The sequence below is a fragment of the Carcharodon carcharias genome, chromosome 1 (assembly GCF_017639515.1).
Source record: "Carcharodon carcharias isolate sCarCar2 chromosome 1, sCarCar2.pri, whole genome shotgun sequence".
Lineage (NCBI taxonomy): Eukaryota > Metazoa > Chordata > Chondrichthyes > Lamniformes > Lamnidae > Carcharodon > Carcharodon carcharias.
This window is the reverse complement of record NC_054467.1, coordinates 28732864-28877042: the sequence shown is the minus strand read 5'-3', so window position 1 is coordinate 28877042 and position 144179 is coordinate 28732864.

Sequence of the window (144179 nt, the reverse complement as noted above, 5' to 3'; positions counted from 1 at the left end):
CACTATCTTAACATCAAGGCTGCTTGCTTGGGCTGGTCCAGTGTGAATGGTTTTCTTCCTGCAGATTTCTGAGCATTCACTAGATGCTTTTTACTCAGTTGATATCTCTCCCTGAGACACCCAAAATGGCACTCTAAACTCACTATCACTTCAACTACAGAGAAAACACATGGGTATTTGTGGCTGCAACTATGATAATCATCATTTGCCCATATGATTCTGTGCTCAGGAGCACATAAAGCAACATGTTAAGATCTGTTGCAACCCATAAAAGTATAAGAGTTATGAACAGGCACTTACGACCCCCAGGACTTGAAGGAATTCTGCTATGTGGTAGAAGTTCACAGCGGAGCTATGTTTCTATTGAAACTTCAGACAAAAAGGAAGTGAAGGAGATGAGAGAAAGAAACAGATGAAGGGAGAAAGGGGAAAACAGTCAGAATGACAAGAAAAGCGAACACAGAGACTGAAGGGTGGGACTGTCATTTCTGCCACTTTCACAAAATATCAGCTCTGGGTCTGTCACGATGATGTGACTTGTGCATGTATGATATTAATCTTTAATTTCATCAGCTGATCAAACATGTATTGAATTATTTTAAAAGGATTTTTAAAGCAAAGACACTGACTTAAGATGGCTGCTATAAGTCACCTGACATCTGGTATTATGGCCAGGATTTTCCCCTCAGCAATTTGGGGGGGCGGAGTCTGGTCGCCAAGGGGAAAGTGACATGGGATCCTGGGCCATTTAAATTTTCAGGAAGGCGGGCGGACAGTGAAATCAGCTGTCCACCCACTGACCGGTCAATGGCCAATTGAGGCCATTGACAGGCTAGTTAAAGTACTTAAAGACCTGTCCGGCCAACCTTAAGGCTGGCGGGCAGGCCAGGAGCCCCAGCGGGCTTCTGATTATTTATGAAACTTCATCCACTGGTGGGATGATGTTTCATGTCCGTTTTGTGGAAAAGTAATAAAGTTTATGTGTTCTTTATTAACATGTTCCATCTCGTGTGACATTGTCACATGAGGGGGATATATTAATAATTTTTTAACGTTTCTATTTTTAATGTTTTTGACACTATCAGTATTCTCCCTGAGACAGGTATTTGCCTCAGGGAGAAGTGCGCTTTTTTGCACGCATGCGTGAAAGAGCGCACTTTGACAGTTGAGGAAACCCTCCCCCCACCCCCGCACAGGAAGCGTGTAGCATTTCCTGTCGGGCAGGCTGCTGGGCGGGCCTTAATTGGCCTGCCCACTTAAAATGGTGGCGGGCCCTGTTTCAGTGGCGGGGGTCGCTGCCCGCCCACCGCCAAGCCAGTGGGGCCCACCTGCCATCCGAGGGCAAAATTCTGCCCTATAAGTTGGCCAGTTTTCTGGAAGGTTCCGTTGTGGAATATAATCAAGACTTGCCCAGGCATACTTCTGTGGAATTTCACACTCGCTGATGTCAAGACTTACTTCAAAGGATGAACTGATGCTGCACTGTTTCTCACCAATTCTATAAAACTACCTCTCATGCAGAAACAGAAAGGATAATAGCTATATGGAAAAGTGTTCTTCTTATCTCGTCAAGGTGGATAATGGATCATTCAGGAGTTAATGGCTGGGACGTCACAGAATCTAGTCACCTTGGCTATGAAACAATAGCCATGGTCTGTCCAGACATAAGCTACACAAATGCCTTCTGAAATCACTGTAGGGAGAAAGATCATGTGACTGGAGTAACCATTTTAAAAATCTGTTTTTTAAACAACATGCAATCTTCTAAGGAGTAGTCTGGAAGATACCTGCCAATGGGACTACTCTCTCTCTCCCCTTCTCTCTGACTCTATCACAGTTTGAAATCCAGCACAGAGGTAGAGAATTTCCATCAAAAGGAACCTCAGTGCAAACTTCAGTTCTGTTGAAGGGTCATAAGGACTTGAAACATCAACTCTTTTCTTCTCCGCCGATGCTGCCAGACCTGCTGAGTTTTTCCAGGTAATTCTGTTTTTGTTTTGGATTTCCAGCATCTGCAGTTTTTTGTTTTTATCTCAGTGCAAACTTCATTGACTTCTGGAAAAGCCAGATTATGGTTTTAAAAAAAGAGATTGTCTCCAGAAATTGCAGTTTACATGGGCTTCCAGTTCTGGAATTTCAAGTCCACTGTGGAGAAAAATCTGCTGCAGCTACAGATACCAGTAAAGGACTCATAAACAGTGAACTCTATTTTTTCCTTTTTGCATTAATTTGGCTAAGAAAGTAACTTTTTACTGTATAACTTGTAATTGTGTGTGTGGGTTTATGTCATGTAAAGATTGGGACATAAGTTTACCTTTTTAAGTATTGTTATGTCTTTACTTGGGTGGATTTTTTTAATTCAATAAAAACTTGCCACTTTTTGTTTTAAACTCAAGAAAGCCTGGTGGACTAGTTTCTTTGCAATCAGCACATACATGGTTAAGCACAGACATTGAGTAAATATGTTCATCCTTATAAATTCACAAAAAAACTCTGTTATGATCACACCTGGAGTGGTAGGATAGGGGAGTCATTTTTTTTAACCCCTCCTCATGAGGTGGTTACAGGCTCATTGGTAGCGTTGCTGCCATATCCCAGAAGGTTGAGTGTTCAGATTCCACTTCCGGGACTTGAGATTGGATTCTAGACTGGCACTCCAGTTACTGAGGATGCTCTGCACTGTCAGGGAGACTGTCTTTTGACTGAGATGTTAAACCAAAGGCATGTCTGCCCTTGCATGTAAAGGTCCTATGACACTACCTTGAACAAAAGCAGGAGAGCTTTTCCCCAGTATACTGCTCAATATTTGTTGCTCAATCAAAATCACTTAAAAAGATTGCCTTGCCACTGGGGAGGATTTTCCACTAATTGGCGGGCAGGCCCGGGAACAGCTGCAAGAACGACTGCCACCCCCTCACGATTGGGCTCCGACCGTGATTTCATACTGGCCAATTAACGACCAGCCAGTGTGAAAAGCATGCTAAGAGCCTCAGCGCTGCCAAGGCGGGGAGTGGGAGGAGGGCAAGCGCTGAAGTGTGCGCATGTTCAGGGTAGTGTGCCCTGAAGGTACAGAGCTGCCTCGGGGAGCTGAAGGATTTTAAAATGAAAAATAAACTTTTTACACTTGGTATAAACATGTCCCCACATGTGACTCAGTCACATGAAGAGGGACGCATGAAAAGGACGTTAACATTTTAAATGTTTTTTTTAGTAACCATCGGAAACCTCATCCTGCTCGTGGATGAGATTTTGTTAAAAATGCAAAGACTGCCTGGCCTATTTGCCCATCTGCCAACTGAATGGTTGAGCTGGCAGTGAAAAATGCAACTTAATTAATTATTTAAGGGCCTTAACAGGCTTCTTAATTGTCAACACACGCGCAGCTGCCTCTCGTGCACGCTCACCGACTGAAAGATTGCGAGATTGAGCGACGACATTGGGACACTCGGCCAATATCATCGTTCACTATTTCACTCCCGTTCTGGTCGGGTGCACACCCGCCCGTGGGATGAAAAATTTTGCACATTATTTCATTGTTGTATGTGGAAGCTTGATGGGTGCAAATTGACTCCCTCGTTTCCTACATTACCAAATTGATTACACTTTAGATGTACTTCATTGGCTTTCATGTGCTTTGGAATGTCCTGTGGTCATGTAAGGTGCCGTTTAAATAAAAGTCTTCCTTTTGCTTTTGTCATTTTAATTTTTATAACAACAGTTTATGTTTATGTAGCACCTTCAACATAATGTAACAACCCAATGAACTTCACAGGGGCACTAAGAACCAGAGTATGACACCAAGCCAAATACGGGGATGTTAGGCAAGGTGAACAAAGCTTGGACAAAGAGGTAGGTTTAAAGAAGTGTCTGCAAGGAAGAGAGTGAGGCGGCTAGGTGGAGCAGTGTAGGGAGGGTATTTCAGAGCTAGGGACCTCGGCATCTGAAGGCACGGCCACCAATAGTGGAGAAATTAAAACGAGCCAGAATTAGAGCAGTGCAGATATCTCAGAGGGTTGTGGGGCTTTGGAAGAGTACAGAGATAGGCAGGAGCAACACCATGGAGGGATTTGAAAAGAAGAATGAGAATCTTAAAATCACAATTTTGCTTGACTAATGTAGACCAGTGAGACGGAAGTGAAAGAGGAACAGGACTTGCTGCGAGTTAAGACAGAGACAGCAGGATTTTGGATGACCTCAAGTTTACAGAAGGTAGAGGAAATGAAGGTTTCAGCAGTAGATGAGCTGAGACAGGGTGGAAGTTCGGTGATGTTACAGAGGTGGAAATAGGTGGCCTTAGTGATGGAACGAATATGAGCCGGAAGCCCAATGTGGGATCAAATGTGAATCCAAGGTTCGGAACAGTGGGGCTTAATCTACTGCCAGGGAGAGGGGTGGAATCAGTAGCTAGCCTTGCTACAAAGGATGCCAGAGTTTTCTGTTAACTCTGGAGAAAAAGTAAAATCAAGAACCCTTTTAAAAGTTGGATTAATCTCATGCCAAAAAAAAGTGATATGGTAAAGCCTTCAAAAGATGCTCACCTTCTTGCCCTCCATTGCTTCACTTGACTGAGTCAATATCCATACATTTGTTACAACATGCCGGTGGAAAATAGAATCATAGAATATTTACAGAACTGAAGGAGGCCATTCAGTTCATTCTGTCCGTGCCAGCTCTTTGCAAGAGAAACTCAGTGAGTTCCACTCTCCTGTCCTTTCTCCATAATCCTGCAATATCCTCTCTTCGGCTGCTTCTCCAATTCCCTTTTGAAAGTCATAATTGAATCTGCCTCTGCCACACATTCAGGCAGTGCGTTCCAGATCTTAACCGCTTGCTGCATAATAAAAAATACACCTTCTTCATGTGCTTTTGGCAATTGCCTTAAATTGGTGTCTTCGGACCTTTTTGACCTTTTTGCCAATGGAAACCAGTTTCTCTCTATCTACTCTGTCTAGACCCCTCATGAATTTGAATACCTCAATTAAGTCTCCTCTCAACCTTCTCTCCTCTAAGGATAAAAATCACAGCTTCTCCAATCTATCCATGCAACTGGAGTTTTCCATCTCTGGATCCATTCTTTTGAGTCTTTTCTGCACCCTCTCTAAATGCTTCATATGATTCCTAAAGTGCAGCACCCAAATTGGATAGAATATTCTAGTTGAAGCCAAATTTTATAAGTGTTCCATCATAACTACCTTGGTTTTGTACTCTAGGCCTCTACTATAAAACCCATGATCCCTTTTTCTCTTTTTGACCGCTTTGGTCAACCTATTCTGCCATTTTCAATGATTTGTGCACATATATCCCAGGTCTCTTGGTTCCCGCATCCTTTACTTATACCATTCGTTTCATGTTGCTTCTCCTCAATCCTCCTACCAAAATGTATAATTTCACATTTCTCTGTGTTAAATTTCATCTGCTATGTATCCGCCCATTTCACCTGCCTGTCTATGTCCTCTTTAGGTCCATCACTACCCTCCATGCAGTTCACAATACTTCCAAGTACTATATCACCTGCATATTTTGAAATTGGGCCCTGAATACTCAGATATAAGTCATTAGATCAAGAAAAACAGGAGTCCTAGTACCGACCCCTTGGGAACCCACTGCATACCTCCCTTTAGTTTGAAAAACAATTATTCACCACTATTGTTTCCTGTCACTCACCCAGCTTCATAGTCATCCTGTCACTTTCCCTTTTATTCAATGGGCTTAAAATTTCCTAGCAAGTCTATTAGAAGGCATGTTATACCTTTTAGAAGTCACCCTCGTGATCTGACTGCTCACCCACTCCATCCCTTGCAATTCGATCCTCTGTTATCTGGCCACTTTATTCTGACTATCCCTCGCAACTTGATCCTCCCTCTGAAGATCAACCTCCTCCCAATCATTTACCCTCTTCCAGATGCCAGACCTTGACTTGTGGCTTGGAGTTGCAGCCCTGCCTTGCCCACTTGACAGATGGCCAGCCTTCAACCTGCCTGTTCTTGGAAAATACCCCTGGTATCGACCTCTGCCGTTGCATCTTTCCCACTGCCTCCTGAAGCTGTCTGGAGGTTCCCCTTCTTCTCTGTGGGTACAGGCTACCTTTGCTTTTTTTCACATTTTGCACCATGATATCCAGTGCATTGCCAGAAAGTTCTGGTACTTACATTCCCTCATCTCCCACCTCTTCTGCCATTGCTTGAAGCATCAAGGAAAGATTCAATTTTCTAAAACCTCCTACCACTTCTTGCAGCCACAATGCATCTTCCCTTTAAAAAGTGCAGGTTGCTTTTAAGTAGCATTAGCCATTCTCAACATCAAGCCCCCTGCTTATGTGTGCAGTGAATGTATAATGCGATTAATGCTGCCTTCACTGAACAAATATTTTATAGAGTAAGTAGCACCAAATTAATGTGCTACCTGCATCCAGAACCACAGAAGCACAGAATTTTAATGGCACAGAAAGAGGCTATTTGGCCCATCATGTCTGCACCGGCTCTCCAAATGAGCATTATGACCCAGTGCCATTGCCCTGCCTTTTTGCATTATCCCTGCACATTGTTTCTATTCAAATAATCATCAAATGCCCTCTTGAATGCCTTGATTGAACCCATCTCTACCAAAGTCCCAGGCAGAGCATTCCAAACCTGAACCAGTTGTTGCGAGAAAAAGTTTTTTCTCACATCACACTTGCTATTTTTGTAAATCACTTTAAATCTGTGCCCTTTCATTCTTGGTCCTTTTAAGAGCAGGAACAGCTTTCCTCTATCTACTCTGTCCAGCCCCTTCATGATTTTGAACATCTCTATCAAATCTCCTCTTCGCCTTCTTCTCTCCAAGAAGAATAGTTCCAATGACCCCTATCTCCCTTCGTAATTGAAGTTTTTTATCCCTGGAACCATTCTTGTAAACTTCTCCTGCACTATCTCCAATGTGTTCACATCCTTCCTATAATGTGGCGCCCAGAACTGTACACAATATTTCACCTGAGGTCTAATGAATGTCTTATATAAATTCAGCATAGCATCCTTTCTCTTGTACTCTATGCTCCTTTTAATAAAGCCCAGGATGCTTTATTAACTGCTCTCTCCACCTGTCCTGCCACCTTTAATGATCTATGTACATATACATCCAGGTCTTTCTGCTCTTGCACCCCCTTCAAAATTTCACCCCTTATTTTATATTGTCTGTCCATGTTCTTCCTAACAAAATGCATCACCTCACACTTCTCCACATTGAACTTCATCTGCCATCTATCTGCCCACTCCACCAACTTGTCTATGTCCTTTTGAAGTTCTACATGGTTCTCCTTGCCGTTTACAACACTCCCAAGTTTTGTATCATCCACAAACTTTGAAATTGTCCCGTGCACACCAAGATCTAGATCATTAATATATGTCAGGAAAAGCAAGGGTCCCAATACCCTGGGGAACTCCACTACAAACCTCCCTCCTGCCGAAAAAATATCCATTGACCATTACTCATTGTTTCCTATTTTTAAGCCAATTTTGTAACCCATGTTGCTGTTGTCCCTTTCATTCCATGAGCAATAACTTTTCTCACAAGCCTGTTATGTGATATTGTATCAAATGCCTTTTGAAAGTCCATGTACACCACATCAGCAGCATTACCCTCATTGACCTTTTCAGTGACCTCTTCAAAAGATTCCAGCAAGTTAGTTAAACATGATTTCCCTTTTAGAAATCCTTTAGAAATCCAGACTGGCTCTTCCTCATCAACACACATTTTTCCATGTGACTACTAACCCCATCCCGGATAATTGTTTCTAGATGCTTGCCCACCACTAAAGTTAAACTGAATGGTCTGTAATTGCTGGGCTTATCCTTATAACCTTTTTTGAACAAGGGCGTAATGTTTACAATTCTCCAGTCCTCTGGCACCTACCCTGAGCCTAGGGAAGACTGAAAAATTATGGCCAGTGCCGCTGCAATTTCTACTCTCACTTCCTTCAATATCCTTAGATGCATCTCATCTGGTCCTGGTGCCTTGTCAACTTTAAGGTCAACAGTCTATTCAACACTTCCTCCTTATCAATTTTGACCCCTTCTAGTGACAGAGTTCCTTGTCTGTCACCATGGACTGGGTAACATCCACCTCCTTGGTAAAGACAGATGCAAAGTATTCATTTAATACCTCAGCTGTGCCCGCTTTGTCCATGTGTAAATTCCCTTTTAGGTCCCTAATCAGCCCTACTCCTCCTTTTACCACCCCTCTACTACTTATATGCCTATAGAAGACTTTGGGATTCCCCTTTATGTTGGCTGCCAGTCTTTACTCATAATCCCTCCTTGCTTCTCAAATATGCTTTTTCATCTCCCCTCTGAACCTTCTGTATTCCTCTTGGTTCTCAATTTTATTTTCTGCTTCACACCTGTTACACTTTTACTTTTTTAAATCTTAATTTCAATCTCCTTTTTCACCCAGGGAGCTCTGGAATTGTTTGCCCTTCCTTTCTCTATCGATGGAATATACCTTGACTGTGCCCGAACCATTTCTGTTTTGAAGGTAGCCCGTTGTTCAGCTACTTTTTTTCCTGCCAATCTTTCATTCCAATCTATCTGGCCCAGCTCCGTTCTTGCCCCATCGAAGTCGGCTCTCCTCCAGTTAATTATTCTTACTCTGGATTACCTATCTATTGTCATCCTAAAACATACAATACAATGATCACTGTCTCCTAAATGTTCCCCTACTCACACTTGACTAACTTGGCCCACCTCATTTCCAAGAACCAGGTCCAACAGTGTATCTTTTCTGTTGAATTTGACACATAACTGCTGTAGAAAATTTTCCTGAACACAATCTAGGAACTTTTTCCCCTCTCCACCCTCTACCCTCCCACTGCCCCAGTCTACATTCGGGTAATTAAATTACAACTACTCTATAATGCTTGCATCTCTCTGTAATTTCCCTACAGGTTTATTCTTCTACATCCTTCTCACTAGCTGGCAGTCTATAGACTAACTGAACAATGTAATTGCACCCTTTTTGTTCCTTAGCTCAAGCCAAATTGATTCTGCCCTTGAATCCTTTTTCTCCAGCACTGCAATGCTCTTCTTAACCAATACAGTCACCCCTCCTCCTTTCCTTCCGTTCTTATCTTTTCTGAACACCTTGTACCCAGGAATATTTAACACCCAGTCTTGTCCTTCCTTGAGCCAGGTCTCTGCTATCATCACAACACCATATTTTAACATGGAAATCTGCACCTTTAATTCCCCAATCTTATTTACTATACCCAATGCATTCACATACATGCATATTAACCCTGATTTAGATTTTGTTACTTTTTCCCTCACTCTGACTTCATCTATTAACTCACTATTCTCTATACTAGTGCTATCTTTGCTTCCCATTATTTTGTGCACCCTGGTATCCCTCTCTAATATTGTCTCTTGTTCCCACACCCCTGCTGATTTAGTTTAAAGCCCTCCCAACAGCACCAGCAAAATGCCCATAAGGAATTTAGCCCCAGCTCTGTTCAAGTGTAACCCACCTGGCTTGTACAGGTGCCATCTCTCCCAGATCCAGTCCCAGTGTTCCAGGAATCTAAAGCCCTCCCTCCTGCACTATCTTCCCAGCCATGCATTCATCTGCCTTATCCTCCTATTTCTGTACTCACCGGCACGTGGTACCAGGAGTAATCTGGAGATTACTACATTTGAGGCTCTGCTTGCTAATGTTCTACCTAGATCCCTAAATTCTGATTGCAGGAGTACATTCCCACTTCCTACCTAACCACATCATTGGTATTAATGTGGACCGCAACCTCTGGCTGTTCACACTCCCCCAGACAAATTCCTACAGCTGCTTTGTGACATCCTTGATCCTGGCACCAGGGAGACAACATACCGTCCTGGAATCAGGTCTATGGCCACAGAAACGCCTATCTGCTCCCCTAACCAATGAATCCCCTATCACAATTGCTCTTTCTTTCTTCTTCCTCCCTATCTTTATAGCCCAGCCGCTCATCATGCCACAAACTTGGCTCTGACTACACTCCTCTGAAGAACCAACGCCCTCACCAGCTTCCAAATTGGAAAACCGATTTGTGAGTGGGACCCCAGGGAGATTCCTGCACCACCTGCCTAATTCTCTTGGGCTGCCTGGTGATCCCCCATTCCTCTCTGTCACCAGGCCCTTAAGCTCCTGTGTGACCACCTCCCTGAAAGTGCTTTCCACGTAGCTCTCAGCCTCGCAGATCCACCACAGTGACTCCAGCCGCTGCTCAGGCTCTGAAACCCAGAACTCAATATTCTGCATCTGGCAGCACTTCCTGCACATGTGGCCGTCTAGGACATTGGTAGCATCCATGACTGTCCACATATTACAGGACGAGCATTCCACTTGACTGAGCTGCCCTGCCATGTCTTAATTCTACTTCCCTTATGTTAACTTTATTCTACTTTTGATTAATTATACTACTTTATTACATTGGCCCTAAGCTTTCCTTATTCCTGGCGCATCTCAGTTAAATACAAGTACAGCAATTTGTTGAAAAATATTACACTTTTCTAATTTACTCACCTGGTCCTACTTACCAAGACTGCTACTCTTCTTGCTGAGGAAAGGTACAAAAGGGAAGCAGTATTTCCTCCCTGAACTCCCTCAGTCACCTCTGCTCTCAAACTTTTGCCACTTCTGGAGCTGTTTTTATAGCTCTTCTGCTCTCCTCTAGATGCTGCAGACTGTCTGTCCCAGGGTCCTCCTCTCACACTCTCCTCTAGGTGCTGCAGACTGTCTGTCTCATGGTCCTCCTCTCGCACTCTCCTTTAGGTGCTACTGACTGCCAGTCTCATGGTCCTCCTCTCGCACTCTCCTTTAGGTGCTACTGACTGCCAGTCTCAGGGTCCTCCTCTCACACTCTCCTCTAGGTGCTACTGCCTGCCTGTCCCAGGGTCCTCCTCTCATACTCTCCTCTAGGTGCTGCTGACTGCCTGCCCTAGGGCCCTCCTCTTGCACTCTCCAGGGCCAGAGAAAAGTCATGGGTCCTGGTGCTTCTCCTGTTTCCAGGCCCCTTAATTCCACCAACCCCCGACCCCGACACCTAATCCTTCCCCTCAATTGTCTTTAATGTCTTGCCCCCTTTCAAGATTCGCCAATCACAGCAAGGTACTAGTAAAATGATGATGCCCATTGTTGGCATCTGGTTACAAATATTGTCTGATATATATGCAGCATGGGTCAGTAATATTACGAGCAGCTGCAATATAATACAGTATTAGAATGTGTGTGTCCTTTAAGTGACCCCACCACAACTATTAAACAAACTAAAGAATGTAAATTTTACTTTATCAGCATTATGTAATATTGTTAATTTCGCAGGAAAATATCCAAGTAGTTATTTATGACACTGGGCAGATGATAATACTGATTTTGGTGACTGCCTCAGTCCTCATTAGCATGTTCTGCACATTGCACCATATTTGGGGGAAAGATTCAATACTTTCAACCCAGGTAAACTGCACATGATCTTTTCCATTCTGGAGAAGAATTAGAAGACTTTCCCCTGCCTAGCTGCATGATGTTATTCAAAATAATTATTTAATTGAAGGGTGTAATTAGATTCTATTTTATCAGTAATCTTACAGGGTAGAAAGATCAAATGATTCCTGAGCAACAAAGTGGAATGATTAAACAGCATAAGGCTTCACTGTCAGTGAGAAGCATTGGAGTCCTCAGGTGTCTCTGTGTGACACAACTTTTAAGAGGCCAGAAGACAAAGATTGAATGATTCACAATTGTATTTGTGTTTTCTTGATCAGAAAATCTGAAGACTGCTGATTTCTGCTCCTCACTACAATATATTTTCAATATCCAGTATGTAGCATAATTTTATCTCAATATTTCAATACCTCAAAAATCTCATAAAAGCACCAAGATAGAGGGCATAATAGATAAGTGGACAAAAGGATAAGACTGAAGTTAATGGAAATGACTCCTGAGAATTATGTACAGGATAGAACAGGTTACTGATTAACTATGAGCCCATTATGCACCTCTGTCCTGGCAATTTCACCCCACAAAGCCTGCTCACAGTAAACTTTCATTAGCAACAATATAGACAGAACTCTAAACATGATTCTACCCTTTGTTCATAAGATAACCATGGATGGCAAGGACCATCTAATCTAGCTCACCTCATCCATCCAGAATGACATATGAGCAAGAATAAGCCATTTGGGCTCTTGAGCCTGCTCCACCAGTTGATAACATTGTCTACATTATACCGGTGACGACAATTCAAAAGTACTTAATTGGCTGTAAAGTGATTTGAGACATCATGAAATGTACTGTATAATTGTAGGGTTTGTCTTTCTTTCATTGTATGTACATGCAGTAGGCAGAGCGACTGTAGCACTGTTGGAATTGGAGGCCCAATGCTGATTCTCTAAGGATAATTAATCACAGAGTAACTGATGTTAGGAAAGCGGCTACAAAAAAATCATTACACTTAAAAAACAATTGAACCCTGTAGCTAATGCAACCTTACCATTCTAACTTCTCTGGCATCAACCCAAAATATACCATAAATAGTATCTGCTCCTTTTACGCTAATAACATTATACCCAGAATTTGCCAATCTACCGGCAGCTTAGGAAAAATATATAGCAGATTGAATGAAGATATGAGTACAAAGTACATAAATTCAGTACGGCCTTAACTCAAGAACAGGATTGCTGCCCCTTCCCTCAGAAACTGGCATATAAATTATGTTGTATACTGTGAATTTACAGCCTAAAATGAAAAAATGTAATAAATAAATAAATTATTAAATTATTAATTACAGCAAAAAAAGTGACACCTCCTCACCCCACATCAAACCTTCCCTGCCACCCACCCCTCCAACAATCCCTGATCTCCCCCCACTCCTCCAACATTCCCCAACCTATCCCCACACATCCAACACCCTCCAGCCTACCCCCACCCCTCCAATACTCTCCAACCTCCCCCCACCTCCCCAACATCCCCTAACTTCCCCCCCACCCTTCTAGCACATGCCGACCTCCCACCACCTCTCCAACACCCCCTAACTTCCCGCTACAACCCTCCAACAACCCCAACCTCCCCTCCACCCCTCCAACACACTATACTCCTCCGACCATCTCACCCACCCAAGCACCCACTTGGCTCTATAATAGTAATTCCACTTACCATTTTTCAACCAAGAACTCCCTCAGTTGCTACACTGCTGCTGTTGACCTTTGGATGGCTCCATGGTTTTCTGACAGGCTTTTTAAAAAAAGTTGGAACCATGAAGCTGCCTTAAGGTCAGTAGCAGCAGCAGCAGCAACTTAGTGAAAAGGACACTGACAGACTGGCTATAAAAAAATTAAAAATTAGAACTCAGCCTGAAGGTTCTGATTTTTTTAAAGTCGGCCTTTCAGGTCTGCAGCTCTGCTGCTGGTTGCCCAAGCTGGGAGTCAACAAGAAACCCTGTTTAGAGCAATGAGCCCGCCAACCCCCCACCCCCCAGCTCCCAATCCCTGGTATTTGGCATCACCTGCCCCCCTCTCCCAGGTCCTGCCTGCATAACAATGAATTGGTGCTAGTTAATCATGTACCTTGATTCCCACACTCATTTTCTGGGTGTAACTAATTTAACCCCCACATAGTTTTCACAACTCATCACTCAATGATACATGTACAAGCCACAAACAAACTGGACTCTGAGTATGCGTTGGAATCTCCGGTTTGAAAATTAGAAATCTCACAATAAAGACTTTGCAATGTCACATGGATTCACCAAAATAGCCCCACTTTTATGACTTTTAAGCACCATAGCTAGAAGCCTTACTTTTGGACAGAGATCTTTTTTCTTCCTGTAACACTGAAGTTGCAGTGTCCATAACAAAAATGCCAATTTGCTTCACTTATTCAATCATCACCCAAACGGTTTCACGATTTTCTTGATCTCAGTTTCAAAGTATTTAACTCAATTTCTTTGGCATGCAGCATGAAAAGAGTTATCAGTCACAGGGGTGCTTGGTAGCAACTGACAGTGATCCATTTATCCATACGAATGAATGAATAACACACATACATTTATACAGCATTTTTCACAACTTCAGGATGATCCAAAGCTTTTGATAAGTACTTTTGAAGTTTAGTCACTGTTGTAATGTAGGAAACATGGCTGCCACTTTGCACAAAGTGAGGTCCCACAAACAGCTATGAGATAGTGACTGGAAAATTTGTTTTACTGCATATGGGATAAATACAGACCAAGATCTACTCTTTTCTTTGAACAGTGCAGTGAGATCTTTAACATTGATCCAAGAGGGCAGACAGGACCCCATTTTAACATCTCATCCAAAAGACAGCTCCTCTGACAGTGTTGTACAGGAATATCAGTCTAGGTGACATCCTTAAGTCTCTGGGGTTGTTAGAAATCCTAGGAAAACACTAGAAATCTGAAGTAAAACAGAAAATGCTAGAAATATGCAACCTGTTGGCATCTGAATAAGAGAAACAATAGGTTAATCTCCCATTTAGAAATCCTTTGTAACATGTAGATAAAGGATGTTAAGTGCAGATCAGGACCCACATGTTTAAAAAGGAGTAATATGTACATATGCTAAAATAATCTAACCCATTCACTCATTAATGCCCATTTTCAATATTTTGAACACAAATTGTAACCCATGTACTCTGTTAAAAGCACATACACTTGACCCACACTGGGACCCGCATCGTAATGACCGTTAGTGTTAACTAAATATTGCCATTAGTAAAAACGTTATGCTTCCTGTAAACATCAAGGGATTCAGTATATGGCTGTGTTGATGAGATACTTTTAAAATATGGTGCACCAGAGAATTAGAGGATAAAAATGGATATCAGTATTGCCAGCGAGAGGCAAATGACACAAGTACAGAATCTTGGAAGAAGTTGTCAATCAACTCCAGCAGTGTTTATGCTGGCTGCAGAACATTGATTCAATGGCCGTCTCTGAGTCAGAGTGTTGTGTGCCTTATTTCCAATCCAAGTTGATATTTCAGTGAAATGTTGAAGGAGTGCTTCATTGCTGGAGGTGCTGTCTTTTGAATGATGTGTCTGTCTGTCTACCAGTTCAAGTGAATGTTAAAGATCCCATGGCACTACTTAAAGAACAGTACGGGAGCTCTTCTGATAAATTGACCAACATTTATCCCATAACTAATGCTACCAAAACAGATTAACTTGTTATTCATTGCTTATTGCTATTTGTTGGGCTTTGCTATGTGTAGTAACTGAAGCTAAAGCCTCTCTTGTAGGTCTATCGGGGGTCACATGATGTTCTGGGAGGCTCTGACCAATGAGCCCCAAGCGAAGGCAATCCGGCAGGTGGGGCTTCCTTACGAGAATCTTGATCGAGCATATAGCACCTGAAAAGCTCTCAGTAATAATGTTTATCTGTTTATAACTGAAAACTGTCCGCTCCGTTGAGTCTTTACACTTGTGAAAAATTGAATGCTGCATTTAGCTATGTAGCAACTATGATGGCTGTTCAAGACTCATTCATTGGTGCAAAGCTCTTTGGGACATCCCAAGAACATCTGAGGTGCTTTTATTTATTTGTTCATGGGATGTGGGTGTCATTTGCAAGGTCAGCATTTATTGCCCATCTTTAATCGCCCTTCTCTAATTGCCCTTGAGAAGGTGGTGGTGAGCTGTCTTCTAGAGCCCACAGACCTATATAAATGCAAATACGTCCTTTCTTGAGCTCATGTTGCACATTCTCAAACTGTAGGTGCATGGTATAAAATGGTTGTATAATGCAATATTCATTACGCCATTTTCTGGTATCTACTCCTGATGCAGCTGTTTGCAGGGTGATTGATGCCATTTTCCCTCCCATTTTCAGGACAGGATTCTGCAGCAATTTTGATGGTAAATAGTGAGATTACCATTGAGGACTCATCAAGTAAAGCTGGCAATTCAGGAAGCAGATAGGTCATTTGGAACACTTACATAGAGGAACATTGACCTAAAACTTGCTGGATCACTGGATCTGGTTGTAATTAAGTCTAGCATGTTTCAAGTTGCTGTACTTAGTGGTAAAAAGTTTAACTGGCATTTTGGTCAATTATGAAGCACTTATAATCTATGAGTCATGTTGACCATGAGTGTGAGTGCTGCTAGCAATATCAATCTGGTTGGTGGACGAGCAGCCTTAGTAATACAGAGACCCAATAACTGCAAAGCAGTCTGAAGGAAGAGCACTCCATGGAGATTAGGATGGGGGCCGGGGGTTATAGGGTGGTGGAAAGCACAAGAGTGTGGTGTAAGAATGATGAAAGTGCCAGTATCCTGAAAATAGTGTTTACAGATGCTTTTTGACTTTCCTGAACTGCATGGGGGACAATGTTTAAGGAGGCTGTCATTCGGGTGTGAGGCTGTTGCTGCTCTGTGTCACCTGCTGCAGCCAAGATGGAGCTTGCAATCAGAGTGGACATTCATTGCCTGAAGCTGTCTGAATTTTTTTATATCAGGGTCTTCTCAGGCAACAGCAGAGGACATGACACATATCAGGAAATCAGTTGTGCCCTCCAGCAAACACCGGATAATGCCTCATATGCATTCTATGCAGGGCTGGGGAATGGCCAGATGCCCTGTCCTTTCAATGCCAAAACATTCTGAAAGCCAGAATCAACCCACCAGTGTACATGTTGTGTCAAGGAATGTTGAACACAGTTATAACACATCATCCAGCAGCCAGTTATTGAGCTCTCACTCCCATTTGCTCAACACCACGTGATTGACACAAGATGCATGAGGTTTTAATATGTATAATGCTAAATCTATGGCCACAAACCTTCTGCACTTTAAGTGACTGAAAGCTCTTTTAATTTATATATGTTGTGGCATTGCTGATTGTCCATGTGACTATAATTAATTATTTCCTGAACCCCAATTGGTCGAAGCCTTTCAGCTATTACAATTACAGATGTTGCCGCATGTCAGAGCTGGTAAACTGATGGGTTCTGTCAAATAACACATCAATGAATTTTTGCATGATAAATAATGGCGGATCTACGTAGTATTCCCTTTTGCTGCCTAGAAGGTAACAGCAACATAATAATTAAGTGTATAATATAACCATAGCCTTGACTGCCACAGAGAGTGCAGAATTCACTGAAGACAATTCAGCATAAGATGGCCAATGTTGCTCCACGCATTCCCATCCCTGGATTAGCCTGAGGCTACTAGGAATTAAAGTTTCATCTTTTGGATGCTCTTACAAACAACCCAGAAGAAAAAACATAGGGGCATAAAAACAATTTGTACTTTTTCTTTGAACGCTTGCATGTATTAGCTATAAAAACATTGGAGATGGGCAGAAAAGGCTTTTTGACTGAATTTGAAGAAGTATTCAATCAAGTATGAAAGGTTTTATTTGCCTTCCAATTGTTTTGGAGGGTATGCACTGGGAGAATGGACATGTCCAGCAACCAATGGTGGGAACATGGCGGTGGAGCCTTTGGAAGTGGAAGTCATGAGATGATTCCACATCTGACCGGAATTCGCAACCCTATCTCCGCAATTTTCAACAGGAAGCACTACAGACCAGTAAATTGGACAACAGCAGTTTGTGCAATGCTGTCCTGTCTTTTTAGGGACCGCTTCTTGGCTTGTACAAATGACCATGCGAATAATGGGACCTGTCGATTGGGAATGTTTGAAGAACCCTTTGCTCCTGCTCTCCTTTCTCTGTCCCTTGTGGCAATGTGGTAAAGCACAAGCTGTTAAGCTGGTTTAAGCACTCCCATTCAGGTTGGGAACTCCGGGTGCAAACAGTGAAATTATTGTACTCCAAGGAAAATGTCATCATTCAGCAATCAGACATTTATAAAACTTTAAATGCCAATATTGAACAATAAAATAATACCAGAACATGAGTGCTTATAAATCCTGGGTCCAGGGTTGAAATCCAGGGAAACCACTAGAAATGTAATATAATATAGCTGCCGTTTTACCCTTAGTTTTAATCCCTTTAAAAACTAGTTTTCATGATCATTAATTATAAAAATACATTCTCCATAGATAATTCACACTGGGACATCAAAAAGCAAATCACATTTATCCCTTAGCTAAACCCTTGCAGTCCCAGCTCTGCTAGTGATGCTTAACTTTGTATTTCACCTCTTTAATTTTAATGAATTCTGTATTTGGCTTCTTCAGTTCCGGTGCCAGAGTTCAGTTCATTAAGTGCTTTTGCTTCAAATTTTGGTTCATAGACTCTTCCCACCATTCACCCATTTTAGTTCTTACTTTCAGATAATTCCAAGGATGACTCTTTGAATCCCATCAAGGCAGTCCTTTCATCTTTTTCTCTTGCCTTTTCTGCCCTGATTCTCTTTAATGTTTCTAGTTAGTAGCCTGACTTGTGTGAACCAGAGATCAATGGAAGAGCCCGTTCCCTCGAGCCAGTTTACTTCAGTTAACTTCTTTTGGAGAGAACATGTCTTGACTGCCACATGATTCTTTCATTTTGCTTTCCATTTGCTTATTTCACTTATTATAATGTAATCCAACACCAAGCCCCATGGTCACATCGCCACTCCTGCTTTTAGACACATCTTTAGAATTTTCCACAGTAATTTATTTTTTCCTTCGCTTTTGATGTGAGAGCAGGTTGTTTGATCAAAGACTGTCAATTGAGTGTTGGATCTTCTATCCCTGTACTGGCTTTAATGGTGATTAGAATGATAAGTTAGGTATCTCTTCAGTTTGAAGTGGACACCAAAACCACCTTTTGCCCAAGGGATCAGAAACTCTGGATTCTTAGTTGCTGGAACAATGAAAATATCAACTGTGATGCAACTGGTCAGGGTTGAGTATTGTGGATGATGATTTTAGATTGACATCCCGGGATAGCAGTGAAGAATAAACAGAGTATTGTGGAAAAGTTGTTGGAGTGGATTGTTGACTGCTGCAGCAGAAAGGGTTTAGACAAGAATGACAATGCAGGGGCTGGTCCCCATGCTGCTGAAGCTCATCTAATCCAATTACACACCTCCGGCTAATATAGAAACCAGGAGCAGATTTTTCTGTGCCCGCTGGCATCGGACATGTTCAGTGGTGTGAGTGCCAAGAAGGCCAAAAAGCGGTTTCACGACGCTGTGGAACCAGTTTGCGATCGACTGCTCAGCCCGTTGATAGCGGGCCATGTTTCCCCACCATCGGACATCAGGAACCTCATTGTGATACACCTACATGTCATTATAAGGCCAGCCCACTGGAATCATACCCGCTCAACCCCCATTTGGATCCTCCACCCACGCTGGCATGATTGCATGCTGATGTATTTCACAACAGCATATATAAGGAGTGCACTTGGCGGGCTGCACTGTGAGAGGAACTCGGAGGTGAGTGCACAGTAATGTTGCGCAGTGCTCGCCTGGGTCACCTGTTGGACTTCAAGGCTGAGACAACTTGGCGGGGCAGAGGTGTGGGGGTGGGTAGTGGCAAGGCCTGCCCCGCGGTTGTCATTGAGGCGACTTGGGGCTGGGGGCAAGTGCTGGCCTAAGGTTGAAGGTAGCGCACAAGCACATGCAGGGTTGGGGGAAGGGAGGCTGGCACACGTTAGGAAGCCATTGAATAAGGTGACCATTCATCTGCAGCTGAAGCAGTTCTGACTCAGCCACATGGACATATGTTGAGTCGGGCCTCCAGCTTATCTGCCCGCTCAAACAATGCAAAGGCATGAAAGTGCCACCAAGTGCTCCAGAGATTTTCACCCCTTGGGCACAGACTGCAAACTATTGAGTGTTTTAATGGAATGCAGAACTGTTTGATGACTGGACACGTTGTACAATCTCCTTGCTAAAGCTGGCCATGGAGCAATCACTGGTGGAGGTGCTCACAGCCCCTTGCAGAGACATCATCCCAGTTTAGACCAGCCGCCCCCATGGTTAAAGGTAACAGCATAGCCTTGCAGTGCAGATTAGGAGAATGCCTGCACTGAGCTGAGAGCACAGCATGCAGTCCAATGGGCAAAGCTGCTGCCAATTGGTCAGATAGAGTGGGGCAGAGGTGGTTGGGATTTCAGGCAGCCATGCAGAGCACTAAACTCTGGCCATCCAAGTGGTGGCCAGCATTCTCCGGGTTGTGTTAAGGGGCCTTCAGACTTAACCAACACAAGTCAAGCTAACCCGCAAGTCTCTCCCTTTCATCCTGCAGGAGGAGTACATCAGGAGCATGGAGACTTGTGAACTAGCTGTATGCCTCATGGCATACAAAGAGCAAAGATGACAGAGAAGAGAGTGACGGAGTGACACAGTTGCGGGCTGTGCAGAGGGAGGAGCAGCATCCTCAGGAGAAAGGGCCAACTGAGACTCCCACACATGCCCTTGAAGACCCAGAGCAAGCCATCATTGGTCGGCGCCTACCTAGACACAGGGTCTATAAACGTTGCCTATCATTCATGCAGATAACTGAGAATCAATGTCGTTGAAGACTACGCATGTCCAGGGAACTGGCTGGTCACTTCTGCCAGCTATTGCAAGATTTGTTGCCACGGAGACATGGAGGGCATCCACTGCCAGTGGCCGTGAAAGTCACTGCGGTGCTCAATTTTTACACTAATGGCTCCTTTCAGGGCTCCACAGGTGACCTCTGTGGGATATCACAAACATGGACACCCAAATTTATCCATGAGGTCATGGATGCCATTTTCACGAGGGCTCACAACTTTGTGCATTCCGCTTTGGACCAGGAGAGCTAGGATGCAAGAGCGATTGGATTTGTTCAGATCTCGCGCTTCCCACAGGTGAAGGGTGCGATCAACTGCACTCACATGGCACTCAGATCTCCATTGCAACAAGCAGTCAGCTATGTCAACCATAAAGGCTTCCATTCACTGAATGTGCAGCTAGTGTGTGACTACCAAAAACACATCCTGCAGGTCTGGACACGGTTTCCAGGGAGTCCCCAAAACTCCTAAGTTCTCAGCTTGTAACAGATCTCTGACATCTTCCAGAGTCCACAGGGGCTGCAGGGATGACTCCTCGCAGATGAGGGCTACCCACAGAGGGCATGGCTGATGACATCAGTGCTGCAGCCTCAGACTGCAGTACAGCGAAGGTATAATGAGACTCAGGCTGCAGTTCACAACTTGGTGGAACAAACCATCGGGATGCTGAAAATGAGGTTCTGGTGCCTGGACTGGCCTGGTGGAGCCCTGCAAGATAGTCCACAGAGGGTGTCACACATCGTCATTGCCTGCTGTGCCTTTTACAACCTGGTGCAGCAACGGGGAGAGGAGCTGGCTGAGGAGGAGATGCAGGAGCTGAAGGTCTCCTCGGATAAGGAGGATGTCGACGGTGATGAGGGTGAGGAGGTCCTCAAAGGTGATGATCACGGCAATCAGGCTCTCACATTGGCCAGACAAGACAAAGTGCACTCAGGAGGCCTTCACAGCTGCTAGCTTTGTGGAGGATGACAAAAACATGCAGTGAAGAGACACCATAGATCCTCACATTGCATCTATGAACGTTTGACTCCAATCTGGCTTATGGCAGCACACATACCCTCTGTGATAAGGCTCCTGTCATGGAGACATAGTGGAGGCCCTAATAGTTGTTCGATTCTAGGATGATGATGATGGCACACAGTAAGGACACTCCATAGGTCTTCTCATAACTTCTGAGACTGCCTGACTTCTGTCTGGCCAAGGGCAACTTGCTTGCGCTTTGTGATCAGGGTCGTATCCTGGAGATGCAGCCATGAAACTTTAAAAGCATCTGATCTGTTGTCCACCTTCAGCACTTGACCCCTTTAGGAGCAGAGTATTACTGGTCACAGATGCTGAAGACTTGGGGGCCACCAATCCCACCTTAAAGGTGCTAAAAGCACATAGAGAGAATGATGGAACTTGGTGATGCCTTCCCAAGACATTCTGGCAGCACTGACAAGCACTATCGAGGTGCAGGCATGACTAATGTATCTAGACAGTGTGAGGCTGGACCATCACTTTGGTCTGAAGGCTGCACTAGGCACAGGGAAGAGGCCCTGGACTGAGACACCTGCCTTAATCTTATGCAGAATTGTCTCATGCCCGAGTGACATGAATGCTGTTCATCAGAACAAGGAGCAACAGGCAGGGAGATATTCTTGAAAGCTTATTTAAAATAGTGAACATTAGGTACAAGTGGTTAACACCTGTGCCCAGGCTGTGCAACTACATCTTCTTAATCTTCCTAACCCTGCTGCTATGTCTTGGTGCACCCTGGACATCCACAGTGGAGATGGAGGCAGCCTGCTGACTGCTATGCCCTGTCTGTGATGACCTTGCGGGCGTTCTCTGGAGGGCAGAGACCTCTAGGGTCCTGGCTGACTTTTGGGGCCCTGCAGTATGGTAATGATACCCTCCTTGGCCTGTGGATGTCACAGAAAGAGGGAATGCGGATGGGCTGGACACTCCCGTAGTCACCTGGGTGGATGGCTCTGGGGGTGCACCTGCTGATCCTCCTCCCTATGGATGCTGAAGGGCCCCTCGTTGAGGCGAAGGGGAAACTGGAGTGTGATTGAGCTGCCCCGCATCCCTCTTGTGTTGACACTGTTGGAGGCCAACTACGGTGTCAGCAATGGAGTTCAGCCCACGCAGCAGAGCAGGAGTGATATCCTGGACCAAAGCCTCCATGGCGCCTGCCATCCTACCAGTGTTGACCTCGGTGTATTGGCATGCTGGCGTTAGCATCTCAGCCTGAAGGCAGACAGACTCCTCCATCGTGCCTTGCAATTTGAAGAGTGCAGCAGACATCCGTTCCTGATGTTTCCGAGCTTGTCTTTGCTACTCCAGCAGCTGAGACCTGACCGAGTCCAGAGGCTCATCACCTGACACAGACTCAGCAAATTTCTGGCCTCCAGCAGTCCTCTGAGTGCCAGACACCTGGGAAGTCCCTGCCACCTGCTGTGGCTCAGAAAGTGTGATGTGCTCACCAGATTGTGACCCCAAGGCTACTCGAACATTAGGTCCCACTGAGGTGTGTATCTCTGAGCTGGAGGAGGGTGTGGGTGAGTGCTGTGATGGGTCTTCAGGCAGGGTTTCAGCGGATTCCTCTTCTGAGCTTTCATCGGGACCTGATTGGAGGCCCTGGGTCATGGACTCTCTTGGTTGTTTGGCAGATGTGACAGCGAAAGCAAGGAGAGATAATTAGTGTACAGCAGCGGCCTGTGAAACAGGACACATCACACACAGTATGGTTGTCTGATGGATGATGCACTGCTGGATCCTCATTTGGTAGAGCAGCGCCAACATCACCGTCAGCACAGGGATGGTCCAGATGCTTGCTGGCCAGCTGAATTTCTCAATTTTCAAAGTCCACGAGAACCTTGATGTCAGGCGTTCCTCCATCGGTAAGCAACCGCTCCCTGTTTTTGTGCTCCGGCTTGTCCTGCATAAATAGACATAAAGAGGCTGTAAGTGGGATGTTTGCCCAGGCCAGATGATAAGTATGCCTAGCATGTGTGGGTGGTGAGTGGTCCCATGGACGGGATGAGGACAATGAAGGTGTGCGTGAGAGAGTGAATGGTGATATCCCTTGATCTGGCAGTGAGTGACGGCCCTGTGGATGTGTGATGGGTTTATGACTGTGTGAGTTGAGAGTGTAAGAAGAGTGACTTACCCTGGCAGAGGGGAGAAGATCATTCATCCTTTTGCTGTACTAGGTGCTGTCCTCCTTTGAAGGATATTGGTGCTGACCACCAATGCCGCCATCTCCCATGCTTGATTGGTGATGCTGCTGCCCCTCCTGCGACCAGAGAGAAGATAGAAGACATCACGGCAGGCCTCCATGGCCTCCAATAGGTCCTCGAGGGACATGTCACTAAACCGGTGGGTGATGCAATCTTGTTACCTTTTGGGGCCATTCTGTCTTTTGTGCAACAGTCCAGGATTGGAAGCACTGAGATGTGTGCACTTTTAAATGTGGTGCCCAGTGTGATGAAATGGCGTTGTGATGGCATGGTGGGCGAATGAGAACAAGCCTGCTATTGAAACGGCGTGTTTCCCAGGTTTGCATAATTAATGCGGCGGTTTTGGGATGATATGGCATGAGAAGCCGCCATCATGGCCAGCGGGTAAAACGTTGTTTTCCCCACCCGCTACTGCATTTAGTGCAAATCTGGGACGATGCCACTCCAATACTCTAATAGCATCATGCAACCCTGAATAACTGTAATGTTAGTATAGTAATAGTTTTACTGTTCGTGTGATGCACTGTAATATTAAATTGATTTTGCAGAGGATTGGGGAGACAGTTCAGGGAGCTTTATCTTTTATGTTTTACCTGTGGTCACTTCCCTCATTTAAAAGTTTAAAAGTGTGTGGCTCATTGTGGAGCAAATTTTACTTTGTAGAAAAATTAAGGTTGCTTCTAGTCTTGCGGACTGAAACAAATTTATGCAAAGTTATTCATTTCACCAGAATTCTGAATTGACGTTTTCTATTTAATATGTTCTGTGGTTTGTTCAGCTACTTAGCTAGCAATTATTAATTTTCAAAATTAAGATGACTTAAGGCACTATAAATAGTAATTTAAGACTAAGTGCATCCAACAATAGGGTTTTGACAGCTCAGCAGTAAATTATTTTGCCATAACTTTGTCACATGTATCCTTCAGGCCTGTTTGTCCACAATTTAGGCTCCATTAATGCACTTACTAGGGAAGGCAAGGAGTTAATACAAAGTTTGAAGAGTGCTAAATGTTGTTATGGTGTGCAAATGAAAGAAGTATATCATCTGATGTATTTTTTGTCATTTGCCCCATAACAATACTGAACGCTAGCGACTTCTGTTCGTCCCTGATGTCCAGTGTTGCTACGGTGATGGTATAACCTGTATAATCCACAAAAACATAATCAATTAAAAATAAAAATCAAACTTTACTAGAAGCTGTAACTGGCAGCAAGTCTAAATCTCCACACTTGTGGTTTTGACTACCTTTTCAAACTAGAGCAATATCAAACTTATCAATCTTGTCATCTCCATAGTCAGCGCAGTGATAGTGGGTACAACACAGAACTGACCATCTTTCATTAAACAACTTGCTATCCCATCACCAAAAAAAGAAAAAAATGTTTCAGAGGAGCTGTGTAGCCTGGTAACCCAAAGCCAGAATATTGTCCAGGGTCAAAAGAAACACTTTGGTCATGTTAAATTGTTGCCTCTCTGGAGGTGTGCTTGATTCCATAGAAGCAGAATTGCCTGGACTCATTTCTGCCATCATGCATCAAGCTTCATTAGAATTTGTGGAATGAGCATGAGTTTGATTCAGGAATAATCAGGAACCCAACTGAGACAAGAGGGAGGAAATGGGGACGCTGTGCAAGAAGGCATATCCAAAGACAACATTTCTTCAAAATGATTTTTTCAGACAAGAAATTTATCAGGGGTCTTTCCTTCACAAAGGTGACTTCCACTAAATTATGTCATTTGCTGCAGCCACAACTCAGGCCTCAAACCTTGCCATAGACTGCACTGCCTATGGTTGCAGATCACTTTGGTCTCTATCTATTATATCACAGGCCTCTCTCAGGCTGAAGCAAGTGCCATCAGCAATATAGCACAATTCAGAGTTCACTGCTGTCTCAGAGAGGTTGCTGAGATCTTCTACACCATAAGGAACATTTCTATCTTGTTCCCTGTGGACAGAGCAAAGCAGGTCAACCGTGCAGTCGGCCTTGCCTACATGACAGACTTCTCCAAGATACAAGGTGCGATAGACTGCACCTACATTGATTGCTGTGAATGTTCCCCACCACTAGCCTGGCTCCTTCTGAAAGTGATCCTGCTCTCTCAGCCTACTGCTGGTTAGAGACCACAGGCAATGAATCATGTAATTTGTGCCCGTATCCCCCCTGCAGTTATGACTCATCCAGCCTGCACCGTTCCTCTGTACTGTCTTTATTCCAACTGGGATGTCAAATTATAAAGTGGCTATTGAGTAACAAGGGCTATGCTCTCCAAATATGATTCATAACTCCTGGCAAGAATGGAGGGACAGCTACGAAGCTGGCCTATAACAAGAGCCATGTTGCCATAAAATTTGATAATGAACAACTGACATGGTGAAGCAAGGCTTCTTCTGCTGGACCATTTCAGAAGAACTCTGCATACACCCCTGAACAGGTATTCAGATCTATGGTTATCTGCTGCATTTCTGTAACTTCACCATCATGAAGGGCTAGCCCTTAGCTAGCCCCTAGCTGCCAGAGTTCTCAGAGAGCTGGTCATCAAAGAATGCTTTGTCTAAGCCATCACAGCCATCCCCAACAGAAGAAAAGATTGAAAATTTTTACCACCACAGGCCTCACTAACACTATTCAATTAATTTGCTTCTGTCTAGTTTTACATAGCTTGCTTTCACTTCACTACGAAACCAAACATTAATACCAAATCCAGAACAACATTCTTTAAAGTCAAACAACTCAATTCTATCTCTGCGAATCGCTGAAAAAAGAGACATGCTGTCAAAGCTTTTCATCTTGTACTCATCAGGACAGATGCAAGAATACCAAGTTTCAAAGGGAACAAGAATTTATACTGTTTGAGAAAAGAGTGCTGATAGGTTTTTAGGTGGACACTGGTCAAGACATCGGCATGGAGAGTGCACCAGAGAATAGCTGTCCCCCGGGCCTTTCTTTAATTGAAAAAGGTGAATGCCCTGGACGTGTTTTTTTCTGCTTGCAGTGGGCAGGGCCCTCTGCATAAATATATGTAGCTTCTAGAAGGTATAAGTGAGCTACATTGCAAGTCAGACTGATGATCTTAAATTGATTGTCAGTGTAATTCTTAGCAAACTCAGGATTGTTCAGTAAGTGCTGTCCAACTGTGGAATCACATCTAATGCTGGATACTATGTTCTGAGTTTTGCAAGCATAAGCTGGTTGAGTATAATCAGTACTTGTTATAAACATCTAAAGGGACATGCTGTTTGATACAATTCCATCTAATAGACAACTCTATCTCTATCTAACATTAACAGAAATAATTATGAAACACAAGGCCTTAGTATCAGTCTTCTCTGCTTGCTTTCCAACCCTATTGATCCTACAAAGTATTTCCCAGTGGTTACAGCTTGATAGATAAAGGGTACTAAACTTCCAATGAGGACACTTCAGATGACCTTGGTGGACAACCATAAACAGCTCTGGCTCTAGAAGGCCTGGCTGAAGACTCTAGCAGGCTGTGTGGCTCCAGCAAATAAACTGGCAGAGGGAATACTGGGTTGACAGTATAATGTTTTCCTGAGAAAGGGCAGCTGGTAGCTCTCCGAAGGAGAAAAACCCACTCTTCTGCTATTGAGTCTCAGCACATCTGCAGCTTTGTGTGAGTACAGATTGCAGGAATAACATGATGTTTTGGGAGACCCTGTTCACAGTGGCCTACACAGTGCCAAGGTGGCAGCTTTCTGAGTCAGCTGTAAGAGGTGTCAGGAAAAGTTCCAGTGTCAAATTGATGGAGCTGACTCCTTGATCCATGCTGGACAAAATATTGTGCATTCTCTGGGCAATTCTTTGATACATGTTGGAACTGGACTCCTCTATGCTCTTCTGACAATGTGTGCCAGCTTGCTAGAAGGTGGACCAGTGAATTTAGTGCTTCCTGGTGTCTGTCCATCAGTAGATTGGGCCCTTGAATTTGGCATCAGACATCTCTGTTACAGAACTACTGTGCAAACTCACTCTCTGACGGGCAGCACCTGAGATCTGTTGTGCCTAGCCAAGTTCCTGCATACTTGTGCCTAGTGATTCACCATGTAAAAACCCCTTTTGTATCCCACCTTCTAGAGAATGCATGGTCCTAGTACCTGCAAAGGTGAGATCGAGGGACATTGTATCATCAGGAAGACAGGTCTCCTCTTCCTGAAATGGCAGAGATATGTTTACACCATCAGCACATTAAATGAAAAGGAGGGACAAATACCTGCTTTTCGTGTAAACGGGGAGAAGAGAGTGAAGTTGCTGTTGAAAGAATCCACAGTTTGTTTTGCAGATTGTGTAGGGTGAAAAGGGGAAAAGAGGACAAGGTGTGACAAAGTCTTGCTCCACATCTTCCCCAGTGTCGACATTCACCAAGATGATAACTCTTCCCTTGACCATGATGGCCAGCATGCTTCTCTTGATGGGCGTATAGAGGCACAAGTGGACTGAGTCTCTTCACCCATGAGTGCGCTCCCAGGAGTTGTGGGAAACATTTTCCTGCAAGAAAGAAAAGAGCATTGGAGACAGCCTTGTGAGAGGTTTAGAGAATGTGCCTGTCATGGTACAGCTGGTATACAGTATATCAGATGTGAGGTGTGGAGAAGTGAGGTAAGACTGTGAGTGGAGCACTTTGGTCAGGATCTGCAGGTCTTACAGCCATTCCTCTCCTTACAAATGTTCCCCTGTTGTTTACATCCAGAGTGCAACTCCCCTTTAAGAAGCGCTGTCTGGCTTTAAGTGGCCTCAGAGACAACCATTATATTCAACACTATCCCCCTGCCCCCCACCACCCCCCAAACTGCATGCAGCTGCTCACCACACACCTGACCCATGATAATGAGCAACAAGTGCAAGTTGCTTAGAACTATACTATTAGGCAGGTGTAGTATGTGCTCCTGTCCCTGTTTGTCCGTTTTTGGATACTGTCAAATTTCCAAGGCATTTATCTCTTAAATGGGAATGCTCCTTCTTCATTTGCAGTCAGGTACAAGGTAGTTAAACAACTGCACTGACTCAGTCACTGCACTGCAGAAATTTGTGCTTGATATTTGCCACTATCTTTTGGTAAAGTTTTCTCAGCCTGAGCACAAATCCTTCAGCATCATGAATAGCAACACTGCTCTACTTGTCTCTATTTTGTCACTCTGAACAATTTGACAATGTTCCCACCACAAAGTCCCCTATTAAATGAAGCTGAAGTTGTTTAAGAGCTGCCCCTGCTCTGGGGTTTTTAATGCCCAATGCAAAGAGATTGAGGGATCAACTACAACTTAATCAAAGAAATGGCTTTTAAGGAAGGTCTTTAAGGAGGACAGACAACTGGAGAGATGGATTGGGTTACGGTAGCAAAACATACAATGTGTTAATATGCAGCAAGCATCAATTCCATTACTGCCCTTTGGGCAATACATTGCCTCCCTTCAACATACATCATCATCACTCTATGGATAAAGACAATAAAGGTATTTGTCCTCAGGGTGATGAACAATTAAGCAAAATTTTCAGTGCACTTAACAATGACCTTCGCACATGAAAGATAGCTTGCAATAATTGGGAGGCAAAGATTCTGCCAGTGAAATTCTTTTGTATTTTAAACACAAATTCCCTAGCCTCGAGAACTTCATCTGAAAACACTTTGTCCATAGTCTGGGAGGTGATTATACTTCGCTGACATGAAACAACCTTGTGTGCATTGAGACCAACTACAACTCATTCAGCATTAAAAAAAAAATCTTTACTGTACTAGGCGATTCCAGATCAGATAATACAATTAACAGTAGAATGGTCCTTCTTCTGAGTGTGTCTTTTTGTTGTTCTTGTACACATTTCTGCGAGCAAATCCTATTCCTCAAGGCTTGTCCTCGCTCTTGATTAATTTATGCACAGTCACTTGATCAAGCCCTTCGAAAGGTGCATTTCCTTTTGCAATGGTATACCCATGCTGTACCTCACTTTCAGGAAAAACCCAGGAAAAGAACCATCAAAATAACACAGTCTTCTTCTTCAATGACCTACACGCCTCTACAAAATGGTTCCGCTTAGAGTATGATATGGACTTTTTAAGCTTGGACTAGACATGGCATTGTGACTTGAATGAGCATCTGCACAATTTGGTTACTGTTTTGAAGGTATCTAACCATAATCGGGTGCATGTTGATGAGATTGCTGAGATATTCTTGCCCGTAACCCTTACACTTGAGCTGGTTTGGCAAGCTGTGTTTGCAATCCTGAGTCTAAGGGTGCATTGCTGTGTGACTTCTTCAAATCTAACATGGCAGATGAGATTTGGACAGCCAAGAATATGGCTTTTTCCAAAGTTAAATCATCATCCTCCTGAGGAGATGATCCTTAATTCGTGGAATTGAAGTCTTTTCAATTAATTAGTCATGAATTAGTTCAGCACTTAGTGTGCCAAATTTATATGTAAAAGCCAATTGTTACGTGCCACCATGTATTGTTTAGGGACTCATTGTTTTTCAGGGATCACTGATGGAATGCATATAATTTGATCATCACACTTTTCTTTGGCCCAGTGTCATTTTTTGGAGGACTTACTCTCATATCAAACATAGATGTATCTTCAGTGAGCTGTTCAAATATATAGTGGCCTTCTCATTGAGACAATGTACCAGTGATGCTTTCTTGTGAATTTCTGCTCCATCCGGACTGTCCATTCTTGTAGTAAGCAATTAAGTCTTGAATCCAGATATCCAACACTCCCATAACATGGGGTGGGGGGAGGGGTGGTCTCCTGGCATTGAAAGAAATGGTTTTGGAGCTGGTAAAGTTAAACTTTTCTCAACAAAATTTGGCCACAAGGATATGTACCCAGCAGGTTGCAGGATATCTTAATCTCAGGCCAATACAGAGATGACTCTAGTTCTAAATCCAAACAGGATTATTTACAGAACTCTAAAACATCTTAGAACTTACAAGAGTTTCAACAGATGTGTTCTTTGCAGGAAGCCTCAGACTTTCTAGAACATTCTCAGATTTCTTACTTTTGTAGTTCCAGTTACAGGCTTAAGCAATCAAATAAGTGTGCACAGATCAGTTACCAGGCTAGCATAATCAAACACAGATCAAACAAACAATTGAACACCACAGAAAGTAATTTTAACTTTGTGTATTCATATAAAATAGGTGATACTCTTTTGAGTAAACCTGTTTCCATCTGTTTCAGATGAAGTTACATTGTTTCATAGTTTGCCATTGTGAGATTTGAACTCTTGATCTGGGGGTTACAAACCCAGTACCATAACCACTTGGCTATTTAGGCCAAGCTTATAAAATAGGTGATAATGAATGAGCTATGGAATAGAGCTAATTACTTATTACCTATCAGAAATTGAACTTAATGGAAATAACAATACGGATAGATGGAGAACGTTTTGCTGATTCAATGTCACTTCAATGTTTTACACAATTGCAAAATGTCAAAAATACCCCCTTAACGTTAAGCCTTACGCATGAAAAAACAGCATATTTGGCAAGGTAGAAGTGGGCACCAATGTGCCCAGGAAATTATACCCAACAATTACCCTTTGAGGAGAGGAACAAAGAAGAATATTAACAAGGAAAATAAATCAAACGAGGGGGCTATCCTGCAGTGTTAGTTTTTCTAAGGCCAGGATTTTCACCTTGTTGGGCGGGTGCAGTGGACAGGCCCGGAAGTGGTCACGAAGACGACTGCTGCCCGCGATTGGGCCCAGGCATCGATTTCACGATGGCTGACCCATTAACGGCCAGCCAGAATGAAATGCACGCTGCAGCACTGCCAGGGCGGGGGCAGGAGGAGGGTGAGCACCGAGGTTCATGCATGCATGCGAGTGCACACAATGAAAGCTCCCTGACGTACAAAACTGCCTCGGGGAGCTGAGGATTTAAAAATGCACAAAAGATCACTTGGACAAGTGCAGGATAATTAAAGAAAGCCAACATGGGTTCATCAAGGGAAAATCATGCTGTTGTGAGTCAGCTTCTTCTGCATGAAAACAGATGGAAAGAATTTGAGCAAGATGCATAGAACTGCGTGAATGTTTGTGCGGTGAGCGGAGACATGGACAGGATGAGGACACGGGCTCCAGAGGATATGAGCCTGTTGGAGATGTGAGGGTGTGCGTGAGAGTTAGTGGGGTTGTCCCTTGAGGTGTGAGATCCCTTTGGATGTGTAATGGGTTTGTGAGTATGTGAGTCGAGAGCAATGAGAAACTTATCCCAGTGGAATGGAAGAGACTGTTCACCCCATTGCCGCACTGGGTGGCTGTCCTCTTTTGCAGGGCATTGGCACTGACCACCGCTGCCACCATCTCCCCTGCTGGACTGGTGATGTTGCTGCCCATCCTGCTGCCTCCACTTAATCTAAAAGGCACTTGAGGGACATGTCGTTAAACCACGGGGCAGCAGTCTTTTTTTGCCTTTTGGGGCCATTTCTTCTGTGCAGCAGTCCTGGCTGGAAGCACTGAGAGGTGTGTGCGCAGCGGCATTTTTTAAATATGGCGTCCAGCTTGATGAGGTGATGAGGTGGTGAGGTGATGGCGTGGCTGGCGAATGACAGCCCGCTCACCATTGAAATGGTGTGTTTCCTGGGAATGCATAATTAACATGGCATGATTGGGAAGATATGGCATAAGAAGCTGCCATGGCGGCTCATGGGTAAAATGTTGTTTTTCCCACCCGCTACCGCACATAGTGCAAATCTGGGATGATTCCGCCCATTGTTATGTTTTGGGACTGTCTTTTTAATTTAAGGTAAAATGAGGACTGAAGGGGGTCATATGATCTGCTCTGAATTCTGTCCAACAATAAGCCTGGGTGGCTTGGCTGTTAAAGATTAAAGGGAGGAGTCAGGGTGACTTACTGGGAGGAAGTTGCAAGATGTTCATACCTCTGGACAATGGAAAGAGCGGTTGTGCTAACTGTGGGTAAACTCTTAGGCCTGGACTTCCATCCTCGAGGCAGGTAGTAGGAGTTGGCAAAGTGCCTGTAAGAATGAGAATTTTATTCTGGGGACAGCGGGTGTGGGCTGGAGTCAAGGCAGCAGACCTCGAAAAATGTTCTGAGGTAGCCACAATTGGCAACTCCTCAAGCCTGCTCCACTATTCAATAAGATCATAGCTGATATGATTGTAACCTCAACTCCACATTCCTGCCTTGCTTTATGTCCCCTGTCTTATCAAGAATCCATCTGGCTCTGCCAATTCTTTGCTTCTACCGCCTTTTGAAGAAGAGAGTTCCAAAGACTCACGACCTTCTGAGAGAAAACATTTCTCCTAATCTCTGTCTTAAATGGGCGACCATTTATTTTTAAATAGTGATCCCTAGTTCTAAATTCTCCCACAAGGGGAAGCACCCTTTCCACATCCACCCTGTCAAGACCCCTCAGGATCTTAGATGTCTTAGCCAAGTCACCTTTCACTCTGCTAAACTCCAGTGGATACAAGCCCAGCATATCCTCATAAGACAACCCACCCAGTCCAGGTATTAGCCTAATAAACCTTCAGTGAACTGCTTTTAATGTAATTACATCCTTCCTTAAATAAGGAGACCAACACAGCACACAATACTCCAGATGTGGTCTCACCAACACCCTGTATAATTGAAACATAACCTCCATACTTTTGTATTCAAATCCTCTTGCAATAAATAAATGTTACCATTTTACTAGCTTTCCTAATTACTTGTTGTACCTGCATACTAACCTTTTGCAATTCATGCACTAGGACACCCAGATCCATCTGCATCTCAAAGCTCTGCAGTCTATCACCATTCAGATAGGATACTTCTTTTTTATATTTCCTGCCAAAATGGACAATTTTACATTTTGCCACATTATATCCCATTTGCCATCTATTTGCCCACTCACTTAACCTATCTATATCCCTTTGTAGCCTCCTTATGCCTTCTTCAAAACTTATTTCCCTATCTATCTTTGGGTCATCAGCAAATTTAGCAACCATGCCTTCGGTCCCTCCATCCAATTCATTTAGTCATTTCATAATACAGAACTTGAGTATTGCTGAAAAAAAAGAGACATTTCTTGTTGAAGCTTTTTGTCTTGCACTCACCAGGGCAATTTGCAATGTCAGGGAAAACAACATATATTGTATGAGAAGAGCATGCTGATTGGTTGGCAAGTGGATTCTGATTGGTAGAGGCATTGCCATGGAGAATGCATCAGTTGAGGTGACTGATAGTTAACTGCCAAGCATTGTTTAAAATTTAACAAGGCATTGTTATGGCATGGCTGATGTTAAATGCCGGGCTGCTCAAATCCCAGACGGAAACTTGAAGCAGCTGCCAAAACGGCTTTTGAAATTTGTATGGTGTGAGGAGCAGTTCTGAAATCAAGAAATGATTTCCCCAGCTACATGTAATGATTTTACAGTAAAATAAACATTTATTAAAAGTATAAAGTAAAAAAAAAACAGTTCCACAAATCATAACTACCCTCAGAGCTAACCTTCCCCTTTTCTGTTCAGCAACTATCCCTATAGGTTTTAAAATCTATAGAATTCCAGTAATTTTTACCACACCAAGCCTTTTTCCTTGGGGTGTCTTCTGAGGCTGACAGCAACTGAGTCTTCAGGTCTGACCTTGAGCAGTCTGTCTTATTGGAGTTCTGCCCAATTGTCCTGCTGTCTTCTGGGAGATCTGACCAGCTACCATGCTATCTTCTGGGGGATCTAAGCAGCTACGGCCTCACAAAGGCTTCAGTATTTCCTTAAGTCCATTCCTTCCCTTTGATCTCTCAATTGTTTCAACAAGTCTCTTCAGAAACGCTTTCTTCCCAGAATTTATTAAAGCATTCTTTACTTTAGCTCTTAGACTTGTAAAAACAAATTTACCCTATTTTTACCTTACTTCCTTACACCTTTTTACAACCTGCATATATTCCCCTTTGAACTAAAACAACTTGGTTCAAACTATTTCTATTATTGCTTTATGTAAAACTCTGACTGAAGTTCCTGTTGGTTCATTAACATATCAAAACCACTTCTTAACTCTTGACCTTAGACCCTTGCCATAACTCTAGCTCTTAATCCAATTACAGCTTGACTTCCAGTGCGAAAGAAAATATTCCAGGGTTATTACCAGAAGAACAATATTACAATTTCTTGAAGTCTTCACAGCACCTTGACTCTGATTGGTCAAGGCATTGTCCTGGGGAATGAGCCAGTGGATGGTTGCCACATTTTTTTTTTAGCTGAAACAGGCATAATGTGTGTACATGGTCCTTCTGTATACAAAGAACAGGGCCCTGTGTATTAATATATGTAGCTTCCAGTACATGTAAATATGCCACGCTGCAACCTGACTGACAATCTTAAATTGGTTCTCAGTGTAATTCTTAGCACTCTGAGGATTATTTAGCAAATATTGTCCAATTACGAAATCACTTTTATTGTTGGACACTGTGTTTTGAGTTTTGCAAGCACTGGCTTGTTGGGTACAGTCTGTACCTTGCCCATTGCAAACAGCAGAAGGAAGATGCTGTTTGATACAATCCGCCAGTCTTTGGGACATATGGCCTACATACCTAGCATCACACTGGCACTGAAATTCACACACCCTATTACTCATTTGTGTGATAAGCAGAACAGCTTTTTGGCTTGATTGCAACATCCTGTTAGTGACGGATACCACTAATGTTGCTACTGCATAGTAGCAACGTAAAACAGCTAGCTTCACCTGTTGCTCACATTTTTGAGATACCTTGCCCTTCCAGGGTAACCTGAGGTAGACTGGGCACTTATAAGGACTGAGAGTCATGGCATTGGGCCCATTCATGAGTTTGCGTGATATACAGTGTGAAATAACCTGATCACAGTAGCCATTATCCCACAGGATGTCTTTGATGCGCCCTATTTCAGCACCAAGCTTGCATGTGAGCAAATGTCTTGGGCCCTATTTATAAGGTTACCAATAAAGCCTATCTTACAGTGTGTGGAACTGTAAGAATCCCAACACATCTATTGACCAGTGAATGTAGGCTTTTCACCAAGTCATTTATATAAATTATAAAAGGTTGAGGCTCCAGCACTGATCGCTGTAGCACACCACTTATTACATCTTGCCAACCAGAAAATTACCCATTTATGCCTACTCACTGTTTATTATTAGCTAGCCAATCTTCTACCCATATCTATATGTTACCACCTACACTATGAGCTTTTATTTTTCACAATAACCTTTGATGTGGCACATTATCAAATGTCTTCTGAAATCTAAGTATAATCTATCCCTTTTATCCACAGCATATATTACTTCTTCAAAGGGCACGAATAAATTGTTTCAACATTATTTTCCTTTCACAAAATCATGTTAACTGTGCCCGATTACTTTGAATTTTTCCAAGTGTCCTCCTATAACGTCTTTAATAATAGCTTCTAACATTTTCCCTATGACAGATTTTAAGCTAATTGGCCTGCAGTTTCCTGCTTTCTATCTCCCTCCCTTTTTGAATAAAGGAGTTATATTCACTATTTTCCAATCTGGTGGAACCTTCCTCAGATCTAGGCAATATTGGAAAATTAAAACCAATGCATCAATTACCTTACTAGCCACTTCTTTTAAAACTGTAGCATGAAGTCCGTCAGGGCCCAAGGACTCGTTAGACAGCAGCTCCAACAATTTGCTCAGTACCGCTTCCCTGGTGATTATAATTTTCCTGAGTTCCTCTCGCTCTTCCATTTCCTGATTTACAGCCAATTCTGGGATGTTACTTGTCTCCTCTATAGTGAAGACTGATACAAAATAGGTATTCAATTCATCTGCCATCTCCTTATTTTCCACTATTAATTCCGCAGAATCACTTTCTATAGGACCAATGCTCACTTTGTTAATACTTATAGAAACCCTTGCTATCTGTTTTTATATTTCTAGCTAGCTTTCTCTCATATACTAATTTTTCCCTCCTTGTTAATCTTTTAGTCATTCTTTGATTTTTTTCATATTCTGTCCAGTCTTTTGACCTGCCACCCATCTTTGTGCAATTGTATGATTTTGCTTTAAGTTTGATACTATCTTTAACTTTTTTAGTTAACCACAGATGGTGAGTCCACCCCTTGGAATTTTTCTTTCTCATTGGAATGTATCTATTCTGTGTATTCTGAAAGATCCCTTAAATGTCTGCCACTGCATCTCTATTGACCTATCTTTTAACCTATATGCCAGTTCATTTTGGCTAGCTCTGTCCTCATGCCCTCATAAATGCCCTTATTTAAATTTAAAATACTAGTCTTGGATCCACTCTTCTCTCCCTCAAACTGAATGTAAAATTCAATCATATTATGATTGCTGCTACCTCAGGGTGCCTTCACTAGGAAGACTTTAGTTAATCCTATCTTGTTGCACAATACTAGGTCTAGTATAGCTTACTCTCCGGATGGCTCCAGAAAGTGCTGTACTAAGAAACTATTCTGAAAACAGTCTATGAACTCTTCATCTAGGCTACATTTGCTCATCTGATTTTTCCAGTCTGCTGCATTTTCATTAACCTTGCCACCTTAAAGACCAGCCCATAACACCACTTGGGCAGCAAGAAATACAGCAGCAGCAGGTGGAGGAAGAGGAACCACAGATTGATGAGGAGAAAGTGCAGGAGTAGCACCGGCCACCTGTATTCCCTAGCTGTCAAACCTCATTGAGAATAATACATTGAACTATCACTTGAACCACCCCTCCCATTATCAATACACTCATAACTCTGGTCCTTATTGCTATTGTCCTTACTACCACTTTCCTCTGTCCAGCCTTATGAATCTTACTTTCACTTCACTACAAATGTAAATACTAGCATCAAATTCAGAGCAAAAAGTTTTGTCAAACTTAATCTCCATCTAACTACTGGTTAATGGGAATAGTTATGAATCATCCTTATGAAAGTCATTGGTGTCTGTCTTCTGTGCTTGTTTATCTATCCTTGTGCTCCTATGAAGTGTTTCTCCATAGGTGGAACTGCTGAACTTTCATTAAGGAGGCTTCAGATGGCCGTGGTAGGTAATGTTAAGTAGCTCCGAGTCTTGAGGACCTGGCTGCAAACTGCAGCACATTGGCATGGACCAGGGCAGTCTAAGTGAGGGCTGTATATGGGATGGTGAAGCTGTGAACAGATAATAAGAGAGAAGTTTTCTTACCTGGACAGCTCTGGAAAGATCATTGGACTTTTTGCAACATTGCAGACATGCCCTTGCAGCTAAGCTTCCAAAAGCAAAGATTGACCCTCATCAAACATTGAAGTGGAAATCGCACCAAAAGAGAACCTTTGCCTCCAGGACTTCCGTAATACAAATTTTTGCAATGCTTGTTTTTGAGTTGATAAATAATGTGTTATTTTTGAATTATTTATGATTATCTTTTATGAATTTTGTGCTCAAAAAGTTTAAGGATCATGAAACCCATTCAATTTAGGAAAACTTTCCTCATTCATCCCGAAAATTGTGTCTCATCTCAAGCTTCAAACAAGTCTATGCCAATGCAACTTTTTTCCATTTGCCATACCATTCTCAGTGAGGTCATTCTGAGTAAGATTGTCAATTTAGTAGAGAATTTTCAGCAGTTTTGTACGTGGGCACATGCACACTAGCAACTGGTTGCCTGACCAAGCTGATATCACGTAGTTCCCTTACAATTGGCAGATACAGGAGATTTTACTCGTATCAGTCTGGTCTGGATTCAAACTGAGACCACAGGATTGAAAGGCCATCATCTAACTCATTGCACCAAGGAGTCCCACAGATAATAAGTATTTAATCAAACATGAAGGGCCTCATTTATCTATGCCCGCTAGTTAATAAACCAAATGAGAGTTTTTCTATGTACAAGTTCCAAATAATTTAAATACCTTTTATCACTGAAGACCTGTTAACTACTTGTACACCCAGTGACTGGTGAACATTTAAAAGATGCTGTAAGTTGTCCCTTTGTCAAGTACTTTCATTTACTGGAAAGCTCTGGGGTAGGTGGCATCCTCCATATCATTTTCATACACGTGCAAAGAGTACATGGCTTGTGCCAAGCAAGTTATTCTAAAAGTTGGACAGTTTGTAATTTTAATTTGTATTTATCGACAACCTTTTAATTCATCTCTCTAATGTAATTCTATTTGGTTGTTTAAAATAAATTGCTTAGAAGTCCTATTATTCCTCTGAGATTACATCATACTGAATATTAATGATTCCCAGTGGCCACATAAATAACAGGAGATTGATATTTAGCAGAATCTAGATGTGCAATTTGTGACTAAATATTCATCAAATAGCATATGAAGTATTAAATGCTGCTTCAAAAGTGAAATGTCCAGTGCACATATAAATGTGAAATAAAATAGATGAGTGCCTTATTTTGGTTAGGCTTGTCCATTAATAATTTGTTTAAATGGTGGATGAGTCATTCTATGCTAATGAATTATAGTTGGGTAAATTCAGTACAGAAAATGCAGACTTGCAGTAATTTTTGCAAAGGTTGCATTAACATCAGTGAAGATATACCACCACGGGGAAGGTTTCCCCCATTCTGTATTTGAAGCAAAATCGTAAATAGAGAAGAGAGGAAGCCTTTTTCCTCTAAATGATTGCATTCTGAGTGATTCCCGTTATTGTTTGGGAACTGGCTATAGATAGAAAGGTTATGCTAGGCTTTCATTTCTATTGCTATTCAGGTAACTAAAGTTCTCATTTTGTCCTGGATTGTATGCTTGGTTGACGTGAAAAGCATTGTACATTTCCAATCTTTTTTCTGCCATTGAGCTGCTTGTCACAATCATAGCCATTACTACACTTTTGTAAAATTGTAATCATTTTGCAGACTATTTCTGTCCCAGGTGCACACTGCTCACTATCTTTGCAAGAAGTATACATAGCATTTTTAATACCTTTTTGATACCTCCTGAATGAGGAACTAGACTATGAGTCACCTTATCCCTTATTAGATTGGGATTTTTCACTGCCAGTGAAAACCGTGTTGGATTTTGAAAAGCCAAGTGCTCATTTTCAGGTTGTTAAGCTGATTTATTTACACAATTTCAGCCTCAACCTGAATGGACAGATAAACAAATTGTCATCAGATTACGAAGGTATTCAAAATAGAATATATCTATGCTAAGAAGCTAGAAATCAATGCTGAATTAATGCCAGAATATGCCCAATACTTGCCATGTATCTAATGTGTTTTGGTTAAAACAAATAGTCAAAAGAAGTTGAAAATGTAACACCCCTTTCCCATCTGCGCTATATCTATGCCTGTAATGGAATAATTTCAGGTGTCAACCCTACTTAAAGGGAACTGTCTTTTTTAGGCAGTCCCTGATGGTTGAGGATGGCTTGCTTCTATTCCAGATCGATGAGTTCTGAAATGGCCGATAAGTCCAATGTGCAGTCTGCAGGCTCTGACACATGTGGGGCAGGTGGTACTTGAGGGTTGGGTAGATGGGCTGTTTGGAGGTTTTTGCATTCCTTCTGATGCCTCAACTTTGTTTCTGCACGTTCCCAATGAAGTCTCTTAATGTGCTTGGTGCCTTCCTACTTCTGTTCCTATTTCGTATGTTCGTATGTTCCTGAATGAACCTTCTCCATTTTGGTCAGTCACAAGCCAGGGTCTCCCATGAGTTGGAAGCGTTGCTTAATCTCTTCAGGGATGCTTTGAAGACATCCCTAAAGCATTTTCATTGTCCTCCTAAGAGTGACCTGCTGCTAAAAAGTTCCGAATGGAACAGTTGCTTCCGGAGTCTGGCATTTAAATGAAAGCGGACACAGAAGTTGAAATTCATCATCACCTCCAAGTGCCAGTTCAGCCTGAGGAAAAGAGTATTTGAGGACTAGGATCTCAAACCAGAGACTAAGGTCATGATTACTGGGCAGCAGGGATCCCCCTACTCCCATATGCTTCTGAGATTTGGACAACATATAACAGGCACCTCAATTCTCACTGAGAAGTACTACCAGCTGTGCCTTCACAATATCCTTCAAATCTGGTGACAAGGAAGGCAGTCCAACAGCAATTTCCACTCCCAAGCCAATTTATCCAGCATCCAGTGGCTAATCACTCAAAGCCAGCTCTGCTCGTTTCATTTGTATGCCTGACACCAGACTTCCAAAGCAACTGTTCTGTTCTTTATGACACACTATGGGGAAAAGAAAATAAAAAGGCGTGGAAGGAGAAAGGGGCATCCAGTACTTCAAGTCAATTCTTTGCAGAAGCCATGTTTACTCTTCGGTGTAGAATTGCCTTCAAGACAAAGGCGTAGCTTTTTACTTATATTTGAACAAAATATAGGTCTCGTCTAAATTTTAGGAAATATTTGACATTTAATCTCTTGCTGAAAGCTTCCGCATGACCTATTTGGACAAACCTGAACATTAAAAATTACTACTATGAATTACACCAATGAGTACTCTGCCAGTTTACTACTTTTCTACTTGTTATTTATTGTACAACAATTGGTCATCTTGGAAAACATTTTAACTACTATGATTTACATGCCTGATAAGATATTTTGTTGGACTATATTGCCTTTGGTAGTATTGTTCACACGTTTATTGTTATGTGCAGTGTATTACCACTGATTGTAATCGAGTGGTTAAGGAAGTGGACTAATAGGCTTGAGGTCAGGGAAGTGAACCTGTTATTTTTACATGTGACTCCAGTTTCACATGCGATTGATTCCTTGTATTCGGAATGGACAATAAAGGCTGCCTTATCGCTGTTGCCTATATCCCAAGATATTTAACGCAAACCCACCATAACTCTGCACATTAATCTAAAATAAAATGCAGCTCTCTCAGCATTATTCATTAATTGAAAGGGATTTCACTTCATTAATGTTCAGCTCCACAGCAGAAAGTTTACCATGCATGCCTGCATCTTTAACCAGGGATCTGGCTTTAACCGCCAGTGCAAGAGTTTCCTGGGAGCTGCCATGCATATTCATTCTGCACCATTCAAGTCTCCCATATAGATTTACACATCCAAGCAGAGTCAGCGGTGGCTCCTTGGGGACAGGGGCTATGCTCTATGGATGTGGGTGATGGCACCTGTGGGGAGCCCTGTCACTGATGCACAGGAATGGTACAACTGACGCCACGTGAATACATGAGTGTTCACTGAGCAGTCCATTTAGATGCTGAACATGTAATTCTGGCACCTGGACAGATGTTGGGATGCCCTTCAGTATGCATCAGCAAAGGTGACAGGAGTGGAGCTGCAGGAGGAGGAAGGTGAGGACTGCTTGGCATCTTCAGAGGTGGCTAAAAAAAATGAGGTGCCACAGGAGGAGCATGAGAAGAACGAGGAACCTGATGTGACTAGGCAGCCACTCACTTGCTGCCAGGGTTGCACAGGACAGATGCATTCAGGCACCCTTCAGCTGATCTGAGGCAGTGCAGCCATCTGGCAGGCCAATGCTGAACCCGTTGTGTTTACCCCCCAGTCCCCAGCACAAGGCAATCCCTTAATTCACTATCAATCCCTCTGACTGACAACCATTGTTTATCTTCTACTCTTGTCATTCCATTTTCCCCTAGGCTGAAGGCCACTTGGCCATTGACAGGCACAGTGAGGATGATTAGACAATGCAATTTTGAAATAAAAATTACAGTGCATAAACAAAGACAATATAAGTGTCACTTTAACAAACCTTTAAATGCCCAAGTCATCTCCCTTGTGAAAGTCTACAAAGTCTTTCTGTTCATTTTCTGATTACATCTACGTGGTGCTGCCCCTGTGGCTGCAACAGAACATGTGGCAGGAAAGGGGCAAGGAGTTAGAGTCTTTTGAGTCCCCACTTGATTGATTGTCATTGAATTAATAGGCATATAAGCAGTTCAAAATAGAAGACAGAATTGTGTTTAGTTAAAAGAAAGAGATTGTCGTTACATAGCACCTGATCACATCCTCACCACATTCCAAAGCACTATACAGTCAATGGATTATTTTTGAAATGTAGTCAGCTTTTTATGTAAACAAACACAGCAACTAATTTCCCAACAGCAAAATCTTAAATAAGGGAGGTTTTGTTGTTCAGTGGGTAGTCTCCCTACCTCTGAGCCAGAAGCTCTGGATGCGAGTCCCATTCTAGGGCTTCTACGGTCACAGAAGGTGCATTTGTAATGCAGCCAAATAGATTGACTACCAACTTGCAAATATTTCCAAGACATGGGCGGTAAAAGTGGGAGAGTCTCCTGGTCAGCCATGCTTGATACGGACTGGTGCCCCTCAATTTATATAGTCTCTGGCTTCAGACTAGTGACCTAGTCTGGAAACAGAAGTAATTGTGTGTTTCATCTGTCTCATGGATGTCTAGATGCAGGAAGCCTTCCAAGTCAAAGCCTAAAATCTTACAAGAAGCAAATCAATGAATAGGCAGATGGTCTGTACTCAATGGAAAAAGAAGGGAGAATGTTCTTCATTGGCCTGAATAAGCAGACAGCACCTCAACTTAACATCTCCTCAAAATGGCAAAGGGGCCTAAATTATTTATGCCCTGAATTGAGTGTAATTCCAGCAATACACAATGAGGCCACACAGGAATGAAGCACTCCAGGGATTGCCTAAACTTCATTCTCCAACCTCATCATTATAGTGCAGGCAAGCTGTGGCTGCCAATTAGGCGTAGGCTTCATCAGCCCCAGACCTTCCTTCCTCCCCCATCCAATATTAACCATTACCAAGGCCTATACATAAATTTGAGAGACAGGGAGGCAATGGGGTGAGAGCAATGACAAATTGGCAGTGTCTCGCAGTTGTTTGCATAGCATGGAGGAGTAAGCCTGATTCTTCCAGCTCTATAATAACTATGTCCTGTAAGTTCTTATTGGAATGTTTTTAATGCCTTCTACTAGTCCCTTGATTAAACAGATCAAAACTTATGATGTGCAAGCACTAACTAGTCCAAACAAATGTTAAAATCCATATCTGAAATGGGCACAGGAAGCTCAATCCAATATTGTAATGAGGTCTGCATTCACTTTGAGCGGCCCAGGAGCTCAATCAATTAATCGTGGTCTGAAATCAATATTAATAAATAAAATTGGGTGGAGCAGGAATGTGTTTGAGACTTATGTCAATCCTAGAGTTGAGCATTATTCCCTTTAAGACCATACGTTGATGATACAGAGCTACATACACATTTCTAAACTGGATTAATTAATGCAGTTCAGGATTGTAGACTCATAGCATAACTATGAAATATTGACATAAAGTTTAGTAACATAGGTTACAGCAGTTGTAGCTATCCATCTGTTCCCCCATACAAGAGATGTCTTAGGATGTATGTTATGAATTCAAGCTCCTGACGGAGAGCTTCACACACTGGGAGCACACACTAGAATTTGTGTGTAGAGGTTTTGGGGACCTGCAGCATTTGCCATTCATTAATTTCAGTTGGGCTGGACTTTGCTCAAAAAAATTGATGCTTGAACAAAGTGCACCATTATTAATGTGCACCTCGGACAACAACCTGGGCGAAGAAGAGATACCCTATGAATTTCAATTTTCCACAATTTGCTGGGCATTTTGTACCACTCTACCATTAGTTTTGTGAAAGCACCATTTTGTACTTAACCTCTCTAATTTTCATGATGTTACTGCATTTACACACTAATTGGCTATTAAACTTTCCACAGGAAGTTAAGTCTAATAACCAATTGTGTAAGTATCCCTTCAGCAACATGATCATTGATGATAATTGCCAATCAATCTCCCTTGACCATGCAGCAAATAAACAATCAAAATTGTAGAGCCTCATTCCTTCTGGTAGTGAATTGTTTAATTTTTATATGTTCTTACTTTCTTTTCTGTCCCATTTCTCTACCTTATTCTCTTCTTTCTCTCCCTCTCTTTATTTATTTTTCTCTACCTGACCTGGCATGAAGCTCACCCACTATAATTCACCCTCTTCTTGGTCTTTTGTTAATTTCTCAATCCTTTGACTTCATTGGTTAAGATGACCCAATGGTGTATCTCTTTATTCACCAAGTTACCCTTTGCCCAGCTATGAACTTACACTTGCAGCAACTTAGACAGCAAAACACATTGCTTCAGAAATTCCAGCCCAGTATATACCCTTCCATATACATGTCATATAAAATATACAGATCCAACAATAGATGTCACTGACATGTTTAATTAGTATCATTATACTCACATGCTGAAGAATACTAGAGACAAGAGGCATAGGAATTTGACACCAGCTTGTCAAACATTAAATGGATGCTTAAGCCTCTAATACAGCAGAAGCAAAAAGAGAGACATCAAGAACTCGTAATGTAAAAGATTTAAAAGATTATCAAGAACTCGTACATGAAGCAGGTGTTTGTCCATTTTGCATTTGCAGACAAAGGGTCTAATGCTTGTTTCAGGGCCCCTGTGCAAAATTGGGTAGTCCCCAGTGCAGCCAGCAACAGATGTGTTCATGAAAACTGGGTATATGTGTGGCCCAAATGAAGGGACTGCTGGAGCCCATCGCCAATAAGGTATGTTTGCAAAGAATACTAACTTTATGCAGAGCTGGTAGGAGCAGAACTTTTCCTTGCATTAAAATTGCTGACTGCAGTAGGTCACCACATATGCCATCTTTCTCAATTGCCACCTTGGACCCCTTCCTGATCACCAGGGCCAGGGAGAGAAACCATGTGCTCTGGTGCTTATCCTGTTTCCAGGCCCCTTATACCCCCCTCCCCACTTTAACCCTCCCCCAGTCAAGCATGATATTTTTTTCAAGATTCACCAATAAATCCATCATACAATCACAGAAAGGTCCAAGTAAAGTGATAACATCCATTGTTGACATCTGGTTACACATCTTGCCTGCTATATATGCAGCATGGGTCATTAATATCAAGAGCAACGATGATATAATGCAATGTTAGTTTGTGTGCAGCCTATAGGTGATCCCAACATAACTATTAAACAAACCAGAGAGTACAAATTTTACTTCAACTGCATCATACAATATTGTTAACTTGACAGGAAAATATCCATCAGTTCTTTATAATACTGTGCAGACAATAACATTTATTTTGGTGACTGCCTCAGCCCTCATTAACATGTTCTGCACATTGCACCATATAGTACAATGACAGTAAATTCATATTTGGGGAAAGATTCAATATTTGAAACCCAATGAACTGTATGACATCTTTTCTATTCTGCAGAAGTAGAAGAGAACCTTTTCTCGCCTGAGTGCATGATATAATTCAATATAATTATTTAATACAAGGGCTGTAATTGGATTCTAATTTCTCAGTAAATGCACAGGGTAGAAAGATCAAATGGCTCCTGAGCAACAAAGTGGAATGATTGAACAGCATAGGTCTTACATGTCAGTGAGAAGTGTTGGAGTCCTCAGGTGTCTCTGTGTGACACAGCTTTTAAGGGGCCAGCAGACAAAGACTGAATGATTCAGAACTGTATGTGTTCTCTTGATCAGCAAGGCTGAAGATTCTGCTGATTGCAGCTTCTCACTACAACACATTTTCAATATCTTCTATGCAACACAACTTTATCATGATATTTCGATATCTCAAAAAACTCCTAAAAAGCACCAAGGTAGAGTGGGATAATAGATAACTAAGCAAAAGGGCAAGATTGAAGTCAATGTAAAAGACTCTTGAGAATCATGCACAGTATAAAACAGGTTACTGACTCAATATGAGCCCATCATGCACTCCTGTCCTGGACATTTCATCCACAAAGTCCACTCACTGTAAACTTTCATTAGCAACAAAATAAACAGAACTCCAGCCATGATTTCAGCCTCTATCCACAAGATAATTATAGATGACAAAGGCCATCTAGCCAAGCTGGTCTCATCCATCCAGAATGGCATGCAAACATATGCACAAAGAATTGAGCACTGCAGATAGCCTGGATGAATATAGGAAGTGCCAGGGACGAAGTAAAAAAGGAAATAAGGAAATCAAAGAGATGGCATGAAAAAAGATTAGCAAGTGAAGTGAAAGATAACCCAAAGATGTTTTACCAATACATTAATGCTAAAAGGTTAGTTAAGGAAAAAGTGGAACCTATCAGAGATGAAGGTAGAAACTTGTGTGTAGATGCAGAGGCTGTGGGAAGGGTTTTGAATGAATATTTTGTCTCCGTGTTTACAAAGGAAAGGGAGGATGTAAATATAATAGTCCAGGAGGAACACTGCGAGATATTGGATGGGATAGTCATAAAGAGAGAGGAAGTACTTGAAGGGTTGAAATCCTTGAGAGCTGATAAGTCACCAGGGCCAGATGGAATGTTTCCGAGGTCCTGAAGGAAGTCAGGGAGGAGATAACAGATGCTGTGAGGATGATTTTCCAATCTTTACTAGATACAGGGGAGGTAGTGGAGGACTGGAGAAATGCAAACATTGCTCCATTGTTTAAAAAGGGATCAAAGGAAATGCCAAACAATTATAGGCCAATTGGTCTTACATCGGTGGTGAACAAATTAGTAGAATCAATCCTGAGAGATAGGATTAACTGTCATGTGGAAATGCATGGAGTAGTCAGGGATGGTCAGCATATATTTGTTAAAGGAAGGTTTTGCCTCACAAATTTGATTGAATTCTTTGAGGAAGTGACAAGAAGGGTTGATGAAGGTAGTGCAGTGGATGTTGTGTACATGGATTTTAGCAAGGCATTTGACAAGGTCCCACATGGCAGAATGGTCAGGAAAGTAAAAGCCCAAGGGATTCAGGGTAATGTGGCAAACTGGATAAAAGGTTGGCTTTGTAACAGGAAACAAAGGGTAATGGTCAATGGATGCCCTTGCGAACGGAAAGTTGTCTCAAGTGGTGTTCCACAGGGCTTGGTGTTGGGACCCTTGCTGTTTGTATCATATATTAACGATTTGGACGTAAATGTGGAGGGCATGATTGGGAAATTTGCAGATGACACAAAGATTGGCCAAGTAGTGCAGAGTGTAGAGGATAGTGTAGAGGATGGCCATAATCTCAAAAAAGATATAGGTGGGTTGGTGGAGTGGGTGGTAAAGCGGCAGATGGATTTTAACATCGAGAATTGTGATGTCATACATTTAGGGAGGTCAAACAGGGATTACACAATAAATGGGAATATACTAAGAGGGGTAGATGAAGTGAGAGACCTTGGTGTACAAGTACACAGGTCCCTGAAGGCAGCAGTTCGAGTAGACAAGGTTGTAAGGAAGGCATATGGAATGCTCTCCTTCATTGGCAGAGGTGTAGAATATAAAAGTAAGGATATAATGTTGGAATTGTATAAAACACTGGTGAGGCCACTACTGGAGTATTGTGTGCAGTTCTAGTCACCACATTACAGGAAGGATGTAATAGCTCTGGAGAGAGTGCAAAGGAGGTTTACAAGAATGTTGTCAGGGTTAGAAAAGTGTAGCTATGAGATATTGGCTAGGTTGGGGTTATTTTCCTTAGAACAAAAAAGGCTGAGAGATGACTTGATTGAGTTGTACAAAATTATGAGGGGAATAGATAGAGTGGACAGGATAAAATTGTTTCCCTTGGTGGAGATTGATTTAAGATAAGTGGCAGAAGGTGTAGGGGGGACATGAGGAAGAACTTTTTTATGCAGAAGATAGTGGGTGTCTGGAATTCACTGCCCAAATTGGTGGGAGAGGCAGAAACTCTAAACTCTTTTAAAAAGTACCTGGATCTGCACCTTAAGTGCTGTAAGCTGCAGGGCTATGGGCCGGGTGCAGGAAGGTGGGATTAGAAAGGGCACCTGGATGTCCTCGGGCTGGCATGGACAAGATGGGCCGAATGTCCTCCTTCTGTGCTGTAACTTTTCTATGATTCAATCGTTCTGTGGTAATAGGAGCAAGAGTAGCCCATCCGGTCCCTCAAATCTGCTCCACCATTTGATAACATTGTCTACATTATACTTCTAACTACAACTCAAAAGTGCTTAATTGGCTGTAAAGCAATTTGGGACATGATGAAAGGTGTTGTATAAATGTAGGTTTTGTCTTTCTTTCATTACACCTGTGTGCAGTAGATAGAGTGACTGCAGAAATAATAAAATTGGAGGCCCAATGCTGTCTCTAAGAATTAATGACAAAGCAATCAACTGCTGCTAGGAAAGTGGTGACAAAGAAATCACTACATTTAAAAAAAAACAATTCAACTCTGTAGTTGATACAACCTTACCATTCTAACTTCTCTGGCACCAACCCACTCTCATACAATTGTGCTGTACACTGTGAATTTACAGCCAACCCACAGGTCCCATATGATGGGACTATATTTATACTAAATAAATGTGCAAATATTTTTTTTATTGTAATTATTTTTTGAGTTAGAAAGAAAGCGGCAACTTAAGTGGAAAAATGTATTTAATAAATAAGAACCTCCAACAGCAAAAAAAGAGTGTGACAGCAAAACCCTGAGAGAAATAATTTCTAGAAGCACTTAAATCATGGGGTTAGGTTTCTATAAAGACCCTTTGTGGTAAAAACCCTTTATGATGTTTCTCCAGGTATTAATTGGATTTTTTTTGCCAAAGTTACAATGGGTGATTGGGAATCCTCATCCCCAGATAAACTTTAGTCCAGTCTGTGACTTCTGCTAGATTTTAAACAGGATGGTGTAGGATGGGTGAACCTAGGATGGAGTAGAGATTTGTAAAATCTTTCTTAAAGCCATCTCTTAGTCACAATTAGGGATTTCTTATCCAGACTTTGCAAGAGTAATAAAACAGTGATAGTGAACAAACACCCTGTTTCACACAATTCCACGTTTTTAGTTTCTTACATTTATTTTGATGGGACCCAAGATCCTCAAGCCATCAACACAGCTTATCATCAGAGTTGTGTCTACTTTAGGACATAATAAAATTTTAGACTGCTATTTATATGCTGATTTAAATTTAAAAGACAATATTAAGAAGTATACAATATTTAATCTTGTGGAACTAAACCTTAAAAGTACAGCCCCCACCCTCAGTTCCCCTCCAACACCCCCAACCTCCCCTCAAACCATACCCTCCAACCCACCCAACTTCCCCCACCCCAAAACCCCCAACTCTCCTCCAATATTGCCCCCACCACCTCCAATCTCCCCTAACCTCAATCTCCCTGCCACCCCCTCCAACCTCCCCCACAGCCAACCTTCTTCAGTCTCCCCCCACCCCCTCCAACCCTCCTGAATCCCCCCAGCCTCCCCACCAGCCCTCCAACCTCCTCCCACACTTCAAACTCCCCTGATCCCCTCAATCTCCCCCTACCTCTCCAACTTCCCTCCCACCCCCCAATCTCCCACCCCACCCCTCAACAACCCCAAACTCTTCCCGCACCATCCCATGACACACACATACGCACACACACACAAACACCATCCAATTGTTTCTAAACTTGCAGAGATTTCAATTACCATTTTTGATCAGAGTAGGTTCTCTTGATAGTTGTTGCGCTGCTGCTGCTGAGCTTTGGGCAGTTTTGTGGTTTTCGGGTGGGAATTCAAAAAAGAAAATTGGAACCACGAAGCTGCCCGAATGTTGGAAGCAGCCGGATAGCAACTGGTGAAGTTGACCTGACACTGACAGACCGGCTGTAAAAAAAATTGGAACCTTCAGCCTGACAGTTCCAATTTTTTAAAGCCAGTCTTTAAAGTCTGAAGCTCTAGCTGGGTGTCTTGAGAACTCCAAAACTTTGAGCCCTCCCCTCCCCCACCCCAACCCAGCCCACGGGCCCGGGTGTTTGGCACTGTTTGCAACCCTCGCCCATGCCCCACTCCTCCCAGACCCTACTGATCACATCCCCCTTTCCTGGTCTCCTTCCACCCCTTCTGATTTCCCCACACCCCCCTCCGCTTTCACAGTCTCCTTATTCCCAAGTGACTTTCCTTACCCTTTAAGCACTTATCCGAGGACCACAGCTAGTGATACATGCCTGAACTTCAAAGCCTCAATGCAGGTGAACTGTGTGGCAACATCCAGCAAGCGCCCACAACTCACTGGTCTCCGTTAAACAAGGTATGAGACTCAATAAGAATTGCAGTCAGGTCACATCAGAATTTTTGGACCGGACCTTCACTGCTACAGCAACTCTTTTTCTACTCAGAGAATCTTGCAGCACAGAAAGAGGTCATTTAGCTGATCATATCTATGCCCACTATTTGACAGAGTTATCCAATTAGTTCCACTAATTGCTGTTTATCCATTCCCTGAAAATTTCTCCTTTTCAAGTACATATACATTTTCAATTCCCTTTCAAAATTTACTATTTAATCTGGTCCCACCATGCCTTCATGCAGTGCATTCCAGATAATAACAACTCATTGCATAAAAAAATCTCCTCATTTCACCCCCCTGAATTTTTTTGAGAATTATGTTAAGTCCTTGAATTCATTACTAGTCTCCTCAATGGATCTTAGCTCTAGAATTCAAAATCAAACGATGAATTGAACGCTTGGTTGTCATCCTATTTGTGTTCCACGTCTATTAAATTGATCAGTTTAATTCACAAACACATTGGCCTAAATTTTGCAGTCAGTGGTGAAGCAATGATGCTCACCAATAACCTTGACGAAAGTTGTCTACAAAGTTTCAGCAATCTCAGTGGCATAGATTTCCCCTTCTCTTGAATCTGGTGTTAAGCAAAAAGGATCTCCAGGCATCCAGCAATAGTGATGTCATCAAGCAGGGTAACCAGCCAATCCCATTGAATTATTCACAGAGACAGCAAACCAGGAAGTAAAATGCACTTAACTTTTCACTCTAAGTTAAAGGTTTTAAAGAGTGCAAACTAAATGATTGAGCCATGCACATGAGGTTAAGATAGAAGCTGAATAATTATAAGTAAATATGTAAAAGAATTTCATCATAATGGAGCAATTTAATATTTCACAAATATAAGATTAGTCTTTTAGGGATAGTGAGGCCATTCAGCAATAATTACAAATGTAGCATGCTGTTAAAAACCCAATTACTCCTTATTCAACTAGGTGCAATCTTCTCAAGGGTTTTTAAAGTGAGATTAAAAGCATAAAAAAGGTAAGCTTTCATTAATTAAATTATTTCTTTTTGATTGCAATCTGGGGGAACTTCAGTCATACACCCTGCAGGGAAGTGTAGAATCATTGACAGTAACTTCTGGATCTCCATGTTTAACTGCACATGTGTGGACTCCATAAGTTGCTGTGAGTTTCAGACAAGTAATGATGACAAACGCTGACAGTTTTGCTGTTTTATTACTGCAGATTCTGGGCAATTAGACCGAACATGAATTTGCACTTACTCCAGCCAAGAACACTGTTCAAGGACATTTAATTGTCATCATTGACAATCCACATTCTGGCTTCTAACACCAACAAATGGATTGAATAGCAAATCAAATGAATAAGAAAGCAAGTGCTTCTGGCCCTTTGCCTTTTGCTTAATATAAACAAGATGCTGATCAGAAAATTATGAATTTTCTCAATCCATTTCCCAGCAACAAACATCAATGCTCTGTATATTCACTGCCATGTGCTATCCTCGATGGAGATGTGGCATTGATTAAGTCTTGGTACCTGACGATTTCCTTTTTTGATCTACCTCCCTGCTGTTTTGCATATGCATAGAGCTGCTTCTTTAGATTCATAACGGTGTTTAGAAGTAAAAATTGATTTCTTTTTAAAAGAAAAGCAGAACAGAAACAAATGGTTTCTTACAGAAAGATTTTAGCCCCATGTGTGTGCTTGTAGCGACATAACTGTGCATGAAAGTTCTGCTCAATATGTTGCAGAGTCCCACATACTGTGAGAAAGAAAGCTGTTTTCTGCTTTGTGAATTTACTGAATATAATTTTTAAAAAACATGATCAGAATAATTAATGCCTATCTGAAACTTGTACTGAAAGGTCAACAGTGTTCCCCTCCTAGTCAGATTCTTAGTGGATCGATGCACTGCGTGTCGTTGTTCTGAGCTATAAAGGAAGCCAAGTGCTGAATTTGATCTTTGAACTGAATGAAAGTAGCCTATCTCAACCGGGTTAGTGATAAGGTGCTTTAATTGCCCTTACTATCCCTGCATTTGCCAGGCAAATCACTATCCATTGCCCTGATTGTTATTGAGAAAATGATTGAGTAAATTGCCACAACTCACTTGAAGGCACATTTAGCCCCATCTATGCATCTTCGTTCTCCCTAGCCTTGGACTGCCCCCTTCCTTACCAAACACAACACTGCCCATTAGGTGCTCCCAGAACCTGCTCTTTTCACTTATATTGAAGTTAAAGGAAAGAAAAATCAGGCAGGATGGAAAATGGATGCATGATCTGTCACCGTCAGTGTTCCAATGCTGCTGAATTTGGGAATTATCCTCAGCGTCTTCTCAGTGTGAAATATCTCAAAAAAACTACAGACAATGGTTGGAATTTAATGCCTCACTTGCAGTGAATTTGGAGGTAGGGGGCGCATTTAATCAGGTGGGAGGGTGTCATGCCTCCTCGCCACCTTCCCATCTCTGCCTGATTCAGTCTGGGGTGGGAAGGCTCATGGTCAGCCTTCTCGTCCATATGTTAATTGAGGGCCTTAAGTGGGTAATTAATGCTCACTTAAGGGTCTCATCCCACTGCCTCTGATACTCGACCAATGGCAGGAGTGGTGTCACCATATGGAAACCCGAGAAGCAAACCTTTGTTGGAGTTGCTTGTGGGCTCCTGCGGTGAGAAGGCAGTGGGGCCTCATTATCAGGCACTGATTGAGGGACCTGGTGTTGGGAAGTGGGGCAGGGGGACAGTTAAAGCCACCCCCTGCCCTTGCCTCCATTTCCCCTCCCCCTCCCACAACCCCCAAGCCACAACCCCATCCTGCTATCACTCACCTTCGGCCTCGGGTCCTTCTGATTGGCCAGCAGCTCCCTGGAAGCAGTACCTCTGCTCCCTGATACACCCTTAATAGAGCTGACTTTCCTCAACAGAGGCAGCATGGGGCTCCCACTGGCTCCCTGACCGGTGTGCGAGACCCCAGTCACCTGGATTAAATTCTGCCTGATGTTCTTTAAATTAGATCGGGCTGTATCCATTTTTCAGGATAAAATAGACACCCGGGTGTTCAATATGGCAGGTGGCATTCCACTTCTATGATGAGAGGCTGAGTAATTAGGGCCTATATTCTTTAGAGTTTAGAAAAATGAGAGGTGATCTCATTGAAATATGCAAGCTTCTGAAGGGGCTTGACAGAGTAGACACTGAGAGATTGTTCCTCCTGGCTGGGGAACCTGGAACATGGGGGCACAGATTCAGGATAAGGGGCCGATCATTTAGGGCCAAGATGAGGAGAAATGTTTTCACTTCCGTCAATCTTTAGAATTTGCTGCGCAAGAGGATTGTAGATGCTCCATTGTTAAGTATATTTAGGGCTGAGATAGATAGATTTTTGGTGTCTCAAGGAATCGAAGGACATAGAGAGTGGGTGGGAAAGTGAAGTTAAGGCAGATGATCAGCCATGATTGTCCTGAAAGGTGATGCAGGCTCGAGGATGTATGTTCTACTTCTGGTCCTATTTCCTCTGTTCTTGTGTTCTTAGATGTATGCCTTCTGCCATATTGCTAAAGGTTGCCAATTCAATGGCCCTTACTGAGACAGCTGGAAGTTGCCACAATTGGGAAGTTTGATTTTTTAAAAATTTACGTTGCTGTGAAGCTACCTCCCCACCTTTCCCCCCTCGGATATTCTCAAAAACCCCGGATAATCTTGATGCCTCCTGAGAATGGAGAGCTGTCTCTTGGTCTGTGACTGGCATCAGCACCTCACTGGAAATAAGCAAACAATAGACTAATTTTCTATGGTTCGCTAGCCTCATTAGGTGCTGCATCTGGATAGCACCCTGATTAGACATGATGAAATTTCTAGGCCATTTATTTTTGGAAGTTCAGTGACAGTTGTAATACAGGCCAACCTGGCCACTCCCATGTGTCAGTAGCATTGCATACTACCATGGAGTGAATAGCAAGGCAGTCATTCACTGGGAGGTGCGCAGGAAATGTAAGCACAGAGGGAGTTCACTGTATTGGTTTACCAGAGGTTTTCCTATGCCTTCATTGAAGATCGTTTTTGTTCATCTTGAGATCCATATTTCTCCTGGGAGTGCAAATGCTGATAACCCTTGAGTGTACTTAAGTCATTTACTTGCAATAATGAAAGATAGAAGCCTTTTTATTGTTCATGCAAGTTTTATCACAGAAGATTTTGGAGTCAGTTACAAACAAATTGTGATGAGAATTGCATTTATTGATACCTGCGATTGCCTAGAAAAAAATAAATAAAATTCCAGTAATTTCAGCATAAAGAACTCATAATTTGACTGAACTGAACACAAATTAATTCTTCATTTTTTAAAAAAAATCTTGTTCAACTTACGTTTGTCACTTTAATCCTCAATTATCTGTTTATCTGTAAAGGACCATAAGTCCTGTGAATTGAAACACTTTCTCACTTTTTGGATCCAGAGTCATGATCAAGCATTCACTGGTGATGTGCAACGTAAGATTATAAGAATATCGAGTTACGTTTTAGTGGCTCAGTATGCTTATTCAGTGAATAGTTAAGTCATTTAGACTATGAAGGTCCAAGGTATGAACCTGGGTCTGGGGTGGCCCAAGGGATTCCTGGCATGTATGGGCAGTGAGTGGTGCTATGGACAGGTTGAAGACACAATCCTTAGGACAGATGAAAGTATGTGTGAGTGAGTGAATGGTGATGTCCCTTGAACTGGAAGTGAGTGTGGATGTCTAATGGGTTTGTAAGTGTGTGAGTTGAGAGTGATGAGAAGAGTGACTTATCCTGGCAGAATGGAGGAGATCATTCATCCTTTTTCAGCACTGGGTGGTTATTCTCTTTTGCAGGCCATTGGTGCTGACTGCCACCGTCACCGCCTCCCATGCTTGATTTGTGACCATGCTTGTTGGTTTTCGCCCAGGGCAGTGATAGAGGACTTCACACTGGGCCCCCAAAGCATCCAGCAGGTGCCGAAAGGAAGCAGCGCTAAATTTGGGGGCAGCATGTTTCCTCCCTTTGGCAGCCATGACTTTGCAGCAGCTTTTGATCCCTTAGAGAGTGCTATCCCTGTGCAGGGGCACCCTTTAAATATGGCGCCTGGATAATTGAAGCCTGAGGTGACGTTGGGGCGGGAGAATCAGAGGCTGCCGCAACAGTGAGCCAACGTGTTTCCCAGTAATGCATTATTAATGAGCTGGGGTGCGCCGGGAATGGGACAATATAGTGCAAAAATCTGCCATTGCGGCCAGCAGGTAGAACATTCTTTTTCCCACCCACTACCGCACTTTGTACAAATCTGGGATTTGTATGTGTGCTAATAAAAAAACATAAATGCAAGAATGCAAAGATGTTCAACTCATGAAGCCTGCTGAAAATCTTGAAAACTAAGTAGCAATGTAAGTAGAATACTTTAACATAACTTTCCACATCATTAGTTAAATGGCTGATGTAAATATGATTAGTCAACCAAAAAATGGCAGAATGACATTTCATGGGAAAAAAACCACGCACCAGTGACTATCAATTGGCATGTTTAAGATTTGGCTGATAGCTGAATTCTCATTGCTTTCACTTCATCAAGATATTTTTTGTGAGAAGCAAATGTAAAACTGGGATATGCACTTGAAGTGCCGTAACTACAGTGCTGTCAACAAAGAGCTGGGAAGTGGAATTTGGCTGGATGGCTCTTTTCAGCTCAGACACAATGGACTGAATGAACTACTTCTGCGATGTAATTTGTCCACATTTCTCAGGGTGTAATTTAATTGACTTTAAGGATGAAGGTGACAGAGAATAGAGAGGGAACACTGTGGAATTCTCTCAGGGGAAAATCAAGGATGGCTTTCCCACCTTGGAGGCTAATTGAGGCCCTTAAGTGGCCAATTAAGGGCCACTTAAAAAGGCCTCTTGCTGCCACTGCTGGCTTTCTAACACCTGTGGCCTCCCTGCAGGCTTGGTAAGGGGCTCCTGTCAACCAGCCTGTGGCTCGTAGAAGGCTCTTTAATAGCAAGAGCCAGCCCGAGAGAAACACTTCACTGCCCCACCGACCAAGCAACCACACCACCCCCACCCTCGCTGGGGCTGTCCTGACTGGCCTTCATGATTATCCGCACTTACCTTCATCCCAGGTTGGCCATGATGTTGTGCTGGGCTTGGTCTAGTCCTAGCAGTAACAGTGCCCCCGGTGGCGGTGTTGGGACTGAGAGTTCCCGGTCTCTGACTGACTTGGTCAGCAGCTCTTGGAGGCGGGATCTCCACCTTTAAAGGGCTGGGAGTTCCAACACCAGGCAATTAAATGCCTCTTTGCCACAGAATCAGATCAGGGTTCCCAGAAACAGTTGGAGCAAGGCTCCCCGCAGCTTTCTGGCCCACTGTCAGGGCCACCACTGCTCAAACAAAATTCAGCCTATGTTTCTAAAAAAAAGCCAAAGCCCACAGCACAACTAACTAATTAGTTCTACTAACTGCTCTTTTCCCATATCCCTGCAAATGTTTTTTTTGTACAGCATATGTGGGGATGGTAGCATAATGATGACCTTTCTGTGTCAGTAATCTAGAGGCCTATGTTACTACAATGGAGATTTTATTTTTTTTCATTCATGGGATGTGGGAGTCACTGGCTAGGCCAGCATTTACTGCCCACCCCCAATTGATGAGCTGCCTTCTTGTACCGCTGCAGTCCATGTGGTGTAGGTACACCCACAGTGCTGTTAGGGAGAGAGTTCCAGGGTTTTGACCCAGCGACAATGAAGGAATGGCGATATATTTCCAAGTCAGGATGGTGAATCCCTTGGAGGAGAACTTCCAGGTGGTGGTGTTTCCATGTGCTTGCCGCCCTTGTTCTTCTAGATGGTAGTGGCCGTGGGTTTGGAAGGTGCTGCCTAAGGAGGCCTGGTGAGTTCCTGCAGTGCATCTTGTAGATGGTACACATTGCTGCCACTGTGCGAGGGTGGTAGAGGGAGTGAATGTTTGTGGAAGGGGTGCCAATCAAGTGGGCTGTCTGTCCTGGATGTTGCCAAACTTCTTGAATGTTGTTGGAGCTGCAGTCATCCAGGCAAGTGGAGAATATTCCATTACACTCCTGACTTGTGCCTTGTAGATGGTGGACAGGCTTTGGGGAGTCAGGAGGTGAGTTACTTTCACAGGATCCGAGCCTCTGAACTGCTCTTGTAACTATAGTATTTCTATGGTTAGTCCTGTTCAGTTTCTGGTCAATGGTAACCCTCAGAATGTTGATAGTGGGTGATTCAGCGATGGTAATGTCATTGAATGTTAAGGGGTGATGGTTAGATTCTCTCTTGTTGGAGATGGTCATTGCCCGGCACTTGTGTAGCAGGATTGTTTCTTGCTACTTGTCAACCCAAACCTGGATGTTGTCCAGGTTTTGATGCATTTGAACATGGACTGCTTCAGTATCTGAGAAGTCATGAATGGTGCTGAACATTGTGCAATCATCAGCGAACATCCCCACTTCTGATGGAAGGAAGGCCATTGATGAAGTAGCTGATGATGTTTGGGCCTAGGACACTACCCTGAAGACCTCCTGTAGTGATGTTCTGGAACTGAGATGATTGACTTCCAATAACCACAACCATCTTCCTTTGTGCTTGGTGTGACTCTAACCAGCGGAGAGTTTCCCCCCCGATTCCCATTGACTCCAGTTTTGCTAGGGCTCCTGGATACCACACTCAGTCAAATGCTCACCTCACCTCTGGAGTTCAGCTCCTTTGTCCATGTTCGAACCAATGAGGTCAGGAGCTGAGTGGCCCTGGCGGAACCCAAACTGGACATCAATGAGCAGGTTATTGCTAAGCAAGTGCCATTTGATAGCACTGGTGATAACTCCTTCTACGACTTTACTGATGATTGAGAGTAAACTGATGGGGCAGTAATTGGCTAGGTTGGATTTGTCCTGCATCTTGTGTGCAGGATATAACTGGGCAACTTTCCACATTGCCGGATAGATGCTAGTGTTACAGCTGTTCTGGAGCAGCTTGGCTAGGGACATGGCAACAAGTTCTGCAGCACAAGTCTTCAGTGCTATTGTCAGAATTTTCTTTCAGTCCCAATAGCCTTTGCAATATCCAATGTCTTCAGCTGTTTCTTGATATCGCGTGGAGTGAATCAAATTGGCTGAAGACTAGCATTTGTGATGCTGGGGACCTCCGGAGGAGGTCCCACCATGGCAGTTGAGGGAATTTAAATTTAATTAAATAAATCTGAAATAAAAAGCAAGTCTTAGCAATAATGACCATGAAACTATTGGATTGTCATGAAACCCAACTTGTACACTAATGCTGTTTCGGAAATCTGCTTCCTTATCCTTTTTGGCCTAAATGTGACTCCACATCCAAAGCAATGTGATTGACTTTTAACAGCTTTCTATAATGGTAACAAACCGATACTGAAAAATTGAATAAGAATAAAAAGGAACAACCATCCAGCATCAACCTAGGCACTGGAGATGACAAAAGGCACGCCCTGCAAAGTTCTTGGTAACTTCTGGGGCCTTGTGCCAAAATTAGGAGAGCTGTCCCACAGACTAGTCGAGCTCACACTGTCATACTAACAGAATTATACCTTACAGCTAATGTCCCAGTCTCCTTCATCATCACCTCTGGGTAAGTCCTGTTGCACCGGTGGTGGGGGTGCAGGGGTATAAAGTTGGAAGGGACTGACTCTAGGAGACTTCAATTTTGACCCCAGACCCCTTATATCTATGGCATTAAGACAAACATGGGTAAAGCAACCTCTTGCTGATTACCGATTACCATCCACATGATACATGATACAAGAAGCTTTGATGGTTTGAAAGTCCCATTATTCCTTGATTTTTGATTTATACTCTGCTCTACTGTGTAGCTACTGTCGCAGGGGAGGGGTCTATGGACCACGGCCATGAGCGACTCCCTCCTTTTGCTTTTTCTCATCTCCACCCAGACAGATTCAACTTATTGATCTTCCAAATCAAGATAATTTCTCCCTACTGTACTGATCTCACCATTTATTGACAGAGCTACGCTGTTTCCTTATCCTTTCTTCCTATCCTTCCAAAATGTCAACTACCTTAGAATATTTAGGTCCCAGTTGTAGTCACCTTTGTAAACACGTCTCTGTAATGGCTAGCATATCAAACTCTTATTTTCATTTGTGCAATAAATTCATCCACCGTGTTATGAATGCCTTAAAATGTCTGCTATCCCATGCTTATAGCAGCTTGATTAGAGTTTAGTTTCTTTCCTCTAAGTGACCACACTCAGGGTTAACTAATCGCGCACAACAGAGAACAGACACCAGATACTTTTCATGACCAAACACCGAAAAATTGAACACTACGCGCCTGCCGCCAACTGATTTGAGGCTAACAGCTGCTGAACACCAGAAAGATCCAAAATGTTTACAGCAGTGGGTTTTTAACATATGTTTAGGATCACGAGTGAGTTTGGAACCCGATGCTCCCCCGCCCTCAGGAATACCACTGGCGCCAGAGATGGAGGCGGAACTTATGACCTCATGATGTCGCCCCGCCCCCCAGCACGCTCCCGCCCCGCCCCGCCCCGCCCCGCCCCCTCCGTCCACCTCCGTTCTGACCTGAATTGGGTCAGAAAAATCCGTACCCAGGTTTCTTTCCCTAAAGAAGGTCAGTGAACCTCTCGGGGTTTCACAACAACCAACAGTTTTATGGTCAATTTTACTGACACCTGCTTTGTGAGTCCAGGTTTTTTTTAAAAACCGAATTCAAATTTTCAAACTATCCTGGTGATTTCCTGACTGAATTATTATTCTAGGCCACTGAATTACTGGTTTAGTAATATAACCACTACCTTATTGCACCCTCCCATTGGAACCCCAAGCCTGGGTCTTAGGAGAGGCCAGCTTTCGAAAAGAAAGACAGGTATCAATGTAGCTTCCTTGGCATAAAGTGTTCTTGCAGACCCTGGTTCTGCTGTGGTTTTGAGTGTGGCAGGGTTGTGGGGGTTGGTGGTGGTGGTGGTGGTGGGGGGCGGTGGGGGGGGGGGGGGGGGGGGAGGGGGGGCGCGTTGCAGGGTGAGGGGTTGCGGATTGGTAGGATCACTGAACAGTTGAACACCACACCTAACATGGTCCTGGCCTGCCATCAACTAATCTGAGGCTAACAGCTCCCAACCCTAAACTGAGCTGAAACATAGCATTCTTTTGGCAGGTAAGCACTCAACATGCAGCCATAGTGGTGTAGGTACTCGGACCCACGATAGTTAGGTGTTGCTCCACACCCAAAAATCCTAGACTTTGGTGGGGTCGGTACAAAGTCAACATGGCTGCTTGGATCGTGGTTTTGGAATTTCAGCTCCAAATCCTTTTCATCACCTGTCATCATGAACCAGATTATGAAAAGAACTTTTCTTCAGCTTTACACGTAGATGAAAATATGCCTCATATTGCGATAAGAGCAGGACTTTCTCTTGATCTGGAGCCCCCAAATTTACAATACTTCACCCCTGATGTGAGGCCTTACCTATCGGAGAACTGCACATCTGGTCCTGCAAGCTGTGTCCCCAGTTAGTAAAAATTCACACTGGGAGTGGAGTCTCACAACTTTGGGTTCTACTTTGCAAGCACTTGGGATGATTTTTCACCTGTGTTCCAGAGTAAAATATCATAGTAGTGGAGGAAAATGAAGGCATGGATGAAAATTCTGATGAGCTATATTATGGGTCTCTGATCTTCTTGTCTGTGGCTCTACTCATGTAATGCTTTAGGCCCAAGTAATAAAGAGAAAAATCCGCCCTGTATTTTGTTCCTTTTTTTATTACTTAAATATTGATGCCATATCTAGGGAGGTGCAGTGGTGGTGATCCTGTCTCTAGGTCAGAATCTCTGGGTTCAAATGCCACCTTTGGACTTGATGGCTATGAAAGATGCGTTCATAACATGGCCAAACAGATTGATGATTAGCCTGTAAATCCTTTCAATCCGCCTGATGGCAGGTAATAAGAGCAGGAGAATTTCCTAGTCAGTCATACGGCAGAAGGCAAAGGCAAACCGTGGCAGTACTTAGCCAAGCATAATTATGGATAAGTCCAAGGTTGCCAATGCCCTCTTTGGGCCTGGTACCTGAAGGAGGGGGAGGCCATATCTAAATAGCTACAATGTTTTATGAACATCAATTCAGTGTATTGGTGTGGTGAAAGTTACAAAAATTGAATTTAGATGTATTTTATGTAGATGTAGATATAGCTCTTGGGGCGAAAGGGATCAGAGAGTATGGGGAGAAAGCAAAAGCAGGCTATTGAGTTGGATGGATCAGTCATGACATAATGAATGGCGGAGCAGGCTCAAAGGGCCAAATGGCCTACTTCCGCTATGTTTCTATGTTTCTATGTCTATGTATATGTCAGAAAAATGTGTAGACATAATTAATACTTACTGGTTATAAATGTACCATTTATTATATTAAAAGTGGCTTGCAAATAATAGAAAATATACTTTTTGGAGCATTTTTAACATAATAACATGTAATAATAGCTATACCAACTTAAAGTGTGCAGTGACATATGTTATCATGTTTAATGTCCCGTGCCTGCAAACTGCTTATTAGTGAATTAAATGTAGACATGGGCTTACACAAGCTGATCTCCTGACAATTGTTCCCATCGAGACACATTTAACATGCTTGTATGAGTCCCAGCTACTATAACCTCTACAAATCCATGCATGAGATTCAGAATGAGCATATCAAGGCAAGAGTGGCATGAATACAATCGATGATTTAGCTCTAAATGTGCTTCTGCACTGCATGTATTTTCAACATATGATTAAAATAATACTGGACCAGGAAAATCTAACTAATGTAAACTGACACAAACTGTGGGAAGTCACAGGCAATTTAAAACATAACTACAGGCTTCTTATTTTTCTAATGCAAAGAACATTCCTCTGATATCTAGTTCCAAGCACAAGTTTATTTTCATCAATTCCTCTGCACAGTAACACCTACTTTCTAAAAGGACGTTTTTCTGTTTGCCTGGTAGCAGCCATTAATTGTCCTGAAGTGCATGTGATTTGAAACCATATAGTATTGCCAGGCATTCACTTCCTGCTGCAACCATATGCTTTGTTCAACTCTTGCTTTGAATAAACTGAACTGGAGCATTCATTATAACCATGATACAATTACACTTGTTGCAAATCACCACATAAATCAACTTTTCACATTTTGTGGGAGGCTGTGCATGTAACAGCAGTAGGCACAATTCTCAGTGGCCCTCAATACAAAGGGGCTAATAGAGCCTGAGCACAGGTTGTCTGACAGCACCGTGCCTGACAGCACCTTGCATAAGTTGCTATCCTTCCTGTATGAGATCAGAATGCAGGAAGGGTGAATGTTGACAGACCAGGAAGCATCCCCACAGCCATGTCTGATTCCACACTGGCATTACCACTACAATGTTCACTTTGCAGCAGTTAATCGATATCAATCAGGACCCTGCCTGACCCCTCACTTCCCTAGTACAGTGATACTCAGGTCAAATGTAATGTTTCCAACACTATCCTAAATGAGGTTAGCTACTGCAGTGCATATTGGAAGTCAAACTTGACAATCTTCTGATCTGCAGAGTGCAGCTACACCTCGAACTCTGCCTTTTGGTGTTGATCTACCAAGCGAGATCAACCATTTTTAAATTATGTTTTTTGTGTAAATTTTACAGCATTGCAGGGAATGTTTTCTGCCAATTAATACTAATATGAAGTGAGCACTGCCAAAAATCAGTAGCCCTCCAGCCTATTCCTACTGTATGATTGATAAGAGTGGGCTGAATGGATCAGATGTTAGGCCAGACTCTGGATATGTCAGGTCCACCCTCCTGTTTTTTTTGGAGAGAAACTTTTGTCCATCCCAAACAAGATCTCCTGCATCATAAGGGACTCTTATGCCAAGAGTTTCCTTCACTCCATTCTGAGAATCTGCCAGCAGGCTGCTATGCCAAGTGAGAGGGAGGAGTACAACTTCTCAGTTGGTGGAGGTGGCACCTGTTCTGAGATGGTCCTTCTTGTCTGTGGACTCTACGCCTTGTAAGTGATTATTAGAGAGACTGTAGTCATACTCTGGTATCTGCATAACACTTGTTTATCAGTATTACATCAAAACAGGTCGTAGAGTAGACATGCTGCTCCTGGGCATGGTGTTTCAACCTCTCTCTCGAAAGTCTAACACATGACCAATCAATGTCATTGAAAGACCATCATCTACATCATACATCGACATCACCAGTCTGTTAACCCTTTATACTACAGTGCCCACTCTGGGCTGCAGGTTTGGTTTTTGACCTGAAAGCCAGAATGTGCTTGAATGAGTTTTTTTTAATTTTTATCCATTTCATTATAAAGACAAGGACAATAGACCTTTTAATTTGGAGGTGAGGTGAGTGGGGGAAGGGTCCCAACAGAATGCCAGCCTCTGTCGCAACTGTTGGCTTCTCCAATCAGCCATGCACCAGCTAAAACTTAAGAAGTCAAGAGTGAGAGTAACCAGCAGGCACATCCCGACATTGCTGCAGCTATCCTTCTGGCAGTGGACGCATGTCTAGATGGACCAGGAAAATCAGGATAAGGAAGAGAGAAGGAAAGACTGGCTTGCATTTATATAGTGCCTCTCATGACTTCAGGACATCGGAAGAGTGCTTGAAATTTAGTAACTAACACTTCGTTTAACTAGCAAATGGGGTGAAAAGGCAAAATCTCTCAATAGTATCCATTGTTACCCCACTCAGAATCCCAATCGCTGGCTCTTGAGGAGGAAGGAGAGGATAAGAGAAAGAATGGAAAATCAATGAGTTTTACACATGGTTGCCCATACCCTACGAACCTCTGTTGACAGGTCAAGGCATTCATCCCCAAACATGTCCAAGGATATCTGCATGTGAAAACTGTGAAGTGTGAGGGATTTTGTGTCAGAATTTGCAGTCAACTGGAATCACTTTGAGAATAGTGCTGATCCTGTTAATGGCTGTCACTGCCTTGAATTTTGTGTCAGGAGTTCTTTAAAGCAACAGCAGGAACAATCTGTCCAATTGCCCAATGAGCATTACTGCAACATACAGTTGACAATGCACTATTTACCTGGTCGGAGATTCTATTTATTTCCCTACAGAAACCAGCTAATAAAAGCCCTGTATTTTTATCATCTGGCTGGATTCTCTAAAATACAGGATATTGTTGATGGTACACATGTCCACAGAGGCTTTGATACCCAATATTACCTCCTTCATGTATACAATAGGAATTCAGTCAAAAATGTGTAACTAATCTGTTATTATAGGTATAGAATCATTCACAATAATATCTACTTCCCAGGCTAACACCTCTACACCATTTATTTTAAGACAATCAATGGTGACAACATTGTTCCGAGGATTAGAAGGACTGGAAGGATGGTTGTTGGAGGACCAAAGCTACTCATTGTAACTGTAATTTGCAATCCCTTTGAGGCAGCCATGAACCAGATCTCAAGGGAGATACAGGAAGATGGATACAGCCATTAGAGCCTTGAAAATCATCATTAGGAACGTAAAACAAATTTTGACATTGTCAACCAATGTGGGCACTCTTGCAGTACACTTGTGATGGCATTGAAGGTTAATATAGTCTTCTGTGCCTTACATGACTTTGAATTGCACTGCAGCTTTGCTGTGGAACAGGAGAACCAGCCTCAATAAGAGTAGAAACCCACAAGAGATGTCTGCAAAGCTGACCAATTCACTTAGCAAGAGACTTGAAGCAGATTCTAATAGACGTTGCCTTTATTAAAGTATCTGTATCGCCCACTCTACTACAATTGTTTGCACGTAGTCCAATACCTGCAAAAAAAACCAAGATTCCCACCAAGAAACAAAAAAAAAATCAGGGAGTGGTTTTCATCTGGAATGCACCTTGAAAGGGTAATGGAGGCAGATTCAATTTTGGCTTTCAAAAAGTAATTGGATAAGTACCTGAAGGGAAATAAATAACTGCAAGGCTATGGGGCAAGAGTAGGGTAGGGTAATGGGACCAGCTTAATTGCTCTGACAGAGAGCCAGCATGGGCTCCACAGGCTGAATGGCCTCATTCTGAGCATTCTATGGCTGAATTTTCCAGCCCCCCCCCCCCCCCCCCCCCCCCACCTCCCTCCCCCAAAGTGGATTCCCCCATGGTGGATGCGGCAGGCCATTCACACTTCCATTCACTTTGGCAGGACCAGAAAATCCCATCAACAGGAGGGGCAGGAAAATTTGGCCCAATGATTCCACAGGCTGGATTTCACATGCTCCACTCCACGCCCCGCCTTCAAAATGCACAGGACGGGGAGCATAATATTTGGTGAGGCCAATTTTCAGGCATCCCTGATAGCCACCTAGATTAGGTGTTAAGCTCTTTGAATATGTTAGTGAGGGTCCAAATGCTTGCTTTAGGACCTTGTTGTTAGACTTTGATTGCAATGAGTGGAGCAAATACTGGACCAGGATTTTTTAGTAGCTGCTGTGTCAATGGAAGGTGAGGTTTTTTTTAACATTGAAAAAAGTTTCTTAAACAGGAAATTCCCCCCAACTCCACAGTGTTTATGATCACCCCAACACATGGTTACCAGTCCACCCTTCCTCCTGAGAATTGCCTTAAGGCCTCTGCTGAAGAGACAAGCAGCTTGTTATCTGCCCAGTTAAAATAGATGAACTGTCTGTTGAGGAGCACAAACCTCCGACAGCTCATCTAAATAACAAAAATGTATCTGTTTTGTGCCTGAAAAATTGACATGGTGCAGTTGAATTTGGGATCTCTGTCTCCTGTTCAGCGGATGACAGAGATTTCAAAAGACTGTTTCAAGAAGAAAGAAAGTCTTGCATTTATATAGTGCCATTCATGATGGCAGGACATCCCAAAACACTGTACAGCCAATGAAGTACTTTTCAAGTGTAGTCATTGTTTAACTAGAGAAAACATATGTAGCCATTTGCACACAGCAAACTTCCAGAAACAGCAATGTGATAATGATCAGATAATCTACTTTTATGATGTTGCTTGAGGGATAAGTATTGGCCCAGACACCAGGGATAACTCCCCTACTATTCCTCAAACTAGTGCCATGGGATCTTTTGTGTCTGCCTGAGAGGGCACATAGGGTCTCAGTTTTAACACCTTATCCAAAAGATGACACCTCCAATAGTGCAACACTCCCTCACTACTGCACTGGAGTGTCAGCCTTGACTTTTGTATTTTGAGACCTGGACTTGAGCCTAAAATCATCTGACTCTGAGGCAAGAATGCTCCTAACTGAGCCACCACTGGCACTTTAAAATCAGTCAGTTTTCCTGTTTTCATGACTAATACTTCTTCCAAAACCAATGCTACCAATAAAAACAGGTCGTAGTGAAAATTGTCTATAACCCAATTCTGGATAAATAAATAATTCCATTAATGCACCATTAGGGCATATTTGACACAGGAGGCCCTAGGTTGAATTGAAATTGGGCCTTGGACTTCATTTCCATTTTTTAGGTAAGATTTCAATATTGTAGATCGGGCGTCCTAGAAGTGCATTGGTTCCCACATTGGTAAAGACAGAAAGAGAATCCTGAACCAGGTGTTAGGCCCTTTGCAGATGTTAGGTCCTATTGACCCATTCTTATCAAAATTGGGCTGCACTGAATGCCAGCCGTGTTCCGGAAAATGTTATCTACAGGTGCCCTAACCAACGGTCCTTAAAGGCAGTTCTGGAGGCTGCCACCAAAAGAATACTCCCGACACCATATTAAAAAGGTACTTTTGACCCTCACTATCGGTGTCACTCCCAGTGCCTATCTACCACCCAACTCACCTGGCCTCGAGATGCCTGACTTCCAAACTCTACCGCCAATTGCTTCCAATGTCCTAACCATATACCCCCAATCCCGACTCCCAATCTCCCTCCTTACCTCCATCCTGGGTTCAAAATCCTTAATTCCTAATCTCCACCCCCTGAACTAGCAATTTACAGTCACCTTACTCCCACTGCCACAAATGTTGATCTCGCACCTCACCCTCCCACCAGCCCTGAATGCTGATCTCCCAACCCATCTGTTTTTGTTTATGTTGTGTTGTAATTAATGTTTTACTATGTTTTAAAGCGGTTAAGAAATGTTCAACCACCTGAAAGGTTTTTGTATACAGCTGAATATCTGCAAGTTGAATATACATGCTTTAACTTAATTTAAAAATTGCCTGGATTCCACAGAATCATTCTGTAATTAGAATTCTGCAAAAGATCAATCTTACCAAAGCATGGCCTCCTATGGTAACATAGCTTCCTGTGGTATTTCCCTTTCTATTTGAGCCTTCTACTGCGCTAACTCAAAAAGGCCGCATCATTTGAGCAGATAAACAGCTGGTTTGTGTAAATAAATATGCACCATATCAAGAACTTTAATTGCCGTTTGAATGGACGGCTTAAATTTTCAGCAATAAAATCTAAGGATACAAAAAGAATCAAGCGTATCTTCAGTTTAGCAAAGGAAAGCTAAATGAAGTTAATGGTGCAAAACTGTCTAAAGAGCCATTAATTTTAAAAGTCCAAGGATCTCTTAAACAGCTGTCATGTTTCCTCGGAGGTATCAGAGTGCCACAATGAAAATACACTAAGCATAATCAAGCACTGAATTAAAAATCAGAACCAAGACTAGCTCCACAAACAAAACATGTAAATAATTGATCATTAAACTAGATTGAATGGTTGTGTTTTTGACTCACTTTGACAGTAGATATTTTGAGACGTTTAATGCTGCATCCTCATCTTGAAGGACAAAGAACTGGGAAACAAGTCTCATTTTGGTTTGTATTCAGCAGGCTGGGGAAGTTATCAAACAAGGAACTGATTTGTTGCTTCAGCCACCTACTTAAAAGGGTCAACGTGAGCATTTATTTATTTTGGCATATTCTCAATGATTTATCAACTTATAAATTTCAACTTACTCTGTGAGAAGGCAGTAAAATATTGTGTTTATAACATTGTGGCCTGACTTTTCACAGCCCCGTGGTTATGGAGTCAGAGGAATTCCCGGCTACCCGAACCCACCCAGAAGGATGAAACAGTTTGGACCGGTGCTCTTATTTCCCAGTTTTACTGGTGTCCCACTTTAAGGTATGCAAGGCCAATTTGGACCAGTATTCTTATTTGCCCTTGACCTCTCCATTCCAACTAACCCAGTATCCACTATGGACAGATCTCAGGACTCATGCCAAGAAGAAAGAAAATAAAGTTCTAAGTGTATATTGATGAATTCACTGTAAAAAAAAAACCCTCATTGATAAAACCCATTCACAACATTTGAATTCATTCAACCACTTAACCCCTTATAACAACATGTATTTGTATTCACAGACTCACATCAAGGATTTTCTAATCAATTAATGTATTTAAACTAATTGAACTGCCAATTAAACCGTGAACTGACAGGCACCCCACTGTGATAATGATAGGTTGTGAAATCAGTCATGCAGCACAAATTCTGTAATGATAACCTTCAAGCTTATATCAATAAACAGGGAAATCGCAAGCACTGATTTTGTTTTAACTGTCAGGGTGCTTTTTTTTAATTTAAACCCCTTGACAGCTTAACAGCTCCATTGATTGCTGACAGTTCCCTTGACAGCTTGATAGCTCCCTTGACAGTTCCAATGAGCTTGACAGATGGTTCCACTGCGTTTATACATTTTTTACAAACATTCATGTCTAATTTTAACAAAGGGCACCTAACCTCTCCCAAAGGGCACCTTACCTCTCCCAAAGGTGCCCATGACGTATCCAAAAAGACACCTACCTCTCCAAAAGGGTACCCTACCTCTCCAAAGAACTCCGCTAACTTTAGACTTTACCTAATGGGTCTACAGTGTACAAGTCATGTTTCAGATAGCTTTCTAGCCAGAATTTGGAACTGACTGAAGGCAGCTACACTTTAACATGTGCTGTTGCCTCCAGGAACCACCCCATTCTCCCCCCTCACCCAGTGCAAAAATGGTGAGGGTTGGGTTCAGGGTGGGTCTTCGGGATTCGGGCCTCCGGTGTAATTTTTACTATGATGGAAATCCTCCCCATCTGCACAAAAATTCAGGCCTATCAGTGCATGGATTGAAGGAGCATAGGTCCAGTGTAATGAGCCTTGATGCTCTTACTATAATGAAGATTACCTGGATTAGAATGTGGACCAGTGACTACAGTGCATGATTTGCACAGCTAAGATGCTGGAATGCTTACTTCATTCCAGAATCATTCTAACCTCTAGATTTTGGTAACACCATTGCACTGTCTGAATGGCACTCACCAAATATGGTGACAGGTAATGCCTCAGAATTCTGAAGAAAGCCACCGACAGCACAAAACAGAAAGTGTTGCAAATACCCAGCAGATCAGGCAGCACCTGTGAAGCGAGAAACAAAGTTAACAGTCCGGCTTTTCCTCTTGAGTTTGCAAACTGTGAGTCAGACCCTTTTGCTGCTTCGGAAACACCCGCCCACTCATGCCTGTCTTTGTGCAGGGCTTTCATTTTCTCATGTAAGGATGGCTTCCATGTGCAATTTGTGAGCCACAATGCAGTGTAGGAGGCGTGTGGGTGCAGAGGTAGGTTGGTTAGAAGGCCCATCTTGGTTCTTGGGACAGCAGCCCAGCTGCAAACATCATTTGTATGCCCTCTAAATGTCATGCCTCACTGCCACCCCACCATGTATCCTCCATAGCCACTTGTCCAGTATTTGCTGTGTACAGCCCTTGGGAGCCATTCAATAACTATGGAAGGAGGTGAAGAAAAACAAACCCATAAAATTCTTAATCAAACCTCTGACATTGCTACTGAAAAAACCTGTAGTCCCATAGAAAAAAGATTCTGGCTGGGGAAGGAAATTCAAATTTCTTATGGTTCCTACAATGATGACCCCGACCTCAGATGCCTGTTTGTTTTGCACCTAAGGCCTTCCTGACCTGTGAATAGGCCACATGGAAATAGTGCGGGGTTAGGAAGTCAGAGGAAATTTGATTTTTCAGCCAAAATAATTTCAAATTCAGGTTTCCCTATCCGATTCCCACCTCCAGTGGGGGACAAGTCTGGCCCAACCTTTCAGGTCTATGAACTTTCACAACTTATTGGCTTTCTTCGAAATCAGTGGAATGTTGAGACCCAACCAAAATAAAAGTGATAAAGGAATATCCTCCATCTGAAAGTTGACAGGCATTGATATAGCTAAGGTCAGGGCTTGAGCAGAGATGTACAACTGCTACTCTAAAAAGGCTTTGACAAAGGCCGGATCCCTTAAAAAAAGAACATTTTTTGGGACATCATAAAAGGGCAATGTCACAAACAGTCACTTGCTCCATTATTCTTGGTTTAAGCTTCAGCCAGGGACATCAGCAGCCCTGCTAGATACTTCGCCTAGGTGGAACCAATAGAGTAGCTAACCAGATATGAATGGGCCATGAACTGTTTCTAGTTAAAACTCTTCCACTGACACCCACTTCCGCACATCACAACAAGTAGAGAGCTGTGCATGTAGGACTAAACTTAGATTTAAAAGCTAACCTTTTCACAAGAAATAAGAGCAGAAGTAGGCTATATGGCGCATTGAGCCTTCTCGGCCTTTCAATAACTGCTTGGCTGAACTTCTCCGCCGACTGCACTTTCCTGCCCTTTGCCCCATTTCCAATCCACCTACATTGGACCAAAGGAACCTCAGAGCAAAGCAAAGAAATAAATGTTGAGCTGTGTCTATAGTTAACCATTAATATGTAATGAAAGTAATAGCAACAAACATACAGGAGTAATGTGGGGAGAAAGATACATGTGTTCATTTGCTGGGACTGTAACTGGTCCTCTGACAGTGTTTCTACCTGTTTTATCATTTCTATGTGCAATTCCATCTAAAATTTTACTTGCGATCTAATGTAGCAGCACTCCATAATTTATGATGCCAAATAAGTGCTGCGTTAAACCAGTCCCCACAGCTGATTAAATTATGCAAATGAGCAACTGTAAATAACAAAAATGTCTAAACTTCCACATTTGTGTTATAAATAATTTTCTCTCGCTTTCATATGCACCAACAATTAATGTTCCTGAACAGACTTTGTGATACAAAGATAAATATATTAATTTACCCTACTGATATTTCTATGTGTAATCTCATAAAATACAGATTTCTAAAAACAATGCAATTTTTAAGGCTTTCTTATGAGCATTTTTGCAAACGCTATTTGTCTTTGGAAAGCCTGGTTAACAATGTCCATTTAAATACTTTCCATTGGTGCAACTTAAACATTCTCAAGAGTTTGTTTTTTGAACTTAATTCATTTGGTGATTATTCGATCTAACTGCAAGTTCCCACCCTTTTGCAATGTTTCAAAATAGAAACAAACTGTTTATTTTCAATAAATGCATTGAGAAGTTTGTATGTTGGCCAGACTGTCAGTGTGAGAGTAATTTTAATTTAGGACGATATTATAAAATAAGCAAGATTGAATTGCCCACTTTTTTCCTGCTCCACCTAACTTGGCCACAATTAAGAAAAATTATGTGTGGAGTATATTGGATGGCAAGCTCTGTGTTGCCTATATTGCCTGCTTTATACTGTCACCCAAATTTAAAATGACCACCTATTTATGAACAAAGAATAACCATTGGTGCATTATTGCTACACTTTTGACGCTAGTGTTAGTGATCTGCACCAGATTGTGATTTCACGCTGGCAGGCCAATTAAGGCCTGCCCAGCATGAAACACGAGAGGCGGTGCTGAACACTACCTGTGCAGGCGGGAGGATGACGGTGAGTGGGGCACGTGCGAACTTTGCGCGTGCACACTTCATAATCTCCCTGAGGCATCTCTGCAGAATGTGGAGGTGCATGCAGACCTGCACTCCATCGTGGTAGCCATGGGTGAGTTCCTGCAGTGGCAGCGTGAGAGGGAAACGGGGCATCTCAATATACCTCCAGGTGCTCCTTCCCCTCAAGGAGTCAGGTCAGAGCCCCAGGCACCTGAAGGGAGGAGGAGCGGCAGTTGGACACCCCTGGGCCATCCACTCAGGAATCTTAGAGTCCGTCCTCTCCCTCTGAGTCCCTTTTGCCTGTGACCCCCTCAACCGTGTCCTCTGTCACTGCAGAGGGAGCAGCTGGCCCACAGAAGTACAGAAAAAGCAAGCTGGGGCTCCCAAGGCCTTGGCTCCCCTGAGGAGACACTCCAAAGCTATCAGAGGCAACAGGGCCAACCATTGCACAGTCTGTCTCCGCACCTGCTGCGTATGTCAGGGTAGCATTAACACACAGTGTTTACAGGCTGTGTGGATTCTCTAACATATGGCGTTCAAATGTTAAGAAATTCTGATCACAGTTGGTTGCATGGGTGAAAACATTTTGACTTTACAATCTGAAAGTATATTAAGTTTCACTTAATAATGTGTAATGGTGCCTTTCAGCTTCATTAACAGGTTTTCTGAGTTCTTCCACTGCATTCCTCCCAACACGACCCACCCACCCCACCCCTCAACCCACCCCTCCCAGCCCAGTAGCAGTTCAACCCACTAGCGATTCTGGAGGGAGAAGTGTGTGTTTGGCATGGCCTTTTGCAGCCTTTGCTCTCTCCCATGCACCATGATCATTCCCCCATAACACTCATCTCAAAGTCCTGAGTATTTTCAATGCTGCCTGCTGGGATTTGCTTTCTCTGCATCTCCACCCACCCACCCACTGATCACATTCCCATGCAGCACCTGTTCTCACCCACCATGACTCTCATTCCACTTCTGATTTAGCAAGTATGGTGGTGCTACAGTTTTTCTTGCTCTCCCCGTCCTTTTCCTCTCCTGTAGTCACCCATTTTCTTTGCCCATCACTGTCGACCCCCCCTGGCATCACGTCCCACCTCCCTTTCATGAACTACCAGCCATAACTTTTTTCTTTCGTTTTGTCAAGGTGAACGTGCGTGTTCTCTTCCTTCCCAAAAATCCCACACCCCCATCCACATTAACGCCACCCACCCCAGCAATCTCCTCCTTCCCACCCCCAGATGTCCATGTCTGCCTCCGAGTCTCCACCATTCACTTTCGCCTTCCCTTCTACCAACACTGTTGTACCCTCACCCTCCCACTCTACCGCCTCACTCTGCTCTCGGTCATTCTCACCATTCCCTCCTAACACAGCTACCCTCAGTTCGCTCCCCAAGAGGCAGTCATGGACTCAATAGAGCCCTCTCTAGCACATTCATCTGGACATCCCTCCGTTGGAACTCTTTGCCCCCACTGCACCCCTTCCTCCCCCACCCGGACTCCTCCCTCCAATCTCACTGGAACTCCATCCCCCCCTTGGAACTCCATCAACTCCCAAAGTCTTTCCCCCACCCCCAAACCCTCGGAGTCCTCCCACCTCTTAGCCCTTCCCCTTTCCTGACTCCTTCCTTCACCCTTACTTCTTTTTCCATCCTGACCCCTTCCTCCCCCACCGGAACCCTTCCTCCCCTGCATCAAAACCCCTCCACCCTCCCCACCGGACCCCTTCCTCTCCCATCCCCCTGACTCCTTTCTCCGTTCCCCACCCCGGACTCCTTCATCCCCCTGGACTCCTCCTTCCCTCTGGACCCCTTCCCTTACACCTTCCTTCCCTCTTACCCTACCTTCCCAGTTGTCATCTTCTCCCCTGTTACCCCCTCCTCCCCATACTCCCTCCCATCCCCCAACCTCACCGCCCATCCCCCCGACACACCTTCCCCTGCCAGATGATCCTAGACCTTCCTCTCCCACCCCCGGTACATCTTCCCCTCCCAAACATAGCTGGTTCTTCCTCTCCACCCCCTCGATGATCATTCGCTGTGAGCTGACCCTCAGAGGTAACTTTCCACCTTCCGTGAGCTGCTTTGCAGCAGAGCCATGTCCATGAGAATCCACCCAACATGCCATGGATGTTCCTCCAGTGTGCTGTTGCTGTCAGGCTGCAGCATCTTCCGCTCCTTGGATATCAGTGATGTGAACAAGGCCCTGATGGTAAGTCTTGACTTCTGCACGTCACACTTGTCAGGACGTGTTCTGTACCGGCGTGTTTTCCCGCTGATGCGGGAGGATGATCCCCTGTGAGTGGATGTTGCCGGCAGGTTGCACTTATAATGATATGCAGATGTATTAAAATGAGACTCCCTGACGTCTGACGGCGGACCATTGAGGGCAGAGTGGACAATTGCAAACTGTTCGTGAACCCAATTTTTGGCCTTCCCACCATATTGTCCGTTCATGCCGCTGAACACGCCTGACATCAGCGGGCACAGAAAATCCTGCCCTGAGCTTCTTTTTGTTGAAAAGCAGTTCTCCTCTGCCTTCCTGAACCCACGCTATTTCCCTGTGGCCTTCTCGCGGGTTGGGAAGGCCTTGGGTGCAAAATGCACTTACATCCCTTCCGAGCTTTGGGTCCCCCACGGTGAGGTCCAAAGGAAATTTGTATTTCCTCCCGCACAGTATTTTCCTGTGCTGGTGTAGGTTTTGGAACCCCTAAAAAAAAATGCACCTCTTTGGACAGTCCATGACCACTGGGGAAGCCTGCTGCGAATTTGGGATTCTGAAAGGTAAGTGTAAAATGTTTTGGCATCTTCAAATGTCACAGACAGATGCTGTATTGTGTTGTTAACTTGTTTTTAATGTAGTGTTTCATCATCGGGACCTGTCTTGCAAAGCTGAATTGACCATTATATTGACCGGCATTGTTTAATTGTTGTCTGTCGTGACCACATAAAAGGCATTTCCTTAAAGTGGTCCGTGAGCTAAGAATTCATGTGTATGTCTAGCCCCCTTTTAATTTATTAGTGGTTCAATTTAAAAAAAAAACCCGGCAGACAAGCTTTAGTCTTATACCAGATAAAGATTAGTTTATTACAAAAACTACGCTGAAAGTTACTTAGGTAAAAGTGATACAAATTTTGACTAAAATACAAAGTTTAAAAACAAATAAAGATAAAAAAGATACTTAAAGATGAGATTTCAAATCAGTTTCTGTGAGATATCATTGCGGGCCCATTGCTTGAGTTCCCTCTTTCTGAAGTGACAGGGCAGAAACGTGAGGCTTGGTTTAGTAGTTGCAATGGTTTCTGCAGTCAGTCAGTAGGTGTTTGCCTTGTCCAGGTGAATTCAGCAGGCTGGCACCTTTTTGGGAGAGAGAAAATGTTTCCTATTCCTCACTTGCAATTATGGCACTTGTAGATTACCTGGCCTCATCTGGCAGGATCGCAGTTGATTTCTTAATACCTTCCTCCTTGGCCAAGAACCCTTCCTGAAGTTATTTTTCAAAGTTCTTCCTGAGTCTCTGCACACAAAATGGCTGTTCTCAAACAGACTTAATATGGCAGACTTTTAAGTTTTGGAACTACGTTAATTTTGATGAAGCATTGTACTGCCAGGCAAAGAAGTTAATTCTACTGAGCCCCTTTGAAATCCCTTCCTACCTCCTGTTTCCTCAGAAGTAAAAGGGTTTTTCATACCTTTTAGAATTCAGTAGTCATTCCTGGAGGGGTCTTTACATTTTGTAAAGACTCTTCATAGCCAGCTCTAGAGATATTAATTTGCCAAAGCTTGAATAAACATTGGAAGGGCCATGTTGTCTGTCTATATTTCCATTATGAAAATGACTTTTAAACTCAATGAAAAAGTTTGAAAACAGAAATGTGCCTTTAAAACAGTTGTCCTTAAAATCTGTAATATCATAATTACATGTTCATGACATTGTCCATTTGAAAAAGTCCCTTTAAAAATGTGGAAAAATATGTTGGAAAACCTTCCTTGTCATTTTTGGCATTGGGATTTAAATGTATAGACAGTTCTGACTGTTTTGAAAGGTAAAAAATAACCCAATTCCCCTTCATTGATTGACGGACAATGTGCTTTGAAATTCAGAAGACACTATCTATTTTTTTAATTTCAGCCTTTGGATTTGCTAAGCTAATGTTTTGAAAGCTGTGACCATTATGAATACTTTGTTGAATTCCAAAAGAAGTGGGCTTGCTGACACAGCATCAAAACTGAAAGTTTTGGGAGTTTGTATTAACATATTCTGCCTTTGATTTAGTTTTGGAGTAAATGGCTGTTTGTTTACACAACTTAATGGCCACTTAAAAGATTAACTTGTTTTTTCAGTGGAGAAGTTTTTTGCAGTATCACTGGTAGGGTTTTTGAGTGAGAGTTTTATTAGATTGTCATGGGTTTAATTTTTTTTCAACTGCATTCAGAAGAATTCCCATTGCTTTGCATGGTTTTTGAGGATTTTACATATGGATACTGGATGAGTGGCTATAGAATGCACATGGGGTGCATGGAGGGGGCATGGGGAAATGGGGGCGGCAGAGAGAGGGTATACGGGGATCTGAGGGGGCATGGAAAGGGCATTGGTGCCATGTGGGATCTGAGAGAGCATGGGGTGGCATGGGAGTAGATGAGAGGGGTGCGAGGGTTGAGATTTCAGGGGGCCTTTAAAGGACATTGGGAGCTGGGATCTGTCTCCTAGAACAGAGACGGACCTTTTAATCAGCCCAACTCTGCACCCGCACTCCAGTGCAGCTTGCAAAATGTGAACTCAGACCCTGTGTGAGAAGAGAAAATTCCAGGGCAAGGTCACAGATGGGTTGGATGTGCATTTTGGAAGGTGGATAAGTCCGCAGATTGGGTTTTCCTGAGCCCACATGAAAATCTGGCCTGTTAACTCCATTTCTCTCTCTACAAATGCTTCCTGGCCTACTACCAGAACTGGCTGTTTTTATTTTTTTATTCCTTCATGTGATGTGGGCATCTCTGGCAAGGCTGGCATTTGTTGCCCATCCATAATTACCATTGAGAAGGGTGTGGTGAAGGCCCCCTTCTATTTCAGATTTCTAGCCTCCAGCATTTTGCTGTAGATTTGCATATGATTATTAACTTTTTCTTAAATTCTGCTCTTAATTGACTTCTTAAAGGTTGTTTCCTGTACTGCCTGGTCAGTTCTTTTCATCAGTAAAATTCTCAGGAGTAGTTAAAGGCATTAAAAGCAATGATCTGTATCTGTATTTGAGCATTCGGTCCTCTCCCTAGTGATTTGTGCACCGAGTGTAACAGAATCATCCACTTGCTTTGCTTAATAAATGCTGTCATACTACACCCACTGTAAGAATGGCAAAGAATATCCATAGGTTTGGAGAGGGTGGAAGCAAGTTAAACTTGGCCCCATCAAGCTCACTGTGGCACTGCGTCTATTGTATGGCATAGCTAGATGGTTTAAGAAAAGTTGCTGCTACATTTTTGCCTCTTGTGCTTCAGTAGTTCAGAAGTGGGGATGTTCGCTGGGGATTGCACAATGTCCAACACCATTAATGATACCTCAGATACTGAAGCAGCCCATGTCCAAATGCAGCAGGACCTGGACAACATCTAGGCTTGGGCTGACAAGCGGCAAGTAACATTTGCATCACAAAAGTGCCAGGCAATGACCATCTCCAACAAGAGAGAATCTAGCCATTGCCCCTTGACATTACAGTCGCTGAATTCCCCAGTGTCAACATCCTGGGAGCTTACCATTGACCAGAAACTGAACTGCACCTGCCATATAAATATTGTGGTTACAAGAGCATGTCAGAGGCTAGGAACTGTGTGGTGAGTAACCCACCTCCTGACTCCCCAGAGCCCATCCACCATCTACAAGGCACAGGTCAGGAGTGTGATGGAATACTCTCTACTTGCCTGGATGAGTGCAGCTCCAACAACACTCAAAAACCTTTACACCATTCAGGACAAAGCAGCCCGCTTGATTGCCACCCCATCCACAAACGTTCACTCCCTCCACCACTGACTCTCAGTGGCAGTGGTGTGTACCATCTACAAGATACACTGTAGCAACTCACCAAGGCTCCTCAGACAGCACCTTCCAAACCCACGACCACTACCATCTAGAAGAGCAATGTCAACAGACACACGGGAACACCACCATCTGGACATTCCCCTCCAAGCCACTCACCACCCTGACTTGGATATATATTTCCATTCCTTCACTGCCATTGGGTCAAAACCCTGGAACACTGTCCCTAACAGCAGGTTGGGTGTACCTACACTACATGGACTGCAGTGGTTCAAGAAGGCAGCTCACCACAACTTTCCCGAGAGTAATTAGGTATGGGCAATGAATGCTGGCCTAGCCAGCGATGCTCACATCTCTTGAAAGGATAAAATAAAGTAATGTAAGAAAAACTGAATCTGTGTCGCCGCAAAACATCACAATAATTAATTAACTACATCCAAAAGAAGTTCAAGCTTTTGTTTTTGTTAAAAGCATGTTATTGTGGTGAACTGTTCATAACCGTTAGAGTATCTGTATTCTTATAATTTATTCTTCAAAGTAATATGGTTCACAGTATTTAATGTCAGATATCATGGATTTATTAAGTATGCAATAATTATTATTTGCAATAATAAAACTTGCACTTAATATTGCACTCACAAGAAAATCTCGTGGAGCTTTCGCTTGAGAATCTAAATGTTACAGCAAGCTTTGGTTTTCAGGTTGATCGGACCTTAATTGAATTCTAAAGCCTCTGTTCTAACGCCCACATTTATATCTTTTTATACTCCTACGTGACAAGTCGCATGTTTCATAGTGACATTACATAGTTATCATTCAACAGTGATTTGCCTGTCCTTTCAGCCCTGGATCCAAGATAATTCCTTTACTTATACTCCCTATTTTTCTAGCTTCAGGGCCTCCTTTTTTTAATGAATGAACAAAGGGAGCTTTTAAGCTGCTACAAGAAGGTTAACACACAAGATAAGGGCTCATGGAGTTGGGGGTTATACCTTAGTATGGATAGAGAATTGTTTAATAGACAGGGGGCAAAGATTAGGGAATAGGCCATTTTCAAGTTGACAGGCTTTGACTACTGGAAAGGCACGAGGATCAGGTTTCAGGCCTCAACTATTTACAATACGCATAAATGAATTAGACCAAGAGACCTAGAGTCATGTATCCAAGTTTGCTGACGATACAAAGCTAGTTAGAAAGGTAAGCTGTGGGGAGGACATAAAGTGGCTGCAAAGAGATGTAGACTGGTTAAGTGAGTGAGCAACAAAATGGCAGGTGGAGTATAATGTGGGAAAGTGTGAGGTTATTCACTTTGGTAGTAAGAATAGAAAAAAAACAGAACATCTTTCAAAAGGTGTAAAACTTGTAAATGTTGATGTTCAGAGGTGCTTGGACATATTAATATAAGAACACCGAGTTCTCTAACCTAACTGCTTTGGCATACATCAGACAGAAGGCCAATGATGTTGCTAGCAAGAAGTCCGAACCATTTTGATAGTTGAGTGTTTCTAGCACTGATAGGAGAGTGTGGAAAATATGGTGGCGTATCCATAGTATCTGAGCCAGCGGTAATACATTAATCAGGAAGCCTGGGTCAATTGGGCAGGAAAACAGAGCACAAGATTAAAGGTGCAGATGATGAGCACAGAGCATAAAATGCACTGCAAACTCAAACCTGTGTGAAAAGAAAACATAAGCTGGAATTTTATGGCCCTGTTGGCATTGGACGTCATGCTAGGTGGCCGGGGGAGGGGGGGTGGGGTGGGGGTGGAAGGGGGTTGGGGGGGAGGGGTTAGGGGGGTGCCGCGGGTGGAGGAAACAATATGGTGAGAAGGCCAAAAATCGGTTTCACGCCATCGTGAAACCAGTTTGTGATCGTCCACTCCACCCGTCAATGGGGGGGCCGTGTTTCCCACCACCGCACATCGGGAACCTAATTTCAATACTTTAGCATCTCATTATAAGCCTTGTTTGCTAGAATCATATGACCCACACTGGATCACCTGGGCACGTTGGTGTGCAGTTTCACAACAGCACATAAGCGATGTGCACTTGGTGAGCTGCACTTCACTCAGGACTTAGAGGTTTATTTGCCTACCTTGCTTCGGGCAGCACTCGCAGTCATCAGTGCCAGGCTTCGCAAGCAGCACCACATCACTTTTAAGGGCCTCATGGGCAGGTCTCTACCTACCAGACTAACCGTAAGGCAGGGGTGGCTTTTCAACGGCTGCAGGGCTAGGGCTTAGTTGGGGAAGGGGGAGAAATGGCCTCAGGCAAAGGAAGAGGCTGCATTGTGAGGGCTGTGCTGAGGACGGGGGTATCCCAGAGTGTGTGTGGGGGCTTAAGTTGTTCAGTGCAAGTGGCCTCAAGATGGTGAGGGCTGAGGAGGCAGTCCCCAGAGGAGATGAGGCCAGATGGTGATGGTGTGTGTGAGAGAATGCGTGGTGATGTCCCTTGAGCTGGCAGTGAGTGAGATGCCAGTGAATGTGTGATAGCCTTGTGAGTGTGTGAGTTTAGAGTGATGACATGGTTGCCTTACCCTAGCAAGATCATTGACATCTTTCATCTGTTTTCTGGACTGGGTGTCCGACCTGTGTGCAGCATTGGCATTGGCCATGTCTGCTACTGCCTTCCAAGCCGGAGTGGTGGGACTCATGGGCCTCCTGCAGAAAGAACGGGGGTAGAGGACATTGTAGCGGGCCTCCATGGCATCCAGAAGGCATCACTGAATCAGGGGGCTGCAGTCTTCTTGACTTTGGTGCCATGTCTTCATCGGAGCAGTCCTGGGCTGCAAGCATTGAGGAGTGTACACGCGGCTGCAATTTAAATATAGTGCCTTGCGTGAGGAAGCGGCCAGGTAATGGTGTAGTGGGTACGTCAGAGGCCGCCTGCCAGAAAAATAGTGTGTTTCCTGTGGCTGCATAATTAACGAGGTGGGAACGGGACGATACAACGCGAAAACTCACCATTGTGACCGGCGGGTACAACGACTTTTTTCCTTCCTGCTACCGCACTTAGAATAATTGTGGGATGATTCCGCCCACAAGACTGAAAAACTAACACATTATTCTTGTTGCCAGAGCTGATTCTAGTGAACCCTTTGAGGGACTGAGCATTTTCTGCATTTTTTTCTGATCAGTGTTGTGTGGGTCCAGCACTCAACAGGTGCTGTGCTTAATTGCAGCAGAAGAGTACTGGGATCCTTGCAATATCATAGGACCCTGATTTGCTTTACATAATGAGGCTTATGCCTGTTTCTGGCAAAAGCATTGGCCACCTAACCAGAAGCCTGTTCAAAAATAGAAGCAGGCAGAAATCAGGCAGTACTTAATTGGCTGTCATGCCCTAACGTCTTGGAAGGTGCCATATAAATGCAAGTTCTTTCCTTTTTTTCTTTCTCTTTGCTGCAATTTAAGGTAGCGGCAAACAATAATAATGCAGAAAATATGAGCAGGGAAAATATCCCAAAAAGTTAAAATTAGTGGAGATTGCATGCAAATCACCTAGCATTTTCTATCCATTGATTTTAATTGTGTGCATGTTTCTGAATATCTTCTGTGCATTAATCTTAATGGGTGAAAATTGTGGATGATGTTCACACAAATTCCCTATGTTCACTCCCATTGGGTGCGACTCCGTGCCAGGAGTGTACATTTGTAAAAGTTACCCTCAAATACAGGAAGCAAAAAACATACCATCTGTTTGCAAATGGAAAATAAATAAGCCAACATGAGCAGACCAGTTCCCAGGATTACCAATGAGATGCATATAGAAAGATAGCTTATGAAATTGGACCTATTGTTGCTCAAATTTGCTTTCGGCTCCAATGGAGCAACAAAGGAGGCCAAGGATGGAAAAGTTAGTGAAAATGAGAGGTGTGGTAGAAACAGCAAGGTAGGTCAAGATCAGTCATACTTGCAGACAGAATAGTAATGTATTGCAAGGCAGTTGCCCAATTTATATTTAGCACCATATTACACCAGGGACAAGTCCCCTCCTCTCCTTCAAATAATTCCATGGGTTCTTTTACATCTGCCTGGGAGAACAGACAAGGCCTTTGTTTAACGTTTCTTTATCTCTGCACCTCTTGACAGTACAGCGTGTTTCCTCATTAGTACACTGAAGTAGCAACCTTTGCTATGTGCTTAAGTCTCTGGAGTGGATTTGAACTCACAATGCCCTGACTCAGGGATGAGGGTGCAACCACTGAGGTAAGTCTGACATTTTCTGATGAGGATGTTTATTTTCTTGTTGGGTAGGGGTGGGGGTTGGTGTTGCGGGGATCAGGGTGGGGTCGTTCTCAATGCAGGAGAATTCAGAGAGTGAATACCGATGAGGTGTCACATGAGACTGAAAACTCGCTCAACATGCCTTGGACCTTTACATTTAACACTTTATAAATGTCCCCGCATTCTAAATATTTAAGGTTACATATTTCAATCAAATACAATAAGCCAAGACCACTTGGTGAATCCCAGGAGTAAGATTTACAATGATGGAGTGCTGGGATTGTGCACATGATTCTTTATAATTTGATTAAATTGCTGCCATTGAAGATTCTCAATGGCAGCATGTCATAAGATAATTAGAAGCTGCAATGTTTTGTTGATGAAGATACCTGCCCTTTCATTTTGAGAGGTTTGTTTCAGAGAAGCCATGTTAGGCCTGAAGTTGAACTCTCTCACATTACTAGTGCAGGCGCAATGCAAAACCTGCACTTTCATCCTTGTGGTGGCTCCAGGTCAGTGCTGGGTTACTTGCTGGGTTTGCAATGGGGTAGAATGCAAAAGGATTGTGTTATGCAATACCATAAACCTCATTAAAATATGTTCTGATGCAATCTGGGACTTCTGAAATTATGGAGGGGTTTGATTGGGTAGGCACAGAGATGTTTCCACTTGTGAGAATCCAAAAGTCAGGGCCATAAATATTAGTTACTAATGAAACTAAGAAGGAATCAGGACTAAATTCTTTACTCAGTGAGTGTGAGAATGTGACAATCCCAACCACATGGAGTGATTAATGTGATTGACGTGCTTAAGGGGAAACTAGATAAATTCATGAGAAAGGAAGAAAAGAATGCGTTGATACGGTGGGATGAAATAATTAGAATGACAGGTTACTCATGTGGAGCATAGTCAATGGGATAAGTGGAGTCAGGTCTTTGGCCCAAATCTTCTCATCTCTGGATGGCCGTACCCAGAGGTACCCTGGAAGTTGCACTGGGGGACGTCTTGGAGGTCTCAATGCATATGGGAATTTTTCCAGAAGTTTCGACTTCCTTTGGGCAATTACCCCGCATCTCGAACTCTCTGAAACTCTGATTTAAAGTTGGAGACTTCGGATGGTTCCAATTCGCTTACCAGAATAGTTACCCAGGAAAGGTTTGAAGGATTAAAACCAGTTCTAACTCCTGGGTATCTGAAATAGTGACCCCCCCAACTCCTCAAAGGTCCCCCTGATGACTCCCTGTCTAACCCCCAAACCCAGACAGTCCCCTGCAAACTAACTGCCCACTGACCACTTGATTACCACCCGATCCACCGAATACACCCTCCCTACTTCCCCAGCAACCCCCAACCCTTCAACTATAGTCTGCCTTCCTGAACCCCCGACTATCCCCCCCACCCATGAATAACCCCACCCCTGACTACCCTCCACCCCCCAGTTACCCTTCCAACCTCTCCAACTGCTATCCCATTGCTCCGAATATCCTTCCTCACCACCACCTATCCCCCATTCCTGACTATCCTCCATCCCCTGACTAAACCCCACCCTCCGACTGCCACCCCAAACCCCGACTAAGCCCCAACCTCTGACTACCCATCCACCCTCAACACCAACTACCCATCCACCCTGACTACACCCCTCACTGACTTACCTGCCACCCTATTCCCTCATTCCCTTACCTATACACTTAGCTTCTCTTGGTAGCTTGTCAAAGTGGCACTTAAAGGGACATTTAAACTTACTGGAAGACTGCAGCTAGTGCAATAAAGAGGGGGCATAACTTTTGTTCCCCCCCCGATGCTCCTGTACTCTGAGGGAATGACACAAGGAGTGGGTAAGCTCCAAATCTCTCAGGAGTCCTGGTTTGGAAGTCCAGATGAGAAATGTCGAGCTCCAGTGGAAGCGAAGTAAATAGGAACAGAGTTGCAACCCATCGGTGACTGCCACTCCTTGGAAGATGCGGCGCTATGTAATTCTTCATCAATTATGCAACTTTGCACAATTGTGGTGCATGAACAAAACTGGGGCAGGTGAGGTCCCTGTGAAACCTCTTTAGAATTTGCTTATTGTATTTGTGTCCAACTTTGAGCTTGTTGCTTGTTCTTTGTCGTGGCCAAGCGGACGAACCCTGGCTGCTTGGATCGAGTGCCTTGTGGCTCAAGGGCTACGACTTAGATGTGCTCTGTGAGGTGGTCCTCAGGTGGGGTTGGCCATTTTGCAATGGCGCTTCAGGTAGAAAGTGGACTAATCAATGATCCTCTGTCCATTCAGGAGAAGACAAGCCATAATTAAGCCCACAGGGTACATACAGGCAGAGGCCCACCCACTCTGCTGCTGCCCTCCTGGTTTGAGCAGGGCATCCTAGAGCTTGGGAGCTAGCACACTTCCCCGGCATGGAAAGGCATGTTTGCCAGACGAAGGTAAGAGCGCATTGCACAGAGGTGAGACTTTCGGATTGTGCAACTATTTTTGTGTAGTCTCTTCAGTGATGGGAGCCTCAAACCTGGAGTCCCCATTGATCATTGGAAGATGATGGCACTGTGATGCAGATCTCTATTGCTTAACCCGTGTGCCTGGCATGCACAGTGACACTGTGACTTTAACTAATGACATGTCTTTCTTCTCCTTTTTAGGTTTGCCAGCAGGCATCCGATCAGCAGACCCCGAAGGACCACCCCTGACACTGGAGGACCACCGAGTGCCATTTTCAGCTGCGTCACATCTGCTCCCTGAAGCAGGCACCAGTGGAGGCACCAGAACCTCGATGGGCATTAGAGTGGTGGCTAGTATTTTGGCGTACATTGGTGAGGGCACTTCACAGTCACTTGAGGTGCAGGAGGAGGTAGAGAGTGCCCAGGGTGCCGGCAGTCAGAGGACTGCTGGGGACCAGGACGCTACTCAGTCAAAGGCTGATGATGAGCCTCTGTTGTCGTCCATTAGGTGGCAGATGCTGGATGCCCAGGGGGATGTGCAAGAGGATCTGGCGGAGATCCATGAGGGTATGCATGCCATGGTCTCCATGATGAAGGAGTCTAAGCGGAGCATGAGTACTGCGTTGATTGTCATGGGCAGGCACACAGCCTCCTCCATTGAGAGAGTGACGACTCTTATGGAGAGGCAGCTCCAGGGACAGAATCAGGGGTTCCTGGGGTTGCGCTCGGACCTGCAAACCCTCACATAGGCAATGACCTCAGGTGGTCAGTGTCAGTGTGGGAAATGGATGAGGCACCCAGTATCCCAGCTAGATGCCCGTCCATCAGTGGCGAGCAGAGGTCCAGAGCGACCTCACATTGGCGCACGAGCTGACTGTTGTCCCTGCAGGCTCCTCTCAGGGCCTTCTGGATGATGGCAGCAGCTCCTCTGCCCCTCTGCCAGTGATCATGGCATCTGATGAGGCTGCAATGATTGGGGCGATGCCTGCTGTGGCACTGGTCGCTTCCTCCCAGGTGGGGTCAGCACAGGTTCCACTGGTCAGAGGACGAATGCCAAAGTCATCAAAGCCAACAAGACAGCAGAGTTAGCAGGCTGCTCCCTATGCCGATGTCAGTGAGGGGGGAGCACCAAGACACAGCACTCATAAATGTAAGTTAAAGGCACCATGAGGACAAGAGGGACAGTTCACAGGTGATTTTATGTTCATTTATGTTTACTTTATCTATATTGGTCTGGGAATGAAGACCAGAAAAGTTTATGTAAATAGTTTGGAACTTTCCAAATGAGATCAATTTTGTTTTTGTTGTCATGGCCTGAGTACGCTTCACCTTTTTATTTTATTGCTGCAGGTTAAGCCAGTATGTAATGCTGGACATAAGTGTCTCTTGGCTTTATTGCACAGGCACTGAGTGTTTTTTGGGTTCAAATGAAAGGATCATTTCAAACATCCGGGATGGAGGAGGCAGCCCTGGTATGTGTTTGAAGCTCATCTTTGGTAGCCTAGCTGAAGGAGGATTGGATCAAGGCATCCCTGGTGCCCCTGGCTCCCTGGAGATAACTGAGGTCTGGTTCCGCGTCCTTAGCGTTCTCCTCACCATGCTCATCTTCAGACTCACTATTGGACTCATCACCTGCGGACTGTGCAACTGCTTCAAAATACCCTTCCTCCAGTGGGTCCCCACCTTGCCAGTGCCAGATTGTGGAGAGTGCAGCATGCAACCATGATCAGTGACACCCGCTCTGTGGGTATTATAGTGTACCCCCTGAACGGTCCATGCATCAGAAGCACAGCTTGAGAAGACATATGGTCCTCTCTACAGCCACCTTTAACGAGACACGACTCATTTTGTAAAACTTTTCTGCTTCTGTTCTTGGGTGGCAGGAAGGCATCATGAGCCATCTCTTCAATGGATAGCCCTTGTCACTCTGCAGCCATCCATCCAGTCGGGCTGGAGCACTGATGAGCCTCGGCACCTGGCAGTGTCTCAGGATGTACACTTCATGGGAGCTGCCAGGCTACCTTGCACAGACTTGTAGAATCTGCATCCTGTGGTGCCACACTTTCTGCACGTTCATGGAGTGGAATCCCTTCCTGTTGACAAAGGCACCCAGCTGACCCGCTGGCACCTTGATGGCCACATGTGTGCAGTCACGCAAGGGAACCCAGCAATCACTGCAAACCCTCTGGCTCACTCAGCCTGTCTGGCCTCATCTCTTTGGAAAAGGTCATTTCCGCCTGAACAGGGCTTCTGTCACCAGCTTGACGCCACTATGGACAGCTGATTGGGAGACTCCACAAAGATCCCCCACTGAGCCCTGGAAAGCACTGAAGGCATAGAGGTCGAGGGCCATTGTGACATTCAGAGCCATTGGCATGGGGTATCCATTCACACAGTTAGACCTGATCTCAGGCCCAATCATCTGGAAAATGGAGGTCACCGTCTCTCTTGAGAGGTGGAGCCTCCTTCGGCATTGCACCTCGGACATATTGAGGTAGCTGCATCGCCACCTGTAAACCCTGGCAGCAGGATAGTGGTGTCTTCTGCTGCCCCTTGTGCTTTGGACTACCTGCTGGTTCTGTGTCCCTTATGCATGCGCCTCTCCTCCCACAGGTCCCTCTCCTAGAAGCTGCATTGGGACACCTGGCCTCCTTTCCCTTCTGCCCCTCTCTTCCTCAGAGGAGGAGCTGCCTCCAGCAAAGACCACAATCCCCACTACCACGATTACAAAAGGCTGCCTGATACCCGAATGGGTCCACATGGTTTTAATCCTCAGGGAGCCTGGCACACGGGAATGAGTCCTGAAATGAGGCTTGGAAATGCTAAGAATGAAGCCCTGAACAGAGATGAAGCTGCCAAGTACCAATAAGCAACCAGCTGCAAACTATCTCCAAAACTGCTCACTACCCACACTAGCAATGCTGCTGATGCTTTTTGTCCCACCCTTGGATGAGGTCTGTGAAAATGTCAGCTGCTTCAAGGGAGCCGTAACATTACACATACAGGAAGATGCAAGTCTGTCAATTGATTGACCACGTAAGTGCAGCATCCACATATAAGACAAATTGAAGGTCGAACTAGACAAAATGGAGGCAGACGGAATCATTAGAAGCACACAAATTGGTGCAGCTCAATCATGTGTCATAAAAAAGGACAGATCATTGAGACTGCCTCACTTCTCAACATTTAAGCACAGCTTTGAAATGCCGTTCTTACAAAATCCCCATGTTAGAAGAGTTAAATCCAAGATTTGCAGGTGCAAAATTCTTCTCGAAGCGTGATGCCAAGCATAGCTACTGGTCAGTAGATCTTGTGGAGAAGTCCCAAGAGCTTACTCTGTTTTCAAGCTCATTCCGATGATACTGTTTTCAACAATTTCTTTTCAGGCTGTTAGCCATGATCTTTTTTCAAGCTCCCATGGACCACATTAAATGCACTGTGCCAGGATGCATCTATATTGCAGAAGATATAGCTGTTGTGGGAAGAACAAAGCAACATCATGACCATAATCTGCACTTATTAATGCAAGCAGCACGTGATGAAGGATTGGTATTCAACAGTATGAAGTGTGCCATCAATGTGCAGCAGATCAACTTCTTCAGTTCTATTTATTCCAGTGCTAGCATATGTCCTGATCCAAGTAAAACAGAGGATATTAAAGCCACGCCAACTCCTCAAGATAAGGATGATCTTTGAAGATGTCTAGGCCTCTTTAATTTCTCGTCTCCACACATTCCCAATTTCACTCAAAAATCTTCATTGCTTAGGGAATTGCTGAGAAAGGATGTGCCTTTCCTGTGGCACAAAGACCACCAATAGCTCTTTGAAGCACAGAAACAGTCATTATCAGAGGCATCAACATTGCAATTTTGTGATCTCTCCAGCTACCCTGGAGATAGATGTCTCACAGAAAGGTCTCGACGTGCAGATACTACAAAAAGGCAAACCAATTGCAGTTGCTTCTAAATATCTGCCGTAATGCAATCCAACATTGAATGGGAAACATCAGCTTTAGTGTTTGGAATCATTCATTTTCATACATATTTATCTGGCAAACGATTTGTGGTGGAGACCAACTACAAGCCATTGCAGGTGATTTGGAAAAAAAACATTGACCAGTGCACCATCAAGAATGCAACATCTCTTGGTAAAGATTCAAGGTTATGACTGTGAGATTGGGTACAAGCCAGGTACCTTATTGATCACATGGGATACACTTAGCAGATTGCCTAACCCAGTGAAAACAGAAGATATATCCTTAGGTCTACAAGTCGACTTCATTGACATTGAATTTGAAGATGTTCTCCAAATTGATCTGGTACATTTTGTGCAACACATGCCAACAGCTACAAAGAGAAATGGTGAAAGATTCCACTCTACAGAAACAGTGGAAAACCATCTTGGAAGGATGGCCTGATTCAATTAGCATGTCCATGGACACGTGAACCATCTTTGGCCTTATTGGGACGAGCTAGGCATCTCCTGGGGAGTCCTTTTTAAAGGCAGGCTAGTCATCATACTGGACTCCTTGTGACCTGATATTCTTCAACAACTTTATCACTCACACGTGGGCGTAGGTCGAATGAGAAGATTTGCAAGAGAGACAGTCTATTGACCGGATATGAACAATGACAATGAAGTCGTTATCAAGAATGCGAGGCATGTTGAGTATATGCCAAGTTAGCACAAAGTACCATTGATGCCACGTGAAGTTCCTACCCATCTTTGGTCCAAAATTGCAGCCATTTTTATGTCCATGACACTGACTTCATCGTCATCATCCACTACTTTACCAAGCACTCCATTATTCGACAATTGTACAACACGTTAAGCACAACTATTACGCACACACTCTTATGTGTTATTTTTTATTTATTTGGTGTGCCTTGAGAGATCATTATGGATAACAGTCCACAATTTATAGGTAAGCAATTTCAAGATATGTGTGAGAAGTGGAATATTGATCACACTACTTCTCCTCATTATCCTGATCTAACGGCCTAGCTGAATGAATAATTCACACGATGAAATCCCTAATTCTCAAATGTAGACAGGCCAAGCAAGATCTACACATTGTGATGTTACACCTGAGAGTGGTATCTTTAGGTGCAACTATTCCATCACCAGCAGAGGTCATGTTTGGAAGACCTGTGCGCACCAATTTACCTACCCATTCTACTCTCTCAGGAACTAGAGATTAACTTTTAAAACTGCAAGAGAAGATGACCAAAGTGCACAATAAAAATACAGGTATAGAATTGCCAAGTTTACAGTTAGGACAAGTTTGCATCCAGGATCCCACAGAAGGTAGATGGCAACCAGCTGAGGTGATGAGGATTCATTCAAAACCAGAGTCTTATGAAGTCATTACACACAACGGTGGAACAGTGAGATAATGACTTGGTAACATTTTGTTTTTAGGACTATGGAGTCATGGTTCCAGCTCAGAAGGAGGTCAATTCGGATCCATTCCAGCTCCTCAGCCACCATATAGTCTTATTGCATCTAGGACAAGATCAAAATACAACCAGGAACAACACCAAAGAATTAAAGAGCAGTTAAAGAAACATCCAGACAAGGTTACCGTCACAAGACCTGGATGTACCAGCAGATTTCCTTTGCGCTTTAGAGACTCAGATTCATTGGTCCAATGTACTTATGTAATGGTAACTACACATGAACATGTATTGTAAATAGTTATACTTCTTTGGAGGGAGGAGTGTGTAGTATATTTAGAAAGAAAGGGGGATGTTGTAATATTCTTTAAGGCATATCAGCATCTCATCACTAAAAGTGTTATATGAACCAGTCTTAGTTTCACTTTTGTTTTGAGTAGAGCACACACACAGCAGTAATGTCTTCAAGTTTTTCGCTATATGTAACTGTTCTCCTGTGCCTTGTCTTAATAAATGAACCCATGATGTGTTTACATAATCCCTAATGAGTGATTGGTGCCTTGTGTCTTGTACAGTAAATAAGCCCAAGGTATTATACCATGATAATAACATGACAAAGGCAAATTTTAATCCACACTATGGGCATTCATTTAGGGATTCTGACAGTTATTCTCCATAAGGACAGTGAGGAGAAAGAAAGTAAGGCCTGAAATTATTGGCACCATTCATGACCTCAGGACATCCTAGAGCACTTTATGACTATTTATGGGTGTTTTGAAATGTAGTCACTTTTGTATTGTAGAGAATCCAATTTATACACAGTGATGTCCACAAAGAGAAGTGAGGTAATGGACTTGATAATATTTTGTTTTTAGAACTATAGAATGGTTCTAGCTCAGAAGGAGACTATTTGGCCCATCATGTTTATGCTGGCTCTTTGCAAGAGCAATTCAGCTATTTGGGACACTAGGGAGAACTTTCTGCTCTCTTTTTCGAAATAGTGCAACAGCTGAGAGGGCACATGGGGCTTCAGTTTTATGTTTTATCTGAAAGACACCTCCTGTTAGGCAGCACTCACTCAGTACTGCACTGGTTTGCCAACCTAAATTATGCCTCAGGGAATCTAATGTACCAGGAGGCCCATTGCCATTGTTAATGAAGGGCATAATGCCTGGTTTAGGATCCTTCAGGGGCATTGAGCTGTTCTAAGTGGAGCCTGCACCTGGTTCACTCTGCTCAGGTTTTGCTGACTTAGCAAGCAGTCGTTACCACAAAGATAAGTAAAAATAAGCTTTTAAGTGCTCCTACCTGCTCTGCAGGACTCATGATGGCTGCTATTGACTTAAATTGGCGGCCTTTCCTGCTCCCTCTTTCCCTGTCACACCACTCATCACAATCAAGCCCCATGAGGTCAGTACCAAGTCTCTCAGTTTGAGTGTGTGCTGCTCTTGCAGTGCTAATTTTCTGTCCATAAACAAACCTGTTGACTTTGTTATTTATGAGGGAGTTGAAGAACTCTGCAAGGTCTGGGATCCATCGGCCCTGCCTAACTTAATTACGGCACCTCATCGTCATTTCTTGGATGTGTTTTCAATCGGTGTCTGGAAAATTGAAGCCTAACTGGTGGCCAGGAGGGAAAATCAATAGCACTTGGCTGAATCTGAGGACAGTGCCTGGCATTTGGGATAGGAGGAAGATTGAAAATCAAGGCTGGAAGGGGGTAAAATCACATACTGGAGGAAAAGGCGGACATTACGTTTGAAGAGGTGGGGGGGCGGGTGGGGTGTGGTGGTCATTAATTTGGAGGGGGTAGATAAAGGCTGTGATTTGACAGGTGGGAGTCTGGCTTCCTTGAGGGGAAAAAGAGCATTTCTGCTCCTCCTACCCTACATGAAGTGTTAAGAAATGCACTTGTGAAGCTGTCAGTTACTGCCTCTCATTCACTGTCAGGTTTTCTGATCCCTGGGAGACCTGCACAGAAGGAGGGCATTTTAAATCAGCATCCCAATTGCACTATGGGAGGGAGTTAAATTTAAATATGAGAATAAAATGCACTGCCTCTCTATAGCAGGACATTTGGACACAACAAAACTAATTGCCTTAAATGCAAAGTGGGTTAGCATTGCATTTTGTGCTTTTGACACTTTAGCCCCATGCCTGACCCTCTGCCATCTGTTGTGTGGGGATTAATACTAAGGCCATTTTATCTGTTGTGTGGGGGTTAATACTAAGGCCATTTTAACTGTTGTGTGGGGATTAATACTTAGGCCATTTTATCTGTTTCCAGCTTTTTGGTGGGACAATCTAAAAATCCCACTGTGCAACAATGCTCCCTTTAAATTTTCTTTGATATGCACAGCTCATTTACTTCAATGTGTGGTACTTTTAAATTTATTTGCGCCACCATGCAGGCACTGTATTCCACATTAAATGACTTGTGAGCAGCCTGCGTGGTACTTCCCAGATTCCTGCATGCTCATGCACATGCACAGCTTTCCTGATAACCCTGCAACTCCCTCTGCTTCAAATATTTATCCACATTTCTCTTCAAAGATACAATAGCCTCTGCCTCAAGTGCTCCCATGGCAAAGCTTCCTGTGCTTCAACAATCCTATACATAATGGCATTTCTGCTAATCTCTCCCCTGATACTATTAGCAACAATTTAAATTAATGACCCCTATCGTCAATGAGTCCCTGACCAGAGGAAGTAATCTTTTCCTATTCACTGTATCGGAACTCTTTATAACTGTAAAAGCCTTTATTAAATCTTCTTTGCTGCTCCGTTGGATCTCAAGATATATCCTCATAACTACAGCTTCCCAATCCTGGCATCATCCTGATGAATCTACATTGAACGCTCTCTGTGGCATATTTTCTATAATGGAGTGACCAAAACTGCGCACTGTTCTAGCTGTGTCCTAACTGATGTTTTTTACAAACTTGCTTTTTAATCTTGAAGCCAACGTAAAAGCAAATCAGGCCGACCATCACCAGTTTTGCACTATTGCCAGAAATTCACTTTTCCCAATATGTTCTTACTTATAAAACCTAAACTGCCTGCTGTTCTTTTTTATGTTTTACCTATCTGCGCCCATAGGGGGTAGATTTTTATTAACACCACCTGGACAGTAATCTGGCAGACCATATTGCCCACACACACATAGTAGAACCTAATTGATTATTATTGCTTTGAAATCAATGAAATTAAAACCCTGTGGTTTCTGCAAAAGGTAGATGAGTAAAGCTTCATCCCACACTATCAGGAAATCATGCAATTAAACTCCTAGATCTTTTTGTTCGCCCACATCCTTCAGCATCTCTCCACTTAAGTGTAGGCTCTCATTTAATTGACTGCTGAGCATCTTGCTATGCAAGTTTTATGCAGTTCATCTTTACTTCTCTGAGCTCATTTTAAGGGAGTGGTGCAGGAATGGAGCCAGCCATTGTGACTGGTGTGGCTCTGGTGGCACTATTGTCACTGGTGTTGTGAGAGTACTTTACACTGTGGCTTTCATAATCGCCTCATTTTCCCCATCCTCTGTGGCACATTTATTGGCTGTGTGACCTACCGTGTGATGCTAATGAGCACCAAAATACATTCTAGCAATTCTGCATTGATGGGGATTTGCTGCCACAAGTTCCTCTTAAAGGCAATAAAACCTGAGCTGCCACTTATGGGAGGGATTAAAACGTGGCAATTAGTGGTGCACATCGCAGCACTTAAATTATCCTGTGGATGTGTATAGTCTTCTACCTACTAGCTTCATATACCTTGTTATTTCACATGCATTCTAATTTTGAATTTTCGTGGGTTTGAAGCATTGCTTATATAAGCCGTGAAATGACCAATGCTGACCTTCCAACAAATAGTAATAATCACTCCATGTTGCCGCACTTTTAGTACCAGCTGTTCCTGCTGGAAATAGGCCAATAATCGTGTGAGGTGAGAAAGATCTAGTATTGTATGATTGTTAGCAATGTAAAACAGGACTCTTCTCAATGAACAGTAATGATCTTAATGAGTTGTAATGACAGTGCTGGCAAGGCACTATTCAAAAACTTGTCTTATGGTCTTTTAGAAAACTTCCGTTGAATTGCGCAGTTACAGCAATGAAAGCCAGTATTTTAGAATCCCTATGTGTATTCCAGATTGCATTTTCTGAGTAAATAAACATTGTTTACTAGAGGTGGAAACAAGTGCACTGCATTCCCCATATGTTTCGTTCCATGCTTAGTTTGGAAGAAAGTTTTCTAAGATGCATCACCTGATTATCATATTAACTATGGGTGATGGCATTAAGGTTCCCAAGCTCAGGAGAGTGTAAAGTAGATTAGACACTGGCCATTAGTTACTGGGACCTGAATCTGAAATGCAGCTTGGATTGCTGATGGCGTAATGGTGTCCTGCACCTAGTGGCTGAAAGGATCCTCATATAATACAAGTTTGAGCAGTCTCAATCCAATTCTTAGTTGGTATAACTTCTTAGTGTAAAGTTGCCCCAAGTTTGGATATGGTCCTGGATAGGATACTTGAAGAAAAGATGGCTCTTTAAATTTTACATGTCTCTCTCCCACCCTTATAAAAGGGACCATTGGACTATTTTCCATTGAACTGAAGTATAATGTGGGAAAATGTGAAGTTGTCTACCTTGGTAGGAAGAATAGAAAAGCAGAGTATAATTTAAATTGAGACAGAGTACAAAATTTCATGATATGGAGGAATTGGATTGTCCTCGTACATACATCACAAAAAGTTAGCATGCAGGTACAGCAAGTCGTTATGAAGGCAAATGAAATCTTGACCTGCAACTGTGAAGGGCGTTGGTGAGACCACATCTTGCATACTACATAATTTTGGTCTCCTTATTTAAAGATGGAGATACTTGCATTGGAGGCAGTTCATAGATGGTGCACTAGGTTGATTCCTGGGTTGAGGGTCTATGGTTGGCCCTATATTTATTGAGTTTAGAAGAATGAGAGACAGTCTTATTAAAACATATGAGATTCTGAGAGGGCATGATGGGTTAGATAGTGGAAGTATGTTTCCCCTTCAAGGGAATTTAGATTCTAGAATGGCAGAGCAGGCTCAAAGGGTCTAATGGCTTAAACCTGCCCTTAGTCCTTATGTTCCTTGTGTTAATTGCCAAGCTGTCAGCTGAGACATGTCCTGGTGGTATGAGTGCCCACCTGCAGTAACTAAATAAATTGACTTCCTCTGACACCCTATACTCTGATAGAGTTAAGACCAAAGCCCATTGATGTGCACATTTATGTATTTAAACTAGAACCTCAGCACTATAGACTGTCAAAGTGCAACAACTTCTAATTTTTATGGTAGAGCTCCTACTGTGTTCATAGTCACAGGTCACTCATATAAATGGACCCCATGTTCTCTATGGTCAAGAATGTAACCTTTTTCTACCTAATATCTAATAAAATAATAGCATGACATAGATTGTAACCCTTGCCTCCTGCTGAAGCTTATTTCTAGAAACTGGACTAAAATAGCACTTTATTGAAATGAGGCAAAACTTCAAGCTATTAACTGAATACTGTTCATGTATTTGATGTAACATAAAACAGTTTTCAAGTGAGTACAATCAATTTCCTCAGTCTCTCTGTCACAAAGAGCCATCCTCTCATAATGAAACATTTGAGAATGTACATTGCCATTAAGTAACAGCCCACATCACTATCATTGTGCCAAATGCTGGCCTGCTGGCTAAATGTATTTTTAAAATTAAAATGTTGCATGCAGCTCCTTATGAGCTGAATCTAGCATTACAGACGGATTCTAGGTTAAAAAATTAATTCCAAGAACCCAGGTAAAATGTAATTCATCACACAAGGCAGCTGTCACTTGCTTTTTGCATCAGCGGGCAGCTGACTGATTGACTTGTTAAGTGCACTTATTTAGCACCTTTCATATTGTCAAGATATTCCAAAATGCTTAGCAACCTATGAATTAATTTTGAAGTGCAGTTAGAATTGTTTTGTGAGCACACAAAGCAGCCAATTTCCACATAGCAAGATCCCAGAGACAAGTGGTAGGATGAACAATCAGTTGATCTGTTTTTTAACAGTGTTGATTGAGGGGTAATTATTAATTAGGACACCGGAATGCCCCGATCATCTTTGACTAATACCATAGGATTTTTTTACAGCCTTAGTTCAACATCTCATCTGAAAGATGACACCTCCAACAATGCATACATTCTTCTGTACTGTACTAAATTGTCAGATTCAATTCTGTCCTCAAGTCCTGGGGTGAGACTTCATCCCATGACTTTCTGACTCAGGGATGAAAATGCTAATGCTGCAAGGGTTTGGACACTTACATAAGATTTAGGAACTTGCAGTGGCCATTATTAAAGCCTCTAAAATGCCAGAATTTTGCTTCACTACAACATTGGCCTGCAGTAGTCTGCTCAGAGTCCTGAAATGGTGAGCACATTGAGACCAGACCATCAACCAAGAGTGTTTGGTATTAAAGGAGCAGGAGTTGAGGTCAGACATCACGACAAGAACAAGCAGCAACTGAGATCATTGGGTAAGTAAATAGTGACAGCAGCAGACTGAGAGCAAAGTGAGAGTGGGACCAGTGACCAAGTAGGGAGTAGGGGAAAAGAGAGCAAAATCAACCCTTCCATTCCTCCCTGTTATATGCAGAGTTTGCCAGGCTGATAATCACAGGTGTAAATCAAGGAGTCATCCTTCCAAATGCTTATGTCCTCCTCCAAAAAATAACAGACGATAGTAATTATGTAATTTCAATTATGAATAAGTATGTTTTTCATCAATCTCCAGCACTTCCACCAACCTCTACCACCCACAACCCCACCCCCAGCACCACAGTCCCCCCTACCTTGTCCCCAGCAATCTCAGCTTCTCAATCCTACCCCGAACACTCTTGGCCCCTCTAGATGCCCACAGACAGCAAACCTCTCTGGAAATCCCAACTCCTCTTCCCACATCCCTGGCTCTTCTCCCCTCCCCTCGACCCATCGTACCCTCAGCTCCCATCTCACTTCCCATACCCCTGACAACCCCAGCTCCTTTTCCTGCATCCCTACAGCACTGACTCCTCTCCCCTCTCTCCGCCACATCCAAGGCTCTTCCCAGCTCAGCACCCCTGACTCCTCTCCCTGTGCTACAGCGCCAGCTTTGCTCCACCCCACACACTGAAATCCACCCGCTCCCATCCTAGTCCCCCAAGGCACAAGCCTGCCCCTCCAGCACCCCCAGCTAGCCCTCTCCATGGCACCAGCAGTTACTCCCCTCTTATCTTCACCCAGCACTTCTCAACTGCTGCTTCCGACATCAGGCTGGGGGTAGGGAAACAACTTATTGCTAGGGTAAGTATGAACTTATTTTTGGACGGTCACTGGGAAATTTTGCAGCTTCACTGCTGACTGGAATATATGGGTGATCATCAACTTAGCATTAGATTGAGGGGTCTAAAGTGCTGGATTGAGGCTCGAGTTTCTTCTGACTCAGTTTGAATCCCACTGCTAACATAATTGAAGGTATCAGTATGGCTCTGTTGGTAGCATTCTTGCTTCTGAGTCCAATTCCCACCAGTTTAATTCCCACTCTAAAACTTTAGTGCAATAACCTAGGCTGACATTCCAGTTTAGTAGTGATGTTAATATTCCAATCCTGTTAAAATTAAGTGTGTGCTCTAGTTCTAAGCGAGAGCAGCTGTTACTAATTGGTGAAAGGTTAGGGCATTATTCTTAAGTATATATAAGAACCAGTTTCCCACCTGGGGGGGGAGGAAAAATGGGAGTCTGTGTCTGTGTTCTCTGGGTTATGTTAGGAAAGACTGGCTCCAGATTCCTCCTTTACTCAGTGAATGAGCAGCAGATTATAACACTGAGGAAGTGCAAGTATCGGAAGTGCCATCTTTCAGATGAGATGGTAAACAAATCCCTGTCTGCGCTTTCAGGTGGATGTAAAAGATCCCATAGCACTATTTCAAAGAAGAGCAAGGCAGTTATCCCTGGTGTCCTGGCCAATATTTATCGTTTAATCAACATTGCAAAAAAATCTGGCTATTATCACATTGCTCTATGTGGGATCCTGCTGTGCACAAATTGGCTGCTGTGTCTCCTACATTACAACATTAAATACACTTACTTCAATTTGCCGTAAAGCACTTTGAAACATCAGGTGGTCATAAAAGATGGTATATAAATGCAAGTAATTTTTTTTAAAAAGAGCTGGAAAATATTCACTTTAACTACTACCTGTAGCATTACACCAGAGCTGAGGCATGAAAATTGATTTGCTGAGTGCAGGATGGAGAGAAATCAGGCAGCAAAATTCAAAACTAGAACCCACAGCTACAGGCCATGGATGGGTTCCCTTTTAAATAAACTGCTTCGGAGATCAATAAAACCAATACTTGAAAATGAGGTCAGAGGATGAACGTTTTGATTTTCATTCCCTCTTCCTTCAATTTTATCTGAAGACGAAGCTTTCATCCTTGGCAAGGAGTACGCTCTCCCATCTGCTGTGACCTTGCAATATTGTCATTTAACCTATCACAAGTGTACATAGAATATGGAGGAGGGAAATGTGTGATGGATGTATTGTGGCTCCCACTCACCACAGATAAATGAAAGTATTAAAATTAACTAGGGAGCATTTGATTAGCAGCTTCTGCTTTTCCTGGTTGATTAGAATCATGCTGTCTTTTACCACAACTGAACCTGCTGTTTGTTGAAATGTCAACCAGGTCGCAAACCATCCCCCCACCCTGCCCCAACGCCCAATTCCAGGAATCACTTTATCCCCCTCACCTCCAATCCCGCTCCGCACCTCAGGCTCACAACGTCCAGGGTGGAAACTGGCTGATTTTCCACCCGGTCAAAATCGTTTGGCACCTGCAGCTCACCCAGTAGAATGAAAATGGAGAGGACCCTTGGCCCCTCATCTATTCTCTGACTATTGTAAAAGTAAGCCGCAGTATGACTGCAAAAAAGTTCTTGCATCCGCAGCAGCTGCAGAGGTTTGCTGCTGATCAGACATACAGTGTAGCTGTTAAAGAGCTACTGTGCTGGCAGTCATTAAAATCAAGCCCGGATCTAAAGCCTAAATCAGCAGCTCTAATGAGAAGAGCTGTACAAAGATAGAAAACAGTCAGATAGAAACAAAACGCTGCGGATGCTGGAAACCTGAAACAAACACAGAAAATGCTGGATAAACTTAGCAAGTCTGGCAGCATCTGCGGAGAGAGCTCTGAAGAAGGGTCATACAGACTCGAAACGGTAACTCTGTTTCTCTCTCCACTGATGCTAGAAGGCAGTCAGGTTAAAATTATTTGTGCTTTTTGTAGTTGAACCGTAAACATGTTGAATTTTATACCTGGTCCCTGCACAAAGTGAATTCGCTGCAATTACGCTGAGCTCAAGAAACTTCAATTATATACATCAAGGTCTGGCTCAGCTCCATTTCATGTTCAAAAGGCATGTTCACTAAAGGCTTGTAACTATGAGTTCCTGTTGGCCTTGTTTATACAACAAAATTACACATTTCTGCAAAAGTATGGCCCAACTTACAGATTCATTTCTGACAATATGAAATTCCACCACAGTTCAATTTACTAATTCACTGTCAAAAGGATGAAACAATTGTTCAGCTTTACATTTTAAAGCCATTTTTATCACAGTAGTACAATATGATTCAAGTGAAGAAAGTGCTTAACCCATTTGATCTCAAACTTGTAGGATGCCAACCCAACTTTTCACTGTTACAGTATTTAGTTGATTCTTAAACTAGCCTGGTATCCCAGCATCACAGTAGAAGTACATCACATGACAGAAGAGTACCCATCTGCTAAGACGCTAATGCAATTCCTGTGAATGAGGACACAATTTTTAAAGCAGAGTGGGAAGAGAAGTCAGGCACAATTGACTTTTTAACAAAGAGGATAATAGAGGTTTTTTTTGTTCTTTCACAGTATGTGGGCATCGCTGGCTGGGCCTGCATTTTTATTACCCATCCCTAAATGCCCTCGAGAAGGTGGTGGTGAACTGCCTTCTTGAATCGCTGCAATCCATGTGGTGTGGTCTTCTGTTATGTGATGTACTTCTACTGTGATGCTAGGATACCAGGCTCTTTGACATAATCTGTTTCATCCCTTTGACAGTGAATTAGTAAATTGAACTGTGGTGGAATTTCATATTGTCAGAAAAGAATCTGTAAATTGGGCTACACTTTTGCAGAAACGTGTAATTTGGTTGTATAAACAAAGCCAATAGGAACTCATAGTTACAAGCCATTAGTGAGCATGCCTTTTATACAATTAGTATAAGCACATTTGTTTTGTAATAAATTTTGGCATTTTCTTTTTGAAATTTATGTTTAATTATGTGGAATTAAGCATCCCATCCCTGTGCAGTTGCAGCAGCTATACAGCAGAGTGTAATGTATCACCAAAGTAGTAGCTTGCTAATGTGCAATATTATTAAATACTTACTCTAACTGCAAATGTTTCTCATTCCATCAAATAGCGTACTTATATTTTAACAATTGGTTTTGCTTATGGTTTCCTTCATGATGGAGATAGAATTCCTGGCTATTGTAATTAAACGGTTGTAGAAACAATTTCTGTAGCTACTTGAGACTTTAATTTATTTGTGAAGCACAATAATATTCTAATGTATAATTCTGTTCAGGTTCAATATATGGTAAATGGTAAATTAAATCCATAGAGCTTTTCCATATAATGTTGTTTTCAGGTTCCCTTGTGTAATTCAGTGCTTTGTGCCTGGAACTCTCCTTTGTAATGTATGCTTGAGTCAATCCTAGCTTATAGTTTTGATGAAGAAAGAATACATGTAAGCATTGAGGAGGCTTCCCATATTGGAACACATTTCCTGTAAGAGTCAGTTGGTCCTCTGGAGGATTTAAACCATGAATGTTTAATGTCTTGTGTTTCATTGAAATACATTCTCTTAATAAGGCCTTCGGTAGTTGTTACATTGCACATTTTTCCTTTGGAAAAGAGGAGAGTGAGCCGTAGGCTAATTGAAGTTTCCAAACTGAAGAGATGAATTGGAAAAGTTCATCTCGGCAACTTGTTCATTATAATGAAGGGTTCAAACAACAGAGGACACAATTTTAAAAGCAGAGTGGGAAGAGAAGTCCGGCATAATTGACTTTTTGCTATTAGGATAATAGAGTCTTTTTTTGCTCTTTCACAGGATGTTGTTCATCATTGGCTGGGCCAGCATTTTTATTGCCCATCCCTAAGTGTCCTTGAGAAGGTAGTGGTGAGCTGGCTTCTTGAACCGCTGCAGTCCATGTGGTGTAGGTACACCCAGAGTGCTGTTGGGGAGGGAGTTCCAGGACAGTAAGTTGTAGAGTAAGTTTCCATAGAAAATCTTTGAAAGAAGGTGGCATTAAAGAATTCGGAAGGAGATGTGTTTAAAGCAGGAACGGGAAGATGGGACTCATCTATCAAAAAGAAATGGGCTTGCCGGCTTTTGCCCATTCCTAAAAATTCTCATGTTTCTTCTGCAGTGAGTGGATGTTCATTGTAATGAATAAGGGATTGGCCTAAGATGTGGCAAGACCTCAGATATCCTTGAGAACATGTAAATTTATGTTTTTTGCATCTTTTATACTAAAATGCAATTTGCCGAACTGTGGGCCAGGTCAATGAACTCTCAGATGCTACTGTCTGGATTACTTTTAGGCATTAGCAAGTGTTCCAACAGCATCTCACTTGAGTGAGCACAATAATGATTCTCAGCTTCTCTACAATTTGTTCTACATCTCTCTGTTTTGTCACCTCTTAACACTGTGCTCCATATCTCATTCATGATTTGTTTATCAACTGAGGTCTCTTCTATAATTCTTCTCCTCTGCTCCCTTTAATGTTATACTGGCTGCTCATCTCCTTCAGTTGGTAATTCTTGCTGTCTAGACCATTTAATTAGCTTGATTCCAATATTTCATTGCATCCCCGTGCCCCACTGCAACCAACCACCCCCCCCCCCCCCACCCCTACTTTCTGATAAAAATAATCAGAAGGATGATTATAGCTCCAGTGAACCAATAAATGTAATGATTATCAGTTTTCAGGTTATCAGCAATCAAACAGCGAACAGTGAAGTTGGATATGCATATGGTTATAATCATAACTTCTGTTTAGCAGGAACACATTTCTCAGAGGCTTTCGATCTAGTTGTTTGCCTGCCTCAGGAAGTTGAACGTAAGAGAATCTGCAATAGGCCTGTTAGAAACATGGGACTCTATAGGTTGACTGGCTTTTTTTCCCATTCCATATCTAGTTGTATTTGTTGTGCTTTTCATTGGTATGGTAAGAAAAATTCATATCAGCGCATCAGCAAATCGTGGGGGAGAAAAAATGCCCAGACCCTGAATTCCCTCAGCTTGTTGGCCACTGTACCACTGTAAGATCATGAGAAATGTGACAGAAATCCCATCTACGGATTTCTGACAAACTTCCAGTAAGGTTATGGTGCAACGGCAGAAAATCCATGGCAGTTCATGTTACACAATAAAGTGTGTATCTTTGGTCTTTGTGAGTTAGGTGGGCTATCTATCGTAGCTCACTTTTTCCTGGAATATTGTAATATATTTATTGTCGGAGACACTAAAACCATTTGTATGCATTTCTCTATAATGACTCAATGCTTTACAAGAGCCTGATTATCATATTACATTTCTCTCGATTAAAGCACCACAACGAGCTACTATAATTTGTGACTTATGCATAAACACATGAATAACCCTGATAAGTGAATTCCTCCTTTCTTTCCTTCACCTAATAATGCAACTTATCTGATTGCTTATTTACACCATTTAATTCCAACAGTAATTCACCATACACTTAACTCTGGCGTTGTGCCAGATTCAGACAGGATTTATTATTTACAGCGATTGCAGGTAAGGTTAATAATAATATACTAGGTGGCACAATTACCCAAGCAAATGAAATTGCTGTTAATATCATTGATGTGATTTTTGGGAACATGGTTTGCAAAGAAGTGTATCACACCTGACAATGTTTTCCTCTCTGGGAAATGTTTTCCCCAGGTGGTGTACCATTATATAAGTTCCTGTCACTCTCCAGTGCTTCATCCAAGTGATTATTCTTCTTGCGCAAGTCCAACGAGGGCGGACTGAAAGCTATTTAACCATGGGGATCATCACAGTAAAACTGAATCCTGCCCTCACCCAATATCCACATCTTTCAGCAGGAGTCACTGCATAGCCATTATATCATGGTAACCAAGCAGACTTTTTTTTGATGGAGTTCAAGATCTAAAGCTGTTGAATTCAATATTCAGTCCGAAAGGCTGTAAAATGCCTAGTCGGAAGATGAGGTGCTGTTCCTCCAGTTTGTGTTGAGCTTCAATGGAACAATGCAGCAAGCCAAGGACAGATATGTGGGCAAGAGAGCAGGGTGGAGTGTTAAAATGGCAAGTGACAGGGAGGTTTGAGTCATTCTTGCGGACAGACCGCAGGTTTTCTGCAAAGCGCTCGCCCAGTTTGCGTTTGGTCTCTCCATTCGCCCTACACACACTCACTTCTCTACCCGGCTCAATTGTAGCACCTCAACTACCACCCAGTATAAGATCAGTCTTAACATTACACAGAGAAGAAAACCTGGCTGGAGGCCTGGCTGTGTTGCAAGATGTTGGGCGGAATTTTCCCTTCCTTCCCGCCATGGGTTTCGTGGTGGGCGGGAGCAGAGAATCAAGCTGCAGTCAAAAGTCAGAAACCCGCTGGTGCAAAAGTAGTCTGTGATCTGCCTAAGGCGGGTTAATGGCGGGTCAGTTAACCTTCTAGAGTATCAATGATGATGAGCTGCCCTCACTCAATGGTGTACCTTGAGGAAGAAGGGTTAGACTCGGTTACATCATACACTTCAAATAAAGATTTAAACACATCTCTCTGACATCACACAAGGGTGTGGAGACTAGTTCAAGTAATGTTGACATCACATGAATGTTAATCTCACAGTGTGACACTATCACTGAGTGGGAGGATAGCTAAACCTCAACCTCAAGAGGTTTCCAAAGTACAAAATCACAACGCCTTCATTTGACCAAAACATTCACAACACATCGAACGGATTCACAAAAGTGTAATTTCTTTACAGTGGTAGCACACCCCAACCCAAAAATGGCATTGAAATTTCTTAACTTTCCTAACCCTACCACTACACCTGGGTGCACACTCACATCTGCAGCCTGCTGACTGCTGCATCCTCCCTGTGAGTGTCCTGGAGGAAGGTCAGTGTGATTCATCCCCATATTGCCTACATCTTGCTTGTGCCCACCAGGTTGTGTGGCCATGGAGTGCAGGGCCGAAAGCAAATCCGGCAAGACTTGTTGGACTAAGGTCTTCATGGTCATTGCTGGCCTTCCCATGATGACCTCAAGGCGCTTGCATGGTGGAGACATGACATCAAACAGAACACGGACGGACTCCTCCATCGTTCGCTCTAGTCCGCTGAGTGACTGTTGAATCGCTGCCTGATGTTCTGCCACCTGCCATTGCATCTCCAGTATTGAGTTGGTGGCTGCTTCTAAAGTCTCATCATCTGACTCAGACTGAGCAGGTGGTTATTCTCCAGCAGCCCTCCAAGTGCAGGAGATCTAGGCTGTCCATGACTCCAACTGTTATGGAGAAGTGTCAGTGAGGTGTTCTCCAGAAAGTGAGTCCAAGTCTAATCTAGAGTTGTACCCTACCGAAGAATGTGTCTCTGTGCTGGTGGAGGGTGTGGGTGAGCGCAGTGACAGTTCTTCCAGAGCTGCTTCTTCAGATGTGGTCTGGGGGCTCAGACTTATGCTGGGCTGCTGTTATGACACAACAGTTGGTAAAGGCTGAGTTATTTAAAATCCCAGAGGGAAACTTTAAACAACTGTCATAACCTGTAATTTCAATTGGTATGTTTTGAGTTGCAGCTCTAAATTCAGGAATAAGACCAGCAGTTCTCAAGAGGTTTTTATATCAAACTAAATGAGACATTTATTAATTTACAACAAATTAAACACATACACATTGCTACAAATTGCCACTATCATAATTTTTAACAAATTCTCACTTCCATTCTTGAATGCTCTATTCAACAAAATGCAAATGTACCCTTTATCTCTGTTTACATCTCAAAACTACTATACATCAAAGCACCCAGATTAGCTGGCTTTAATCCAATGAACACACACAGGCTAAACCTCTATTTAACAATAAAAATTTCAAATAACATTATATACATTAATATCTCTTCCTGACAGCTGCCTTGTGGGCCTCGATCTGCTGCTTCCTAGAAAATAGAGAATAGAGTTTCAGTTGATGAGCATGAACAATATAAGACTGCATGTGACTCACTGTGATTGTCAGGATCTGATGAAGTGATAGAGCTGTGATCTATACGAGGTTGGTGGGACAAACCAATCTCCCCTTTGCCATAGGAGCGATTCCAGTCCTTCCCAGCCAGATTGGCTGCAGCCTCCTCAAACTCACTGAGGGCAATGATGTTAGTGTCCCTCCCCCAGTCTGTGTTCTTTCCCTTCTGTTGTGTGCCAGCTTGTCCTGTATGGAGATAAAAGAAAGGCATGTGATAAGAAGGGATGGAACAGACGCTGGGTGAGATACATGTTCCCTGTTTGTGGTAAGCCCTCCCCAGAAGTCCAGAGGATGGAGTGTAAGCAACATGACAGATGGGATGGTGGTGATGTGAAAGTCTTGGTGAGAGAATGAGTGTTGGTATGTGTCCCCCACCAAAGGTTGCATGAGATCCCTGAAGATAGTAGCCGTTTGAGTGCATACCCTAGCGGAGCAGGCGAGATCATTCATCCTCTTCCTGCACTGGATGGTGTTTTGGGCATGGTTGCCAGCTGTGCTGACCTACTGTGCGATGGCCTCCCATGCCAGAGATATGAGGATGCTGTGCTTCTTGGATCCATCCCTGGGTTACAGGACATGCCTGTGTGCCTGCACTCCTCTGATCAAGGCCTCGAGGGCCTGGTGGGTGAAGTGGGCAGCTGGCACCTTCTTGAGCCTTATGGTCACCTTCCTGTGTGTGGAAGACATTTGTAATGGTCTCCCGGAGACAGGTGGGCTGGAGAGAATGTAATGAATGTCTCCAACTGGCGTTCAAATATGGCGCCCGAACCTTTGACCCTGCCAACTGATGCTGGCTGGATGAATCAGCTCCCAGCCCACCAGGTGTTCAGTCCAATACTCACCTGTGCATAATTGGTGAGCGTCCAAGGCGAGAGTTCCTGCCATTCTGAGCAGCGGGATGGGTGTTGCCAAAACCGCTCACCACCGCACTTAGTTAGTCTCATAAATAGAAAATTCTGGCCATTGTGTGTAGTTTGGTAGGTCTCACAAAGAGGTTCTGAGTCCTGTATAGTTTAACAGTAAGTGTTTATTAACTACTCATAACTATGTACATATATACAGTATAAAGTCTAAGTTAAGAGCAGTCTCTACACACGTCTCTGTCCAGTACAAGACTGCCCTCTAGACTCAGGCTGTGTGTTCCTTTACATTGCACTGTGGGAGGTCCTATACCCAGTCCCATGTTAACACTTTGAGTCTTCCTCACAGTATCTAAGTATTTTCAGGTCGTGAAACCATTAAAGCTTTTGTTTGCTTTTTAAAATGCCAATTATTTGTTTAACTATATATTTTTTCGATCGGAGCGAGCTTGGTCGCCACGTGGTCAGATGCCGAGCTGGGATTGGGCTGTTCACAATGCATTTTGAAACTGCATTTCTAACTGCCACTGACTGAAAAGCTTTTTAAACTTATTCTGGCCTAGAACTTAAGTTTTTTTGTTAGCTCACCCCTGCCGGGTCTCCTGACTCTGCTCTCTTTGGGTATTGAAGCTGGACTTCCACAGGATTCAATGGAGTTTTCCATTGCAGCGAGGAGTTTAATTTCTGCCTTCTGCTTCCAGTCCTGCTTTGGAGTTTTTATCTGGTGATCTCATTCTTTGCCTTTGCTTCTGGTGCTTTTCGTCAGGACAGACGGCGGTTTCTTTACTTTTTTCATGCTTTCAGGATTTTGGGGTTCATCCTTTACTGCCACCATGTTATAGCATGTTATATAGTTCAGTAGGTCTCACGAAGAGGTTCTGAGTCTTGTATAGTTTAACAGTAAGTGTTTATTAACTACTCATAACTATGTACATATATACAGGTCTAAATTAGGAGCTGTCTCCATGCTTGCCTCTACATACATCTCTGTCCAGCACAAGCCTGCCCTCTAGACCTGGGTCATGTGTTCTTTTACATCACAGTGTGGGCGGTATTGTACCCAGTCCCACGTTAACCCTTTCTGCCAGACCCTTCTACTACTGGCTGCTGTGTTGAAGGTTTCGAGTGACTACAAAGAATAAAATCCAACAATGCCCTGGTGCATGAGTGCTGAAGATGGGCCAAAGATCAATAAATCCTTGCTGCTGCTCTTGTTCCTCAGCAGTGGTGCAAGGTGGAGCTGCACAAGCTGCTGCCATGCTGCAGTGCAGGTTGACAGTAGGCAAGTGCAGATCAAAATGAATGAGGTCCAAGGCAGGTGAAATGACTTCCAGCAAGTTAGAAGTCGCCTGTGAAGCAATGAAATCTGAGTGTCTTAATATAGAGCCCCAGTCTTTCACAAAGGGAGCCCAGCAACTAACCAATTTCACTGTCCAAAGGCTTTCCAGCCTCTGAGTTTCAATGAACAATGGCTCCTCACTGTGTTCTCACCTTACTGACCTGGTGAGCTTGGGAAACCAGTGCACTGGCTGTTGTAGCCACAATCCTGGGTTACATCTGCAATTACTGTAACTATCTATTCTCGTATTGAAATTAATTATTCAACAGCTCCACAAGGCCGGAACAAACTTGTCCTGGTTAAACCCAGAAGTGGACAGGCTCTTGTTGGACTCAATGCCACTTTTTGGGGGCTTTAGCTCATTGGCCACAATTGAACGTGGCCCACTTAGCAGTTAAAAGTCTGGCTTTCAGCTCTCTCACACAGGTATTAATCATGTAGCCCCATGATTAGTACTTTTAGTCACTCAATTGAGAATTAGTGCTTCTACTTAGGTTATGTCAGTATGGCAGAATAACATCCTTATTCTGCCAACATTTATTTATTATGAATGAGGTTAACAATGTGATAATGACCAGATAATCGGGTTCTGTGATGTTGATTGAGGGGTAAATATTGGCCAGGATACCAGGGATAACCCTTCTTCGAATAGTGCCATGTGATCTTTTACATCCACCTGAACAGGCAGATGGGATCTCAGTTTAACGTCTCATCCAAAAGACAACACCTCCAACAGTGTAGTGCTCCCTCAGTATTGCACTGGATTGTCAGCTTTGGTTTTTATGCGCTCAAGCACTTGAGTGGGACTTGGACCCGAGACCTTGTGGTTCAGAGGTGAGAGTGCTACTAACTGAGTCTCAGATGACACAATGCAAATAAGATAAATTCTTAATTTGTCTCTTACATGTTTGCTTTATTACTTTTTCTGTCTTTATATTCTCTTATTCTGTGTCTCATTTTAAAATAGACAAATGAATTTAAGTTACCAGCAACTCTGATACTGGTCCCAAAATAATCCAGCACTACATTAGCTTGGATGAAGGGATGAGTGCCAGTCTGAAACAGTTACAGTCAAGCTAAGGTTTGCAGTCAAAAATTGTAGCAATTTTCAGTTGCGTTCAGAAGTTTTACAATGTAGCCTTTAGTATTGCTGAAAAAAGAGACGTTGAAGCTTTGTGTCTTGCCTCATCAGGAGACTTTGCAAGAATACCAATATAAGAGGAAAACAAGAAGTTATACTGTGTGAGAAAGAGAGCGCTGATTGGTTGGCAAGTGGATTCTGATTTATAAAAGCGTTGAAATAGAGGATACACAAGTGATGGTGACTGACAGTTAACTGCCAAGCGTTGTTTGAAATTTATAACAGGTAGCTTGTCCGTGATTGGTCAAGGCATTGCCCTGAGGAATGAGTTAGCAAATGGCTGTCTCTTATTTCATTGAGCTGAAACAGGCACAATGTGTGTACTTGTTCTTTCTGCCTGCAAAGAACAGGCCCCTGTGTATTAATATATGTAGCTTCCAGTACACACAAATGCACCACACTGTGAGCCTGGCTGTCAACCTTAAAATGGTTGTCAGTATCATTCAAGCACACTGAGGATTATTGAACAAATATTGTCCAATACTGGAATCATACCTAAGGTAGCCTTTCCTTCACTGATAACTTAATTACTAAAGGCAATGAATCGCCAAGCCACACAAACATGGATAGTCCTCAGACTGATGTTTGGTCAGTACTCAATTATCTAATCTAAGACAGAGAATCAGTAGATATAATAGATTTTGCCTCAGTCCCGTAATTCGGGGACAATTCCTATATTTTTCCACCCATTGTGGATGGCAAGTCATGTTTGCATGCTCCCAAATTCCTACTATATGCCTCCAATAGCCAAACTCTATGCCAGGACTGCAAATTCATAAATTCATTCCTTCTATCCCTTTTCTTCCCTTGGATAGCCTTAAAATCTCTGCATACGAGCTTGGCACTCTATGCCATAAACTACAAGTGATGGCACAACCTCTGAGCCCTGTCTCAGACTGTGCAGCTCGTGTTCTGAGGCCATTCCTTTGCACCTGGATGAGTGGAGTCATCAGTGCCCAATTGCCCATCCCAGAACACCAGTGTTAATCAGGCTAAGTAATAAGATATAATTTGTTCCTTTGTTATTCAGGTCATTTAGCGTACAGGCTGTGAATACACAGAATAAATTATTAATGACTAAAGTCAATTTGCAGATGGGCTGCAAAGTTGTAAGTTATTCTGATTTTCTGTTTATCTATTTTGTCCCCTGACATGAACAACAGAATTGATTTAAGGAAGGAAAATGCATCATGACTTGACTTTTCCAAGGTTACCTTTCAAAACACAAGCATTGCTGCTGCTCTCCTATCACGTCTCCTGTCTGCAATAGCTGTAAACAGATTATTAAATAAAGAGACTAGAATAATCCCTTGGAAAAAAATACACTGGCTTTGATCATTAGCCCTTTTTGTGCATCCGAAATAAACTTCCTTTGAAGTATTTTTTCCCTTCTTAGCTGAATAAATCCCCGGTGAGTGCTAAAGCTTAAACTAAGAAATGGAACTGTACTGAGAGCAGCAGCTCCCATAATTGTTCACTGGTTTATTATTAATACTTCATAACATATTTACATGTTGTGCAACCACTGTGAGCGAGCCTTCACCGCTGGCTATGTACAAGGCATTCTGGAAACCAAGCTTAGTCTCTCTGTGGGTCTGGCTAATTGATGTTTATGCTCAAGGACCATAGCAAGACAGAGCTACACTGAGCTCGTGGAGGGGATTTTTATTCTTCTTACTTCTAAACATATTCTGCCAAGATTCTGATGTATTCTTCTCTTAGCATAGCAGCATCAAAACAAAAACTAAAACAACTTTCCCCGTGTTAATAATTTCAGCAGCATCAAGCCAAAATTTCCCCAGTATAGTCATACTTGATCACCTAGCAAAGGCTGATCAACAGCTTTGAAAAAACCCTTTATGTTCAAAGGCAAGTAATCACAGTGAGAGTGCAGCGGGATATAGGTCTGTCACTAAAGCTGTACGTGTTCCAGTATTACTTCAATTCTATTGAAAGGGTGTCAGTTGTAGTCATTGGCAGCTTTGTGCAGTCATTAGAGAACATGGAGGGCATATGCCCATTTGTGGTAAATGGATGTATAGTCACTCCCTCCTGTCAATCACAGGTCATGTGATGTACTGTGGGGGTTTCGACCAGTGAACTCTTTGTGTGGGCAATCCGGGGGAGCGGGGGGGTGGGGGGTGGGTCGGGGCAGCACTTTTTCCGATGACCAATCTGGTTGAGCTAGCATTGAAAATGTCTCTGTATTAAGTTTAACTGTTTTGTGATGAAACCTATCTGCTCAATAGAGTCATCACATTTGGCGACAAGGGTAAAATCAACTTTGAATCTGCACCTCGCCCTGCTACGGTAACAGAGTAAATCAAATTAAAGAAAAAACTGCTCACCAGTCACGCTGCTGTATGGAAGAATTAATCCATTTTTTTTGATTTGTTCATGGGATGTGGGCATCATTGGCATTTATTGCCCATTCGAATTGCCCTTGTTCAGAGGGCATTTAAGAGTCAACCACATTGCTGCGGGTCTGGAGTCATATGTAGGCCAGACCAGGTAAGGACAGCAGATTTCCTTTCCTAAAGGACATTAATGAATCAGATGGGTTTTTACAACAATCGACAATGGTTTCATGGTCATCTTTAGACTTTTAATTCCACATTTTTATTGAACTCAAATTCCATCATCGGCCATGGTGGGATTTTAACTCGGGTCCCTGGAGCATTACCCTGGGTCTCTGGATTACTAGTCTAGTGACAATACCTCTATGCCATTGCCTATGCTTATATTGAAGATTGGAACCAGCATGTTGAGCGCCTTGGATTTTACTTTGTAGCAAATGAAATAACTGCAGGAGAAAAGTGGAAAGCGATCCTCTTAAGTGTACGTGGCAGTAAAACATATAACTTATTTCATAAACAGACTGCCCCGAGCGCGCTCAATTCTAAGTCATATAGCGAATTAGTGGACCTAGTAAAAACACACTTCCAGCCGAAGCCAGTAATGCAGTGCTTTAAATACAATTTAAGAGTTTGGGCCGCGGGAGAGTCCATCTCAAAATTGCTATAGATGTGGACCCGATCACAGAGCAGATACCTGTAAATTCAAAGAAGCAGAATGGCATTACTGTCATAAGAATGGTCACGCGGTTAAGCAATGCCGGACAAAGTTGAAGCAGTCTACAAAACAACAAACAAACATGATAGCGGTAACAGGTACAGCTAAGGCTGAAGCTGCTGTTCCTGATGTTTACTCCTTATATAATGTGATTGTTGTGAAGATCGAGCCTATTGCAGTGACAGTACAATTGAATGAGAAACCACTGACAATGGAAGTGGATACTGGTGCCTCAACTATGGTGGCAAGTGAGCACACTTTCAGATACTTTAATGAAAGAAGACAATAAATTTGGAGCGGACAACCGCTAAATTAAAAACTATTTAAAATGTCGTAAAATGTCGTTCATGTTGGTACTGGTGAAACTTTTTTACACCGAATACTATTGTTAATGCTTCTTTTTCTAACTGAGAATAACCCTTCTCGGCTTGGGAAAGGACTCTTGAGACATAGCCAATGGGACTTTCCGATCCATTTTCCATTTTATATGATAACACGGCTCCTACACTATAAGAAGAGGCATGGGAGAATCTATTCAAGTAAAGGGCATCACCACTGTCTTAGTCTCTTATAAGTGACAGCCAGCCAAACTGCCTAATAGTGAAAAGAGAGGGATTTTAGGGTGGAATTGGCTACAGAAGATCAAACTCGACTGGTCTGAGATATTTCACCTAAAATCAGATGGAATCCTAGATCTTCTAAGGAAATACAACATGGTTTTTCAGGATGAATTAGGGAAGTTAAAAGACATGCAAGCCAAGATACATGTTGATCTTCAGGTGACACCATGTTTCTTTAATGCCAGACCTGTGCCTTATACGTTGAAAGAAAACGTGGATGCAGAGCTATGTAGGTCAGAAAAGCTGGGTACCATCCAACTGTCCAATCCTCAGAATGGGCCACACTCATAATTCCAGTGGTTAAGTTTGCCCAAACTATACGCATCTGTGGAGACTATAAATTGACTGTAAATAAGGCAGCAAAACTAGACAAGTGCCCCATTCCAAGGATAGACAACTTGTATGCCAAGCTGGCTAGATACAAGTCCTATACAAACTTGAATATGAGCCACGCCTACCAACATTTAGAACTGGATAGCATGTTGAGAGAATACGTGACTATTAACGCACACAAGGGTCTCTATCAGTACACTTGTCTCCCCTTTCAAATCTCGCCAGCATGCACTATTTTCCAGAGAACAATGGAGAGTCTTTTGCAAGGACCACCATGAGTGTAGCATATTTGGATGATGTTCTCATCACTGGGTCAACCGAGACCGAACACTTAGCCAACCTGAAGGAGATGCTAAGAAGGTTTGTGGAAGCCGGCGTACAAATAAGAAGGAAAAGTACACACTTCATGCACCAGAAGTCACTTATCTCAATCACAGCGTGGACGCCATGGTTTTGCATCCAGTAGAAGATAAAGTTCAGGCAATAAAAGATGCACCATCATCATCCAGTGTAACAGAATTCAAGTCCTTCCTGAGTATGATCAACTACTATAGCTGCTTCTTACCCAACGTACCAACTGTTTTGCCACCATTACACTTGCTGCTAAAAAAAAAACCACAGTTGGTCATAGAATTCACAACAGGAAGAAGCCTCTATGAAAGCAAAGAAATTGCTGTATTTGTTGCGTTTAATGGCACATTACAACCCATGGAAAGAGTTATTGATGTTAACATGTGATGTCCCTCCTTATAAAATGAAAAATGGATCAGAAAGGCCCATTGGCTATGTCTCTCAAACCCTTTCCCAAGCCGAGAAGGGCTATTCTCAGTTACAAAAAGAAGCATTAACAGTAGTTTCGGTGTAAAGAATTTTCATCAGCGCCCACATGGGCGACATTTTACCATTGTGTCAGACTATAAACCATTAATGAGATTATTCAGTGAGGACAAAGCCATTCCGCCAGCAGTATCAGCAAGAATACAACACTGGGTTCTGACACTATCTGCACATGAGTATACTTTTATGTACCGCCCTGGCCTACACATTGTAAATCCAGAAGCACTCAGTCGCCTCTCCTTGCTAATTAGTATTGTAAATACTCCCGTTCCACAAGAATTAGTGCTGTTACTAATTTCTTAGATTCTTCACCTGTGTGTGCAATTAGAAACTGGATGAACAGAGATCCAATATTGTCAAAAGTCAGAGACTTAGTTTTGCAAGGATGGCCAAACTCACCTGTATCTGAAGGTTTGAGACCATTCCATGTCAGAAACATGAATTAAGCTGTCAAGATGGAATTGTGTTGCGGGTTCTAAGAGTTGTTGCCCCATCTCAAGGTAGAGGGCCACCCTTGACAGAGCTCCACAATGCGCATCCAGGCATACCAAAGATGAAAATGCTTGTGCGAAACCTATGTATGGTGGCCAGGCTTTGACAGTGACATTGAAAGCGTGGTCAAGCAGTCTCCACTGTCAGCAACAACAGAAGTTGCCTATTTCAGCTCCCCTGCATCTGCGGGAATGGCTTGGTCCATTCTGGGCTCGACTACATATTGATTATGTAGGACCATTCCTAGGTACCATGTTCTCGTTAATTGTAGATGTACATTCAAAATGGATGGATGTGTAGGAATTCAAATCTCCAACGTCGAATGCAACTATCGAGAAGCTACATCACTGTTTCAGCATACATGGCCTACCTAAAATTGTCATTTTTGATAATGGTACAGCCTTTGCCGGCACCAAGTTTCAGAAATTTATGGATCTGAATGGAATCCGCCATATAAACATAGCTCCTCGGCATCCCTCATTGAATGGTCTAGCCGAGAGGGCTGTACAAACTTTTCAGCCTGGTATGAAAAAGCTATCAGAAGGCATTCTGGAATCTCGACTTTCTCGGTTTCTCTTCAGTTATCGTACAATGCCAAATTCGACCAAGGGTTCAACACCGTTGGAATTATTAATGAAATGCCATCTGCATACACGTTTACACTTGATGTTTCTGAATTTAGAGGGGAAGGTAGCGCAGAACCAGAGTAATCAGAAATTTAACCATGACATACACAGTAAGGCTTGCACATTCAGTGTAGGTGACACAGTATCTGTGCAAAATTTTGTCAGTGGATTCTGCTGGGCTACAGGAGCCATTGTTTCAGAGACTAATGCATTATCTTTCCAAGTACAAGTGGGAGATAGAATCATCTGTAACTTCGTAGATCATATCCATGCCAGAGAGGCATATCTACTTTTAACTGATCAATCTGTGATTAACGTTGAATTCTGAGGTGTGTGTTCGACTTAGAACAGACATTATAGATATTTCTGAAGAATTGTCAAATCCTGAACTGCTTAGTTCTGATAACGTCACGCAATACAGTTCCATACCCTATTGATCCTGTTCAGTAACCTCCAGTGGTGGAGCTACGCTGCTGCAGTTGTATAGGAAGAGCACCTCAAAGACTTGATTTATAAACACCTGAAATTGTACACATGTTTGTTGGATTGTTTAAATGTTTTTCTGTAAAGAGTAATTGGAAAAAATTAACGGGAGAGGAAATGTGATAACTGGATGTATAGTCACTCCCTCCTGTCAATCACGGGTCATGTGATGTACTGTGGGCTCTTAGAGGAGCTAAGATCTCCGACCAATGAGCTCTTAGCGCGGGCAATTTGGGGGGCGGCTCTTTTTCCGATGAGGGATCTGGTCGAGCGGGCAAGCACTGAAAATGTCCCTGTAATAAAGTTTAGCTGTTTCTTGGTGAAACCTGTCTGCTCCATAGAGTCATCGCACCATTTAAAAAAGTTTGAATATGTATGCACACTGTTCATTACTGTTTTAGCTTTGCTCCTGTACCAGCAGATGCACAATACAACAAACTAAATATGTTCTTAAAATTCACTGGAATTATCAGGTTAATAACCAAATCTCTGTGTGCTCAATTTACAAGAAATAGTCAGAGGAGATATTTAGCTGATTTTTTTTTACCTATTCCCATGAATTTCAAAGAGACGACTATTGCAGACGGTGGGTACAAAAGGAGGCTTTAAAAGTGTATTGTAAACATTATCACTGTGTTTCCAATATTCCTGTGGTATTAGTTCAAATGTTTTTTTTTGGCATCAATCTTTCTGTTTAGGTATTGGGTGCACCAGGCAGTGAGGAGTCTTCATTTCCTAGAGCTGGTTTTTGTGCAGTTTAAAATGGCTCTGGGACATTATAATCTAATGAGAAAAGACACAACAGCCATCATGCAGCTTGAACGTGGAGAGTGCATGGGATGGGGGTGGAAGTAGTATTTTCATTGAAGGAAAACACTTAGGGCCATAATCTTTTCTGTGCAATAATCTCTACTAATAAGTAAATGTGTGTAAAGAGGAACACAAGATTTAAACAAGACAACAGAAAGCAAAAAAGTATTTGAACATTAATGAAGATTCCAGGTGTGATCCCAAGGGTGGGATTTTCCGGTCTACCGGGATCATCTGGACCCATTGAAATTCAATGGGCATTTGGCTGAGCTGCTGAATCTCCCATGGCAGATTTCACCGTGACAGGGCCAGAAAATCCCAGCCTAAATCATTGTTGAATTTGCAGATCTCAGCCACGGCATCTTTAGAGTTGCTAAAATGGTCTTGGTGCCTCAGGACAGGAAGAGGAAAAATCCACCAGGGGTTGCACAAATGATTGCTATGTAGTGACCTCTGTGACCTATTTAAGATGAGAACAGCAAGAAGTCAGTCCATGATTGATGAGTCCATAGTGGATGGCAAGTTTTACTCTGGAACGAATTTTAACCCCACTGATTAATAACAGGGCAGATGCATAGTTAAAATAGCTTAGGAGTATCTGTCACCTTATTCCTACTCAATTCCAACCCATTGCCATCTTAAAAAGATACTATTTTCAGGTGGCTTATGTACCCACCAGGAACAAGCAGGCGCTTTATGAATACTTGCAAGGCCCTAAAATGAATCCCAATGTGACTTTAACAGGAAATAGCAGAGGTCCTACCCAGAGTCAAACCCCCTAAGTAAAAGCTTCTGAGGACCAGTGGAAGCAATATTTAAAGACCTATGGGTATTCTGATTATAAAAATCTCTGTGCTATTACAATTTTAAAAGTTCCAATGAATACTTGGAGATTGTTTGGAGATAGACTAAGCTCGTGCAGTCTAAAGTACCCATAGAAGTCTGGGAGCTTTCCAGGATATACCCAGAAAGAATCTCCCGCGTTATTATAACATAGGGCATCACTCAAAACCTGACAGTCCAGAGAGGATTATATTTGGAGGGGGCATAACAACATTAACAGCCTTGATGTGACAAGAAAAACTTGTGTGAAGACAAGGAACAAGCAGGAAAAGAAGAGCCAGCATGCAGCACATTTGGGTGACTTGCCCATTCTCCTTCCTTGAAAAGTTCCACAAGTAACTGGATGCAGTATATTAACCATCCTTGTTGCATCTTTCAGCTTTCTCTCAATCCCGCACTGAAGAACATTGAAACCATTTTTATAGAATGATATACCAGCAGTAGAGGGTCATAAGCTGTTATTGCAGATAGCTGCAGTGAAAGTATTATTAAAAGTTATAATAAAATGGTGAATGATTTATTGCCAAGCACAATAGTTGTTTTGAATTCTTCTCTCATTCAAGTGTCTTTCTTAAAAGAAGATTTAAAAGCTCAGCTACTCCTATAAGGTACTCCCTCGGTGGTTTCAGCAAAGCTAGTTGAAAGCTGCTGTTACTCATGTTGGAGACCAGAGAGATGTTCATGGTTGGTGGCTCCTGAAAGCTTGAGCCAGTGAGGACCTGACTACAGCCTGTAACATTGGCTGCTACCAGGCCAGTTGGCTGTCTGGCAACGTGGCGAGTATTGGTTAAGAAGGTGATGAGGGAACAGGCATGTTGACAAATTCTGAACAAGTGAAAAAAATTACTGCTCCCATAGCTTGACTACCATTCCCTTGTACACAAAACACTAAAATGCAATGGCCAGGTGCAAAACATTATCAAAAGGTTTAATAGAATGTTCGCTCTTATCTTGAGAGGGCTAGAATATAAAGGAGAGAATGGTTTGTTAAAGCGATGCAAAACCCAGTTGACAACATGTCTGGAGTACTGAGTATGGATTTTTTTCCACCATAAATTAGCCTTGCTTTTTAAAATCTGCATGTTTTGCCTATCCCACGAGTTTATATGGGTACAGGTGGTTGGCGTGTTATGTCAATCATGATGCTTAAGGCATCCCAACTGTACGGAGCAGACTTGATAGTCAGCTGGTCTTTTCTTAGCCACCATTTTAATATGTTCATAGGAACTCATAAGTTCAGTCACCTCTCTCATGTCTGCTGCATCCGGGTCTTTGGAACCTTCTTCCCATTTCTTGGAGCAGAATGTCCCTGCTATCCATGACTGCTTCCACTAGGAACTTCAGGAAAGCATCTGAGAACTTGGTGAGAGCTTGACATGATTGGGACCAGTCATAGCTGTTTAAACCATTTTTCCAGGGTTCTATGCACATCACCTTCCTGCCTCCATTGGAACTTTACCAGCAGTGGGATAGGTGTTGGGTGGCCTGCCCACCCATGGGTCAATTGAGGGTCTGCCAGCACTGGCATTTTACTTGTCCCAAGGGTTGTCCACAGCATCTGGCAAGGCCACAAGCTAAACCCTTAGTGTATAGGCTATAGCTTTGGGATGTTTTGGGGTTGGGCCCTGTTAAGACACCCTCTGCTTAATGGAGGCCCTGCTGATAATAATCCCCATGCGCACTTGTTCTCCCCCTCCAGCTTCCTGTTCACAGGCCCCCACCCCACCGATCAAAAGCCCCCACCCTCCCCCATCAGGGCCTATCTGACTGGCCCCAGCGAAGCCACCCCAACTTATCTTTTAGTAAGGCCTCCTCCATGGCTCCCAGTGGGGCACTGCTGCAGTCACACGACTGGCCACCACTCCCGGTGGCGCTGCTGAGCCTGGGGAGCTGCCAACCATCTGATTGGCCAGCAGCTCTCAGAGGCGGGATATCCTTACTGATGAGGGCAGAAGCCACGACCTCGGGTCATTAACTGTCTGACAAACATTAAATCCAAAATTTCCCAGCCTGGCAAGTTTACCCCTAACTGTATAGGGTGGGGTGGGGGAGGGGTGCTGGCGGGTGGAGAACAGGGCCACTGCCTCAGTGAAAAGTTCTGGCCTTAAAATTCTCACACGCTATTTGAACAACGGGCCAGCATTCATCAAAAACAGATGATGTGGCCACTTCTCTCATGAACATTTGTGAGATTTTGCTGTGTGCAAACATAACAACTCTCACTGGTTTGCAAAGTAGCTTAATGTATGTAAAGTGCTTTGGAATATTTCTGACAGCTGGCACAATATGAATGCAAGTCTTATTTTATGATCAGTTTCTGAGAATTCTGTGCCACTGCTGCTGCAATATAAAAATAAGACTCATGTATGGAATACCTGCTCTGGATTTTGGCATAATAGTCAATGAGAATGTGATGAACAGAACACCTAGATCAGCACATCAAATTAAGTCAATTAATTGGTGATAAATGTGATTAGAATAAGCTAGAGACTGTTATTTAGTGGATTTTTGACAAGCTTTAAACATGTTCTGTCTGCATTATATCTGGACTTGGTAAAATAGCTTCCACTCTGTTAATCTCTTATCTATTCACAAGTAATCTGCAATTTTACAGCTAAGTATGAACTTGCTGTGAATCATATAACCTTAGGGCTATATCATCATTCAACTATGAAATAATGGCTGACGCAGGCAGCTATTCCAGATGCAAGCCCATCTCGCAGCACATTATTTTGATTCTTTCTCCTTTCTTCCTAGGTCCCAAGAACCATTTTGGCAGTAAGGATAGAAAAGCATCGAAAACCATCTTTCAAGGTTGCTTCTTCAATATTTTGAAATCCCATACAATGATATAAGGACACTGGCCTTTGATGCGTTTTCATAGCTCCTTTTTCTGATTTACTTGGCAGGAAACTGGGAAGGATGTTCAAATTCATTATCAGCACAAAATGGGCTGAGGGTGAATTAGTAGCTTCGTTCACAACTTTCCCTCTTTTCTTTCTCATATAAGTTTAAAATTAATTACACTTAAGAATAAAATCAGGTAAGGTGTGAAACTGGCTGCTGATTTATTATCGTCCAGTTTGCATTGCTGTTGAAGTCAAATTTCACCCCCACTGATTCTTACTGGGTTATGACTCCATGGACGCCTCCTGCCTCAGGTACTTTGACCAAGCAACTGTTTGTCTTTTGCGAAAGTGGACAGTAGATGTCACCAGACTATGTGACAATGAGGGCATCCCAAATGTGACTGAACCTGTCTGCCTCACAATCACACCAATGCACTTTCCAGCAAAGGGTGTTGCTGGAGTATGCTCATCAACAACTGTTCCCCCTCTCTAGCCCAGCAGCCTGCACAGCAATTGATTCAAGTGCTGGTTTGGCTGAGATAAACCAACAAATATCGAACCCCGGTCTGGTTTGGTGTTGTACCATATGGTATAAATGGAATTAATATACATGCCATGCCAGATAAAGAGCTACATATCAAGTAAATTCATTGGTGACCTTCACCTAGTTCACAATGTCTAGAAGTGGAAACTTGTCTCAGAGAGTTGGATTTCTTATGTAAAGATAGCAGCTTAATCATTACTTTGGCCAAGGTTTTCTGTTTTGGGTACAATCAGAGACCTCAGTGCTAATTGCACTCAAAACTGTGCACAATTTACCAAGTACATATTTTGCTCGGATTTTTGCTGAAATTTATTTGCATATCGCCAAATGTAAAACCTTCCATAATACAGCATAATTGGACATCATTTTAGAAAGTTTTTTTGAATTGAATCCAGAAATATCCCTTGATGTATTTAAGAATGGTAACCCGGTTTACTTTTATTAATACAGCTGAAAAATGGTTTATCACAAAAAGAGCATTTTTACTCCATGTCTAGACCACTACTACGAGCAAACTGGATTTAAATAATTGAAAATGACTTAAAAAAATGTACAGAATTCCTTACATTGGTGCACAATAATTAGTGCCTTAGCAAACTGAAAATTACACAGCATTTAAAAGTGTCTATTAATGTCCCTGTACCTAAAAAAAAGCTTAATGACTGGCGCAAAAACAGAAAGTTTTGGAAAAACTCAGCAGGTCTGGCAACATCTGTGGAGGGAGAAACAGAGTTAACGTTTTGAGTCCATATGACTCTTCTTCAGAGCCGATTGGAGCATTCGTGAAGGTCTCCAAAGAGGCTAAATTAACAGAAACCCAAGGAATACCTGCAAGGAAACTCCAGGCTAAATTGTATAAGTATGTTACTCAAAAGTGGTGGAAGGAACATCTAAAGCTTGAGGCTCAATGTGAAGTGAACTATCAGCCACTTTATAATGCGAGGCTGAATTCTCAATCCCACCAGACTACCTGTCAGATTATTCAAGCAAAAATTGATTAATAATATCTTCGAGCTGCGAGGAAGAAGGTAGCAGGTTTCAGATCAGCGTAGTCAGCAGATTGATTGTAGAGTTAATCTCTTTGGCTAACATCACTCAGGCTACTTGCATATGATACCTAAGAAGTGATATTATTTGAAGCTTTTGTGGAATAGATTGCAAAACAATATTGACATTTTCTGTGCCTTGAGTTCTTGATACACTCCAATCTCACATTGGCTTTGAGATTGACGAATTAAAGGGGGAACCACATTTACTTTGTCCTTTTCTCTTTCTCATCTTTTTTTGATGACCTCCGACTTCTTGGATATGTCATTGTGAAGAATTCTTTCATAGAACTGTCTTCTTTTCTGTATTTCTTCTTTCTCAAAGATTTTGAGTGTTGCAGATTATATCCTTTTTTCTGAATTTCTGGAGTCTTTTTCAAGCATCTTTTCCATGAGACACACCTGATGCAAGTTTCAACTTTGGCAGTGGGAGCAAAAAAAGCCGATATTGGTTCACCCCACTGTTACAAGCCACACCGAATTTTCGGACAGGATTTTTCAGTCAGCGTGCAGGGGTGGGCCCAACACGCCATTGTGTAAAGTGACATGAGATTATGTCAGGTGTGCATCCCAACATCATCGCGCTGTCTCGTGATATTTCATTCGCTGGAGTCAGCTGTGCACCCGCTGATATGTAAACAGCCTATTAAGACCATTAAGGAAGTGTTTAAGGTTATTGTTAACACTGCCCGTCCAACCTAATGGTTGGCGGGCAGGCGAAAGGGCCAAGCAGCCTTTGCACTTTTTAGGAAACCTCATCCACAAGCGGGATGAGGTTTCATAAAGCTTTCATTAATTAAATTTTTTAAATTTCGGAAATATAAAAATATGTCCCATCTCACCTGACACAGTCACATGAGGGGACATGTTTAAATAAATTTTCAAACCTTTTATTCATTATTTACAATCGCGATTCAATCTCCATGCCTCAGGGAGATTGCTGCGCTCTTTTGCGTGCATGCATGAAAGATCACTGGCTCCGACTCTCTCTCCTCCACACCACCCCCGACCACACCCCCCGCCTGCACAGGTAGTGCTGAGCGCTACAGCTCGTGTCTTACGGTGGGCGGGCCTTGACTGGCCCGCCTATGTAAAATAGCAGCGCGGAGCTGATCGTGGGTGGCAATCGGCTCTGCCCCCAACCCCGCCCTCTCCCGCCGAGCCCGCCCACCACCTAAAAAATTCAGTCCTCCATTCAATTTTCAGAATGTGAGCAACAGCAAAAAAAATAAGTGCATAGTAGTCAACCCCACAACCATGTGAAACCATTTGGAAAATAACAGACCAGACAGCAGTAAGACTGAAGTTCATATGCCGCAGAATTGAAACAATGAAACATGTGAACGGGGCTTTCATCTCTTAGCATATCTGGTGAGGTAATTAAATTTTTTGCTACCAGGTGCTGTAAAGTATGTTGCTATCATTGACATGGCCACTGAGCTCCTCCAAGCTTGTATTTCAAATCACTGCGGGGCACAGGACCATCCAAGGAGAAAAGGGAGCTGGATTTTTGTGTCCCAAAACAATCGGAAATGAATGCGGGAATCAGGAAAACTGAGGGCGCAGGACCGAAAATTTGAATTTCTCCTTCATAAAGAGCCCTTCACAAACTTCCCATAGCCAGAGAAAGGTTTGGGTCGTGACCTCACAGGCACATGATATCGGGCTCACCGTTGACAAGCCTCGGGGAAATTTGAATTTTATGTGCCACAGTATTTTTGTCAAGTTAGATGGATTTTGGATGCCTTTGGGAAACCTGCCAGGTCAGAGAGTTCAGGAATCTTGGGAAATGCCTGCTGGGAGTCGGGAACATTCTGACAGGTAAGTATTAAACCCTTTGACAACTTCAAATATCACTATTTGATGCTGTATTGTAACATTGACGTGTTTTTAATGCAGTGATTTATCATAGGGCTCGGTCCTGAAATGGTACATTGACCATTACATTGACCAGCATTGCGTAAGATGCATTAGTGTAGTCTTCCCATTGGAAAAAATGCAACTATGCACTCAAAACTATAGAAAACAGTGCTTGATCTCCTGTGATGACCTAATGTGATTTCAATGTCCAGAATGTTTTAACATGGAAGCAATTTTCATGCTGCTTTAACTTAGAGAGAAAACAAAACAGCTCCTGGAATTCTTTGAATTATGGGCCATTTGGCGTAGTGAAGAAAAAAACAAGCCAACTCTTCCTTCAAATTCAATAGGCTCCATTGTGCAGAACTACAATGGTTTATTTTGACAGCTGAAACCATTATGAATGCTTGGTTGAATTTCAAAAGTGAATGCAACACTTAGCTCAGCAGGGGGTTGTGTACACAGTTTGATTGAATTACAATTTTAGAGGTTATTAAAGGATTATCTGTCTTTGATGTGGTTTCTGAATGTGTGTTTGTTTGTTCTTACAGTGGAATGGCCACTTCAGAGGATTTAAGCTTTCTTCAATGGCTGTAATTTTCCAGCCCCATTGGTATCAGGCATCATGGCGGGTGGAGGGGGGGGGGGGGGGGGGGGGGGGTGGGGGGTGATGCAGGGGGCGGGGGCAGAGGTTGGCGGTGCAATATGGTGAGAAAGCCAAAAATTGGTTTCATGCCAGCATGAAATCACAGTGGGATCATCCAGTTGTGTCCACCTTGGCAAACGCCAATCCCACTGGAAGCTGGAACTCACAAATGGCTACTGTGTTGAAGTGCAGGTCTGCATGTATCTCCATCCCCTGCTGGACCAGAATGTCCATGGTGTCCACCATCCTTCCCATGGAGACCTCCGTACACGCAGATGTGGGCATCACGTCATCAGAGACCCGGCAGACACACTACTCTGACTCACATGCCACTCTGATGAGGGCTTTCAGCAGCTCTATGTGATGTTTCCCACCTTCTGATGACTCTCCCATGATGAGTTGCAAGGCTGAATCCAGAGGCTCGTCATCTGACCCGGACCTCATAGATGCCTTGTCCCCAGCAGTCCTCCAAGTGCCTGGGAGCTTGACTAAATCTGCCTCCTCCTGCTGCGGACAGGTGTCTGTGCAGTGACAGCAGATTATGAACACAAGCCTGCTCTAGATCTAGATCTAGGTCCCAGCGAGGTGCCTGTGTGCTGATGGAAGATGTGGGTAAGCGCTGTGATGCGTCTCCCAAGCTGCTTATTTCCAGCTCATTAATAGGGGACGCCTCTTGGCTAGAGGTGAGGATATGGATGGAGCTGAAGGCCTGGCTGATTGAGGGCATTGGTCACTTGGCAGAGCTCCCTGTGTACCAAAATAGAGATAATTAGTACCTGACAGCAGAATCAAAAGTAGGAGAGACAGCACTCAGTTGTGTTGACAGGGATGATGTGGTGCAGGATCCTCAAGTGGGTATTCACTACCGACCTCATCATTGCCGCAGACATGGTCTACATCCTTACCCATCAGTGCAATGGCACACTCCTCAAAGTGAGTGAGGGGTCTAATGTGGGCCACTTCACTCCCGGCCTGTGACCTCTCCCTATATTGCGAGCCAGCTTCTACTGCATGAGAACTGATGGAGAGTTTGTGTGCAGGATGCATGGCAAAGTGTGGAATGTTTGTGCGGTGAGTGGAGACATGGATGGGATGAGGACCTGAGCTCCAGATGATATGAGTCTGATGGAGATGTGAGGGTGTGTATGAGAGTAAGTGGTGTTGTCCCTTGGGGTATGAGACCCCTGTGGTGGTTTGGGTTGAGAGAGCGATGAAGTGGTTGACTTACCCTGGCCGAATGGATGAGAGCATTCATCCTCTTTTGCACTGGATGGCTGACCTCCTCTGTGCTTAGGTGGCACTGACCACTGGTGCCACTGCCTCCCAGGCCACGTTGATGACTCTTGTAGACCTTCTGCGGCCAGAGTGCAGGTAGAGGGCATTGCTGCAGCCTTCCATTGCGTCCGGCAGGCACCTCAGAAAGGCACCACTAAATTTGGGGGCTGCCATCTTCTTTGCTATTGGGGCCATCTGTCACCTGGGGCAATCCTGGTCTGTCGACATGAAGTAGACTGTGCTCTGGTGCATTTTAAATATGGCGCCCGGAATAAGGAAGTGCTGAGGTCATATCAGGGCAGGCAAATCCGAGCCCACCCGCAAGCAATCCGGTGTGTTTTCTGTGAATACATTATTAATGAGGCGGGACATGCCAGGAATGGGATGATATGGTGCAAAAAACCCATTATTGCGGCCGGCTGGTAAAATATTCTTTTTCCTACCTACTACTGCACTTAGTGCAAACCTGGGACGATCCCACCCAATGGGTCCAGAGATTTTTTTCTGTGAAGTATGAATGGAGGTGTGTTTCAGTGACAGCTCCATTAGATTGTTGGAGGTTTTTTTTTCAACCTCATTTCAAAGACTTCCCATTGCTATTATATGGCCCTTGAAGTCTGTCCATAGCAGATACTGGGTGAGTGGCCATGGAGGGTACATGGGGGCATTGGGGGATGGGTGGTATGTGGTAACATGGAGGGGGCATAGAGGATATGAAACAGCTTGAAGGGGACATGGGGAATATGAAGGGCTTGAAGGGAGCATGAGGGAATTTGAGCAGGTATGGAGGGGCATGCATGTATGAGGGAGCATGAAGGTGGGTGGGGGATGAGTTAATGGTTACAAGAATCATGTGGAGAGCTGTGACGATGTCCCCGAGAACTAAGGTGGGCCTTCTAACCAGCCCTGCTCGACACCCGTGCTCTGCCATCACTGTCTATGGAGGCAGCAGACCTGGACCTAGGAGATGAAAACCTGGCGGGTATGGGAGGAGGTGATGAGTTCGGTTTGGCAATGTTGAGAACTGTCCTGCCTCGTGTTTCCCGAATCCAAGAAGAAAAGCCAGCCCAGGTTGTTCTTCACGAAGATGAGCGAGTACAAAATCTGAAGTATTACACTCAGTGCTTTGATTATTGGACGGTGTCAGTGAGACACCTTTACCTTGTACTCTCCTTTGTTCTGGAAGTGTGCATTTTCCCTACTGTAGCTGCTAAGGTGTTTAATGGTTGTGGCAGTATCCAATTTTGCAGCCCTGATTCACAAGCTATCCATCCCAAGCATTTTTCAAGCTTGCAGCTCCCCATTCTGCAAAAGAAGATGAAACAGATGAAATGGAAACTCAGCGAGGGTAACCTTCGGCCCAGAGAGCCGATCTCTGCTTGCTTGTGAAACTCAGTCCTTTTGAACTAAATCCTATTCAGCTGTATCTTGAGCTAAGTCAACAGCATCCAGGGACTATATATATATCACCCATATATTCTTCTAATGTGATATAATTTACATTGGTCCGAAATAAATTTAATCCGACCTTATTTAAGATGATTAAAGGATAGTTTGGATAGAGAGAAATTGTTTTCTCTTGAGGGGGAGTCCAGCACAAAGGGATTCCAGATTGAAACTAGGCTTTTCAAGGGTGATGTCAGCAAGTAATCATACCCTTACATACAGGGTAATGGAGATCTGGAGCTCTCTCTTCAGTAAACGTTTGAGCCTGTCGGATCAACTAAAAATGTCAAACTGAAATTAATAGATTTTTGATAGGGGTTATATTAGGGGTTACAGAAGCAAGGCGGGTAGATGAAGTTAAGATGCAAATCACCCATGAATGGTGGAAGAGTTTGGAGGGGCTGACTGGCCTACTTTGATTCTCATGTTCCTACATTAATTCAGTTAGATATTTTATCCAACTCGTCAAATATTTTCTGCGCTGTCTTGTCAGGATCAACTGCCCCTTCAAATTTGTTTATCAGTTGCAAATTTGGGCAAAATGCATTGGGGAACTCAGGACAAGGGGAAACGATTTTCAAATTCGAGCTGGACCATTCAAGGATGATGTCAGCAAACATTTCTTCACACAAAGGGTATTGGAAATAATGAACTCCTGCAAAACGCTATTGAGGCTAATTCCTATTGGGCCATAAAGTGTACACAACAATGTCAAATTTAGGCCCAGCTATTTCAAACATTTCAGACATTTTCTTATCAATTCACAAATTGTTAACTGAATCCCCAGTAGTTTCAGTTTTAAATAATAGCCTTTCAAGTGGAATTTTATCAAATGCTTTTTGAAAGTTTTTTTTACACCACATTGTAGGTCTTTCTATAACTTCCTTTAAAACATCTAAGAGAGTGGCCAAACAGAATCTTTACCCTTCTGCATGTGTGGTTTTAAAAAATTCCTTCATGTAATGTGGGCAAGGGATGTGCTCGTCGCTAATTGCCCTTGAGAAGGTACAAAGCTGTACTGTGCATGTGCTGAAATCAAGACACAAGATTATGGGATAAACAGCATCCCAGCAGGAGAAAATCCAGGACATGGACATGGCATCAAATATGGGACAAACCCAGGAAACCCAGGACAGTTGGTCACCATGGTGTTCCCATGCATCTGCTGCTCTTGTCCTTCCAGGTGGTAAAGGTTGCAGATTTGGAAGGTGTCAAAGGACCCTTGCATGGTGAGTTGCTATAGTAAATTTTGTACTGTTTGTAATTACACAATCATCAAGTTAACGACTGAAAACCAATTCTATTATTTTGTATGGTATTGAAGAAAGACAGAATTATTTCAGTTTTTGTGTTGGCAGGAACCTCATTACAATATTGAACTGAAGCTGGCTCATGGCCACCTTAAAAGATTGCCGTAACCAATTTAGTAAAATAAAAGCAAAATACTAAGGGTGCTGGAAATCTGAAATTAAAACAGAAATGCTGTAAATACTCAGCAGCTCTGGTAGTGTCTGTGGGGAGAGAAACAGAGCTAACATTTCAGGTCAATAACCTTTCATCAGAAGCCTTTGTACTGCTAATTTGGTTAATGTTGCACCCATTTTAGGCCCATAAAATGGATGCCAACAATGTCAAATTTAGACATCCTTGTTTCAACCATTTTTAGTGTTGTTTCAGTATTAGCAGTAGTGCTTGGAAATTTGTGCAATGCTATTAAGTGGGGAACACTTCAAAGTACCAGTCACGCCAAGTACAGAAGAAGATCAAGGATTATGATGGAAGAATTGAATGTAGGCGAGAGATTCAACACTGTCCATGATGTTTATGTGTGCAGGTAACTATTTTTTTCTCTGGAACTGATTCGTGCCTGTTGTCTGTCCTTGAACAAGAATGTATTGTAAATAGGTTTTCAAGTTTAATTGGGATGCTCTGTAAATAAGTACATTCTATCCAGGCTTTAATAGTGAATAATGAGGCATTAAACTGACCTATTTTGCTGAACCGCTAACAGCTTAACCTTTGCAAAGGTGAAAGTGAGATAATTAATCTGCTGTTAAAGTGTTCATTGTTTGTCTTTGACTGCAAATCTATCAATTCAAACAAAAATGGCATACATTATTATATATTCAACAAGCTTGCTTAGGAATGAGAAGAGGGAGGAGGGGATTTTGCCTCTTAATAAAACTGAACACTTGTAATATTTAGACAACAAAAGCCATGATTTTGTGTTGTAAACAAGCAGAAAAATATATCCAAATTATAACTGATGTTCTGGTTATGTTGTACACAAGTTGGAGTTCCCATCTGTTACTATCCCTTATCACAGCAAAATGAACGAAAATTGTTATCCAAACATGGAGAAATGTAAATTATAAAAATAACATACTCTCCAGTGCACAGAGAGGCACAGGCATATCTAGGAGTGAAATGACAGTGATAAATGTAAGGAGTTTGAGTTTTGGCAGATATTATATAATCTCAACCTTTCAATGTACTATGTAGCCGGAGATGAACAGAGCATGGTTTACATTGAAGTAAACCTGTCCACATTGTTTTTAAGGGTGGTAACTAGCATTCCAGTCCTCCAGAGTGAAAAAAGGAGACAACCATGAAAAATAAAAATATTGTGAAGAAAAAAGAAACCATGACATTGTCAGGTTGCAAAGTGACATGAATTACAGGCCTGCTGCTGTTTTGAAGATTTTAAATCATCATCTGTTCCTCCAATACAATCTTGTCCCACATCCCAACTCAGTGTTCAATTCATTATGCTTGAAGCAATATCATAGGTTCATTGATGGGGAAGCTAGATAAGTTTATAAGGAGGAAAGGAATAGAAAGATATGCTGATAGGGAGGCATAGCCCTGTGAAATTGACCTCTTTGCCCATGTGTCATTCAGAGAAATGAATCAAAGGATGTCCAATTAACAACCCCTGATTACTGAAAAAAATAGCCATTGTCTTGTGCAAGGTTCAAATGATTATAATGATTTTGCAGAATAATTAGAGGCATTGCACATGAGGAGGCAAGTATAAGTGTAGTCCTGGGTAAAGTGGAGTTAGAGGGGAAGGCACAATTGAACCAGGTGTGCTGCATTAATTCAGCCTTCACTTTAAAGCTTATTTTTATAACCTATCATAAATTCATATGTCAACTTTTATAATGGAAGCAGCCTATGTAAAATTGTGATGCTGTAATTCGACAGCACCTTCCAAACCTGCAACCTCTACCACCGAGAAGGACATGGACAGCAAATGCATGGGTACACCACCATCTCCAAGTTCCCCTCCAAGTCGCACATCAACCTTGATTGGAACTATAGCACCATTCCTTCACTGTTTCTGGGTCAAAATCCTAGAATTCCCTTTTGTCCTGACAGTGGATTATAGCTCTGAATTACTTACAGGTATATTGAACTTTTTAAGGAAGATGTGTTTCTTAAAAGAACATAAAAGTAAAGTCTATGGGCAAAAGATGGCTGAGAATGTAAAGGAACTACTTTCTGGGAAATTCCTAGGTGAATTATTCTTGACTGACTAGTTCTGAGAGGACATGGAATGTCACACCTAAAAAGGTGTCAAGGCCTACTTCAGACAGAGACACTGAAAGGAAGAGATGAAATGCAAAAGACTGAAATTTAACCTCCTGTGGTTGCGGAGACATGGAGACTGATTACCACATCTTAGCAGGCATCTAAAATCCATCCCCTGTTGATTCATATCTCAGAATGTAGAAAGGGTCTGAGTTGAAAGAAAACGGACTCTAGGTGAAATACCTGCTTGTTTTTTTCCCTTCCTGGAATATACTAGGCAGTGGGTTAAAAATCTAGCTGTAGACCTGATCTGTGTATCCTAGTGTTTAGCGTGCTAGTGTGCTGAGAGAATCTCAGCAGAAGACCGATCAGCTAGGCACCCCTGCAGCTTGCAGCAAAAGGCTCTCCTCTCTCTCTCTGTTGCTGGAGGCAAGTCAAGCAAAGCCACAAGCAGAAAGAAAATAGGACAGCTACTTCAGCCAACTTGTAGAACCAAGTGTTTTCAAACTAGCTGCTAAACTGCCAAAAGTCAGCTCTACCAGAATCACCCAACTTAATGGTCACAATGTTTTGCCATCTACTCCTCCTGGACAAGCCAAAGACTGATTAATATATCTTTTTTAAAACTTTTATTTGGACTCAACTTCCCACTTCTGTTCTGTGTGTATGTGTGTTCATTTTCATTATTTTTTTCAGTTCTTAGTAACTAATAAACTTACTCTTTCTTTGACACAAGAAAGTCTGGTTTAATTGGCTCCATCTAAAACATAAATACATTTAGAATAGGGAAAGGTAACCTTGTTGTGACCAATTGAAGATGTTGAATAAAGAAGGGGAGCCAGCTCATTCCTTCTCATCTAGTGGCATAATAGAATTGGGATCCGGTTCGGAAGGTTAACAAATTGGGAGACCACACCTGGGGACCAGTTGTGATACCTTCCTAACAGCACTGTGGCTGCACCTACAATCCATGAACTTCAGTAGTTTGAGAAGGAAGAAGGCAGCACACCACCGCCTTTTCTAGGGAGATTAGAGGTGGGCAATAAATGCTGGTCAACCCGCGACGCCCACATCCCATGAACAAATAAAAAGCAATTATGCATGCCTGGTGGTGGTATTGGTTTGCTTGTACTGCTTGAGGATATTCCAAAAATCATCTTAGCATAGTGGAGGAGGTCAGGCCCAATAAGATGGGAGGGTGGTGAGGAATGGCAGCAGAGTGTTGGGGTAACTGGGAATAGCAACTCAATGTTTTCCCTAGCTTGAATGCATAGACCCTTATTCAAGTGCTCTACAGAAAACATGTGACACAATGTAAATGAATGAACGTGGGGAACAAAACAGTGCTGGAACTCCTGCCTTAAAATTTTGACATTTTTTGTTTAAAGGCACTCAAAAATGATCAGTAATTATTTGACATAATTTGACATCAAAATGTTTACTTTGCAACATGTTTTTCATTCAGTCAGTTGTGCTCATTGCCAGCAAAACTTCCATTAGAAAGGAAAGGAGTTCCTTAAAATCATAGCTGCAGTGAGAAAGGGAAGCATGTTTGTACCCCCATAATAATTTGCACATTGTTAAACAATTTACACAATGCATTCATAATATACTGCATCAGCTGGAACTTAGAAAAATCCATGGCATGATATTGTTTATGTCACCTGATGTCTGAAACTTCGTCATAATTTGTCGCGATCACCGGAACTGAGAAATTTTCCTCACAAACAAGCTCTGGTTGTTTTTGATGTCACTGGGTGCTTTAAAGGCAATTAAATTATGCTAATGAATGCAAATGAGTTTGCTTGAGTGTGTTGATGTCAGTTGATCGCTACTTGGGATGTCAAATCATGGCTAAATGATTGCTTTTGAGTGCAAATGATGTCAATATATCGGCTAATGTTCAATCCTGTCTGACCATCAATGTCACTAGAAAGAGAACTATTAGTACTGTCTATGGTGAGTAGGACTGGGACAGATCCTGGGCAGGTAAAATTGCTAACTTTTTCAGATAAAGATTCATGGGATTTCTGCTGCACTTCTAGCAAAGTTTTGCCAGTGGAGAGAAGCAGCTCTGAAGAAATTTGAATATAGTTGTATGGATTGACTGGAGAAACTGGGATTATTCTCCTTGGAGTGGAGAAGGCTAAGGGGCGGTTTCATAGAGGCATTTGAAATCACGATGTGTTTAGATGAATAAAGGCAAACTGTTTCTTATTACAGAAGGGTCAATAACCAGAGGGCACAGATTTAAGGTAATTCGCGAAGGAGTCAGGGATGGCATAAGGAAATAATTTGCTATTGCAATGGGTGGTTAGGATTTAAAATGCATTGCCAGATAGGATGGTAGGTACAGATTCAATAGCTGCATTCAAAAAGGAAGCAGATAAATACTGGAAGAAGATGTTGCAGCAATATGGAGAAAGAGTGGAGAAGTGAGACTAATTGGATTGCTCTTCGAAAGAATCTGTGCAGACTTAATTGGTCGAATAGCTTCCTTTTGTGATGTACTATTCTACGATTTTATGAATTCCTGACCTATGCCTTAATCACAATTAGCTGGCTGTTATCAGTTTTAAATCACATTCACCTAGGAAATCCATGGGAGGGGGATACTTTTAATCACCCACCAGAACAAAGGAGCGAGGGACAAACATTAGGCAGTGCCATTTCTGTGGGATATTTGCCGACATTGTGCTGAAGTTGTTGAATAAATTATACCCAACTGAGCCTGAACAACCACAGGCCTGCTAAAGAATTCCAGCTGTAAATCAGCGGGATGCCATAGAAGGATCATGAGGAGGTTAAAAACGGGATACTATAGGTACTGGGCACTGCTGCTGTTTTCCACTATGATGTTTTTGGGACAGTATCTTTATCTACACAAGACCATAATTCCCTGTACCAGTGGGGTCTTGGGTTGGGACCTCAGTTTGAAAATGTTCTTTGTCCTGGTCCGCTGTCCGTCAGTTTGAAGCAGCTATATCAGCCTCCTAGCCATTATAAGTGTAACATACTTTAGAGTCCAGGCTTGGGTCTTGTCCAGGGCTCTGGAACATAAAAACAGGAAGATTTAAGGAATTGATTCCTTTTACAAGGGGGCTTAAAGGATCTAATAAAAAGATTGCTTGGCCTGAGATTTTATTCAAATGATGGGTTTATGCTACGATAATAACTGCCTTCTGTCGACACCCGAGATTCGCTCACATTGGTGTGGGCACCTATTAGAATTATTCAGAAGAGCATTGGAACTTCTCCTTGACCTCACATACTCTGGCAAATGCTGCCGATGGAAGAATTGCAACATTTGTGACCAGTGAATGTTGGAGCCCATTGAGGCTGAAAGTCTGTGGACTTCTGGTGCACTCCCTCTGCACTCTGCAGGGCAGCATAGAGACCATAGATTAAAGCACAATTATGCAGGGCCTTGTCCTATTCGTATATTACCTTTTGGACTTGTTTGGGAAAGAATCTCTATTTGCCTAAACTTTAAACTCTGCATCAGAGAGGGAAGGCACACCCAAACTAAGAGTTTCTTTGACACCACCACCCCCCCCCACCCCATGAGATCCATTGACTGGCTGGTTGATACATAGGGAGAAATTAGGTGTCACATGAGGAATTCACCTAGGTTTCCATGCCTGGGTCCTGGTCTGAACCCCCTCCTCCTGGAAATTGCCTTTTATTATCTCCTTTTTATTAAGCTCCCAGTCATGGAGGAAAAACTTTAATCTTTCACGTCAATTGCTTCAGCGCATTTTGGAGCTGCTTTAGACAGCAGCTTTCACCAGCTGCACCATGATGGCAGCCCACTAACATATGACCCTAGTGGCGTGGGCACCCATTAGAAAAATCCTGAAAATAAGAAACCTCCATCAGGTCCTGGGAAGTCTGCTAGAGTGAATGGCAAAAATTCCCATTAGGAGCTTACATTGGTTTTGCAGAGCTCTGGTGGTCAGGTTCATTAGTCTGTCTGTTTTAAAGTCATACTGAAGCCATGTGGATTGCAGATATTTTCTTTATTGAGACCTAATTGAGCTCTACTTAGGAACATACAAATGGGAGTAAGCCATTAAGCTCGTCAAGCCTGTTCCATTCAATTATATCATGGCTGATCGGTATCTTAATTCCATTAATCCATCTTGTTTCCATATACTTAATTTCCTTACCTAATAAAACCTATCAATCTTAGTTTTATACTGATGATCCTCAGTACTTTGATCTCAAAGAATTCAATTGAAAGAAGGTAAATAAATTAACATTTCTAAAATGTTTTTAAAAAAGTTACTTTCTCATCTAAATCATTTCAGCAAAGCAGGGTAAAAGTGATTGAAAAACAATGATTTAACTCATAATCTGTGAAAGTACTGTCAGATCCATTGTAGCAGTTGAAGCAGTTACCTCAATCCTGTTAGTCCAAACAGATTTCAATTTGTGGTCAACAAATCAACTATTGAGCTAAGTCACCTTGCTAATTGCCATAGCCTTGCAACAATAATAAGAATCTAGATGTGTAAAGCAGACTGTGCAATAACATACACATGATAAAGGGGATGGCTGGTTGTTTGTATTTGTGCTTAGTACAAAATTAGTTCTACAACAGAAGGTCAATGTAAATCTTATCATGTCCAGCGTATATCTATGTAAAAAAAACATACACAGTTCTGGTGCTTTGGGTATTTAAATGTGTCTTGGATCCTTAACAAGTTCAGCAATTCATGGTGTAAAGGTTATGGCTAGCAGAAGGTGGGCTACATGATGAAGGCCTGCTTTGTTCTAAGACACAGTATCTGGAAGCAAAAGTAAATTCCTGCCACTTAATCACCATTCAAATGTTTGCTGATCATGGGATGTGTGAGCTTTTTTGTATGCAGTGGGCATTTGTGATGAACAGTACAGAGCTCCATTTCATTTCATCATTTTGTATCAGGCTGTGTTCTTACATTTTGTGTTCTTTTTTGGAATTGATTCTTCTGCGCAAATTGTTCTTAACAAGAGTTTCTGTAAACAAGGCAACAAAAATAATATTGAGTTCAACAATTTCAGATCATAAACTCTCTCCTCCATCCCCATCCCCTTTCCAATCCCCCGTTTTCCAATAATTTATAATTGTTTTACAAATATATTTTTCTTTTCCCTCCTATTTTTGAATTTATTTCAATCTATTGCTTCATCTCCATCTTTTAGCCTATTTCGATCCCTTCCCCCTGCCCCACCCCCACTAGGGCCATCTGCCACTAGCTTGTCCTGCTTGCTACCCCATTAGCACATCCTTTAGATAATATCACCACCGTCAACACCCCTTTATCCTTTTGTCTATGACATCTTTGGCAGTCTCTTCTTGCCTCCACCTATCACTGGCCCCTGTCAAGCTCTCCTGTCCCATCCCCTTCTAACCGCTTATATTTCATCTCATTTCTATATGTCTTAGTTCTGATGAAGGGTCATACGGACTTGAAACATCAACTGTATCCCTCTCCACAGATGCTGTCAGACCTGCTGAGTTTTTCCAGGTATTTTTGTTTTTGTTCTAGATTTCCAGCATCTGCAGTATTTTGCTTTAACAAAAATAATAACCTCAGTTTCTGTTTTCTTCTATCCAGGTGAAATATATCTACAAAGCAGCGTATATAATTTTAATGACCTTCCTTCAAACAAGAAGACAATCCTTATTGTTGGGTCATTATGAACTGTAAAGCACTGAAAAAAATGTTCAAAGAAAGCCAATAGTTTGAACCTAATTAAACACCAGAATAATCAAAGCAGCTGGTGGATGCTTAGAGCAAAGAATATTAGTGGCCATTATATGTTTCCTTTCTGACAACATCATTGTTCGTGAAAAGACTCATTTTATTTAGTTCAGTAAATTATTTCCGATGTTCACACTGCACTATGGAAAATCTAATAGCACAGAACTTTAAAAGACCACTGATTTGGTAAAAGTTTCATTGGAAATTTGAGTATAGTCTTCTCAAATTCCTTATTTCTCACCAGGACACCTTTAATTATGTGTACAAAATAAACCGGAGAGTTCAATACAAAAAAATCCTAATTTCTAATATTTGATTTCAATTCAGAACAGGTAAATCCAGGTCACACTATGAATCCAGTGAGATTTACTAGTTGCTAAGGAAATTAATATGATACCTCATAACCTATTGCAATTATTATAATTTTGCAGGGTTAAAACAGTTTATTCAGGCCCAATTTCAATTGTACTTTGATAGTTTTACGTGCATCACCGGTCAAGGATTATAAGTCTAATTAAATTAATGACAGTAATGACTATTAATTACATTATTGGCTACAAGGGTATTCAAATCCCTATTAATATAAGAATATAAATGTGAACCATATTAATGAAACTTCTGATAATCACCTTACAATGATATCAGTTAAGCAATGATATCAATGGATACTTGTTATTAATACAATTACCAGTATGCATTAATATTGGACTTTCGGGCCTGATATTAATCCTTTTTTAACTATTGAATTTACAAGATTAATTTATGACTTTACCTGGTCTAATGGCTAAGTTGAAAAGAAACAGCTGACATTTAGGGTTGGAATTTCCCTTCACAGTCAGGAAACAGAGCTTGGGATCGTTTCTGGGCCGCGAATCTGGCCCCTGTGAGAAAAGCTTCCCATCTGTAATTTTCCCCTGGGCAGCCAATTAATGGCGATCGGGCAAGTTTACCACCTAAATAAGGATAGCGGGCGGGATCTCAAAACTGGAGATCCAATCACAGGCCTTGCATCGCAAAAAGAGCAGCAGCCTTAATGGAAGGTAAGTAAAAGAAAAGGCGCTTCAAGATGGAGGTGCCCTCTCTCCAACTTTTTTAGCCCTTTAATTAAAAAGTAGATTTAACAGCCAAGCCACCGCTGTGGGGAGAGGGGTTTGGTGGTGGAACCTGGCCACGTGGCAGCCTGTGGCGGCTCCTGCACCCAGGCAAGCAGGAAGGGCCTCTAGGCCTGCCTGGATCACTGGTCCCCAGCAGCCTCCAGGCACCTAAAATAGCAGCCTCTGACTACAGGAATCTGGAGGCTGACAGAAAAAAGCCTCCTTCAACTTTTCTCATTTGATTCTTAATGAGCCTGACCAGCTTCATGCTGAATGTGAGCGGGTAGCCCTGCCAGCCTCCATAGAAATGGCCCGGGGTGGGATGGATCCGGGGAACTGGCAGAGATATTTTTAGCTCTAGTCAGCCATCGATCCCAGGCCTGGCAGGGACTGAAAATCCAGCCCTTATTTTCATATTTTGCTGAATAATTTTCTTACTTTGCAGTAATTACAGGTTCGTTACTGAGATTCTCAATTGAAACAGTAGAAACAGGAAAAGGCAAATAGGAACGTAAATATATAAAGCAGATAAGATAGTCACCCTTTCAACAGACTTTGTACAAATCACATTATAATGGAGTTTCTCCAATTTTATTTAATCTTCTGAAGGAGACAGGGAAAATGAACTTCTGACCTAAAGTGAGCGAAAAAACACCAAAGCAGAAGATGCTGGAAACATTCAGGCACTACATGTGGAAAGATATGTTTCATGAAATTATATAGGCCTGTAACTTCCCTGCTCCAGGGTGATGTATTTGAAGGTTACCCCAAAGATGGGAACATCACCTCCAACACAAGTCCGAGAAGTTCCCAGCTAAGGTTTGCACAGCAATTGCCTGAGAAGTGCAAACTTCCCTTGGGCAATTGCCCCACACTGGGAACTGACCAATAATTACGATTTAAATCGCGAACTTCAGATGGTTCCAACTCTCTTACACCAATAATTACCCAGAAAAAGTGAGAAGAATTGAAACGATTTCTAGCTTCTGTGTAACTATTGCACAGGCCCACAGTGACCACCCCAATGACTCCCCTCACATCACAAAACCCCCAGGGAACTCCCCCCATCACACCCCAATACCAACCCCCACCAGCCAATGAGACTCCAAAGAACTTCCCCACCCCCGCTCCATAGGACACCCCTCTTAACCAATGGGACTCCCCTCCCATCCCCTTCACAGGATTCTCCCACCCCATGGAACTCCCCTGCCCCATGAGACTCTTCACCATCTACCCCTCCCATGGGACATCCCCCAGCCGTGACTTCCAAGCCTGATCTGACCTGACCTGACCTGTGCCCACCACACTCCCACCAAAGACTGACCCCGCCTGACCCCCCCCCCCCGCCCCCCCCCCCCCCCCCAAGGCCGAATCCGATCCAACCCTCGCCACACCAATTCCCGTCCCGAAAACCACCAAGCCCTGATCCAACCCAACCCAACCTACTCCCCCAAAGGCCCAACTCGACCCGACCACCCTCACCCGCCCCCCAAGACCTGATCTAAACTGCCACCCCCAAGGCCGTACCTGACCGACCCCCCAACGCACCATGGCCCCAACCAACCCTCCTCCACCTGACTGCCCTCCCCAAACTCCAAACTGATCTGACCCCGCCAAGGCCCATCCCAACCCAACCTGACCCCTCCCCAAGGTCCGACCTGACCTAACCTGATTCCTCCCCAAGGCCCAACCTGCACCCCCCACCCGCCAAGGCCCAACACAACCCGACCCGCACCCCTCAAGACCCAAACCGACACCCCTCAAAGCCCAATCCGACCACCCCCACCCTATCTCCCAAGGTCCAACCCGACCACCTTCTCCCAAATCCACTTACCTTATATGCTTACCTTGGCAAAATCCTTTAAACTTACCTGGTTTATGGCAGCTAGTGCCATAAAGAAAGGGGTGTGTCTTACTTACCTTTGACTCTACAGCCCTCAATACTGGGCCCCGGAGATGCATTGCACTGTCCAGATCTCACCCAGCTTGAGTCGGAAGGTTAAGCGAGATAGGACCAGATGGGTTTCAAGGTAAGAACATTCGAGCGGAGAGGCAATCCGAATAAATCGCCCCTCCGTGGGAAGTTACGGCCCAAAATGTTTCAGTTTGATGATCTTTCATCAGAATGGAAGATGTTAGAGATGAATAATGTTTAAGCCTGTAAATTCCAGAAAGTGACCCGCTCAGGGGCACCTCCATCAAAGGGCTCCTTTCAACTCTGGGCACCTCCCACCCACTGCACCCCCTCCCCCACCCCCACCTCCTGCACGGTGTGACCCCCAAGTGCTCCCTCTGTCCCCTCGTCACCACCAACACCACCATCCTGCCACCTCCACCGCCCCCCCACCACCCCTCTTCCCACCTTCCCAGGGCCTCACCTCCCCTCACCACCCTGATTCCCCAACAATTACCTGGTCCTGGTATCCCGGACTTAGACTCTGGGGCCAGCTTATAGTCCCAGTCTTGTCCGCCCACCTGGCTAAAAAGTTGGGAGGGAGCCCAGCCATGATCCTGATGGCTGCCATGCAATAATTTAACGCTGAGAGCAGTCAATTTAAGGTCAGATTTCCACTACAATTTCTGTAGGAATTCCTACTGAAGAGAGTTGTTGGTCAATTGGATAGATGGCTGCAGCACTGGGAGCACTATAAGCAGTCCCATCCCATCAAGGAGTCCAGGGCCTGGGGTCTTGTGGAAGCCATCCAGTTCCGATGAGGAGGGCGAGGAGCGTGGAGGGCCGGGTTCAAAAGGTGAGGGGAAAGTTTAAGGTGGGGATAACCTTTGGGGAGGGGTGTGCAGTGGTGGTGAAGTGCCTCCCCAATGGGCCCAAGTGACCCGAAAATTGATTCTCCCCCCCAATTACCCAACACCAGCCCATGTAGCTAAAGCTGCCGGGCTTCCAGAATGGCGCAGGCCTCCTCCTGCCACGGGTAAAATGTGGGTAGGGGTAGGATGAGGCCACTTAAAGGCCTCGAACTGCCTAGGGGTGGGAGGGCCACCTGACACTTCTCCTCATAAAATTTCAGACATGCTGAGTTGGGTGGGTAGGTGGACGGAAGGCCACTCGCTGGATTTTATGCCACTGGCAGGGGAGCGTAAAATCCAGCCTCCTGTTTCCAGGTCATAGGCTGAACCTTCAGCTCGGTGAGTGGGGGCAGGGCCCGCTCGCAGAGGCGTAAAATAATGCAGGGTGACGTCAGGCATATGTCCCGACGTTACCGCGCGTCATCTAGATTTTCAGTTCGGCGGGCGTGAAGCTGAGTTGGCTGTGCACCTGCCGAACTGTCAAAGGTCTGTTAAGAGCATTAATGAACTAATCAAGCCCATTGAGAAAGCTGCCTGTCCAACCATAAGGTTGGTGGGCAGGTGAAGAGCCCAGGCAGCCTTCGCATGTATCATGGAACCTCATCCATGGGCGGGATGAGGCTTCATGAAGGGTTTATAAATTAAATAAACATTTTCATAAAATTTCATTGACATGTCCCAGCTCTGTAACACTGTCACGTGAGGGGACATGTCTTAAACTTTTTTTTTCTTTATTAAAATTTTTGGAACTTAAACTAAGCCTCAGGGAGATTTCTATGCTCTTTCACATGCATGCGCAAAAGAGCGCAGGCCCTGACCCAACCAGCCCCCACCGCCCGCACAGGGAGCGCTCAGCACTTCCAGGTGCGCGTCATGCTGGGCGGGCCTTAATGGGCCCATCCACGTAAAATGGCGGCGCAGACCCGATCGAGGGCGCTGATCGGGTCTGCGCCCACCCCTGCACAACATCCCCCGATTTGGAGAAAATTCTACCCCATGTTTCCTTGTCGTGGCAGGGAGGGGGCTAGAAAATGCAACGAGCCGTTCAAAAGTCCATTGACTTGGACATGAAAATCCTGCTGCTGGGAGGGGCCATTAAATTCTACCCCATGTGTCCAGGGGTCTGGATTACTAATCCAGTAACAGAAGCACCAATTCTACCGTACCCATTTATTGGAATTGCATAGCCTCTGTCATGAAATTCATTCCATTTTCTTCAGAAAATGTTGAACTGCTTTCTGAGTGAAGTCTTTAGTATAGATTATATTGAATATAATTTATTGAGTATATTAAAATTTTATATTAATATAAAATGTCCCAATAGCCTGTGGGAAATCCCTATTGTTCTTTAAAGGCACAGAGCAGGTTTACTGTGTCAGTCAGATTTTTTGTAATTTTACTAGTCGAAGACCTTTGGCTAACGGAAAATTGAGGATCCTTTTTCATGAGAAAATCTTAGTGTTAGGAAGAAAACCTTGGCGTACAGGTTAAATTATATATTTAGTATCCTTTAAGAGATGCCTTTGTGCCGCCCACAGAAGCATTGAACACAACTTGAGAAATGCCATTGCATTTGTTAAAGAAACATTAAAATACCGCAGAAAGGAACAGGAAAAGCAGGAAACACTCAAAAGTTGGAAATTTCTCTCTGGCAGCTGGGTGCTGGCAATGTGGGATTGGTGTGCTGGCACTTCTGGGGATAGAGGAGGGAGTGAGTTGGTATTTAGGTTGAGAACCCTAGTTGGACATTGCTAGGGTATGGTGGGGTGGGTAATGGTGGCGGGTGGCGGTAGTGGTGGGGTTGCGAGGAGGGTGGTGGGTGTTCTGAACCCTTGGTGTTGAGTTGCTCATTTTCTTTTCACCAGAGTCCCAGGCCTGGTTGTTCTACGTTGTTGTTTATTGTGCTGCCCTTTCTTCCTACCTGCCTTTCGCTCTTTTTACACCCTCAGTCTCATATATATGTCTTTTATATCTTTGTTTTGTCTCATTTGGGAAAGATTTTGGTGTAAAATAGCACGCAATGACGCCAGGTGACGTTCCGACATTATCGCGCACTCGTGCGATATTTCGGTCGGCGGGCGCTCGCAAGAGTCGGCAGCGCTACTGCTAACAATTAGGAGGCCGATTGAGGCCCTTACTCAATTAATTGAAAGCACTTTTTCACTGCCCGTCCAACATTACAGTTGGCGGGTGGCCGAATTGGCCAGACGGCCTTTGGATTTTTTTTAGGAAGCCTCACCCACAGGCAGGATCAGGTTTCCAACATTAATGTAAAAAAATGTTTTGGCAGAATTTTTACCGTATCTTTGTTCATGTGAGTGACTCCTACGCGGGGACATTTTTTCACATCTTCAAAATCTTTATTTTTGTTTTTAAAATTCGGCAGCTCCCTGAGGCAGCTCCTTGCCTTCGGCTAGCTTTCAGTGCATGGTCCTCCGCACATGGGCAGACTTCAACGGTCCCACTCCTCCCACCCCTGCCCCCGCCCCAGCAGCGCTGAGTTTCTCAGCGCGCCTTTCATGCTGGCTGGCCGTCAATTGGCTCACCGGCGTGAAATCGCGGTCGGGGGCCGATCACGGGCTGTGGACCCTTTCTCAGCCTTTCCCGCCATGCCCACCCAATGACCCGAAAATCCTGCCCAGTATGTTTTATTGTGTCTCTTGCTATTATGTCTGTCATGTAATCAATGAGGTACAATTCTCTACTCACACTTCACAGGTCTCTCTGTTTCCTGTGTGTTTCTTTTCTCTTTCCCTCCCCCTTTCCATTCTGTTCATTTTAAGAACATATGCAACAGGAGTAGGAGTTGACCAAACAGCCACCACTGAATGTTATTTTACCCAATTCAAAATTGATTCACTTAAAATTAGGCTCATAATAAGATCATCACTGATGTTCTACCACACTCTCACTTTTCAGCCATTTCCCCATAGCCGTGATTCCCTAAGTACCCAAAAATCTATTAATCTCCATCTTGAGTATACTCAATGACTGAACATCCACAGCCCTCTGAGGGAATGAATTCCATAGATTCACCCTCTTAATGAAGAAATATATCCTCATCCCTGTCTTAATGATCCCCTATCATGGCTATGGCCTCTAGTTCTAGATATTCCTGCCAGCAGAAGCAGCTTCTCGGCATTTACCTTGTCAAATGCTGCTCGTTGTAAAATATCTCCTAGTCCTGAGGGTAGATCTCAAACCGTGAAATATCGACTGACTTCTGTTTCTCAATTCAGCTGTCTGACCTGCTGAGTGTTTCCAGCATTTTCTGTTTTTGTTAAAGATAATGTTGGGCTCCAACAACTGAAACATCTTTTGGAGGAATCCTTTGATATCAGCCAGAACCTTGTGCCCCTGCAGAAACTGCTGAGTGTCAATCAGCAGACAGTGCATTATCCATGAAGGAATACAACTGATATTAGGGAATCCCAGAGTATTGGATGGAAGTTACTTTCAGCTGGGTTTTGGAATGTCAGTTTAAGGCAGACAAGCCAGTAAGGCCATTTTTTGAATAAGGAAGTTTCAGAAACTCTCATTATGAAGACATGGGCTGTATTTTCCCTTTTTTGAGTTGGGATCCCAACATCAGGATAATTTCTGAGCCCCAATCTCAAATGGCATTGTTGTGACCCGTGTCACAATTTATGAATGAAAAGCCAATTAATGGCAGGAGACATGTTTGCTATCCAATGAGGGTTGGTAGGTGGGCTCCGGAAGCTGGAGGGCCTACAGAAGGAACTGCACTTGCTGATGCAGGTAAGGGAGAGAGAGGATGCCTCAAGAAGGAGATGCGCTCTCAGTATTTTATACAGAATTTGAAAAAAGAAATAGTCACAGCTGCGGGACCACCATTGTGGAGGGGGAATTCTTTCACCGGGTGGCCTGTGGTCACACCTGTAGCCTATATAAGAATGATGGCTGCATTGGAGGTGGCGTTGCTCACATTGGAGTAT